General features: G+C 53.9%; 3 protein-coding genes and 2 long non-coding RNA genes across 9 annotated transcripts; 3 read left to right on the top strand and 2 right to left on the bottom strand.

Moving 5' to 3' along the window:
• Positions 1-22,284: 22,284 nt before the first annotated feature.
• On the top strand, positions 22,285-35,108 carry Ip6k3 (inositol hexakisphosphate kinase 3). The gene is made up of 5 exons (XM_052744351.1): positions 22,285-22,559; positions 28,571-28,769; positions 29,825-30,000; positions 30,985-31,160; positions 33,542-35,108. Exons 1-5 carry the CDS (start codon positions 22,358-22,360, stop codon positions 33,980-33,982), a joined length of 1,194 nt encoding a protein of 397 aa, XP_052600311.1. The 5' UTR covers positions 22,285-22,357; the 3' UTR covers positions 33,983-35,108.
• On the bottom strand, positions 30,854-46,186 carry LOC128114397 (uncharacterized). Its single transcript, XR_008219761.1, has 3 exons — positions 45,885-46,186; positions 45,452-45,563; positions 30,854-33,104 (listed from the first exon to the last, which is right to left on the bottom strand). It is a non-coding gene; the product is annotated as an uncharacterized LOC128114397 (long non-coding RNA).
• A 1,673-nt stretch (positions 46,187-47,859) lies between these two features.
• Positions 47,860-60,434, top strand: LOC128114393 (ubiquinol-cytochrome-c reductase complex assembly factor 2). Its single transcript, XM_052744350.1, has 4 exons — positions 47,860-48,034; positions 57,045-57,119; positions 57,766-57,835; positions 60,274-60,434. Exons 1-4 carry the CDS (start codon positions 47,897-47,899, stop codon positions 60,399-60,401), a joined length of 411 nt encoding a protein of 136 aa, XP_052600310.1. The 5' UTR covers positions 47,860-47,896; the 3' UTR covers positions 60,402-60,434.
• A 598-nt stretch (positions 60,435-61,032) lies between these two features.
• On the bottom strand, positions 61,033-132,303 carry Itpr3 (inositol 1,4,5-trisphosphate receptor type 3). Of its 4 annotated transcripts, XM_052744347.1 has the most exons (58): positions 131,895-132,303; positions 114,318-114,388; positions 103,705-103,826; positions 101,946-102,032; positions 100,402-100,560; positions 100,167-100,265; positions 99,472-99,555; positions 97,184-97,330; positions 96,875-96,970; positions 96,580-96,630; positions 96,297-96,439; positions 94,753-94,852; positions 94,513-94,673; positions 90,459-90,600; positions 89,674-89,835; positions 88,018-88,190; positions 87,154-87,273; positions 86,663-86,845; positions 84,949-85,200; positions 84,710-84,854; positions 84,039-84,180; positions 83,290-83,489; positions 82,496-82,625; positions 82,064-82,121; positions 80,692-80,857; positions 79,762-79,926; positions 79,610-79,684; positions 79,066-79,191; positions 77,118-77,240; positions 76,838-77,038; positions 75,630-75,881; positions 75,367-75,492; positions 75,163-75,288; positions 73,055-73,175; positions 72,549-72,739; positions 72,252-72,400; positions 72,059-72,167; positions 71,888-71,978; positions 71,632-71,801; positions 69,955-70,129; positions 69,657-69,838; positions 69,323-69,523; positions 69,092-69,202; positions 68,606-68,701; positions 68,391-68,492; positions 68,219-68,305; positions 67,630-67,740; positions 67,356-67,548; positions 67,133-67,258; positions 66,654-66,826; positions 66,071-66,235; positions 65,439-65,631; positions 64,933-65,037; positions 64,725-64,852; positions 63,859-64,024; positions 63,151-63,311; positions 62,071-62,232; positions 61,033-61,768 (listed from the first exon to the last, which is right to left on the bottom strand). In XM_052744347.1, the coding sequence occupies exons 1-58, from the start codon at positions 132,293-132,295 to the stop codon at positions 61,700-61,702; spliced, it is 8,325 nt and encodes a 2,774-aa protein (XP_052600307.1). In that variant the 5' UTR covers positions 132,296-132,303; the 3' UTR covers positions 61,033-61,699. The 4 variants fall into 4 exon arrangements, with proteins under 4 accessions (XP_052600307.1, XP_052600306.1, XP_052600308.1 ...); XM_052744346.1 differs by having other exon boundaries at positions 69,092-69,523; positions 131,895-132,302; XM_052744348.1 differs by lacking the exon at positions 114,318-114,388 and having other exon boundaries at positions 69,092-69,523; positions 131,895-132,038.
• Positions 68,353-71,256, top strand: LOC128114394 (uncharacterized). Of its 2 annotated transcripts, XR_008219759.1 has the most exons (3): positions 68,353-68,468; positions 69,060-69,200; positions 70,878-71,256. It is a non-coding gene; the product is annotated as an uncharacterized LOC128114394 (long non-coding RNA). The 2 variants fall into 2 exon arrangements; XR_008219760.1 differs by lacking the exon at positions 69,060-69,200 and having other exon boundaries at positions 68,354-68,468.
• Positions 132,304-139,508: the final 7,205 nt, after the last annotated feature.

Raw genomic sequence — 139,508 nt, 5'->3', positions numbered from 1 at the left:
TGAGAAAGGAAATTTTAGGATCCCATTCTGGTGGCTGAGATGGGGCCACTGACCAGCTAGCTATCTTGGCTCAAGGGATGAGGCCTTGGGCCCTTTCCCATCTCTATATTTGGGGCTGGAAGGGACCACTGCCCCTCTGCAGCAGCATTGTCCATGTCCCAGATGGGCAGCCAACGGGCTGAGACTGGTACATGTTGAGAGAGAAAGGCCCGGGGTGAGGCTGCCTGAGTGGAAGATTGCCTAGCTCCCAAGGGGAGGGGAGGCTGGGAACTCCAGGCCTGGCTGAGGATGGGGGAGGCTGGGAACTCCAGGCCTAGCTGAGGATGGGGGAGGCTGGGAACTCCAAGCCTGGCTGAGGATGGGGGAGGTTGTTCCCCTCACTGGCTCTCGGGTCCTCCCCACTGAGAGGCTGAGAGCAGAGCCCGGACAGGGCCATGATGATGCCTAGGATGACATCTGAACCAGCCCTTCGCTCAGTACATGACATGATCACTGCTGGCCTCTGTAACCCACCCATATCCCCTTGGGAGTATGCCAAGTCAAGCAGAAGGAAAAGAGGTGGGCTGAAGGGGCAGAGAAGCAGCGGAGCGGGGGTATACCTGTCCTCAAGAGGTGGGCCTCCTCCGAGTAGGGGAAGCCAATCTCCCTGACTTTTATTTACCTCCACCCCAAGAATGTTCTAGCATGGGGAGAGTGACTCAGTCAGAGATACCTGTCCGTCCATTTGTGTGTGTGTGTGTGTGTGTGTGTGTGTGTGTGTGTGTGTGTGTGTGTGAGAGAGAGAGAGAGAGAGAGAGAGAGAGAGAGAGAGAGAGAGAGAGAGAGAGAGAGAGATTGTGGCTTTAGGGACATAGATACTGTTCCACACCCAACCAGCCAAGTTCAGTAGAACCCATCCTAACAGTAGGAGCCCTGAAATTCATTCCACCTCCCAAATTCATTCTTTTAACTTAACCTTAGTTCTGCTTGCTTGTTTTATGTGTATATGTCTATGTGCCACATGTGTGCCTGGTGCCCGCAGAAGCCAGAAGGGGGCATTTGGCTCCCTGGAACTGAATTTACAGATAGTTGTGAGCCACCATGTAGGTGTTAGGAACCGAACTTGAGTCCTCTTCAAGAGTAGTGCAGTGCTTGTAATCACTGAGCCACGGCTCCAGCCCCTGGTTCTTTCTTGAGACAGGGTCTCACTCCGTAGCCCATGCTCACCTCAACTTTCTGTGCCTTTGCCTCCATGCCCCAGTACTGGGGTCACAGGCATGTGCCTCCACGTCTGGTGGCCTTTGGGTTTTGTTGTTGTTTTGTTTGAAGTAAAAGTTCACAAGAGTCTCACCTTCAAGAATGTCTGTCACAGGACAGGAGAGAGACAGACAGACAGACATACAGAGAGAGAGACAGACAGACAGACATACAGAGAGAGAGAGACAGAGAGAGAGCATCCTGGTAAAGAAAGATGTGTCGAGGCCCAGGAGAGAGTCATTATCCACAGCTGGGATTTATTTTGAGGCAATGAGGCTTTGGCCCAGGCTAGCTCTAAAATCCCCTACAGAAGAGGGTAATTCAGAGACCTCCACTGCCACCCTGGGGGCCTGAAGATCCAGCAGCCAGCCTCACAGCCAGCCTCACCCAAGATACCATTTACCCGTGTTCGCACCCTGGCATGTACCTGTGTGTAAGCACGCGTATGAGAGACTACGCATGAGAACCTCACCTCCAGGCAGCGTATAACACGAGCTCTGGCAGACGGAAGAGTCTGGGCCCAGAGGACCCAAGGGGAAGGCTGCTCTCGCCCCTCCCAGCGCTTCTCCAGGATGTTGCCAGGAGCTGCCTCATCCCACACGCTGGCTTCTGACTTTGGTGGCAGTTTCCAGTGCTCCTGAAGAGTCTGTGGGAAGCTGCTGAAGGGCTGCTGGGCGGCTGAGAGGAGAGCAATTAACCCATCAGCCTCATTAGCAGAATTGGTTTCTCTCTTTCACATGCCTCAGAGCTCCTCCACCCTCAGTGTGCTCCACCGCCATCCCCGCCTGCTCCCAGGCACCTCTGTGGGTCTCCTCAGCGTCAAGCCTGGGAGGGGAGTCTGGTGCATGGGCCAGTATACCACGGGGTCTTTCCCTCTCCGTTCTCCTCCCTTCCTTTAAAAGGTTGTTGGAGAATTTTATACATAGATATAACATGTTTGGGTCAGATCCCTCCTAACTCCTCCATCCCTCCCCACTTTTCCCTCCACTCATGGGCTGTCTAAACCCTGAGTCCCCTTAGTGCTGTTAGTATGGGCGTGGTGGAGGACCAGCCACTGGACTGTGGGCGACCTCTCAGGGGCCACATCTGAAGAACACCAACTCTCCCTCCCCAGCAGCAGTCACTTGACAATAGGTCTCCAGCTGGGGTGGAGCTTGCTGAGCCCCACCCTGTCCTCGCTAGACTCTTGGCTGACTTGATCCAGGATAGAGCCTGTGCAAGCAGTCACAACCACTGTGAGTTCATGTGTGGGACAGCCTTGTCACGCTCAGAGAACATTGCTTCACGGGAGCTCTGCACTACCTCTGCCTCTCAGAGTCCTCTGCGGCACCCCCTTCGTGATGATCCTTGAGCCTTGAGGGGAGGGGATACACCACAGATGTCCCTTGAGGACAGAGCACCCCAGTCTCATATTCTCTGCACTGTAACCAGCTTTGAGTCTGTGTCAACCAACACTGACTGCAGAAAGCTCTGATGATAAAGGCTGAGTTACACTGTCCCGTGGCTGGAACGGGAAGTATTTAGGGAACGGTTTAACACTATGTCCATTTAGGACAATAATAGCAGTAAGTTCTCTCCTGGGTCCTCTCCCTTCCCAGCCACAGGTTCTTGGCCCAGTTAACAGTACCATACATGAGTTCTGCCTTGTGGAGCAGGCCATAAATCCACCAGGAGGTGGTGGTTACTCACCACACACTCATGCCAGTACTGCACCAACGGCATATGTTGCTAGGCTGGTCATTATTATAGTAAGGATGTTTAAAGTCAGGTGTGGTGGCACATGCTTGCAATCCCAGTTCTCAGGAGGGGGCATGTAGGCAAGAAGATCAGGAGTTTGAGGTCATCCTTAGCCACAGAGTACCAGGCACCCTGAGTTACATGAGGCTCTGTCTTTAAATAGCAAGGCCAATCGATCCATGATAGAATAGAATAGTGTCTTCATTACTTTTCTGGTGGTGGTGGTGGCGGCAGCGGCGGAGGTGCCGGCACACGCCTTTAATCCCAGCACTTGGGAGGCAGAGCCAGATGGATCTCTGTGAGTTCAAGACCAGTCTGGGCTACAGAGTGAGTTCCAGGAAGGGTACAAAGCTACACAGAGAAACCCTGTCTCGAAAAAACAAAACAAAACAAAAAGACACCAAGACCAAGGCAACCTATAGAAGAGTTTACTCGGGGGCTTACGGTTTCAGAGGGCGAGTCCATGTTGGTGGAGCAAAGACAGTGCAGGAACAGCTGAGAGCTCACATCTTGATCCAAAAGTAGCAGGCAGAGAGCACACTGGGAATGATGTGGGCTTTTGAAACCCCAAAGCCCACCCCCAGTGACTCACTCCAGCAAGGCCACACCTTCTGATCCTTCCCAAACAGTTCCACCAATGGGGACCAAGTGTCAAACAGCTGGGCCTCCGGAGGCCATCTTCATTCCAATCACCACAAACAGTAGGTGTAACTTTTAAATTTATTATTTATTGCGTGCACGCCATGGTATATATGTCAAGGCCACAGGACAACTTTGTGGAGTTAGTTCTCTCTCTACCCCTTTACTTGGGCTACAGAGGTTGAAGTTGGGTCATCAGACTTGTGTGGTGAGCACTTTTACCCACCAAGGCATCTCACCAGCCAGGAAGTGTAGCTTTTATAAACGTAATCTTTGTGCAAACAAATGTCAAAAACCAAATAAACATTCTTCTGTGGATTATGAAGAAAGAGGTTGTTCTGTCCCATCCCCACCCCGTCACATCTACGGACCGTTTCTGCTCCATATGTCCAGCCTATGTAACACACGCTACAATCGCAGGAGTCAACTTTCTTACAACAGGGGTTGTGTTAGCGTCCCACTAGTAGTCAACTAGTCCCGTCCCCTCCCCGTACCTGTCCCCATCCCCTCCCCACACCTGTCCCTGTTCCCTCCCCACACCTGTCTTTGTGAGTATCTTAGCATTTTATCAAAGCAGGATTCATGTTTACTTTACTGCCATAGGAAAACAATCTAGTAGGGTCATTGGGTATCAGGATGGAGTTTTGTTTTATGTATGTATGTATGTATGTATGTATGTTTGTTTGTTTGTTTTTCAAGGCAGTGTTTCTCTGTATAACAGCCCTGGCTGTCCTGGAACTCACTCTGTAGCCCAGGCTGGCCTCGAACTCACAGAGACCCACCTGCCTCTCCCTCCCGAGTGCTGGGGTTAAAGGTGTGAGCCGCTACTACCCAGCTTGTTTTATTTTATTTTTTCCATGTAAAACCTATTGTCCCCTAAATTTAACTAATTTGAAGTTTCTAGTTGTGGTCAGTTCAGTTTATCCTCAGACCCTCTGGCCAAACTCTAAGCCTCTCTCGGGTTACAGACCTTAAGGGACCTGGCCACCATCGTGGCTCTGGCGTCAGCCTACGAAGTGGGTACTTTCCTTGGTAGGGTCTCCAAGTCTGCAAGACCCTGGGGTCCTGGGGAGGGCAGCAAGTTCTCTTAGCTCTGAGACATCTCTCCAGCCCCGAAATGTCCACTTTAATAACACCTTCCCAGTGAGGCTCCCCTCACTCTCCTCTCTCAGACTGAGCCCCCCAGCCTCACCCTCCCCAGCCTCACCTGCCCTGCTGTGTTTATTCTATGTCTTCGTTCCTTCCCTCAGTACCTTTGCCCCCAAAGACAAAGTGTTTTGATTTGCTATCTCGTCACCTCAGCTACAGCGACTCCTCTGAGGTCCCATGGGATTAGGGTCTACACCCAGCCCTCTTACCCATCAGTTCCAGGCTGCCCTTTCCAGCTTCGCACTGGGGATGTGTGGTCTTTTTGGTCCAGGAAGGTGACCAGGCTTGGCATGTTCCAGTCCTATCCCTCCTCAGAAGGACTGGAAAGAAGGCCAGAGCAGTAAGAGCCAGCATTTGGGAAGTCAAGACAGCCCAGGCCTATGGGCAGCCTCCTTCTGCCTCAGATGTAGGGTCCCGGCTTATATCCCAGCCTTGACCTGGAGGACCAGGCAGCAAGTGGGTAGTGAATGTGGAGACCAACAAGAGGGGACCCCAGGGCTCAGGGGGCTCCTCTGGGGCCCCATCTCACTAAGTCTCAGTGATGCGCTGCTGAAGCCCCACAAAGGCCCCCAGAACCTCAGAGTCTACCAGGAACAAGCAGTCAGGAGCCTGTGCCTCAGTTTCCCCACCTGTGAAATCTAGGATAGACTAGCACTCCCCCACAGGGATAGCAGAGAACCAGAGGGAGGCTCTTTAGTGCCTCAGAGCAGCACCTGGCACAGAAATGTGCTTTATCACATCTGTTGACGGTGCACAAATATCACAGCATTGATTTAACATGCCTGTTGATGGTGCTGTTTGAACCCTGATCTAGCTAATGGCACCCATCCAGCCCCGCCCCCCTGGGTCCCCCCAGCCTCCTTCACTGTCTGCAGAACCTCCCCAGAGCAGAGACGGGGGCTTGCGAGTGGGGCTCCCAAAGAACAAATTCCCTGACCATTAGCACGCCCAGGCATGGGTACAGCTGCCTGGGGATGGGGCGGGGGCGGGCCAAGGATGGATGGCTACTGCGGCCCCACTTGCTCAGCTCAGCAGAAACAAGGGCTGGCATAATGGGCTGGCGGCCCCCAGCTGCAACCAACTTCATTTTCTGCCACAATTAAATGATCGCGGGCATGTGCTCATGTTCACTTATTCAATTACCTGAGCGGTCCTGAAGGACTCTCAAAGAAATAGCTATAAATAACGGGCCAGCTGCCCCCCAGACTGTCATCCAGCCAGTTGCTCCACTCCCCCCACAGCCCCAGCTGACCCGCCTCCCAGCAGTGTGGAGTTCCCCAGGAAGCCCTCCCCGCTCTGGGAGTGGGCAGCCTGAGGGTGGGCAGAAGGGGTGAACACTACCCAGATGGGAACCTCTGGGGGCCGCCCTGGGCTTCCTCACTGTCTAGTGAGTCCATCCACGGGAGCTGTAAAGTGTCGCCTTCACAAGAGACTGTGGTCCTGGCTTTGCTGTTGACATAGGGGCACCCCAGGAGGGAGGAAGAGGGGACCCCACACACTCAGCATCCACCCTGTAATCTCCCAGAAATAACATGCTATCTGTGCCTTTATGGGTGCTATTCCCTCTACTTGATTATACACACACACACACACACACACACACACGTACTTGCACATGCACACTCATGCACAAACACACACACACACACACACACACACACACACACACACACACACACACCCAACCAACCGCGCACACCCGCACACACACTCACGCACTACATACATACACCACACATGTACTGGCATGCTACAGTGCGCAGGTGCTGGTCAGAACAGCTTCCAGGATTCTCTTCTTCCACCCTGTGGGACTTGGGAGTCAAACTCAGGTCACCAAACTTGGTGGCAAGTGCCTTTACCTTCTGAGCCATCTTGCCAGCCCTAAGCGCATATTAGAGGCAGGGTACAGTATCACAGGCTGGCTTCAGGAGTGTCACCATGCCAGGTTATGAGGTGCTTAGGATTGAGCCCAGTGTTTTGTGCATGTTAGGCAAGGACACTCTCTCTTTCTCTCTCTCTTTCTCTCTCTCTCTCTCTCTCTCTCTCTCTCTCTCTCTCTCTCTCTCTCTCTCTCTGCCAACTGAGCTACATCCCCAGCCAGCCCTGCTTCCCTCTCTTCTCGTCTGGGGACTCCTACACATACTTCAAGGCCCCACCACTTATACGCTGCAGCTCCTGGGAAGCCTGTACTGCGAGCCCCTGTGGTAAGTAGACGAGTCTCTTTCGTGGCCCCTCATATGTCTTGGGTTTGAGAGAGAATCCCAGCTTCAGTTACCGTGTACTGTGACCAAACTTGTCATTCATGAACTGAATACAGGGTTAGAATATGTGACCACCATATTCCTACCACTGCCCACACCCATATTGCCTGGATCTCCTTCTAATCACAGCAGAAACAGGTAAGGTGCGGGGGGTGGGGGGAGAGCGGGGGACACGTCAGAGCCTGCACCACACACTCTTTCCCCGCAGTGGCGTGTCACAGCCCCAAGAAAACCACCCCGCTTTTCAGATTAGGAAACCGAGGCTTCCTGAGGTTGAGGTGCCTGTCCGCAGTGGGTCTCATGGTCAGTGATGGCCAGAGCCAGGAATTAGCACCGGGAGCATCTGCATCTGCAGTCTAACCCCTGGGCAGTAACAGGAACTGGCAGTGGGTGGGACCTGAGACAAGTTCTATTCTTCCTCCGGCCACCAAGAAGCCCAGCAGGTCCTTTCATCTTCTGCAGAGGCCTTTAGTCTCTCTTGCCTGTGAAATAAAAGGACCATAGCAGGTGGCCTCCAAGGCCCTGAAGCTCTGATATTCTGGGACTTTCTCTCTGCAGAGCTCTGCTCAGGCAATGAGCCAACGAAGCTGTTAAAAATCAAAGCAGGAAGATGCCCTGCGGCAACACCCCCGCCCTCCTATATGGCCTAGGGAATGGCAGCCTCCTCTGAGGGGGTGCAGCCCTGGACAAAGAGGCACAAAAAGCCAGATGTGGTGGTGGGTTCCAGCACTCAGGAGGCCGAGCCGGAGGCCCGGGGCATCCTGGAGTTCCACAAGCCTAAATTACATGGGAATTTAGGGAGGGAGGAGCTGGGTTGGTCATCAGTTGGTAAAGTGCTTGAGCATCATGACCCAAGTTCAATACCAGGACTCAGGTAAAAAGCCAGGCATGGTGGCACAGGCTTGTATTTCCAGTGCTGGAGAGGCGGACAGGCAGGTCCCTGGGGCCCACCGCTCTGCCAGCCTGGCCTACTTTGGAGTTCCAGGCTACTGAGAGAACCTGTCTCAAAAAACAATGTTGGTGGCACCTGAGGAAGGACCCCTGAGGTCGTCCTCTGGCCTCTACACTCACCCACATGCATGCATGCATGCACACGTGCGTGAGCACACTCGCACACACAAAAGCACAAACGTGGAGAGAAAGGAGAAAGAAAGACACAAAGAAAAAGGTTCTCAGGGGTCAGTTGAAGGATGAGGCAAAGTCCTGGGGCTAGCCTCTGCCTCTGATCGTGCTGTGAACCAAGCAGCCTCTATCTCGGGGAATTCAGCTGTGTCCTTGCAAAAGGATCATCCCAGCTGGGCTTGTTGACTGTTTACAGCTCTCATGGAGGGCGGGAGGTCACAAGACCTTCACCTGAGTTTCCAGTGGCTCCATACCACCCATTGTGCGCAGGGTTGCACATGGCCTCGGGGAGGCCTCCGGCAGAGGAACCCAGGGCTAGAACACACAGCACAGCGGAAGTCAGTTAAAGGTGGCTTCTGCTTTGAAGGGAGCTGGGAGAGTGACCACAGCTGTCCTCCTCCTGGTGGCCTCGGAGTGGGCCAGGACGGTGGAGGGATAGAAGGGGACCCGAGAAGGCTTGGTGAGGTCTAGTGATTATCTGACCAGGGAGAGCCGGCGGCGGCGTGGGTAAAGGACAGACTTCAGGTCTAGGTGCCCCTGGATCAGTCTTTGCTTCTGTCCTTCAGCTTGCTCAAGCTGTGCCCCTCTCAAGCCTGGCTTGCCAGAGATAATCATCTGACATGGTCCTAAGGACCCAAGTGTGCAGGGAAGCCTGGGCAGCTGGGGGACCCCTTCCCTGCTGCCTCTTCCCACTGACCTCCTTTCCCATCTCTACACAGGCCCTGTGCTGTGGGCCCCCCTACTCCAGCAGACCAGAGCAGGCCCCACCACACAAGTTTCCTGGAGCCCTGAATGAACCCTGGTTGAAAGTGGGATGGGGCAAATTAGGGGATCGATCTGGAAAGTAAAATGATTTCCTGCTGATCTTGGCCTGGCCTTTATCCCTAGCAATAAAAACAAAAAACAAACAAACAAAAATATCGAAAGTGCAATTGATTCCATGTATGCCAGCCTGCTCCCTGGCCAAGCTGGAGACCGCATTTTCCGGGGAAGTGAGCCTGCTTCAGCTCGGCCCCACCCACTGCCCAGCTCTGGTCACCATCTTGGTTTCTTCGGCCTCCTCTCTCCCCTTGGCTGCTCTCACACGCCCGTTCTGGGAACCTTGGAGCCACCCAGGGTTGAGCAGTCCCTTGAGGGTCTAGAACACATGAAACTTCCCACCCAAGCTAGGCGGCTAGTGAGCGGCTGAGCCTGGACTCAAACCCAGGTCTTGAGGAGGGTCGCTTTTGCTACACGCTTCCTATTGTTGTTATGAAGAGCCAGGTCCAACCTGCCTTCTTTCCCGTCTAATTACCGCCGTCGGGACCTACTGTGCAACAGAAAGACACAGCCATTACCAAACACCAGAGCCGAGCCGGGTGTGGGAGCTTTCTATTACGTAATCAAGTAGGACACTTTATTTCTGTCCTTGGCCCTGGCCAGGCTCTCTCTGTGCCATTTTTCCAAAGCCCAGCTTCACTTCTGAGATGCCTGCTGTTCAGCCTCTCTCCAGGACCTCTGTCCACCCATAGTCCCCTCCTCCGGCCGTCACCAGATCTGCTCCAGGACTGACATCAGCCCTGACCAGCACTGTCTCCTGGGAACCACGGTGTTTGATGACACCTTCCGTGGTGCGGGGGCTCACATATACTTCCCAACTGTTTGCAGAACCATCCCTTCAAGGCACAGGAATGGGCTGGTCCCTCTGGGGCAGGCTGGACTTCCCTGGCCGTCACCTCCCCTAGCCCTCCATCCATCATTAAACCACAAACATTTCTCCACCGACTGCACCCTGGCCTGGCCCACCCATCTCCTGCTCCGCAGAGTGACCTCACTCTGCCTGTCTCCTACACCTACAAGTCGTCCACAGCCTCTCCCTGTTCTCAGAACAACGTCTCAGTCCTTCTGAAGTGCCCAGCCCTGCCTGCCTCAGTGGCACCTCCTCACTTGCAGAAGCCCTGGCCAGGTCCCATCCCCCACTGCTCCCTCTGACCCCAGTGCCCTTCCCTCACTCTCTGCCTGGATGCCTCCTCTTTATCCTGTAGACTCCAGCTTGAGAAGCCCTGGGAAGCCTTCAACCTCCTGACACTCCTATGCCAGCCTATGCGTGGTGGCTCCCTGCTCATCCCTTCCCCCCCCCCCCGGGGGGGGCTGCTCAGCGCTACAGCACCTGTCTCAGGGCCAACCTTCTTGTAGGTGTTTTCTGAGTGTGTGTGAGTGTGTAAGTGTGTGTGTGTGTGAGTGAGTGGATATATGGACTCGTTCTGGATTCTGGCATCTCCATGTCTGGCATGCAGAATGGGAGAGGACTTTTTTCATCTTGACTTCTTGTAAGTGAGGCCCCAGACTAGGTCACCATGGCTCTGAGGTGTCCCTCCACACTGGCTGCCCCTTCTCTGTTCCCATGACCCAGTGTTCCAGCTCTCAGAACAACAGCATCAGTATCCAGGACGGGTCATCACCCCGTCTTGCCTGGTAAACATGCGTGGCGGCTGACCTGCCGAGTTCCAGTGAAGCCCCTCCCCCAGCCATGTGTGGTGCTGCACGTCCCGTCCCGTAATCCCAGCGCTAGGAGGTGGAGGCAGGAGCCTCGGAATTCAATCTCATCCTTGGCTGCATAATTTAAGACCAATCTGGGATACATGAGACCTGGTAGTAAGAGCAAGCAAACACTACCAGCCTTTGCTAGGCACACCACACCCCAGCAGGGCACACCCCGTTCCTTTACCATGCCACCGGAATCTTTAGGAAGCTGGCATGAAGTACACCTGAGTCTTCACAGAGGAGAGGCCTGGAGGCCAGCAGTCTGCAGTGCTCCCGACCAGTGCCTCCCTGAAGACCCGACCAACCTGGTGCCTAGCCCCAGCTGGAAACACCAGTCTGGGTACTGGGCTCTGCCCCAGAGCCTGCTGGGCTCCTGTTGGCCTCCCAACAGCTGCATCATGGAGACCTCCTGGGGTCTAGATGGCTGCAGCTGCTCCCTCATCTCCACCTGCTCCAACAAACCCAGGTGTCCACAAACTGCAGGATCAGGGGAATTGAACTATCAGATTGAGGGTCTGCCTGGGAAGCAGCAGGGACATCAGCACTTGGATCCCCATGGCAGGCCAGGGGTGAGGGGTGTGTGTGTGAAGGAGAGGGCCGGCTCTGGGAGGGGCTGAGGAAGGACATCTGCATTCACACCTGCATCTGTGGCTGGGGACAGTAGGGGCGAGGTGGCTGCTCTGGGTCTCACCTGTCACTCCCACAACCCCCTGAGGTGAGGCCTCAGTCTTTTCAGCTGAGGCATCAGGAGAGAACTCCTCACCCAGGTGGTTGATGGAGCCAGGATCTGAGTCCCACCTTTCAATTCCTACCTACTGTCATAACCCCAGAGTCACACAGATACGCCCTCAACTGGCTCATCCCTGTAATCCCAGAACTTGGGAGCCTGGAGCCGGAGGATTGCCGTGAGTTTAAGGTCATCCTGACACAGACAAAACAATAAAACCCAGCCTTCAGCCACCTCTGCTCCACACCCCAGTGTCAGGGGACCATCACGATGGAGCCAGCAGTTCAGTGCCCAGCTCCACGCGGCCACCACTGGCCTGGGCACTGAACATGGCTGCAGTGGGGACTGGGTCTTGTCAGTTATATTAGGCGACAATTCGCTTCCTCAGCTCACATTTGGGGTAAAGGGCCTCTGCTTAGGGTGACACTGAAGACCTGGGTCTGCGATCTCCAAACGGAGACAGCTCTCGAGCGAATGGTCCCTGTGGATCTTTAACCCACAGAAGAGCCAGCAAGCGTCCCTGAGGACCTGATTAAATTACAGCTGGCAGCATTGCCGTGTTGTCCCTAGGCTCTTAATCCATGAGGAGCGTTTGTGAGGCCCCTATGGTGGCCGAAAGCCAAGACCATCTGCCGCTAAAATTCCTTCTGGGGGTTGTGGGGCTTAAGCAATGCTCACCCCTTCTCCTGAGCCATAGTCAGAGTGACAAACTGAGGCAGGAGTCTGCCAGTTTGTTCTGGTGTACTGGGCCTCCTTTCAGAGCAGATGAAGGGTTCTTACAGGGGTGCGGACGCTCCTCCCCAAGCGGCTGCAGAAAGCTTTTACCTCCGCTTGGGCCTGAGGCCTGCCCCTGTCCAGCTCCCATCACTCCTGGCCACCTTGGCTTCCCCTTGCTGACCACCCTGCCCTGGAGGGCCCTCACTCCTTCCTCAGCTGCAGCAGCCCCTCCCCTCCCCTTCCCTGTTGCCCCTTTCCCCCTTTCCTCCTTCAGACGTCACTTCCTAGGTCTGTTCTCCCTCAGTTTGGGTGAGCTGCCCTCTCTCCCCTTTCTGGAATTGCTGTCCCGAGTCCCCAGCCTCTGTTCTGACAGGCTTGTCTGCCGGGACCTGAGCAGCCCAGCAGAGAGCCAGGTACCACGGGGCCTCCAACGGTGCTTATTGGCATTGCTTGCCGATTGGTTGAGGGACGGATGGCCTTACTCTGGGACTGAGGTCTCTGCACAGCCACAGCTAGAGGCCACCTACTGGGAGGTGGCTGGGAGGGGTGGGGCAGGGGTGCCTTGTCCTTCACCCTGAACAGGGATAGAAAGCGAAGCAAGGAAGGCTGGGGGTGGGCTCAGTAGGTCTGCAGGCACTCAGTAGGTCTGCAGGCACTCTGGATATGAGACCCTGGGTTCTACCCCAGCATCAAATAAGTAAATAAAGGGCAAGTGAGGGGGCTCAGCGGGGAAGGGCACCTGCTGCCCAGCCTGACACCGTAATTTCAATCCCTGAAACCCACATGTGGAGAGGACTAACGCCTACAAGGTGTACACTGAGCTCCACAGGCATGTCACGTGCATGTCCTTACACCTGTGTGTGCGCACACACATATGCACACATATACGTATATGTATATATATATATATTCAGATTTTTAAAAAAGATTTATTTATTTATTATGTATACAGAAGAGGGCACCAGATCTCATTACAGATGGTTGTGAGCCACCATGTGGGAGCTGGGAATTGAACTCAGGTCCTCTGGAAGAGCAACCAGTGCTCTTAACCTCTGAGCCATCTCTCCAGCCCTATTCAGATTTTTTTAATTAAGTAAATAAACAGTCAGGGGCCTTGCAATGATTAGCGCCTGGTGCTTAGAGCCAGTCACTCCTCAAGACAGCTGAACTAAATTCTCTCCCCTACCTCCTCCTCCCCAAGTCTCCCTCCTCTTCTTCCCTCTTTCCAGCCCCCCCCTTCTTTCCTCTCTCCTCTCTTTTTCCTCCCTCCCAGACCCCTGGCCCTGCTCCAGAGCTGCGGACACCCAGCTGACAGCTGGGCATACCAGCCCCAGGGGATCAGGTGGCCTCCCCTACCCAGGCCACTGGCAGCCTAGTTCTCCTGGGCAGAAAGCTCCACCCAGGCTCCAGTGGAGAGTAGAGTTGGGCCAGGCCTTTGTCCCATGCTCGTAGACAGAGGAGGGCACTGAGAGGCAAGTGTCCCTACTGCGTACTCCCTGACACCCCCGGAAGGAGGCTCTGGTGAGTACTGCCTTGATGAAGGATGGGGAAGAGCCATCTTGCTGAGCCCTTGATGGTACCGGGTGAAGGACAGAAGGGGTCAAGGCCACAGGCCTGTTCCTGTTATAGGGTGGCCTCCCTACAGGCTGGCTGGGATTGCCAGGGGATAGAGGCCTGTTGGAGGTGCTGGTGGCTTAGAGAGAGAGAGAGAGAGAGAGAGAGAGAGAGAGAGAGAGAGTGTGTGTGTGTGTGTGTGTGTGTGTGTGTGTGTGTATTCTGGGGTGAGCAGGGGCTGGGACAGGCAACAATTTAAAAATGTTCCTCTCCCATTTCTTCCTGTTTCCCCAGCATGATCCTCTCTCCCTCTTTCAGGGTGCACTAGTGTGCTCCTCTGGCCCACACACGGGCAAGCCAGGTCTGCAGTGGTGGCTGCGGGCTACAAGTGAAGGGCTGGAGCCAGCCACTTTGCTCCACATAAAGTTAAACCTTCCTAGAGGCGGACATCCAGGGAAAGTCCCTCATACTTTTGAGCCAGGGATCAGCATGTCCTGTCCCATCTGCCCCACCTTTCTTCCTGGGTGGGGCCATGGGTGACATCAGTGCCTACGGGCAGTGTCTTGGGGCCTGGGGATAGGGACACCCAGGAGAAGGGTGGGTGTGGTGATTAGCCACCGCCGAGAGATGTTCATAGGAGACAGAGCCACAGCACCGCCAAGGTTGGAGATCTCTGCTGCCCTAGACAGTGGTGTGGAATCTTGGGGACCCCCATCTCCATAGTTTCTGCAGGCTCTTCAGGGACTCCAAGACCTGAACCTGAGCCAGCCCTGAGATCTCAGGATCATACATGGAATTATGGGAAGGGAACCCAGCCCCACCCCTTTGAAATAGGGTCTCACATAACTCATGTTGGCCCCAAACTTGCCATGTTGCCAAGTCTAGCCTTGAGTTCCAGATGCTCCTGCCTCCACTTCCCAAACTCGGGGACCACAGGGATGCACCACCATGCCTAGCTCGGCTGTATTTCTTAAGCTGCCAGGTTCATTGTTTTTCCTCATGAAAGACCCTATGGGAAAACACAGAAGTTGCTACCAGACACACTTAGGAGCCCACCCCTGGCTCTGCACGCTTGTTCTGAGTCTTGCCACACTTACTTCACCAACAGCAATTAACACTAAAGGACTCTGAAGTCCTTTATGGGCAGCACAGACTCTTCCCTTCACAGCACACCTCACTGGGTCCTGACAGAACCCCAGTATCATGATCCCCCCGACATAATACACACTGCACCTGGATCAGGCCTACCTAATTAAAGCTTTGTTAGACCAAGCACTGATCATGCCTGTAAGATTCCTCTTGGTCTGCCACACACTAATTCTCTCCCGTCCCCCCACTGAACTGAAAGTACTGTTGGCCCATAGGACAGAAAGGACATGGCTGGGACAGACCATGGGGGTGCCTTGCATCCAAGCCCCACCATGCTCTATCAGGAAGCTGAGAAAACCCTCCTCGGCTCCTGGTACCCTCTGTCCTCTTCTTGGCTGCATTCTGGGGCCAGCAGCAGCCCCTCCTGCTCTGAGTAGGGCACTTGAATAAATCCTTCCCAGGCAGAAAGCCTTATGGCTGTGTCTTGTTCACTAGCAGCCACCGGGAACAGCAATAAACTTTATGAACATTGGTTGTTAGGGAAGGGAACCTGCAGGCTGGTGGGGGAGGTGGGAGTGTGAGGGATGGGACACAGATACAGGGTCTTGTGTCAGCCTGCATTGTGCGTAGCCATTTCTCAGCCTCTGTTGGTCCCTGGCCCTGGTGAAGTAGCCGCAGAGGCCATAAGAGGAGACAGAACCCAGTCTTGATGACTTCAGAGCTTTTTAAAGATATTCCCGATGGGGCAGGAGAACTTCAGTTGCAGGCTATGCACTTGGGGACAGGTCTGGACAAACTCAGGGTGTCCCAAGAATAAGCTTACTGGTTGTTGGATATAGAGGGGTTACTGGCTTTAGTTTTCAGACAGCGTTAATCCCTCTCTGGGCATTCCTGGTACCGGTATGTGTGCTGCTGCCCTCTGCTGGGGAGAGGGTGTGCTCGCAAGTCTCCCTAAGATTCACTCCAGAGATGGACAGTGTGCAGGACTCTGGTGGGAATGAACACAACTACACCACACACGCAGCACAGGCGTGCAAGCACACACACACACACACACACACACACACACACACACACACACACTCTGCTTAACCTTTACAGCCATTGCGACTGATAGCGTGCTTGTCTGGTATTCACAAAGCCTAGGGTCCAGCCAGCATGGCACAAACCGGGCATGGTAGCACACCTCTGCAGCCCCAGCACTGTGAAACTCCCCTGCCCATTACCACCTCAGGGGTTTTCAATGAGCTTCCGGTCCTCTCATCTCTAATGGATTAAAAAGATGCTCCCTCGGGCATCACAAGGGCATTGAACGATACTTGTCTCAAAAGCATGAAATGAAATGAAAGCAGGAAGATCATGAATTCAAAGCCAGACTGGCCCGGAGACCCTGCCTCAAAGACAAAAACCGAACCCAAATAAACAACAGCAGGACGGAATCTGTTGCTGTCTGTACCATACAATGCCATGTTAGCCACGGGCAAACCCATGTCTCCAGCACGGAGACCTCTCGCCCAAGCCCAGGAACCAACCCCGTTATGAAGAGAAAGGCACCAGGCCTGGAGAAGGGGCTGGAGTCATGTCTGTAGGTCTTAGTTAACAGTGTCCAAGGTCCTGAGTGCAGCCTAAATGCTGTGAGGCAGCAAAGCCTGCTGGGAGGGGAGCTGTTGAGGGACAGTGCCCCAGCCTTGCCTCTGCAGAGCAGCCCTTCTAGGGTGCCTGGCTCCTACAGTCAGCCTTCCCCATGCTTCTCCTGCCTCAGCAGCAAGCTCAGAACATTGCAGGAGCAGCTGAGTACATTTGTCAGGGGCTGAAGGGCTTCTGAACTAATAATCACGGTATTAAAATTGTATTTGGTCCTCAAGCTGGAGGAATGTTGGGAGATTTTAAATGTTAAGAGGAAAAGAGGGGGAAATCCCCTCTCAAAGAATGAAATCGGTGTGGGAATAAGTTTCCGGGGCTGAGGGATATGGAGCGTGGGCCCGAGAGCGTGGAAATCTTGCCTTCCTGGGAAATAGATGTTCTCTAAAGACATATTTCAGCCATAGCCTGGAAGGTGATGTAAGCAGCCCCCCCAGAGCTCACTCTGTATTGATCCCACCCAGCCAGGGAGTCAGGAAGCGGGCAGCAGGCTGGCCTTGGGCTCCTGAGTTGTTTTAGAATGGACTTGCAAACGCCATTAATTCCTCTTCTGGAAACATAAGCCTCGGCCTCCCTGGCCTGGATGGGCCCAGATAATGCACGGCCCTCAGCCACGTGGGGAACTCTGAAACTCCCCTGCCCATTACCACCTAAGCGGTTTTAAATGGGTTTCGGGTCCTCTCATCTCTAATAGATTAAAAAGATGTTCCCTCAGGCATCACAAGGGCATTGAATGGTACTTGTCCCGAAACGCCGGCTCGAAGAGGCCTGTGAAATGTATGTTAGAGCTTTGGAGACAGAGAGCAGACCATAAACCACTCCGCTTTTGAATTGTGTGGCCTGCTGGGCCCAACTGCAGTCTCTCTCTTCATAATGCCCTTCCCAGAAGGCCCTTCCCCCACACACCTGAGATTTTTCAGGATGTGTTCTCTCTCTGTGAAGGCTTCAGTACCTCTATAATCTGAGTGGGACTGTCCTCTCCCCAGGTTGAACTAAGGCCCAGCGAGCGTGTGTGTGTGTGTGTGTGTGTGTGTGTGTGTGTGTGTGTGTGTGTGTGTGTGTGTGTGTGCGTGTGCACACATGGAGGCCAGAGGTCGATATCAGGTGTCTTAATCACCTCTCCAGTTTATTTTTTATCTTTTAAAATTGTGCATATGAAGGTTTTGTCTGCTACATGTGTGTGCACTGCATGTGTGCCTGGCACCAGCAGAGTTCAGTTAGGGTCATCGGACCCCCAGAATAGAGTTATAGATGGTTGTAGCCGCCATGTAGGTGCTGGGAAACTGGGTCCTCTAAAGAGAACAAGTGCTCTTAACCACTGAACTATCCTTCCAGCCCCTACTTCTTCAGTTTGAGACAGGGTTTCTCTGTGCAGCCCTGGCTGTCCTGGAACTCACTCTGTAGACCAGGCTAGCCTCAAACATAGAGATCCATCTGCCTCTGCCTCCCTAGTGCTGGGATTAATGGCCACCAGGCCTGGCAGCCACCTTATTTTTTGAGATGAGATCTCACACCAAACCTGCAGCTCTCCAGTTTGGCTAGTCTGGCTGGCCAGAACGCCCCAGGGACCCACTGCCTCTGCTTCCCCAGGGGTTGGGATTACAGGCCATCCCTGAAGCAGGCAAGGCTGGGCTCACCCTGTTCAGCCCCTTCCATTGACCACTCAGGGCCGCCATAAACCAGGCCTAGCATCCCTGCCCTCTAGTCAGCCATTCCTGCCCTCTCCTGCCCTGTCTCCGAGGGCATTCCCTGAGCAGGTCCTCTTCAAGCTCCCCAAGGCTAAGCCAAACCTCTGCCCTGCTCATGATCATTTCCTGGGCACCCCAACTTATGCCTCTCCCAGCCCAATGCAGAAACCCCCTTACCCTTCCACAAGGACTCCTGTTATTAGCAATCCATGTTGACTATACAATGAATAAGATCCATCGTGGTATTTCAGTGTGCGCGTGTGGAGGACCTAATTCACGCTCACCCTTCCCAGGCTCGCCATCGCTCTTGTACTTTCAGGTCAACCAACCTTGTTTTAGGTTTCATAGGAGAGAACATAATGTCTATTTGTGGTGCTGGGACTCAAACCCAGGTCCTTGTAAATATTATGTTCTTGCTGTATCATTACTGAGCTGTACCCCCTCACCTCCAGCCCAGAGGGCTCATTTTTCAGCATAATTTTTCCTCTACCCGTAACCATGAAGCACTCATTAGACCGTTAGTATCTGTTGATTGAGAAACAAATGATGACAAAAACCTCCAGGAATCCGACAAACGCCTTTAAATGAATTTGTGCACCGGTAATTATAGTGCTTATGCGTGCTTGGGAAATGGCCAGGCTCCCCGGGAACCTACCCAGATCATGCTGGGTGTGGGGAGGGTCTTGGAGAGTCCTGGGATTCTCACTGCTGATGGAGCCCAGTTGTCCCTACCCCATTTCAGAACAGGGAGTGTCCCCCAACCCAGCAGAGGCGGGCTGGCTGCCATTCAGCCTTGTAGGGCTGCAGGGTAGGGCTTGTCCTGATGTGGCCGGCCCATGGCCTTACTCACTACTGGCCCCACGGCCGCACCCCAGAGGCCCAAGTTAGCCCCGAGGCTGCTGGAGTGAGGCCCAGTGCCGCTTCATTCATGATGTGACCCGGCCAGAGGGCAGGAGGGAGCAGGGCGGGCCACCTGTCCGCCTTCTGGGGCAAGGGGCAGCTCTCTGCTGAGCCCCTTCCTTCTGGGGGTGCCTCCTCAACTCCTGTCTGCTCCTGTAGCTTTGCCGTTCCGACCTCCCCAAGGGCGCAGGAGAAGGGGAAGGCGAGGAATGAGGACTGTGGGGCTTCAGGAAGAGGTGTGGGCTAGAGAAACACTGTCTTTCCAAAGCAGCTAAGGGTCTCCCGAAGGTGTGTCAGAATGGGGGTGTCCCCTCAGGCAGCACCTCACTTGCCTTCCCAGCATCCCAGCCGACACAGTCATCTAGAGAGTCGCTGGTAGGCTGATGTCCGTGTGGAGACTCCACAGAGCAGTCTTGCATGCTCTGTCCTCTGAGCCTTGTGACAGGGCCATGGCAGTACGCAGTACAACAAACCCCTGTCTATTGCCAGCTCATCCTCAGCCTCAGTGAGCTGGAGTGTGTGTGGGGGGGGGGGGGGGGGGGGGGGGGGGGTGTTCGTGACAGATCCTGGGCTTCTGACTCACAGGAAGAAGAGCAGGGTCTGTGGGCCTAGATACAAGGCCCAGACAGCTAGAGCTATTTATCTGGGGCTTCAGGAGAGGGGTGGGAGGATGAGGCCACCTCTACCTCAGACTCACAGGGTTGCAGGCCACACATCAAAGGGAGTGAAAGGAAAAAACTTCAGACTCCCTGGGAACCAAGGTCCCACCTCTGAGGAGCAGAGCCCACTCTGTAGCTGACTCCCCCCACCCCCCCACCCCTCTCACCCCTCCCACCCCTCCCACCCCTCCCACCCCTCCCACCCCACCCCCCACACCGCTCTCCTGCCACTCTCCCCAGCTGCCTCAGAACTGTAGACTGCACAGCCTAGGAACAGGAATACCTCGAGAGGTTACCTGGCCTAGAACCTAAGGCCTGCAAGAGCGAGTCCCTCACTTTACCCGGCCACCAAGTGCAGTGTTCTTAAAGACAGGCTGGCTACCCAGCAGATTGGCCCTCAACCCAGACTCAGGGCCGAGGCTCTGCCCCAGAGTGCAGGGACCACTCTACTCCTGGAGAAGATGTAGCCAGGCCTGAGCATCTCACCTCAGGAAAGGAACAGCAGGTGGAGGCAGGAAAGAGTCTCTACAGACAGAGACTCACCCTCAAATGGTGCTGGCCGCCTGGCCAGGAAGCTCTCAGTAGGCCCTGCCTGTCCCCTCGTGACAGATTCTACAGAGGTGGAGGAGTGGTCCAATCACCCCACCAGGACAGGCACATTCACCCAGAGAGGGGCAGGGACCATGATCAAGTTTGTCTCGGAACCACCTGCATCTTACAGGCGACTCTGGCCGAGCTCAGCCTCTTTTGGGGGGCACTCAGTTTCCTTCTGATGTTAACAATTCCGACTTCCCAGCAAGCTCAGAGCTGGTGAGCACAGGCTAGACTACCAGGCCTTAGTTCAAATCCCTGCTCTTCTCATCCCAGCTGGTACACACAGGAAAGACCCTTGACCTCTCTGTGCCTCAGCTCCTCAGCTGGAAAGCGGGCTGCTAGCACCAGTTACCTCGTAAGGTAGTTGTGAGGTTTAAACAGTCCATCTAAGGGATCCAAAATGTCACGTGGCATACAGCAAGGGCCACGTGTGTGGCAGTACGAGGAACAACGTGGAACCAGGCAGTGTGTGTTGGCAGACTTGAACTGGCATCTGAGAGCCATGCCCGGCAAGTGTGGGGCTGGGCCCAGGGAGACGAGCGTGAGACAGGCGCTTAGCCTCCTTCCAGGACGGGCTATAAATGAACTTTACAGCTGTACCTCTAGTTACCACAAGTGCCACTGCCTGGGGAAAGGTGAATCACCACAGGCTGACGTGAAAGTTATGGGGGCTGTACTATCCTGGCCCATGTGGTCTGTGGCCCCCTTCCCTTAGCTGTCCACACATATCCCCAGCTTCTCTAGGATCCTGAAAGCCATCCCACAATACCCCCCCCCCCCCACACACACACCAGTGGCCTCTCTCCACCTCAGGATAGAGATTTGGAAAGAGCCCTCTGGGGTTACTGGCCTATCCTCTTGCTTCAGGCTTTTGCCCTTCACTCCCACAATGCCTCACCAGCCACCTCAACACCCCAGGCAAATGTCCGGGTGCCAGGCAGAGCCCATGTCCCATCCCCCTCCAACAGGTGCACTCTGTGGCCTAGAGGACGGGCAGGTCAGGGGAGCCTGTGTGGGGACAGGGATAGGACAAACCTGGACTTTCCATACTGTGGCACGCTGGCAGTCTGGGCAGCTGGCAAGCCTCTCCAAGCTTAGGTCCTGAACAAAGTGATGGGCACTGCTGTGTGTGGAGCCAGCCAGCCATGCCCAGGGCCTGGAGTGAAGGTCAATTAGAGGGTTAATGATGCCCAGTACTGCCCAGTGGCATGGTAGACAGGAGTCCAGCAGAGGGAGAGGTATTAATAACTTGTGGTGAGGGCCCTGCTGTGGGAATGTCCTCTCAGATGGGACAAACACTCCACAGAGGAGCAACCCCCCTCACTGTCTCCTTGGCACTCTTCCGAGACAAAGTCAGAATGACTTTAAAAACTGGTTTTCCAGAGTTCCAGGTGAGTCAAGCCCACTTTAGGGAACTCAAAGGAAATGGTGGCGCTGGGCTCAGGGAAACGTCTGTGTCCTTGTCTTAAATCTGTCCCTGACTCTACGTCCTGTTCTACTGCATAGAGAAACTGAGGCCCAGAAGGCTTCGGTGACCTGCCCAAGGTCACACAGCAGCCGTATCAGTTCATCATAAAAAGTAACACAAATAGCATAGCTCTGCTCTGGAGAAACAAAGCAATCGTGTCAGGAGTGGGCACCCAGCAGCTCTGCCTGCCTCTCCCTGACTAGAGATGGATATTTCCAGAAGAAAGGCAGCGTGGCAGGAGTCAGGACTAGACCCTGAGCCCAGAAACTCGTATTTGCGTGGGTTGCTTGATAGTTTTAATAATTAAATTCAAAAGGTGCAACGTAGTTATTTAAAATCTCCCTCTTATCCTTGATTCGTGGAATCAGGCCACGGCCAGTTCCTCATGAAGATTACTTCAGAGGCAATACACACCTATGTGCCATTTTGTTTTAGGGCCCACGGGTGGCACACCCAGAACACCCCCTTCTTCATATAATTTCTGTCTTCCTTTTTTTTTTTTTTTTTTTGCCGGAGAAGTGTGCTGCCGGGAGTCACCTGTACCGGGACAGCAGTAAAGACCAAGAGACAGAAAGCCGGGGACCACGGGCAGCCCACCCGGTGGGGGCAGCAGCTTCTGCCTCTTGCCTTCCTTGGGAGGACTTGGTGGTGCCATGGTGGTACTGCGCAGCACCGACAAGGCGAACGGCGGCGGGGTCGGCGTGCCGCTGGAGCCCTTCCTGCACCAGGTCGGGGGCCACCTGAGTATGCTGCAGTACGACGCGCACACAGTATGCAAGCCCCTCGTCTCCCAAGAGCAGAAGTTCTACGAGTCCCTACCCCTGGCCATGAGGTGCTTCACTCCACAGTACAAAGGTGAGTGGCGGGGCCCAGGCTCAGCTGCACTCGGCGGCAGCGCTGCTGTCACTGGGTATGGGCTGCAAGCCTGTGTGGCAACAGTCCTCTTCCCAGCAGCCAGTGTCCCCGCGCTAGGGTGTCTCTGAATTCCTCCAAGCCTCCAAATCATGAGTGTTCATGGCTTGGGAGACAGGTCAAGCTACTCGGCTTCAAAGAATTGGGAATAGTATCAAGAGATGCCCAGTCCCACTGGGTCCTGATGGGATATTCTACTCTGCTCTTTGGGAGCGGTATGGGTGTGGCTGTGGTTAAACATAGGACCAAGGGAGGTCTCCTTGGTCTCCCTATGGAGAACCAGGCCAGACAGGACATGGGGAATCAGGGACATGACTTGGTTAGGAGTCCACAGAGTTCCCACTCCATACAGGCATCGCAAAGGCCAGGCTGCCTTCCAGTATGTGCAGCTGGGAAAACTGACATGGGCAGTGTGCGTCCTGGAGCCAAGCACAAGGTGCTTGTGGGAAGAAAGAGCTCAGTAGAAGGGCTGTGCCTGTTGGCTTTCTTGTCTGGTACCCCTGCCCAGATCCAAGGGTAGGAGTTTGGTCTCTACTCAGGGGTTGGTAAATGAGGTCCTGTGGCTTTGACTGCCAGGTGATCCTCCCCCACCAACCAGGACATGCCCCTCTAAAGAATCTTAGTTTTTCATGACGGAGGGCTGCTGCCCTGTTTCTGAAGTGTCTGCAAGGACAGCAATTATGACACTCAAATAAGCCCATCAGAAACCCACTGTGGGGACTGGGGACATGCCTCAATCTTCCGAAAAGGACTTGCCTAATATGTATGAAAACCTGGTCTCCATCCCCAGCAATGCACCAGCTCGAGCATAGTGGCACATGCCTGTAACACTCTTTCTCAGGAGGTGGAGGCAGGAGGACCAGAAGTTCAAGGTCACTCTTGGCTATGCAGCAAGTTCAAGGTTCAGAAAATAAACCTGTTGCATTCCAGGGCTCGGGACAACTGGGAAGGCCAGATGCATCCGCACTGGTGTTCCCAAGCATGGGCTTCATCAGGGCTCCTGGGTTCCATTCCAGACCTGCCAAGCAGGACCCAGGCAGGAGTCAGGACCAGGCGCCACTTGATCATGAACCTGAATGGGAAGGTCTGGTAGGCGCGACCAGACCACAGGCCTGGATGTGACTTCTGAGCCTTGTTTCACACTGGGTCTCTGTGATGAGATGGCTCACCTGCTCATCCTGGGAGCCAGAAGAGGACAGTGGGCCACCTGTGGGGCCTCCACTCTTGCCTGCCCCGGCCTTCCCCACGGTCTCCCAAGGCCACAGGCCAGCGCTGTCTCTGCTGGCTCCGGGTCACTGCGTACTTTGTGAGAGCACCCACTGGAATTAATATCTGTCCTTCTGTAACACAGCATAGGGCAGCAGGTCCTAGCGTGAGGTGGACCCCTGCCAGCGGCATTTCATGCTTGCTCAGCAAAGCTCTGGAGCTGAGAAAGACTGTGGGGGTCTGCCACAGGCAAAGGGAGAGACTGTTCGGGTCTTTAGGAGACCCCCACCTCACCATGACTCTTTGTCCTGTCAACACAGGCCTTTGGTGGGGATGACAGGGTGCTCTCGGGTACTAGACACCTATCCAGACCTCTGCTTTCTGGGGATACCTCTTTGGGGCTCTAACTAATTACAAGATGCTCCCTGCTTAGAAAAGGGCTACAACCCCAAATAATCATTGTAAGTTAAAAATATCATAAATGAAAAATGCATTTAATAGACAGAACCTACCTCATATCCTAGCTTAGCATGTGGTGTGCCACAGGAGCAACTGGGAGTGACAGCCTCTGCCCGGCATCCTGAGAGGCCTGTGTCATGTATCACTAGTCCAGGAAAAGATCAAAACTGAAAAATCAAAGGATATTTTCTCTTGGATACATTTCACTCACACCATTATGAAGTGGGAAACTTGTAGGTCAGACTACCCTGTACTGAGGGCTCCCTGCACCTCGAGCCAAAGGTTGTAGCTAAATGATGACCCGCGCTGCAGGGTCTTGGTCAGCCTTGCCTTTGGGGTGTCTTACAGAGGGTGTTTCTAAACCCAGTGGGGGTTAGCTGGAGCAGAGGACCTCCTGACTCCCTGGGATAACGGATGACTACCAGCCGGCCTAAGAGAGGGCTTGGGTGGCACCCCAATGCCAGGCTTTGATGAAGCAGAAATACTGACTCACTCTCTGGCCATGTGAGGAGACCCTAGAGCATGCCCAGGGGGGGACACTTGGTTCATTCTTGGGTACCTGCAGCAGAGCTGGGAAGTAATGGAGGTGGCTGGTTTTAACCAGTAAGAGGAGTGGTAGCAGCTAGTCCATCATGCTTGCTCTGGGCTGTTGCAAGAGGATTCCATACCCTGGTTTACATAAACCTCATATCCCCAGAGACACAGAGGAGGAAAGCCAGCTTGCCCGAGGCCATGAGAGGCCGGGCCAGGATTTGAAGCCCTGATGTCTAGCTCTAGAGGGTGGGTTCTTGGCCCCATTACCCACTCCACTCAGCTACCTGAAGTGCCAATTTCAGGGCCCATCTCTCCCCAGGAGGGAGGAGACAGTCTCGCTCAGAAGCACTCAGCCAGAACATCCTGTCAGTAGAATAGATAACCTCTGCTCCTCCACAGGAATAGCTTTCTCAGGGAGGAGGGGCCATTTCTGAAGTGGCTGCTACATGCCATGGAGCCACCCTACTATGCCTTCCCCCCACAATGGCATCAGGAGAATTTCGGCTAGGGTGGCATTCTAAAAGGCAGTGCTGAGTACCAGCAGCTCGCTCTAGATCTTAGCTGGGTTGGCTGCTTTGCCATCTTGGGGCTGTGTCCCTTGCCTCTCAGGCGGCCTGTGGGCCTTGGGTGAATGAGGACAGGCACTTGGGTTCAGTTGGCGGAGGCTTTGGCCAGATTCATATTACAGATGGCGGCGGTGAATGTTCTCATAAGCTTAAAAATAAACCCACAATGCAATATCCGCCAAGACTCGGGGAGCTGCTTGGTCAAACCAAAACTGCTGAGGTGCTCCGGGCATGCCAATCGTGGCAATAAGCACTCTGTGGGCCCAGCTGGCAGACTCTCAGGCTGAGGTACATGAGATGAGCTGTGGCAGGCCCCGAGGCTCCCAGTCGGGCCTCAGCAGCAGATCTCAGGCCTCTGGGGTCTGAGGCCCATCATCACAGTGGCTCCTGACCCTATCTATACACAACCCAAGCACCAGAGAGTCTGGGTTCCCCTGGGTCAAGGGCAGGCAGCCCGGCACTGTTCACAAGGGAGATCTCAGCGGGTCAGCTCCGGGGAAGTGCTGTGCTGGGAGAGGGGGAGAGGGGGAGGGCACAGGGCCTGGAAGGCACCCGGACAGTGACCCCATCAGAGGCAGAGGCTGAGTGGCAGGGACGCTGCGCCGGTGGTGAGTCCCTGACAATATGAGAAATGGAAATGACTTTTGGGTTTTATTAGTCGGGGGTTATTTGCACCTCCACTCGCTGGCATTTATGCAGGCACTCCGAGCAGATGAGATCAGACAAGAATGAAGCCTGCAGCGGTGGGGAAGGTCACATTTCTTGTCTCTCTGGGGAGGCCTCTTGGGCACAAGCTGCCAAGAACTGTGTTTTCTGGCAGGCATGTCACCATAGGCCCTCAAGTAGAAAAGGCCGGGGCTGTCGGATGGGAGCATGAACTTAAAGAGACCCCAGAGGACATTGCTCTTGGCTGGTGGGGCTTCCTGGACCCACTAAGCAGCTAGAAGGGCACAAACTCCCTCTAGGACGGGCACAGGGCAGCTAGTGCTTTCTATTAGTCACAGAGGCTTCATGTTGAGATCTGGAAGGTTCTCCTCCCCAGAACAAACACAGCAACCTCTTGCTGAGGACTCAGAGCTGGAAATGCAAAGCTCGTGCCCTCTGTGATGGTACTGCTCCCTGAAGGTCCAGAGAGCAGACCGGCCAGAGCTGTTTCTGGGAACACTGCAGGGGTGTCCCTCGTACATGCGTAGGTAAACACAGCCCGACTCTCTATCACTCCGTGGACTCCTGAGCAATGTGTTATGACATGTCCCTTCAGCGCCCACCTGTTAGGTGGCTGTATGACCTTGGCTCAGACTCCGTGACCCCTGCTGCACCACCAACAGCCTACGTATGTGCTGTAATTTAGAAATCACAAGTGAAAAGTGAACGGTGCCAGTCCTGGGCCACATATAGTGAGAGAGATGAGGAAATGTCCCCAGCCGGCCATTCTCAGGCACAGGACGAGTGAGCGTGACAGGCGTGATTCAGGATGAATACTGATGTTAGGTAAACACCGACGCCAACAGCATTATTACTATTGCTGAGGTGTCTAAAGGACGTAGGGGCCTGGGCGGGGTGGAGGAGGAGCAGTGTTTTCAGGAGTCTAAGAGAACTGCATGTCCCTCCCAGGCTGCAGAATTAGGCCACTAGGAATCTGAGATGACAGGACTGGCCTGGGAGTCCACTGGGCTAGTATGGATGGCTCTGGAGAGCCACGTGCTGAACTGCTGTGGCCCTGGGAAAGAGGGTCCACAATGACAGCCCCCAGGGGCTGCGCAGGGATGCAGGCAGGAAAATCGGCAACCTCCCTTGCCTTCTCGGCCAAATATTCACCTTGCCACTCATACTGGGGAGGTGACCAAGGGGCCTGGGAAGAATGAAGAATATATAGAAACGCAAAACCCCACCTCCTCTCCATCTCAGTCAGTAGGAAACAAACCATGTTCGAGAGAGTTTTTAAAGGGACTATGCAGAAATTCATGCAGGCTTGAGGGCGCACTGAAAACTAGACCCTGCAGGCATGCGGGGCGGGAGGGAGGAGGAGACCCCCTGACCCACCCACAGATACATGGGGGGCACAGGTGGCTGAATGAGTACCTTCCTTTCCTTACCCTCCCAGCCCTGCCAGCACCCCGCTGGCCAGAGCCACTGGGAAGCAGAGCACAGGAAGCCATCAGGGCACTGCCTACGGTCAGCTCCTCAGCACCAAGCAGGTGGAGAAGCTGAGGAGTGGTGAGGACAGAAACAGGCGGAGGACAGGGCCACCTGATGCCCTGTTCTCAAAGAACTGGAGGCTAAGTCTGTGGCGTGGTACCAGGGCAAGCCCAGGTACCGCTGGATGCCAAGCCCCACAGAGGGAGACCGGCCTCCTCCACTATGACAAGGACTCTACAAGGTGACCACGCAGTGCGAATGCCCAGCACAGATAGCTTTCTGTCCCACCAGAGTGTCTGCGGAGAATACAGAGCATGTGGTAGATAAGCTTTGGGGAGGTCCTTGCCTACATGGCCGGTAGTTTTCCTGCCGTGATTGCCAGCTGTGGTGGCAAGAGATACCACATGTGAGGGAAACCTCAAAGACTCTGGAGTTTTCTCTGAGAACCACATGTACCCCCTATCTCCATATGCTGATGGATACAGCCAAAGATGATGGCTGGGCACCAGTGGGAAAGGCAGGGGACAAGGCTCTGTCTGATGGGGGACAGAGTCCCAAGTCCAGCCCTGCCTCGGGAAGGCTTCCTGGGAGAAACTGGTTGGATAAAGACGAATGGGGAGAAAGAGATGGCTGAGGGGGCAAAGAGGAATGGGAAGGGGATGGGCCAGGCTTCTGTTAATGGGCGCCCCCTGGAGGTGGGGAGGACCAGCTCTGAGGTATCCCAGGTTGGCCACGGATGGGTTGGTCCCGGTGTAACTGGGAAGGTGTGGGCAACCATGCAGGCAGGAATCCAATTCTAGAACAATATAGCAACGTGTGAGAAGTGAGATAGAGAAGAGCACAATCCTAGGTCACCCCGAGGCTACTTTCTGCAAGCTCCAGGGGGTTGGTAGGGAGGTGGGGGGAGATATATTCAGGACAGTAGTCTTGACTCTTTCTTGAGAGAGGAACTAGGGAGAGAAGGAGGCTGCCCAGGGCCACTAAACTCAACAGCTATGACCCACAACACATGACCTGGTGTGTTCTTTCCCTCCTTCCCATGTCCCGCAGGAACCGTCACAGTGCGTCTCCGGAGAGACAGCAGAGGTCATCTTGGCCTGGTGGCCAACCCACTGAAGGAGAACCTGGAGCCTCTGCAGGTCTCCCCAGATTCCAGAGCGGTAGCCATCTGGCAGACACTTCAGCAGACAGCCAGCAGTGATAGCAGCCCCCGTCCCCTGGCCCAGCTGGCACGCTCACTCAAGGAAAGGTGAGGGCCACTGAGCAGGTGACAGAAAGTTGGGTGTTCGTCCCTCAGCAGGTACCACACTGCCCCCAAGGCCAAATGCTCCATGTGAGGGTTGGTGTCAAGAAAATGAGAAATCAAATCGAAATGAAGGGTTAGTCTAGAACAACCAATGTTGCAAAGAAACGGGGGGTGGGGGGATTGTCTCTTCTGCCCTTTCTTGGGGGTGGATGGGCATGTGTTCTAGCTCACGGGCTGACACACAGGCAGGGCCTGTGTCCAGAGCTTGTTTAATTAAATACCTGCTTCACTGAGACCACACAGGTCTCTGGGGGAGAGTATGCCACCGGAAACTTGGAATAGTTTATAGAGAGGAAGTGTGCCTAATTTCTCTTGAAAGTCAGCTTTTAGCAGACTGTGGGGGAAGAGATGAGGAGAGTGAGTCCCAGGAGACAAAAGAGGCCCCCAAGGGTCTCAGGACCTCAGAGAGATCTTGGGAGCCTCTGATAATGTCAGCTGACCTTTCTCAGGGTCCCGGGGGGCTTTAAAACATTTATAGGAAACAAAAGGGATCAGACACAGTGACAACCATGCTCTTCCCCAAGGAGCCACAGATCTAATTAAGCTCTTGGCTCAGAGGCAGGGCTATGTCGTCACAGCTGGGGCCAAAACGCAGCGGGGACACGCTCCTGCTCCATATGTATGGCGTTGTGAGATCTCAAGGTCGTAACCTCATACCAGGGCATGAATCCAGACCCCCAACCTTGAGATCCTAGGTGGGGTCGCCATCCCTTTCCTTCATCACTTTGATCCCAAGAATGGACCTAAATTGCTCTAGCCCTCTGAGGGCGGCACACCTAAGAAAAACCCCCAAGAGGACCTGGGCCTGGCGTGATCTAGTGTCAGGTACCCAGTTTGGGCAGGGAGGCTCTTGGGACCCTGCGGTGTCTCTGGTGGTTTGGTGAGAGAGTCCTATGCAGCAGTCTGGGTGGCCTTTGACAGAGGCCATGCCAGAGAACCCAAGCAGTGAGCCACAGGCATCCTTCTGTGGCTGTCTTCAAGTGCTTTTCTCACCACAGCACAGCCAAGGTGCTTCTGAGCTCCGACTGCCACCTCGGTACCCAGGCCTCCCCGCTGGTGGAAAGTGCGGATGGGAGCCAGGTGGAGAGAAGGGGCTTTAACCCGTGGGGCCTGCACTGTCACCAGGCCCACCTGACCCGCCTGTGCACTGAGTACCCGGAGGACAAGCGGCACCGTATCCTTACCGCCCTTCATCTGCACACAGTCCCTAGGGCAGGTGTAACAGATGGACAGACAGCGCATGCGCGTGGGGACACACACACACACACACACACACACACACACACACACACACACACAGGCACAAGGAGACAGGTGGGGTGGGGAGGGAGAAACAGATGTGCGGTAAGTTGAGGGTATGAACCCACAAGCCCAGGGTCTGAACCCACAAGCCTGGGGTCTAGAAGAAATCAGATCCGTTCAAAAGAAGACGCAGAGAAAGTGGGGACATCCATCCAGTGGCTAGGCTGGGCCCTGGCGTCATGTCTCTGGCACTTCAGCAGTATAGGAGAGATGGGGCAGGGTTGGTGGGGAGAAGGTAATGCTAGCTAGGTGGGGACAGGAAGAAGTCTCTGTGTCCCACCCCCATTCCAACATCTCTTCTGTCACTTCACTTTCTACCTGCAGCCCAAGAACTGTGGAGGGGCCAGCCCCCTCCCCCCACGCCGCCATGTAGTTTAGGCCCCTCCGCCCCCCAGAACTTGCTGTAAACATCAACTGCTCTTGCAGTATTTACTATGACACATCTGCCTCCCTAATCCCTAAGAAGCTTTGGAAGGATAATTACTCCGCTGAAATTAATATTCCTGCAACTTGTCTCCGAGGCGAACATCAACCCCCTTGTCCCAGAAGGTGCCGGCCCGTTCAGCGGCCCAGAGGTCTCAGCCCTATGATTTTTCTGCCATAAAATGTAAATTGGGCATGGCCTGCCAGGAATTTCATGCCTGCATTTAAATTTCAACCTCTGAGCAAAATGGGAAAAGGTTCTCATAAACTCCCCCTAAATAAATGGACTTATTAAAGCAGACTGCCAGTGAATATCTTGCATTCTTAATAGCCAGGTTCCTGGGTAAGGCTGGAAAGGGGAGGGAGCAGCGAACAGGAACCTCAGGTACTCCGACTGATGACCCCAGAGCTTTCCTTGACTTAGTGCCTCCAGGGTTCTTGCTCTTGGAAAATGTGGTGTCACAATACAAGCAGCCCTGCATCTTGGATCTAAAGATGGGGACCCGGCAGCACGGGGACGATGCATCTGAGGAGAAGAAGGCCCGTCACATGAAGAAGTGTGCGCAGAGTACTTCAGCCTGCCTGGGTGTGCGCATCTGTGGCATGCAGGTAGGTAGGTGCGGAGGGCTGGCTGCGAGGGTCGGAGGCTGGCATCCTGGCAGGCCTGGATGCCTGTCACCCACACCTCTCCCTCCCTGCAGAGCCCATTACCTTAAGGAAGCAACAGAGAAGGCTGGAGGGAGCTCTCCAAGCAAGGAAGCCTCCGGTCTGATGGTCTGAAATGCTGGGTGCTTGTTGTGGTGTTTTGTTTGAGGCAGGCTCTCAGGGAGCCCAGGTTGATTTTACACTCCTTATGTAGCCGAGGCTGACCTTGAATCCCTGATCCTCCTGCCTCCACCTCTGGAGTGTTAAGATTACAGGAGTTAAGTTGTTTTGTTTTGTGGTGCTGGGCTGGAACCCAGAGCCTCGGCAGGAGAGGCAAGGACTCTACCACTGCCTTGCATTCCCAACCCCCACACTGGCTTTTTTTTTTGGATTTTTCGAGACAGGGTTTCTCTGTGTAGCTTTGCGCCTTTCCTGGAACTCACTTGGTAGTCCAGGCTGGCCTTGAACTCACAGAGATCCTCCTGGCTCTGCCTCCCGAGTGCTGGGATTAAAGGCGTGCGCCACCACCGCCCGGCCACACTGGCTTTTTAAAGAGCACCACTGAGGACAGTCCAAAACTCAATCTCACCATTTGGGGCAGCTAAAACTTCGTGCGATGGTCCTGTGGATCCTACCCGTATTGGGAGGGTCAGTGTGTGGGTAGGGGTCGGAGAAGAGCTGAGAAAATACACCTGGTGGCTTACTGATCCCACAGGCGTGATAGAACTGAGCCCTGTCTCCTTCGGATGGGGTGCAGCAACCCGTTCTTTTGAATTCTCATTAGCTATCTCTCATCTGCTGCTTGGTTGGGTTAACCAAGTGGGAAGGTCAGAAGCCACTGAACCCAGTCAGAGGGGCGGCTTGTTCCCTTGCTGCCTGGGTCCCAAACCTCTGTACTTAAGAAGCTGTGGAAGGACTGCAGGAAGAGAGGCAGGAATCTACCCCATCCACCAGGCTCTGTTTTGACGGCAAACGTTATCGCTTTCCTTAATCGAAGCTGCCACCCCTTGGAGCTGGAAGTTGAGTCCATAAATTCATTGCACAGATGTCCCTGGGAAGGCTGGGAATGCAGTCCTCGGAGGACAGGGCGGGATGATTTGTGGAGTAAATGGAGTCTCTGCCGACCTCCAACCTTCTGCAAGTGACCTGATTTATCTGGAGAGTGATGCCTGTCACGTGCTTAGGAAGGCTGATTTAGCAGCTGATCTCCGGTCTCCCAAAAGCCTATTATAGCTTTCTGATTAAAAACAAACAAACGAAAAACCACATTATGTAACATGAAGGCAAGACAGGCCTCAAACAGTTAGCCAGGCACAGGCGGCCATGCCCACGTGTGCCAAGTCCCCACTGGCTGTTTAGCTGCAGGCTTTGACTCAGTCTCCACTGCCCCCTGAGCTGTCTGATGGACTGGGTGTGGCCACCATGGTGTCCTTCTGATGGCCAAGGCGTGGCAAGGGCAGGAAATTGAGACTGTGAAGAAAAGAACCGTTCACTGCACAGGGAGGCTATGGACCTCTTTCCACTTCCCACGCTTCCGGCAGCTGCCTGCAGGCCCCACCTACACCTGATCTAGCCCATTTCTTTGCCTCAGCAATTCACCTGGACTGTTTGGAAGAGCCATTCCTGCGTACTTAAAATCTGTGAGAAAGGACTCAGTAACTTTGTTAGGGAAAACTTCATCGAACTGGCTCTCTGAGTCCATTGGCCCGGTTTCAGGTTCCTACTGCAGCATTCCAGCTTGAGTTTGCTAATATCTGAATTGAAGACGGCCAGAAGCCAAGATTTAAATCACGACTTGGAAGTTGACATCGGAAATTCACAGGAAAGGCGATCCAAACCTCTCGGAGTGGTGTGCTGAGGGTCACCTCTGCGGGTGAAGGATCTTTGGGCCTTGGGTTGAGACCAGACCTGCAAAGAGAATACTTTAAAATGCCACACTGGAGCATGCTGGAAGACCACCTCTTGTGCTTCTCAACCACTCTTCCCCAAATCTCCTGGAAATCACCTCATATACTATGGGAACTTGTGATGCTACCACTTTATCACAAGCAATTTTGATTTGCTTTGTTTTGAGATAGGGTCTCATGTAGCACAGGCTGGTCTTGAACTCACTCTGGGGCTGAGGATGACCTTGTGCTTCTGATTTTCCTGCCTCTATCTTTCATATTCTGGTTTTATAGGCTTGCAGCACCATGCCCGGTTTATACTGGGGATTGAACACCGATTTGATCTTGCTAGGCAAGCTCTCTATCAACTGAGCCACATCCCCAGCCCCCAGGGCACGCTTTTTTTTTTTTTTAAACGTTTACAAGCCTTCATATTTTCTCTCTCTTTTCCAATGTAAGGTTTATCAAACTGATAAGAAGAGTTTTCTCTGCAAAGATAAGTACTACGGAAGGAAGCTCTCGGAGGAGGGGTTCAAACAAGCCCTTTCTCAGTTTCTCCACGACGGAACCCGCCTGCGCACAGAGCTCCTGGAGCCCATCCTTCGCAGGCTGCAGGCACTGCTCGCGGTCATCAGGAGCCAGAGTTCTTACCGGTTCTACTCCAGCTCCCTCCTCATAATCTATGATGGGCAGGAGCCTCCTCAGAACGCTCCTGAGACCACCCAAGGCAGCCCCTCCGGTGACCCTGCCAAAGTCGATGTCCGAATGATTGACTTCGCTCACACGACGTACAAGGGTTCCTGGAATGAGCACATCACCCACGAGGGACCAGATCCTGGCTATATTTTTGGCCTGGAAAACCTCATCAGAATTCTGCAGGATATCCAAGAGAGAGAATGAAGGTTGCTGGAACTTTCTAGAATTTTCTAGGCTACATACAGATTTTGCAAAGGGACCCAAGCTAGCATAGCCTAGATCCCCTGTAGGTGTCTTTATAATAACCGTATCTACCTTCAAAAGCCATCTCCAAGCATGGCTAGCAATGTTGACAGTTGCTACAGAAATTTGCTCTGCAGGCATCCACCCGCCACCGGGCATCTTCCACGGGGCAGCTCCTCTGGGAGCAGACAGTGAAAGCCGCACCATTGTCGCCTGGGTCAGAGGCCAGCACTGCAGTGCTGCAGGGTGCCTGCATTCCAGAACATGTTTCTGTTGTCATGCTGCAGTCCTCCACAGCCATGAGGGAGAGAAAAAACAAAAAAAACAAAAAAAACAAAAAAAACAAAAAACCTCGTGGAAGAAGCCTTGAGGAATATTCTGCTTGTGTGAATGGGCCACCCCACAGGCAGACATAGCTAATGCCTGTCCTCTCCTATGGTGAGTTATAGGTGAGACAGGAGTAAGTGAACCCTTTTGTCCATCTTGCCCGCCTTGTACTGGCTGGGGTGCGGTGGGGTGCAGCTCGGGAGGAGGGTTTGTGCTTAGCATGCATGAGGCCCAGAGTCACAAAATAAGAATAACAATAATAATGAATGAATGAGTGGACAAGGAGAGGCCCAGGCAGACCCTGATACCCTGCTTGGCATGTGAGGGGAGGTGTCCCCACAGACTTCTGGGGGGTGGGGGCCACACTGTGACCACACGGTGACCCTGACCTGGAAATGCAGCTTCCAGTGGAGGTCGGGTGCACCGCCAGAGGAGCCAATCACCTTCGGCTCTCTTCTCCATTTCCATTTATTTATTTTGGGTGTGGGTAGGGGGAGTTGGAAGCAGAGAACCTAGAAGACCAGGAAACCCAGGGCGATGTTTACAAGAGTGGTGGATGCTAGTCTACAGGAAAGCAGAGCAAACAGGTCTAATGAATTCCTTCTTCTGCAGCATTGGAACTTATTACAATGCCCTGGAGCCCGCCGCCGCTATGCTATGCTCCCCAATTAGGGAAATAAATTTCTTAATAAAATTGCTGAGGTCACCAGTGATTACTGGAGCGCCTTAATACCCTATCTGTTTGTTTATTCTGGTCAGCGTGCTGTCCAGTACTTACAATTCATGAGAAACTGGGGTGTACGGCAAGAGCAGCTCACCAGCTACCCGAGGTCCCCCAGGAAATTTGGTAGCAATGGGACTGCTAAAATATTCACATTGGGTGGGGAGGAGGAGGGCTGAAGTTGGTAGCCTGCTTGCCTCGACCCCAAGAAGCCCTGAGTTCCATCCCCAAGACTGCACTGCACGGCAGTGGGTACATGCTTGTAATCCCTGCACTTGGGAGATGGAGGCAGGAGGATCAGGCGTCCAAAGTCATCTTTGGCTACAGAGTGAGCTTTAGGCCAGCTTCGACTATATGAGACCCTGAGTCAAGAAAAATAGCGAAATTGCACGTGTCTGCAAGCAGGCTCAGAAGGAAAGGGCCTGGAATTTGAAACCCCTCCAGCACAGAATTAAGGCACCATCAGGCTCTAAAGATAAGTGTGATGTTTCCAAAATCCACTCTGATGGAAGGGGAAGAGTAGCGTGGACAAGAACACTCCTGTTTAGTTGTGCAGTACAGTGGCGCACGCCTTTAATCCCAGCACTCTGAAGGCAGAGGAGGTGGATCTCTGTGAAGTCAAAGCCAGCCTAGGCTACAAAGTGAGTTCCAGGCCAGCCAAGGCTACCTAGTGAGTCTGCCTCAAAAAAGAAAGAAAAGGACATGGATTTCAAAGCAGATCAGCTTTCCAAATTACGCTCTGGCCAAGGTAATGATGTCATTAATTTGCATACTCTATGCCCTTGGCAAGAAAATGGAAGCCGTCCGGAAACAAAGTATTTGCCAATGGCAAATCAGATCCCTAGAGGCTGGGGTACCACATCAGCCAAGTCCACGGTTCTCCAAGCAGCTGCCACCTCCACCCTCTCCCAGCTGAGGGACTGGCCTGGGGCACTACTACACAATGCCCTCCTCTTTCTTACCAAGGGTTGTTTCCACTATGCCCTTCCTCCTCCTCTGTGTATGTTCAAGGCCCAGACCCAGTTCTGTTCTCAAAGACGACCCCAAAGAAATAGTTTATGGTGAAAAAGGAACAAAGCTGCCAGGCGGTGGTGGCGCACGCCCTTAATCCCAGCACTCAGGAGGCAGAGGCAGAGCCAGGCGGATCTCTGTGAGTTCGAGGCCAGCCTGGTCTCCAAAGCGAGTTCCAGGAAAGGCGCAAAGCTACACAGAGAAACCCTGTCTCGAAAAAAGGAAAAAAAAAAAAAAAGGAACAAAGCCAGGTTTAGTTTTAGGTAGTGTTACTGGACCCAGAGGGGTGTCTGTGGTCTGGAAATTCACCCTGGCTCTGCAGATTTCAAAACTCAGTGGACAGAGCCTGCCTGGCCCAGCTGGGGAAGGAGAGGAAGAAAGGGGGAGAAAAGATTAGGTGTGGCTGTACTTGGTGACTCAGTTTACTCAGAACTGACCCCAGGACTGAAGCACTTTAAGGAGCATGGCGACCAGCATCCCAAGCCACACACGTGAGACAGTACCCAGTGATGCCGTGGATTCATCTGCGTGGTGCAGAGGACTGGCCCTGTAACCCCTTTTATGTTAGAGAGGTTTATTGAGAGGATCTGCCTTAGTTGGGGTTTCTGTTGCTGTGATGGAACACGTAACCAAAAGCAACTTGGGGAAGCCAGGGTTTATTTGGCTTACACATCCAGGTTACAGTCCATCACTGTGGCAAGTCAGAGCAGGAACTCAAGCAGGACAGGAACCTGGAGGCAGGAGCTGATGCAGAGGCCATGGAGGGGAGCTGCTCACTGGCTTGTTCCTCACGGCTTCTTCAGCCTGCTTTCTTTCTCTCTTTCTTTCTTTCTTTCTTTCTTTCTTTCTTTCTTTCTTTCTTTCTTTCTTTCTTTCTTTCTTTCTTTCTTTCTTTCTTTTTTTTTGAGACAGGGTTTCTCTGTGTAGTTTTGGTGCCGTGCTGGATCTCGCTCTGTAGCCCAGGCTGGCCTTGAACTCACAGAGATCTGCCTGGCTCTGCCTCCCGAGTGCTGGGATTAAAGGCCCGGCTCAGCCTGCTTTCTTATAGCACCACTTAGGGTGTGCTGTGCCTTCCTACATCAATCATCAACCCCAAAACTGTAGACTTGCCCACAGGCCGATCTGGTGGAGGCATTTTCTCAACTGAGGTTCCCTCTTCCCAAATGACTCTAACTGTGACAAGCTGACATAAAACCAGCCAGCACAGAGTCTGTGGGAGGAGGCTGGCCCTCATCTGGGCCCTTCCGGGGGTGGAGGGCTGAGGAATTAGTTAGGGAGGTGGGGAGGGGCAGAGGAAAGGAAAAGCCCAACAGAGTCATACACTTATAGACAAACCAGCCGCTTCAGATGTGGCTCTGTGGTGGGGGGTGTCAAGAATAAAGTACAGAGAGCCAGGTGGTGGGGACACTTCAAAACCTGGCCCAGGGGCTCACTCAGTGTGATTTCATTAACTAGTCCTTCCCTTCTCTCCTGCTGCCAAACACTTACCAAATCCCTAGTCCATGCAGACCGTGCTGCCTGCAAAACAAGACCGTGTGAACGTCATCATAGTATCACCGAGAACTCAGTGAGTTCACCGGACAGTTGGGACCCCACAGAGACTCGTGCTGTGAGGGGGGACAGGGCCACCAGTGCAGATGTTGCCAGGAGTTGCAGAGGCAGTGAGGACCTCACCTCAGGGCGTGATCCTGGAGGCAGCAGCTAAGATGCACCTGGACAGAGAGTGAGGTCTGAGAGGGGCCGATCAGGGCAGGTTGTTCCATCAGGTGGATGGGCAGGCCTGAGATGGGGGAGCAGAGCCCAGAGCCCAAAGCTAACTCCCTTCCCCGCACACACCGTGGCTCTCTTCCGAGTTGAGAAACACACAGGTTCAAGTCAGAGTGGAGTGTAATTCCAATCAGGAGGGTAACTTTCAGTTGGGGCCAGCCAGCAGAGAGTCTCTGCGTGGTCATCCAGGACCCAGGCTCCTTAGTCTGAGGCGCCAAGGTCTTCCACTCACCGTCCAGACAGCTGCTATTGGCAGGTGCAAGGGAGGCAGTAAGAGGAAGGACACACCCACACCCCACGGACAAGAACTAGTCATGGGGGCCTGCCCAGATGCCAAGGAGCTGCCATGAGGCCGGGAGGAAGGAGGCTGAGTCACAGGCTCTACCCTGACTGCTCCATCAGGGTTTTCCAACTTGTATTTTTCCTCTCTTCTCCCCTCCACACACACCTCTTCCTCCTCCTCCTCCTCCTCCTCCTTCTCCTCCTCCTCCTCCTCCTCCTCCTTCTCCTCTCTTTTCTGGTCTGTGAATTCTGCTTTTTCATTCCTTATTTATGTTCTTTTAATGGATGCTTTGGTCCGTGTGTCTTCTCTCCAAATTCACTGGTTGAAACACGATCCCCAGCGCAATGGTTCTCAAAGGGTGGGGCCTTTAGTAAATGCTTAGCGCCCCTTTAAAGGACGGCAGCAGGGGTGAGGAGGTATCCCTGATGGGATGGCTCAGTGGGTAAGGGAGCTTGCTGTGCAAGTCTGGTGACCTGAGCGAAGCTGCAAGGAGAGAGCCTGCCTCTGCAAAGTTTTCCTTTGACTTCCATGTGTCTCATGGCATATTCCTCCATCACACATACACAGTGACAGGAAAGGCTGGTAGCGAGCCTAGAACCTCAGCATTTGGAGGGGAAAGGCAGGAGGACCAGAAGTTTTAGGTCATCCTCGGCTACACAGTGAGTTGGAGACCAGCCTAGAGGGGCTTGCTTGCCCTCCTCCCTGAGAACACCAACAGCATCAGCCCTCCTCCCTGAGAGCACACTCAGCATCATTCCCTCCTCCCTGGAAGCAAACCCAGCATCATTCCCTCCTCTCTGGGACCACACACAGCATCATTTATGAAGAACCAGCTCCACTAGACAGCATCTGATAGCACTTTTATCCAGCCTCTAGAATTATGAGCAATAAATTTCTATTTATGAGGAAATTTATCCAAAGAAGAAATGGATTTGATGAGCACCCAGCCCGTCTTTACAATGGCCTCTCTCTCCATTACCGTCATGTCGATATGATACTTGACATGAAGAAGGAGATGAAGGAGGATAAGCGGGGCATAAGGGAAGGCAGGGGCCTGGAGTACCTCTGGGCAGGTTCTAACTAGGCCCTTCCTCTGGCTAAATCCTCACAGGCAGTACACTGGCAGACATGGTTAGGGCCACCCACCTCATTCCTCTGTGAGACCCTAATGTGGTCCCAAAGACAGGCGGCCTGAAACTGCATTGCATGAATACCTCCCCTGGGAGCCATAAACTCTCTAAGGTCCCGACAAAAAACCAAGGTAAGATTCCACCAGAGTTCACCCTGGGAACCTAAGCGTTTTGGGGCTCACTTACAGAGCATGGTGAGGGGTTATAGTCGTGAGTGTGGGTAACCTCCAAGCAGCCACACTAGAAAGTGTTAACCCAGCATGGATGATGGAGTGCCCCTAGCCCTATACTCTAGCATCCCCTGACACCCTGAGGACATGCGCAATTAGGACAGAACTGTTTGCAACTGGCTGGTAGGAACAGGAGGGATCCTTGGAATCCCGGGTGAGAGCTCAGTGGCCCTCAACTCTCCTTCTCTAATCCAGACGATCTCTCGATCTCTCGGAAGCAGGCATGGCTTTTTGCAGGGAGGATCAAACTTTGCCATGAAGAGCAAACCTAGGTCACCCCAATTCACGGAGCAACCTGCTTCTCACCTGGCCTCTCCCCCCTCCTTCTCCACCTTCGGGGACAAGGGAGCAGGGCGGCCTCAGAGACAGTCATCCCCAGCCCTGTCCCTCTGCTGTCCCCTGGGTGATTAAAGAGGAGGTGGAGGAGTGGAATGTCATTACAGCTTTTTCATAATGCAATGTTGTCAGCGAGCCCTGGGCCTCTGGGCACGGCTCTGGCAGCCTCATTTCTCTTCCCGGCTGCGGAGGCTCCTAGGCTACTGGGGAAGGGCAGGCTGCAGTCTAATGAAAGGAACGTCCAGGCAAGATGGCTAGCTCATCAGCTGCTCTTCAGAATGATCTAAACTTCTTCCCTTTGATTTAAATCTGCGTCCTCAGTGGCCAGAAACTCAAAGCAGAAGATGAGAGAGAGAGCCGAAATGAGCACTTGGGTGCCAAGAAGCTGAAGGGAGGGGAGGAGGCTGGAGGGCTGCTCTGGGATTGCTGCCGGGTGAGCTGCCGGGATGCTGGCTCCTGCCAGACCCCAGCCTGCCCCGGCTGCTCTGCCCCTTCCTCCGCGGCTAAGCTGTCCGGAATGGGGAGAAAGTCTCAGAGGGTACCCAAGAACAAACTCCGGAGGCCACCTCCTCCTGGTTTGCCCTGAGTTTTTCTTGAACTAGCATCCTGGGGGGCTTGGGGAGGCACAGTCTCGTTTTCTCTTCAGTTCCATTTACTCCACATACTTCATTACCACAGTTGTTGGGGGCAGAGCCTGGGCCCTAGCAGAGTTACACCACGCTACACTCTGTCACCTGCCCTCAACAGGCCAATTAAACAGACATGTAACACTGAACAGGAAGAGAGGGAGATTCATTCAAAATGTCCGCACTGGGAAGAGGAGCAAATAAAGAGGTCCAGTGGTCTACCCTCCCTCACATTTATCTCTCGGGTCCTGACTCGACGACGGTTAGCTGTAAACAGAGGGCAAGGAGAATGCGCACCCAGCAGCCCTGGTCACGGTGCGGTCCTGCCCGTCACAGACCCATCGTTGTCCCTCCTACAAGGTGATGTGACGAGAGCTGTCAGGACTGTGCGAAGTCTCTTTCCAGGGAGACATGCTCCCCCTCTGACGAGCGCCCCGGCTTCAGTCTCTTCTTCTCCCAATAAGAGACTCCAGGGAAACTCCCATTCCTTGGGGCAGATTGTCTGAACTGTCTGATTGCCAAAGGGAGAGGCAGAGTGTCACTCTAGAATAATTTATCCAGAAGCGGGAGATGGTTTAGTAGTGAAGAGCGGGCATGTGCGCGCGCGCGCGTGTGCGTGCGTGTGTGTGTGTGTGTGTGTGTGTGCGTGCGTGTGTGTGTGTGTGTGTGTGTGTGTGTGTGTGCGCGCGTGTGTGTGTGTATGCGCGCGCGCGCACGCACAAGGCTTTTGTAGAGGACCCAGGTTCAATTACTAGTACCCATATTGACAGCTCACCACGGCCTGCAACTCCAGCTCCAGGGACTGGGGCTCCCTGTAGCCTCTGGGAGTACCTGCACTCACTCATGCCAGGGTGGTTACAACTCCAGTGAGTGACTACCTACTGTGTGCCAGGCTTCCAGACAGTGAGTGGCCTGTTCTGTGAGGCAAAAGGAGACACGTGCTGAGACTGCTGCTTTAGAGGAGCAGGGACACCATCTCGGGCTGAGGGCAGTAGATCCCTGGGACACATGACGAGCTATCTCGGCAGAGTGTAGGACCTCTGGATGCCCAACCTCTCCAGCTTACCTGGACTACCCAAGTGTGTTTAAAGGTACCCACTCACTGTCAGCTAGATCTTCCTTGGGGACATGAGGTGACTGTTCTGATACCTATGCAGGGTCCCTCCCCTTCTCGAGGAATGTATCTGTGTGTTGGAGGCAATCCTCCCCTCAGTGGGTTAGGCTGAAAGAGGAAATTGCGGCTAAGCATTTAATTCCCTTTTAATGTTTACATTATTAACACTAGCATTACAAAACGATATTTTTACTTTCACACCATTTAAATGTGCAATTCGATGTCTAGATTACTGGGATCATTATAACTTGGAATCGGAAGCTGTGCTCCCTCCCTTGCTAATGCCTGGTTTCTATAAAGAGCGATTAGGGTTCCCCAAATACCCATTCCAAAAGGCTGGGGAGGAGGGCCCCAGTGGGGCTTTCCGCTGAGCCAGGAGGCTGCATTGGCTGTGAAATGAGTGACAGCCAGCAGGTGGGTGTTAAAGTGGTCATCAACTTCCCACAAGGCTGGCACCACTGAGCCACATTCCAGGCAGTGCCCATTAATGTGCCCTAAATGGCTCTGGGTGATTGACAAGCTATTGAGCTCAGAATCTAGCTCAAACCACCCACAGAGGGGAAGGGAAAGGTCAAGTGGACCCTAGGTAAGACAAGGTCAAGTGGACCCTGGGAGCCCTTGGAACATGATATATAAGAGCCTATCCCTGCCTGTGCTGGCTAAGGCCTGCCAGGAACATATCTCATGTCTGTGGCTCACCACTACAGGGCTCAAATCTGAACTCTGCCACTTCCCAGTTGGTGACCCTGTCCAATCTTAGCCTTCCTGTGCCTCAGTTTCCACCTCTGGAAAAAGGAGGTAACAGTGGCCCTTGAACCATCATGGAAACTGTAAGTTTAATCTGTGGGTAATGTTTGGTTACTACATTAATTTACCACGTAATTCCCATTTTCTTTATGTCAAGTTTATATATTGGTTAATTTACCTATTTTGAGACAGGATAGCACTATGTAGCTAGTTGTGGCTGGCCTGGAACTTACTATGTGGACCAGACTGGCCTTGAACTCACAGAGATCATTAGCCCACCTCTGCCTCCCAAATACTGGAATTACATGCGTGAGCCACCAAGCCTGGTTTATGTGGTGTTTAAAGATGGAACCCAGGGCCTCATGCATGCAAGGCAAGCGTCCCACAGACTTAGCTGCAGCCCTCTTTATTTGTTTATTCATCAGTCCATGCTGACCCCAAACACACTGTGTAGCTAAGATTGGCCTTGAGCCCCCGAGTCTCCTGGCTCACTCTTCCCAGTCCCGGGAACAAAACAATAATTCTCGTTTTAAAACGAAGAAACTGGAGCTCAAGGGCTGGGAGTGTGGCTCAGTCAGTTGAGTGCTTGGCTAACATGCAGGAGGTGCTGGAGTGACGGCAGAATTATACAAATCGGACAGAGCGGCATACGCTGCTGTAATCCCGACACCAGGGAGGCCGGGGGAGGAGGGAGCAGAACGTCAAGGTCATCCCCACTACTCGATGATTTCCAGGCCAACCTGGGTTGCATGAGACCCTGTCTCAGAACAAGAAATAAAGAAAGAGGGACCTCTGGAATGGTTCAGCAGGTAAAGGCACTTGCTGCCAAGCCCAAGGAACTGAGTTTGATCTCCAGAACCACATGGTAGGAGGAGAAAGTGGGCGCCTTTTAGTAGAGCTCTGACTTCCATACAGGCCCCCCCGCAAAGCAACCAAAGGAAAAGGGAAACCAAAGCGCCAAGCAACTGAGAGAAACAAAACCAAAGACACAAACCCCACAAGACTGTTGTCCCTGCTGCCCCCTGCCTGGCAGCCTGCCTTGCCCTCCCTGGATGGCTCAGGTCTATGCCAGCAACAGCCCCTCAGGGATTGCCCCTCCCATCAATGTGGATTCCATACCCATTTCAGAGATTAGTCCATTATCATCACAGCAGGGAGCATGGTGGCGTGCAGGCAGACATGGTGCTGGAGAAGGAGCTGAGAGTTCTACATCCTGACCCGCAGGCAGCAGGAAGAGGGACTAAGCCTGTCTTGGGCTTTCAAAACCTCAAAGCCAAGTGATACACGTCCTCCAACAAGACCAGGCCTCCTAACCCTTGTAATCCTTTCAAACAGCTCCACTTCCTGGTGACTAAACATTAAAACATATGAGCCTGTGGGGCCATTCTTATTCAAACCACCACACCCATCTCAACTTTTCCTGGACTTATGTATGAAATCACCTTGTTCATCTAACAAGTTAATTCGAAGAGAGTGCTATTGTCAATGTTATTTTACTGTAGGTTTGCTTGGTGGCTGCCTGTCTCATGAAACGCACAGGGGAGGGGCCTTCAGCTGTCCCCTGCGCTCCATGACAGTGTGACCTGTGCAGTCACCAATGCCATTTCCACATTTGCTTGATACTCTGCAGTTATAGTTTTCTTTTTCATTATTTTATTTTTTTTCTAGATAGAGTTTCTCTGTGTAGCCCTGGCTGTCCTGGAATTCACTATGTAGACCAGGCTGGCCTCGAACTCAGAGATCTGCCTGCCTCTGCCTCCCTAGTGCTGGGATCAAAGGCGTGTACTACCACCGCCTGACCTGAAATATCTTCAAATTCCTGATTATTAAAAAAAAAAAAAAGTCCATTACAATTAGCTGAACATAGCAGCGAGTGTCTTTAATCCCAGGCAGCCAGAGATAGAGTTCCTGTCTCAAAAATAAAATTACATTGATTTATTTTCTGTTTATATAAGTGTGGATGCTCCTTTACCAAAGCTCATAAGTGCCGGTCCCTTACCATGTGGGTCCCAGGATGAAACTCGGGACATTGGCTTGGCGGCAAATGCCTTTACCTGCTTTAACCAACTTACAAGAAGGAATCAGTTCTCTCCTCCCACCATGTGGGTCCCAGGAATTGAACTAGGGTCCTCGAGTCCGGCGGCAAGCACCTTTACTTACTGAGCTCTCTCGCCAGCTCCATGTATTTTTCGAGGCGTCTGGACTGTGCACCCAGCACCTGTGCAATTTTATATTGGGAAGCACTTGGGACGCAGAGCAGAAGGTTCTCAAGTTGGAGGCCAGCCTGGGCTATTTAGCAGAACCCTGGGGACTGAGGAGATGGAGCCCGGCTGGTGGCATGTGCTTTTAATCCCAGCACTCAGGAGGTAAAGGCAGGCGGTCTCTGTTAGCTCAAAGTCAGCTGGGTCTATATAGCAAGTTCCAGGACAGCTAGGGCTATCCAGAGAGACCCTTTCTCAACTCCTGTTCTGCCCCTCCAAAAAACAACAACAACAACAAAAATGCTGTGGGATGGTCTGTATGTCAAATTGCTCTGATTGGTCAATAAATAAAACACTGATTGGCCCATGGCCAGGCAGGAAGTATAGGCAGGACTAACAGAGAGGAGAAAGGAGAGAACAGGAAGGCTGAGGGAGACACTGCCAGCCGCCGCCATGACAAGCAGCATGTGAAGATGCCGGTAAGCCATGAGCCACGTGGCAAGGTATAGATTTATAGAAATGGATTAATTTAAGATATAAGAACAGTTAGCAAGAAGCCTGCCACGGCCATACAGTTTGTAAGCAATAAGTCTCTGTGTTTACTTGGTCGGGTCTGAGCGGCTGTGGGACTGGCAGGTGACAGAGATTTGTCCTGACTGTGGGCCAGGCAGGAAAACTCTAGCTACACAAAAACAAAACAAAAAACAAAAGAACAAAAACTCACCCATACACAGAGGATTTGATTTGATTCCCCAGCACTCACATGGTGGCTCACAACCACCTCTAACTCTCGTCCTAGGGGATCTGATGCCGCCAGATACACATGCAGTGCACAAATATACGTGCAGCCAAAACACCCATTCTGATGCAACAAGAATAAATTGATAAAGTCAAAATAAAAACACAGAAGAAAAGGTGCTTCCATATATTGCCTCACCACACGGCACTGTCTTAGTGTGCAATCTCTGATGGTCTCATGACAAGATCTCCTGATAATGTTCTTCTCATTTTCCCCATCGTTAAGCAGAGCTTGGCTGTATTAGGCAGGACTGTGGAATACAGAGAGAGAAATATTATCCAACTGTAGAGGAAAATGGGGGAGGAAGATCAGGGGCGGCTTGGCAGTGACAGGAGACAAGCCTTGGGCGGAAGTGGGAAGGAGGCAGAGGGAGAGGTTTAATCTGAATGGATCGGTGGGTGGTTTAAACAGGGAACAGTTTTCCACAGCTCCAGGGGTGATGTTCAGAGTGAGGAATTAGTGAAAGGGAGTCTTGGCTGGGGCGCTATGCCAAGGTGAGGTGCTCAGTGGTCGTGGCCCCCAGAAAACGTCCCTGATTCCCATCAGGCTCTAAGCCCTGTCCCAGCCTCACCTTGGCTCTCTTGGTAGCCACAATGTTGGATGGCTTTCCTGAGGTCAAAGGGCAAAGTTGGTTCATTTACTCCTCAGTTCTAGGCACTGAGGGCAGGGCTGGAAACCACGGTGTCCACCCCAGGTATGACTTTGAAGAGCACTTGGCTGGCCACAGCTGACCTGGGGGCAGAGGTGGGGAGACCCCCTGACTTAGGCAGTAGGCAGAATAACTTGATGGCAGGGAATGGTTTTTCGTTTCACCTGAAGGATAAGCGCAGTGAGGAGAGGTTGAGAACGGTGCTGGGTGCCAGGGGAAGTTCAAGCCTGCCTGCCTCCTCCTGTGGTCTCCCTTTCTCTACCTGCTACACAGCAAGGGGTCCCGCCCACCAGCCCTCCTCCTTCTGCCTCAAGAGTTTGCTCCCTATGTTGTGAAGGCTGACAGACCTAGGTTGGAATGTGGTTTTGCTCATTCATTCATTCATTCGTTCGTTCATTCATTCACTCATTAAACACTAATTTCTAGAAGCCAAGTGCAAAACAAAATATGGGAAATTCCTTGTTAAAAATATCAAGAGGAACCAGGTGGTGGCGCATGTCTTTAATCCCAGCATTTGGGAGGCAGAGGCAGGCAGATGTCTGTGAGTTCCAGGACAGCCAGGGCAATACAGAGAAACTCTGTCTCAAAAGAAAAACCATATATGTATATGAAGAGGAAGGGGGTCGGCCGGCAAGATGGCTCACCAGGTAAGGCACTTCACTGGTGGTATATGTGCCTATAATCATGGGAGGCTGAGGCCGACCTGAACCATGTAGCAAGCACCCTGTTGCTTAGATGGCACATTTGGGACTGAAGAGATGACTCGGTCAGTGGTTAAGGGCGTTTGCTGTTCGTTTTTTTTTTTTTTAAAGATTTATTTATTTATTATGTATACAGTGTTCTGTTTGCATGTATCTCTGCAGGCCAGAAGAGGGAGTCAGATCTCATTACAGATGGTTGTGAGCCACCACGTGGATGCTGGGAATTGAACTCAGGACCTCTGGAAGAACAGCCAGTGTTCTTAACTTCTGAGCCATCTCTCCAGTCCCAGCGTTTGCTGTTCTTGCAGAGGACCCACGTGGTAGCTCACAGCTGTCTATGATCCCAGTTCCTGGGGACTGATGCTCTTTTCTGACCAGGAATGCACTTGGTGCACATAGGCAGATATTCCTACACATACAAAAAAAAAAATTTCTTTAAATTAAAAAGACAGTGCATTTTATGTTGTATTTTGCCATAACAAAAATAATCATCCTTGGGGCTGGAGAAATGGCTCAGCTAGCAAGAGCACTGGTTGCTCTTGCGGAGAATCAGGTTTGGTTCCCAGAACCCACGTGCGGCTGTGGTGCGCAGACATATATGCAGGTCAGCACTCATACGTATAAAATAAAATAAAATAAATAAATAGACTTTTTTTTTTAAGTTTTCCAGGCCGAAGCAACCTTTTTGGTACTACATTCGTAGGAAGCCTATGCATGAGGTGAGGAGTATATTGGAGAGGCTGAAGAGAGAGCGATGATAGCTGAGAAACTGTAGCAGAGGTCCAAGTACTGGAGACAAGTACCGGGCAGTAAGTGTGGGAGTGGGCAGGTGTGTGTGGCCGGCAAGTGCCTGCCAGAGATTAAGTTCAAACACACCTTCATCCAATAACAACCTGCATTTACATGCAAATCTTTCCCTTAGGCAAAACACCGGAGGTCTCGGGGGAAGCTTTTTCAGTCTCGAGCTTGTGAAGTCATTTGAAAACGAAAAGCAAAGCTGTCTCCAGGGTACACCGCGTCTGCTTTGCCCCTGGGAGCTGGGCGAGTTCCTGGACAAAGACTGAAGAAGAGCTCAGGGCTCACACTCACTGGTGAGCAGCGCCCCTGCCTGGAGGGCAGCAAGCCGTCGGCGAAACTGCGCATGTCCGCCGGCCGAAGCCAGCGCGCCTTAGTGCGCACGCGCCGCCCGCGGCCTCGACTCCTCCCCCAGGGGCGGGGCCAGCGGGGCCCAAGATGGCCGCTCTCCGCTACCGCCGTTTCCTTAAGCTCTGTGAGGAATGGCCAGTGGACGAGACCAAACGGGGCCGGGACTTGGGCGCTTACCTGCGGAAGCGGGTAGCACAGGCCTTTCGGGAGGGAGAGAACACCCAGGTGACCGGAGGGGAGGAGGTTGGAGGCGTCGAGCGAGGGGCGGCCAGGGTGGGGGGTTGTGCGCATGCGTCGGCCCCGTGACAGGCTGCACGTGTGCGAGGTCCCCACCTTCCTGCGAGCTGTGGAGGGCGACGCCTTCTCCCCGGGGACCGGTGGAGCGCCCCTGAGGTCAGATGCCACTGAAGAATCGACTTGTAAGGCGGGGTTGTTTCTTCCGTCACATGGTTAACGTGTTTGTGAGCCGAGCCTGCCCCCAAGAACCCCAGCAAGACTCCGCCAAACCCCTCTGTCTCTCGCCCTGGAAAACTGTGCCGCGGGTTTGGGTCTTCCACCCGGGACCCTCGTGTGAGTAGCAGGACTTCCCGCCCGCCTCTGGCCTAGGTTCCCTTGTCAAGCACGGCCATTTGCCGCGAACGAGGTTAGGTTCCAGGGAGACAGCGGGGATTAGGCAAGGTCTTGCCCCACGTGGCTTTTTTTTTTTTTTTTTTTAAAGGTTTATGTATTTATTATGTATACAGAGTTCTGTCTGCATGTATCCCTGCAGGCCAGAGGAGGGCACCAGATCTCATTACAGATGGTTGTGAGCCACCATGTGGGTGCTGGGAATTGAACTCAGGACCTCTGGAAGAGCAGCCAGTGCTCTTAACCGCCGAGCCATCTCTCCAGCCCCACCCCATGTGGCTTTGAATGAACAGGACACAGGGAACAAGTCGACGCATCAGACAGCCCCAATAAGTTCTGTGATCACAGAAAATGTGGTGTTCCTGGGGCTTGCCTGAGGGACATACGTTGGTGAGTCTCAAGGTACCAAGAGTCTTCGGGAAGCAAGCCAGAATGAAGGGTAGTGAATGGTGTGCCCACAGCTAAGATTTAAAGCTGAGGAAGGACAGGAGCCGGGCACCGTACAGTTTTTGTTTTAAACGTGTTTGGGTATTTTGCCTACCCGTATGTCCCTGTACCACGTTAGTGCAGTGCCCACGGAGGCCAGAAGAGGGCGTTGGATCCCCTGGAGCTGAAGTTCCTGGTGGTTGTGAGCCACCACGTGGTTACTAGGAATTGAACCTGGATTCGTTTCAGCTGCCCAGCCACCCACTCCAGTCCTCCCATTCGGTCTTAAGGGTTCCGACTAGGAGTCGGACCTTACCATAAGGCCAGTGAGAAGCCACCGGGGACATTTAATCAGGGGACGGGGACGGAGGTGACCTGATTTTAAAAGGTTTCTCTGGTGCCGCGGCAGATGGATTATAGAGGGCAAGAGAAACAGGGAGGCCCCAGAGGAGCCTGCTGTGGTGACCCAGGAGGAGATGCTGGCCCTTTGGGTAAGGGTGGCCGCACAGAGACGGAAGTAACTGGAGCAGTTTGGATTGTGCAAGTCACATGAACAGCATGGACGTGCTGGCTGTGGGGTGGAAGGAAAGAGGAACCAAGGACAGCACCTAGATTTTCCCCCTTTTCTTTTTTGGGCTTGAGCAGCTGGGTGCCATTTACTCAAATGGGAAAGACTAGATGAGGAACAGGTGGGGTGTGGGAAGAACATCGCGCGTTTGATGTTAGATGCTTTGAGCCTGAGATGCCGAGTAGACATTTCCAAGTGGAAATGTCAAGTAGGCAGGAGGTCATTTGAGCGTGGGGCTTAGGCAAGAGGTCAGAGGTGTCAAGTGAGATGCACAGCGCACGTACTGGCCAAACAAATGACCTGTGAAACCGGACTACGACCTGCCAAAGCAGGAACGTGGGGATAGTGCAGCTAGACCAGCCCACCTCACGAGTGAGGGCGTGCCAGTGGCATCCTCATGACTAGACTGCTGTGAGTAATGTGGATGGAAGTCTGGCCCAGGACTTCTGTGAGTCTGGGGAGGTCACTCTATGCACAAGGTCCTCACATGGCGCTTAGTGGTCTTCACTGACCTATATCATATGGATCTTGAGGCAAACCCCATGGGCTTTCTAGAGCTATGCTCCCTAATTTATGTTATGAGCCTCCTGAGAATAGGGATGAAGCCCCCACCCTCATTCATCCACCATGTCCAATATGGTTCTTGGCACACAAAAGCATCCAGTGAATATCTGAATGAGCAAGCAAGTGGTTGTGGTTTGTGAGGCCAGTCATCTCCAGTCCGGTTGCACATGTAGCAGAAGTTGGAAGAAGCGCTGAGGTGGGAGGGCAGGCTTCTGTGTCCTGCATGCAGACTCACTTGGTAAATTCCTTGGTTTGAAGCTTTCTGTGTGTGGGGTCCCAGGCACTGCTGATGTAGGTGAGGTCTGCTCCTTGGCCCCAAGTACCTTAGTTGAGCAGCCAGAGGCTAGAGGGAGAGACTGACACTCACCTACTTGATTGTTAGCATAATACAGCCAGCTTTCTCTTTGGGAGTTGTCATCCGTTGTCATCACCTAGGGACACAGTTTCTGATCAGCTGAGGCCCACACAGACTTGAGTCATAGCTGCAGATGCAAGTCAGGGCTTCACCGACGGTTCTGCCACAGCTGATGGATGTGTTCTTGGTAGAGTGAATTAGGGTGTCGTGGTGGCAGTGGACACATTACTCAGGACCTTTGTCGTAGCTCATCCTGATGTCACCTGAAATTGAGCCTGCCTGGGCTTAGTAAATCTTGGTGGTAATTTTTGGAGGGAGCAGTCCTTGGCTGGGACAGAGAACAGTGTGTGAGTCACTCCCACCTCCACCCCCGGATCACTTAGAAAAGACCTTGAGAGAGAAAGGTGGTTCTGAGAGACGCTTCATTAAACCGACAGCAGAAGGCGGGATGAGACCCCGGGGGTGGCAGATTGCTGTGTCCCCCGCCTTTCTGCCACTTGTCCAGAAAGCGGCACTGGAGGAGGTGGAGCAGCTGTGTGGAGACCCGCATCCTCTCGGCCTCTTGGCTTCCTGTGGTCTAACAAGGACGTAAAAGGTGCTTGGAGCACTTGGTACATCTCATCTGATTTTATCCTTTGTGCCACCAAGTGAAGTAGCCATCACTGTCCTGATTCTTACATTGAAGTCAAATCAGAAAAGTAAAACGGCTGAGCCAGGTCTCTTGACGACCAGCCAGTGCCCTGGTCTGCAGGGGGGTGAGGGGGCCCGGTGTCAGCAGGTCCCCCCTGGTCAGTCCTCTTGAGAGACCCCTGTGAAGTTCCTCGGTGAACATCAAGTCCCTCCCTCCCTCCCATTCACTGCTGGGGCGGAGAATGAACCACCTCAGGCCCTTTGCTCTTTGCCTGCACCCTGCCTCCCCAGTGCAGCCAGAAGAAAGGTGCTGCTCCTGCTCGGTGGGGCACCAGCACAGAAAGGCCAGTTAGTAATTCAGACCCAGCCTGCGCACAAACCCTCCCTCCGCCTCTCTAAGCCACCAGAGGTTGCCCTTTGGGCCTTCTCTCGGGCCCACCCCAAACCCACCGGGAGGGGAGATGGCAGCGGGGAGCCGGAACACACGGACCTCCTCTACCACCTTCCCTCCTGTTGTTCCCTTTTGAAGTTCATGGTTACGGGTCTTGTCTCCATTGAATAGGTTCCTTAAGAGTTCTCATTCCCTGCAGCACCTAGAGCTTCACAAAAGAATCTCGGTGTGGGGGAGGGGCAAGCAGCTGTGCTTAGTGACTGAACTGCAGGCAAAGAGCAGATCTCTCAGAGTCAGCTGCAGGGTGGCCAGCTCAGGCCAGCTCTGGGGAGGGTCTGGAGACGCTGCTGCCTGTCCTGCACAGGCTGTGGCAGTTGTGTTTTATGAAGGGTTAGATGATGGGCTGGGGGAAAGACGTCAAGCTTTGCTGGGTTTCTAGCAAAGAAAACAGTCCCCACACCTCCTCAAAGGGAATCCAAGGTGTGTAGTCAACCAGCTGAAGCCTGGTCCCTGGCACCTCAATGGGGCCTGGCATGTGATGGCCACAGAGAAGGCATCTCGGTGTTGTTGGTGTGTACTTCAGCCACCAAATCAGATTTTGGGGATGTGGTCTAAGGACAGATTGTGCTCTTTGTAACTTGAAGGCACTGCGGAGGTGGGTTGTGAGCACAGTGGTCCCTAGGACAGGTTGGAGTGGGTGGGATCAGAGTGTTCGGAGCAGAGAGCCGCGTGTGTGCATGGCTGTTCCTCTCAGAGGTGCATGGCTGCTTCAAGTGGTCACCACTTCCTCGGACATCTTTAGAACTGGCCTGCTGCCTCCTGGGCGTTAGCAGGAACTCACTCTGAGCCTTCCAGGTCCAGCCTGGCTTCCCAGCCTTGCCCCTCACCACCCAACAGTATAGCATGCTCATCAGCCTGCCCTCTCAGGCCCTTGCTTTGCCGCCTTTCAGAGCTTGTGTCCTTATTAATCTTTGAGACCCCAGTGACTTTGAACTGCTGTCCTCCACACCAAAAACCCAAACACAGCTTGCCAATGGTCTGTGGCTCCGGTCACTGAAGCCCTCTCTCCTGAAACAGCTTGGATCACCTACTACTCAAGCTTGGACCAACTAGGGACTGTGTCTGCTCTGTGCCCTGTGTGACACTCCATCCTTACTGCCACCTGCCCTGTTCATCTGCAGCGCTGGCTGCTGTTCCCTGACTCTGCCACTCCGCTCCACACAGCTTTTCAGTGTGCGTGTCTCTTGTCCCCTCAGCCTGACTGCCTGCTTCTCCTGTATGTCCCTCACGGTCTGGTCCCCTAGCAGTGCACTCACTCCATAGTAGGTGCTTAAGAAATGAACCTCCAGTTGCACTGACGGGAATGTGCTCCGCGACAGCATGGCTCATGTCAGAAGTTCATTACAGAGTCCTGAAGCCTTCTCCTCACAGAGCCTCTTGGACCAGATCCAGCCCCACCTTAATTAGCTGAACAGTCTGTGGCGCCCTCCCCAATGTGCTTATGCTTCCCGTGTGTGACTGGAACAGGGGCCGCTGTACGAATTGCTGTCACCACCCAAAATTCAATTTTGAAAATTGAAATCAGTGCCTACGGCACTGATGTAGATTTGTATGTATAAAAGTTTAATATGGTAAAGAGAAATTTACTGACGGCTGAGCAGGGAAATGCAGAGGGAACGAGATGGAGCTGTAAAGGGCACTTGTCTCGGAGCCTCCATTTCATTCGTGTTCAGGGAACAGTGTTGAATTTTTCATAACGCCCATGTGCGGCTCTTTGTCCCAAAATGTCCATAATCTCATTAGGTGCAAATGCAAAATTCAGGTAATTTAAAGCTTTGTATGTCGGAGTCTTTCCTAAAACCCAGAAGACATTTCAGAAATGCTGGGTGTTCCAGGCTCCAGAGTACCTGTGCTGGAATCTCTGACTGGAGTGTAAGGTGTAGGTGGGTGTGGGGTTCGGGTTCGGGAATGAGACAGGGGTCCTGTTGATAGCTGTTAGGTAGCAAACAAAACTAGGCTTTAATTGCTGAGCTAGAGTTAGATGTAACATGGATCCCGGAATGGGACCTGTTCTTGCTGTCTCTCCTCAGGCAATAAGAATTTGCTAGAAATTGGCATATTGCAAACTCCCACCACCTCCACTGGGCTGCTTCTACAGCCTTCTGTAATTGTAAACACCTGACCTAGTGGGAAATTAGATGACAGATCATTTTGCATTGTGTTAACTAGACCCCCAGGATGGCCTTGAACTCACCATCCCCCTACCTCCCGAGTTCAGAGATTACAGGCCTGAGGGACAGAGGGCAGGCACTGAGGAGGTTGAGGGTTCCTGGGGTCACTTCATTTGTGCACTCAAGGCCCTGGCCTCTGCGTTCATCCTGTCTGCTGCTGCTGTCAGGGGCGAGTGAGTTGACAGGTTGAGACTCCCTGGTCGCTGGGGGGGTGGGGGTGGGCAGGAAGAAGCGGAGCAGCTGGGAGAGGATCAGGGCCATGTCTGTGGGGAGACTGGCTGGGGCTCAGGTCTGGTTAGAGTGTGGGTTTGCCCAGGAGAGGCCTGGGAGGGGTGGGTGCAGATGAACAGCCTTTGGTAGAGCCCCCTTGCCTGGCCATGGCATGCTTAGTGCCCAGAGGTGTCAGGGTCAGGTCCAGTGTGGGCTGGCAGGGCCTCCGTGGTTCCCACTGTCTTGTCCCCATCCCCAGTCACTCCTGCCAGATGCACTGGCCACTCAGGCCCACTCCTTGGATCCTTCTGGGCTGTGTTCCAGCTGATCTCTGCTGCAGTGTTTCTCCATTCTTCCTTGGTTCCCGCTGCACGGCCACGCACATTACACATCCCTGTGTGCTCTGTATTGGTCTAAGCAGTGCTCTCTTCCATGTTTGTGTTGAAAAGTCGGCCCCAGTACTGTGCTGATAATCCTAACGCACACTGGCGCCATTTCCTGAAGTTCCAGGACAGGAGCAGCCATGTCACCTCCTTCAGCCTCACACCGCCCTTGGAGGTAGAGGCTATTATTTATTATCACTTCTTTTTTAAAGTCAAGTTCACCAGTATACATGAAAAGTGGCGATACATGAGAAAGGCTGAGGCCCAGGATGAAAGGTGATTGGCACAGGACAGTGGACCACAGTAGGTGGTCCTCTGCCCTGTGAGGGTTTCCCCAGACAGTGGTCAGGATTGGACTGTGGACACAGATTATTAGACAAATGGCATTATATCAGCATTAGTTGTCCTGTGTGATTACAAGAGAGATCCCAGGAGCACATGCCCAAGCATTATGGGGCAAGAGGGCTTTAGGAGTAATCAGATGTTCACAAGAATGGGTGTATTCAGGGAACGGGAAAGGAACATGGCAGCTTGCTTTAAGTGAATGGGCAGAGGGTCAGTGACTTGCACAACATCTTATAGCTAGTGAACAATGGTGCCAGGATCCCACCAGGGCGGCTGGTCCCCACTGTTCTGCAGCCACAGAGGCCTTTGCTCCCTGCAAGCCCCCCCCCAACCCCCTCCACCCCCGCTCACACCAAGGCCATGTGTGGAGATAGTTTGTGCAGGCTGTGGAGTTTGTAAGTGGACAGTCAGCACAGGTGTGGAGAGCCGGGGGAATGACCTTTTCTGTTTGGTGTTTAGGTATTGTGTGACTGCTATTTGTGAGTGTGCAGCTGCACATGTGGAGGTGGGTGTGTGTATGCACATTTGCACACACACATGTGGAGGTCAGATGACAGCTTCTGGTGTCGTCCCTCCAGTGCTGTCCACCTTTTTCTTTCTATTTATTTATTTATTTTGAGGCAGGGTCTCTCTCTGCCCTGGAACTCGCTGAGTAGGCTAGGCAGGCCAGTGAGCCAGAGATCCACCGTCTCCATCTGCCAAGTACCGCAACTAATGATGAGTGTGTGCCTCAGTACCCAGCCTGTGCACAGGTTCTGGGGCTTGACTGCATCCTCATGCTTGCACAGCAAGCATGTTAACAGCAGAACTGTCTCCCTGACCCTGTACTTGGCTTGAGACAGGGTTTCGTTCTGTATCCTCGGCCCAGAGCTTGTGGTTTGTGTGCTGTCTTCTGTCTTCTGAGTAGCTGTTACCCATGCCTACTCAAGAAGCAGTGTGCCAGCAGTCATGGTGGCCCACACCTTTAATCCTAGCATTCAGAAGGCAGAGGCAGGAGCATCTCTGTGACTTCAATGACATCCTGGTTCTACATAGTGCGTAGTGACAGCCAGAACTACATAGAGACCCTGTGTGCACCCCCCCCCCCCACCACCACCATGAAAGAAGCATCAGAAGTACTTCCTCCCTGGAGAGCATGGCTGCTGCCCTAGTCCTGCTGGCCCTTGTTGGGGAGAACCGCCCAGGGGCATGCTAGCCCCACATTCCTCCCTCTGTTTTGTACCCTGAAATTAGTTAAATCTTTGTCATATAGCTGACCCCAGTCTCTACTCAGCCCACAGCCCGCTCTCCTCCGGTGGCTTTCTGGACAGCCCCTGCCGACCTTGAGCGGGGCACATCTGGTAGCAAGGAAAGCAGGTCTGGTGCTGCGTTGGCTGAGTGCTGGGACCTCATTTGACACACAGGCAGAAGAGGGCTGCCTCCCCGAAATGCTTAACTCCTGATTTATTTATATGCTTGCTCTTCAAGAAAGGATTTAAATCAGAAAAAAAGCCATCATTTGAATTCTGGGAAAACTATGTAAGAGTTTGGTTCTGGGAGCTTTCAGAGTTCCTGGCAGAGAAAAGTAATGAGGTATATAGACAGACAGCAAGGGTGGAGAGAAGCAAGGGTTAAAGATGAGCGCCTCCCAGCAGAGGCCTGCCTCCCTCCTCGGTGTTTCCTCCTGTCTGCCTCCTTCAGGCCTGTGCTCTGGGCCGCCTCCTGGCTGCACACAGCGCAGTCTGTCTTGGTCCTACTTGGTTCACCTGCTTTGCAACATGGCTTCCTTTCCTCTCAGACTGTCTGCTCTACAGGCCAGGGTCGGCTGAGCTCTCCATGTAGCCCAGGCTGACTTCAGACTCCCCTGCCCAAGTGCTGGGACTGCAGGTGTGCCCTGCACCCCAGATGGCTTCTCCCTTGCAGTCTTAGCAGCTTCTTGCGTAGAGATGAAAGTGCTGGAGGTTTCGTTTATTCATTTGTGGTTGTTTGGTCTTTCATAAAGAGTAATCTACTTCGTACTGATCTCATTTCACAAAGCGCGTGCCCGCCCCTCCTCTCTCTCTGTCTCTCTGTCTCTGTCCTGGACCTCGGGCAGACCCAGATGCTCTGCAGTCCTCCATGGCAACACCCTGCGTCCTCTCCTCATTCACATGGTCCCTTCCAGCCGGAGGGCTTCTCTTCCCCTGCCATCTCTTGAGCTTCCTTCTGGATTCCTGGAGTCCACACTGCCCCAGCATGTCCTTTGCAACCTGCAGCTGGCATGGTGGTTCCCAAGGTGCACAGAGCTGCTGAACACTTGTTTGTGTTTTGAGGGCTTAGGGACCCTGCAGGTTGAGGGTGGGTGAAGTGGGACTTTGCATCCACTAAGGTGGCTTCTCCTAGCCGGAGCTGGAGGGAGGTTTGCTTCCCACGGAGCTGGGACTCCAGTGCTTTCTCTGAATGAATACACAGAACCCTCCCTGGAAGTGTAGGTGCAGCGAGGGGCCACCTCCTCCGCTCACTTCTAGGGGGCCTGCTGTCTTTCAGGTGGCAGAACCCGAGGCCTGTGATCAGATGTACGAAAGCTTAGCACGACTACATTCAAACTACTATAAACACAAGGTGAGTGGGCGCAGGCTTTGGTCCCGGCCTCTGATGGGAGGGCCAGTCAGAACGGGTGGTTCAAGTGTAACCAGTACTTTCAGCTAAGCCAACAATGGTGCCTGGCAGAGGCCTTTAAAGGTCTGCTGAATAAAAGCCACGTGCTCCTGTCCGTATTTCCCACTCAGTGATGGAATTGATGTCACACGCTGATAAAGATGGAGTACTGGAACAGCCCTGTCACACCTAGCTCTGCTCCTCCTCAGCCTTGACATGATTACTGTCAAAATGCATGTAGTGTGGTTTTTCCAGACTCGAAAAATATGTTCAGTAGCTCCATAAATAGACATGACCAAATGGAAGAGCCTGTGTGCAAAAGGGATTCCTTCCAAATGCTATCTACTGAGTGTGGTCCTGAGCAGCTCTGTGGGTGTCACCTGGGAGCTAGTAGTTAGAAATTCTGAGTCCTGGGCCTGCCTCTCAGTTCTCCACAGTTCTGGCTTGTGTGTGTGTGAGTCCTGACCTCCAGGTGGCGCCGCTCCTCTCATCAGGTTCTGGCTCCGGGGCCCGGGGACCGGCTGGGGCCGGGGCTCAGGGCCCAGGTAAATTGCAGCAAGGCCAGTGTCCTGCAGAGCTAACATGTCCCTTCTCTCCTGCCCTGTGCCAGTACCCTCGCCCCAGAGACACCAGCTTCAGTGGTCTGTCCGTGGAAGAATACAAGCTGATCCTGTCCACAGGTAGGAGACGTGGCTGCCCTCCCTGGGTGGTTTGCTATGAGCTTGAAGGCTGAGAAGGATTGCCTAATAAGACAGTTTTGCATGATGAAAAGCCTTGAGGAATAGCTCAGAGGAAACCCTAAGCTACAGGGCTCATGTGTTTAAGCCACAGAATATGGAAAAGGTCAAAGGCATTACTTAGAAGAGAAAATCATCTTTATACTTTTAATTCAAGACTGGTGCCTGGGAACAAGGGACCACATATTTGCCAAATGGAAGTCATTGGAATCAGGATGGAAGGAAAATAATTTTATTTTTATGGTCCTAAGGGGGCTTTATAAACAATGAGGCTTTTAATTAAAACAAAAAGCCATTCAGTAAATGAGTATGGGGATATCCGCCTGTGAGTTATCTGTCCCAGGAGATGTGGTCTGCAGGTTCGATATGCGTCTAACGAGGTCTGTTTAGGACTCATGCTAGAACCCAGTTGGTAGGAAGGAAGCCCCTGCCAGTCAGCCCCTCCCTATTTCCCCATTTCCATTGTCGCTGAAAGGGTGGCGGGGTGGGGGCAGGGTCAGAGCAGGTAGGTACTGGAAAATTGCTATTTTTACTGCCAAGGATATTGTATATAAAAATAGGCTAACCTTTTCAGTGAGGGCATGGCCCTGAAAGGCTGGCTGTCTGGTACTCTAGAAATTTCTCCTTCCTTTTGGCAGTGGAGATTTGACCTTCTAGAATTCTCACCCTTCTGAGCAGATGGGAACCTGTGGCATCTGCTGTGTCTCAGGAGAGCAGGCTTTGCTGTGTGGCCAGGCCTCTCTTTACTCCCACATCCCTGGTGATGTCATCACCAGCAGTGATGGAGTGCCTTTGAGTGATCCTGACAATGAGCTTAGCATGGACTCGGGTTCCCACTGGCCTGTGCTTGTCCCTTCTGCTAGACTTCAGGAAGCCTCTGGGTGGGTGGCGGGCAGCATGGTAACTTGTGGTCTGGATTCTAGTCCGCCCAGGAAACTCCAGCAATGTGTGCACAGCAGGCCTCATGTTTCTGTTGTAACTGTGTGGAGCCAGGACCACCTGAACAAGGATCCACAAAAACAGAGGACCAGCCAGGCCTGCAGTGTGGCCACCTTAGTGTGTCAGAGGGCAGGGATCCCGGTGTCACACTTTGGGTCTTGTTTGGGGATCTGGACTTTCTGAAAGTCGCAGGGTGGGAGGCTGTGCTGGTGGCTGCCACACAGCGCCCCAAGCGAATGTGGAGCCACTACCCGTAAACAGTCCTTCAAGCCAGCGCTTTTGTTAAAATCAAGTCCCTGAAAGCTAAGCAGTACCATGATAGGATCTAAGTTTAATATCTATGAACTATAAAATGATTATGTCACAGGCTCTTAGCTGAGGGGAGTTCTTGTTTTGTTTTTGTTTTTCTGAGACAGGGTTTCTCTGTAGCTTTGGTGCCTGTCCTGGATCTCACTCTATAGACCAGGCTGGCCTCAAACTCACAGAGATCCGCCAGGCTCTGCCTCCCGAGTGCTGGGATTAAAGGCGTGTGCCACCACCGCCACCTGACCTGAGGAGAGTTCTTGGACTACTGTAGCTGTCTGCCCCATAGATATGAGCCATGTCCAGAGACACTTATGGTTGTGGGTGGGGCCATGCTGGCCTTGGTGGATAGGAGGCCAGAATGCTGTTGGGTGTCCTGTGCACAGGACACCCTGAGAAAAACCACCAAACCCAAACTGTCAGCTTAGGGAAGAACTGCTTGGATCATGATGTGTGTGTGTTGGGGTGGGTTTAAGACAGGATTTCTCTGTGTACCTCTGGCTGTCCTGGAACTCATTATGTAGACCAGGCTAGCTTCAAACTCCCAGAGATCTGCCTCATGAGTGGTGGGAGTACAACTGCCTGGCTCATGTGTGTGGTTCTTAAACATGGCTCTCTGCATGTGCACATTCACACACACCACCACCACCACCACCACTGTGAAGGGCTGACATTACCAACCTGATTGCCACAAACCCAGCTTGGGAGGTTTGTGGTCTTGTCCTAGTTTTAGAGTTGAACTCAAGATTGCAAGGTTTCAGGGAGGCGTCCATCCTCTCCCCTCCAGCTTGCAGAGACCCATACTGCTGAGCCTGGCAGCGCCTCATCTTGATGCTTCCGGAGCCAAGGGCTTGTCTCCCTCTACCTTGGTACCTATAGCTAAGGTAGACATTAGAGTGGCCCGGCTTGAAGAAAATTGGGGCCGTTTCTTTGCAAGTTCCTGTGGATTGGGCAGGAAGTGTACATCTGTGGTGCTGACGGGGTGGTCAGTAACCCTTATGCGTGTGTCCTATTACTGCCTGTCATGTTTCGGTATAACCACTGAACTGCCTTTCACCGTACAGACCGGGCACTAGAAAGCCAAGTGGGCTCTTCTGGGGACAGCTTGAGACATCAGCGTTCTGTCTCTCCCTGTGCAGACACCCTGGAAGAATTTCAGGAGATGGATAAGAGCGTGTGGAAGAAACTCCAGGAGAAGTTTGCACCCACGAGGCCAGAGGAGAAGCACAAAGCCTGGGCTCGGGTCTTGTCCCGCCCACGTACCTGAGCCTCGTCAATAAAGCTGTCCAGTTCTCCACTCTCCCTGTTTGGAACTGACTCACCGGCCCATCATGCGGGAGGCCCTGTCTGCCTGAACAGGGATGCTGCATAGCATATGCCAGGGCATCTCCCGAGCAGAGGGAACATAGGACCCTTCCAGCCTGAGGTCCACAACCCAGTGAGGGTCCTCAGGCTCCCTGTTGTGTAGGAGCAGCTGGGGAGACACCAGGATATGCAGTTAAGTGTGTAGCAGACATCCTGTCTGGCCCTCTACCACAGACTCAGCACAGCTCAAGTCTCTCACTCCAGCCCTGCAGAAGTACACATGCCTAGGTGGCTTGAGGGACAGCAGAGCTGTAGCCAAGCTTGAACTGAGTGTGGCATCGGCACCGGGCAGGTTCTGTGGAGGGCTACAAGACACACAGGCCACCTTACTGCACCTGCTTAAACCTCACGCTCCTATTAGGTCTCAATCCTACCCAGATGTCCTGCAGCTGCCAAGTGGATCAAGGCCGGGCCTGCAGCCCAGTGGAGCTAGTCAAGTAACCAGAGCTCTGGTAGGCACTGCCTGAGGGGAGGCCAGGCCGCCAGGGCACACTGGCCACCAGCTGTGTGGGAAGCAGAAGCACAGCCCCTGGTGGCCTTGGATTCCATTAATTTATTTAAGGCAGTTAACACATTAGTTCTCAGGACATAGGACTTGTAAAACATGACACCAGAGAGAAAAGCAGTCAGACACCATTTCATACAGCTCAGTCCTGTCCCTTGGGCTAGTGACGCTTGCCTACAAAGCCATTCATCCTGAGTCATCAGGCACCTTGGACGGGGCCAAGAGTTCAGCACACTGTCCCCAGCAGGCACAACAGGGTGGGATAACCCCGGGGAATAAGTTAAGTATCAAGCCCTAACTAAGTAGCTAATAACAGCAGGCTACCACCTTCCTGAGGCAGGAGGAAGGCCGGGAACAGCCACAATGTAGTGCTTGGAGATGAGAGGCAGCCCACTTCTAACCCCTGCAAGGACCACTGAGCAATGTCAGTTAACTGCTTCAAGGCACAGCAGTCTGGAGGACCTAGTGTCCTCTAAGGCACTAAGGTAAACTGAGTCTCTTCAAGGGCTCTAAGCAGGACTGTGCTCTGAAGTACCCCTGCTGGCCAGAGCCTGGCTTGCGGGAGGGTTGCCAGCAGAGCAGGTGGTGGAGTAGGCACCTGGCCTCCAGAGGCTGATGGGCCGATGGCCATCTGACCTGGAGGAAAGGCAGCAATGTTTTCCGTGGACCTCCTGTGGGGGCTTCCGTGGCTCTGCTCAGCGGCTCATGCAGTTCTGCACATCCACAAAGCCCAGACGCTGCCTCCGTTTCCGCTGCTCTGTCATCTGAGTTAAACAAGTCTCGTCAGGTGGCCCAGCTCCCTTCTCCACAGCACCGTGAAAGGCTGCATGCATCCTCCCCCAAGAGCCCAGCTGCCCTCCAGCACTGGTGACAGCCACCCCCGACCCCCAGGGTGTCCTCAGTCTGCCAAACCCTTAATTGGGTGCAACTGGGAGATAAGGGTTATGGAGCTATATTGGGTAGAGCTGCTGCCACATGCAAAGGAAGACAATTTCCTACAGCCACACTGAACCCTTGGAGGCCTGCCTGGCTGCTACAGAAGACAGGCCTCAGGTGGAGAACACACCTGCTCCTTGAGTTCATTGAGCTGGGCAGTGAGGTGGGACACCAGCTTCATGGTGGAGCCAAGTTTCTCCTGCAGGATTCGGATCTCATTCTGTTCACCCTCGCCCTCACCGCTCACCAGGGACATGGCGCGCATCCGTGGGAACCAGTCCAGGTTCTTGTTCTGGAACAAAGTGCTGGGGTGAGGACCAGGGAGGCATTGCTCAGGGACAGCCACACCCTAAACCAGATGGCTAGCAGGGAGTGTGTCATGGGGAAATGGGAACAGGCCTGGTCTTCCCAGGCAGGCAGGAGGAAGCCGGAGGTGGGCTTCCACCGCCACAGCAGGCTGCCCTTCGTGAGGTGGCCCTGCCCACTAGTAAGCCGTTGGCTGGCATCTCTGCCATCTGCTCACTCCCTGCCCTCGTACCCTCCTTTCTGCTGCCACAGAGGTGCATGCCCCATTCCCAAGGAAGATGAGAGGTACATGGATGGCCAGCAGAGCCAGGCCTTGCTAGGAAGGGCTAGCGCACGTTTCCCAGGATAGATGCGGCAGCAGGAGGGAGAGGCACCAGCAAAGCAGTTTTCTGGTTCCCTGTCACAAGCTGTGAATTCTCAGACCAACAGATAAACCCCTCGAGACAAAGCTCTTCACTGCCGCCATGACTATGGAAATCGGAAGGATTATATTTAATTCCTCTAAGCTTTTCTAGGCTTTCTCTCAGGTTGGGACAATGCTGACTTTAGGAAGTCATCCTCCCTTGCTGTGCCTTCTCAGAGGCCCTGTGGGATCAGCCTCCCTCAGTGGGCTCTCCCCACTCCATACTGCCCCCCACTGCTGTACGCTAGGGCCCTGGTACACCATGTTCCTCCAGGGCTGACGGGTTCCCTGCGAGTTCATTTTCTTCTCACATCAGTAGAGTGAATCCAGGGTGGCTGGCAGGGTTTTGCATAGCCCAGGGCTGGCCGCAGCTGCTCCTCACTCCCTGGCTGGCCCAACACCGTCGGCAGCTGTTAACCTTCAGGCCAAGGCCAGCAGATGTAGCGTCTCCTCCAGGTTGTGGACCAGCAGAGCCAGGCCTGCAGTGGTGTACACACTCACCTTGATCATCTGAGCCACGTAGCTCTCGGGGCCTGTGTAGTCCGTCTTGTTCTTGACACGGACCAGCACGATGAAGTACAGGTAATTCCACATGTTGTGCTCCAGCTTGATGTGCTCCTCGAAGGAGACTGTCTTGTTGTCAAACTTGTCCCTCTCCAGACCTGCGGGCAGAGGGAGGAAGTGAAACCATTACCCACTTGAGGACCACCATGGTGACTGCTTTAGACAGTTCACCCTGGGCTATTTGGGTCACTCTCTTAACGCTCAGTTGACCCTGGGCTATTTGGGTCACTCTGTTAAAGCTCCCACTGCTCAGCCATGGAGACACTACTGCAGAGCAGCTGCCTGAGCCCAGTGGGGACAGGACAAACTGGGTCAACAGTCTGTCCTACAGGTGACCCCTGCTCTTTGGGCCCTGGTCACTGGGTTTGGAAGGAACAGTGGATGGAAACCAGAAGCCTGAGACCACAGTGCCCTTAGGTTCCTCTTCTGGAGGCCCAGGCTTGAAGCAGTGGTTTCCCAAGTCCTGCCAATCCCAGCACAAGCTAGGTCAGCTCCCTCCATCCTGGAATGGACAGGCAGCCATCCACCTTGTGTGGGGGCCTCAGCAGGGGTGGAACTGGGGTGTAGAACTGGGGTGGAACTTCTACGGTGTAGAAGCCTCCAGCGGCACAGCAGGGACCAGCTAAGCGCGGAAGTGGGCCTCACCACAGATGAAGCATGTGGTCTTGAGGATCTCCTCTTTCTTCTGCTTCTCACTGCGCAGGTCGGCGAAGGTGTCGATGATCACCCCAAAGATGAGGTTCAACACGATGATTATGACGATGAAGTAGAACAGGAGGTCGTATACCACCCGGGCAGGGAAGAGGGACTCCTGCACAGCGGGGTAGGGGTAGGGGGGTGGGGGGGGTACTGTGAGGACACAGTTCAGCAGGCCGTTTGGCTGTGCTCACTCCAAGCCCCAAGAGAGAGATGTGGGAGCCTAAGGATGGCAGTGACATCATCTGTCAACTCAAAGAAGCCCTGAGCTGACGTTTGGAAAGGGCTGGCCAGGAGGAAGCCCTTACAAGTTTGTCCTGTTACAAAACAGGGCTTGTTTCTGCCTTTAACTTAGTTAAAGGGAAGGGCAGATGTGAGCTCCTAGGTCAACTTTCAGGATGTCTCACACATTCCAGAACCCTTGTCTAGCCAGAGATGACTTCTCCCAAGCAACTGGGAATTGATGGCTTAGACAGCCAGCAGCCCTGTGTTAAGTTCTGAGACTCCTCACAGAGCTGACTCAGTGTCCTGCTCCACCCCGCCCCCCCCATCCCCGCCCCCGGGGCTGAGGAAGCCAGAGACTGATGCCTGGCTCACACCTTCCCAAGCCTCAGAGCCAAGACTGTTGCCATGGAGTCCCTTGTAGCATCTACAGTGAGACTAAGTGGGCTGGGGTGGATAGCTCTGGACAATGTCAGAGAAACTGGCTGGGTATAGGAAGCAGGGAGCATTCACAGAAGTGGGTGGGATGGTCAGCATGGAGGGGACCCAGCTGCTGCCTGGCTGAGGCCCAAGGGCAGGGCAGGGATACTCACATCTTTGGAGGGCTTGCGGAGGATGTCACCCACACCACCACCATTGCGCAGTCCATGGTTCATGACGGTGACGATGCACATAAGTAGAGTGTCACAGGCCCGCTCAGTGCTGTCCAGCTCCTCGTCCTCTGTGGGTGGTCAGTACGCTCAGACCCGGGCTGCCCATTCTGTCCTGTCCCACCCCATCCTGCAGGTGTCTCAGCCTTACCTTCTAGGATCTCAGGCACCGATACCTCCGAGACACAGTCTAGCTTGTCCCCACTACATGTGCCCATAAATGTGGCAGCTCCATGTGACATTCCCAGGGTGCTGGCTAGAGGTGATAGGAATAAGGTCACAAGGAGATAGAAATGTCTGTCTGACCTTAGCATTGCTCTAGTCTGTCCTGAGACATGTCCCTGGGAGGCCTCCCCTCCTGCTGGCTCACACTACAGCTAGGGAGGGTCTCTGTGACTCTGGGCCTGGCCCAAGGCAGCCCCTGCAGACACCAGGTTCTCCATGACAGACAGGTCTGCCAGGGCTTCCATGGCTCTGCCTACCCACTAGACTGCAGTGAACTAGAACGTACAGGTTGGTGTACACTAGATGTCCCCAAAACCCAACAGGAGGAGGCAGGGAGCCTAGAACAGGCATGCCCTGTCTGGTGCTGACAGTTACCTCTGCGTGCCCATTGTCACCCCCACACACCCACCCCAGAAAGGAAGTTCCCAAGACCTCTGGAGTGGTTCCCAGGCAGCCGGTCCACCTCCAGGATGAAATCATCCTTGAGGAAGAGGAACCCCACGATGGAGAAGAGGTAGACTAGTATGAGGGCCAGGAGGGCAGTCAGCAGGATGGAGCGGCCATTGCGAGTCACACTCTTGATGACATTAAACAGCGTCTCCTCACGGTAGATGAGGTCGAAGAGCTGCAGGGACAGCACCTCAGTAAGTCAGGCCCTGCCCGTGGGGTCAGTGCCCAATCCGGAGTGAAGTAAACTGGGAGGTTTCTAGGAGAATCTGTGCTTCTAAGACCAGGGGCAGATGTGAGAGGTGTCATGTTGAGTGGACACCAGCCACTCCGGAAGGTTGGCAACTCTTACGCTACACTCCCAGGGACGCATTCTAAGCATTTCTCACACAGTTGTACATTTCACCCTCTGATTCTAGGAGGCAAAGTTGTCATGAGACGACACAGGGCAGATAAGAAACCTGCTTAGAGTTATACACTGTGTTCAGGTCAGAGGTTGGAGGACAAATGCCTGGCCTGGCCAAGTCCGGATTGATCCCTCCTCTGAATGGGATAGGTGGAGGCTTATGAGAAACTAGGGTTGGAAGCCCGTGGCCCCAGCCCAACTGCAGGCTCACCAGGATGCTGTAGAAGAGCTCATGAGCAAAGAGGCCCAGAACGCTTGTCAGGATGTAGCCCACGTGGTACAAGAACTCCATGTCCATGACCATGGCCTTATAGCCACGGATGAAGGTACCACGGTTGCCCACGAAGCTCACCACAAACACGATCTTGTTGGTCAGCTAGATAGAAAGGGCAGGATGTGGCAGTCAGCAACCCATCATCTATCCTAACCCTCAGCCCTGCCACCAAGCCTAGCCTAGAGGCTAGTCCCGTGGAATGAGTTGTGAGAGGTGCAGTATCAAAGAAGTGAAGCCCTGGGGAAACTGAGGCTCAGGTGAAGCAGGCTGGAACGTAGAAGACCCCAGTCTTACAGTGCTGGGTTAGGAAAAGTCGTAAGTTTGACATCCACCTGTGCATGGCCCGTGGGCAGTGCATGGCCAGCACCCTGCATTTGACGCCCAAGGCTCCTGATCTCAAGTGGCTAATCCCTGGCTGCCTGAGTTGTGGGAGAAGCACAGAACAGGCCTACAAGGAGCTCCGTAAGAACGGCAGGGATCAGCAGGTGAGCGGGGTGGCCGAGGACCCCGCAGCACTCACATTGAGGGCACCCAGGATGTTGAGTGTGGGCCCAATGCCCAAGTAGTAGATGGACCGTAGGATGAGCGCCACAATGAGGGGGCGGACACTGTAGCGCTTGGTGAACAGCGCCGCAATGGAGAAGCAGATGAGGATCCAGAAGAGCAGCGAGATGAGTGGGGAGCCCAGCACACCTGCGGGCAGTGGGCAGGCATGAGCAGGGTGCTTAAGCCCTGACGGCCCCAGTGTGAATCCCAGAGCCCCCAGAACCTCCCCTAAGGACCCAGTGTACCTGCTGCACCCCACCAGCTGCTGCAGACCTCTCAAGTCTCTGGCTTACATCTGTATGTGTGTACACATACATGCCCACAGGCCGTCTCCCAGGAGGCCAACCTGTCTGTCCCTTGAGCCACACTTGCCCCTCATAACAGGCAGAGGGCCCACGGGGCAATGCAGGGGTGTGTCTCCCCGCTGTGCAAGGGAGGGGTGGGCAGCCTCACCTGTGGACGCACCCTCTACGTAGGGGTAGAAGAAAGCGATGATGATGTTGATGAATACAGCCAGGTTGAAGGAGATGCTGCCCCACAGTGTCATGCGGCGGGAGAACCAGTAGATGAGCGGCATGCCTGAGGAGACAGTGTGGCGTGAGGGTCCAAACACCCCCTCTGTCTGGGGCCCCAGGGAGGGGAGGGGGCCCCGGGAGGGGCGAGCCGCGGTCCTCACTGCGAAGCCGGCGCTGCCACTCCATCTCGTTGTGCAGGAAGGAGGACTGGTCGAAGAAGTCGCTCACTTTGCTGCCCTGCTCATCCTGCTCGGTGGTGGTGAAGAGCCGGTGCTTGGTCTCCTCTGTCAGGAACTGGCAGATGGCCGGCACGGGGAACACGATCTGCTCCATGCTTCGGTCTTGCCGCACAATCTGATTGGTCAGGTGACACCTGGTCACCCTGGGCAGAGGCCCTCACTGCCCCCGGCTCACACCCGGTGTCCTCTGCCTCACCTCAATCTGCGAGGTGTGGTTCTCGTAGTAGGCCAGAGGGTCCTCCTCCTCCTCCTGGGCTGGCGCCGAGGACTTGAGCATCTGGGACAGCTGCTTGTTGTTGAGACTGAGCTGGGGGCAGAGGTGTGGGCATTGGGTCAGCCCTGCAGGCATCCAGAGTGCTGCTCCTGGGGGTGACCCTTCAGCCAGCCCAGACCAAGCCCACTCAACCAGAAAGGGGAGTTGGTGCCCTCTTCAGCCCTGCCCCGGGGTCCTGCTACAATATTCCAGACCTGTCCCAGATGCAAGGTCTTGCTCTCATTTCTGTATCAAGGTTACAGCACTGTACCCCAGTCCAGCTGCAAGCCCCACCCACAGATTCTAGCCTGGCTCTCAGATCCAAGCTCACTTGGTTCTAGGCTGGCTTTGGATGACCACAGCTTTCTGCCTCTAGCCTGCCCCTTGCTTCTCTCGCATTCCCACAGAAGTCTCATTCCTGCCCTCACATCACAGCTCTGTTCCTTCACAGCCACCAGTCCATCCAGCTCCACCAAGTCAGGTTCCTGGGTTCAAGCCCCACCCCACCCCCAAACTCTCACCCCTGCCATACCATGGAAGAGATGCCCTCAGCCTCCTCCTCCTGGATGCGCCTCACCGGCTTCAGCAGGTGCTGCAGCTGTTTGTTGTGCCTGGAAAGCTGCAGAAGACGGGACAAGACAGCTGTGAGCATTGTTCGGAGGGCATGGCCGCAGAGGGCCAGGGCCACGGGCAGCACTTGGTACCTGAAGCGCCAGGATGTAGATGTTGTGGCCCACTTCACGTGGGCTCACTTCCGAGTTCTCCCTCTCCTCCTCCTGCAGGTAGGCCTTTTTGATCACGTCCACCTGGGGGGTGGGGCGGGGAACAACAGCACTTGCTGTTATGCCCACTCCTGGGGCACGGACCCCCATCCCTGTACCCCCCACACAATCCTCTCCTGCTGCCAGCCTGCGCTCACCAGCTCCTGAGGCCGCAGGCTGATGAGGATGCGTTCCGCATTCTCACTATCATGCCGACTCTCCATCAGAGCCAGGAGAAGTTTGGAGGCATTGTCCTGGGTGGAGGGGTACAGGAAGCAAGCTGAATCTAAGAGCCCCCATTACGGCCTTTTAATCTCTTCCTTACTTTCTTCTCAGATGTTGGTACGCTGAGAAGTGTCCAGTGTATTAATCCCCTGTAGGCCGGCCTTACCCACCCTGAGCAAATATGTTCAAGCCCCCCACACACCCCCAAACAAACACACAGGAAGTCCTCAGGGGAACCCAAGGTGAGTGTGATGTCTGTTCACACGTGTATTCCTATGTAGCCAGTGCAACCTGCACATGCATGGAAGGGGCCCCCACATACAGCACAATATAGTGCCACACCTGTTAAGTACCCTTGTCACTCACACGTGAACACACGTTTCACAGGCACAGCCGGCATGCTCACCACTGGGCCCCACCTTGAGCTGCAGCACCAGATCCATGCGGTACTTGCAGAGTGGGCTGATGTCATTGAGAATCAGCGCAGTGATGATGTCGATGCCATTGGATTCATGAGTCACGATGCAGGTCTGACAGGAGGCAGTGGGAGATGCAAGCGCCAGACGCATCAGAGTCGGGGTGGCCCTGCAGCCCCACTCACACCCACTCGGCTCCTTCACAAGCACCACTGCCACTGCGAGGCTGCTCACCTGGTTCTCATGACATGGGCCCTGGCAGTACTCTGTGAGGGTCTCCAAGGTCTGGATGACCAGGCCCACGTTGTCCTCATTGATATAGAGCCCCAGCAGCCCCAGCCCCCCCGTGGTGCTGCCACACATGATGTCCAGGAACTGCAGGGTCTCACACACCAGATTGTAGTTGGTCTTGTTGTTCTGACAGCGCAGGAAGTTCTGTGGAGCACAGGCAGGGTGGGAGTGGCACAGCACCATCATCCCCACCAAGAGGACATCAGTTCCGGTGGCCATGCCGGGGATGCTGGCTGATTGGAAGTGGGGGACAGGCAGGCATGGGCAAGGCACTCACCTGCAGGTCACGGTTGTGGTTCTCACACAGCAGCTGCAGGAAGCGCAGGATGGGCCGCATGATGAGCACAGAGGTGCCCATCTCGTTGCTGTGCACGCGCTCGCCCACCTCGTGCCCCCGGTGCAAGCTAGGGCCCAGTGAGTAGCGGGAGGAGCTGGGCATGGAGAAGGAAGCCACACGGCCTGTGGGGCAAGACTTGATAAGGCAGGGGCTACTGGAAGCCTCTCCCCATCTGTGAGACCCCCGTGCCCTGCAAGTCTTATCCTGCCCCACACCCCATGTCTGCCTGGAGCCCAACCTTTGGTGGTAGGGTCTGCTGGCTCACGGTCCTCACGAGGCTGGCTGCCCAGGTCACTCATGTTGACGGCAACTGTGGACTTGGTCTCCTGCTGGGCTCGCTTCATACGGTCATGCAGCACCCTGAAGAAGCGCTCTGACTTCTTGTCGCTAGTCATCAAGTTGTAGAAAGATTTCTGGAGATGGATGGGAGATGGCGAGCAGCCTCAGCACTGTGCCTAGCTCTGGGTGGCCATGGTAGCCCTCAAAAACCCTAACCTGAAATTGGGTGTGGTAGGTGGGTATCATCCTAGCCCTGGGAGGTGGCAGCAGGAGGATCAGGAATTCAAGGTCATCCTTAGCTACTTAGAGAGTTTGACTGCACCACTCAATGCAAAGGAAGTCTGAGAGACACATGTACCCTGAGATGGAGGCTAGGGATGGGCTTGGGACCTCAGCAGTTAATGGGGAAGGCCAACCTGCCATGACCACAATGCCGGGGGTGTGGGGGGTGATTGTGGCCTGCCTTCTGCCCAGGCCCCGCTGGCCACTGGCTCCAATAGCTACTCGGCACTGCAGCCAGAGGGATCCCTTGGAGGCCTAAGTCCTGGCCTTCTAGTTCATGCAGCCTTCAGGGGCTCCATTTCCTCGGAGGAAAAGCCCCCGCCACTCAGGGACACGAGAGCATGTGAGAGTCTCTTCCTAAGACCCCAGGCCTTCCCTCCTCCAGCCCCTTCAGGGCTGTTCTGCACACTCTTCCTGCACAGCTCCAGCATTACCTCAGGTCTCTAGTTCTGTCCCCCAGACTTGCCCGTCACTTTGTTTTCCCTATCTGTGCTAGGGTGAAACCGAGGGCCTTGTGAATGCTGGGCCAGGACCACCGCGCTGGATCACCAGCTCCACGGGGTGTGTTGTTTTGTTTTTTAATTTTTTATTTCTTTTTAGATAAGAGTCTCTCTACATAGCCCTGGCTGTTTGGAGCTCACCATACAGACCATGCTGGCCTCCAGGGGGCTAGGATTAAAGGGGTACGCCACCACCTGTTTGTTACTAAAGATGAGGTTCAGTGACAGTACTCAGGCTGGCCTTGAAGTTGCTCTGGAGTCCAGGCAAGCCTTGAACCTGGGACCCCCCTGACTCGGCATCCTCAGTAGCAGAGATGGCAAGCCCAAGCCACTAGGCCCAGTCTGTGACTGTTTAACACAACCCTGCGCCCTGCATTCCATATCTCCTGGCTTGGATGCTGCTTTCCACAGTGTCTACACTCTGCCTATGTCCTTTCCAAAACACAGACATCAAGAGAACAGATTTTGTCTCCTTTTCAGAGCGGATGCTTGGTGCTTACATCATTGTCAGTGACGGTTTGATGTTCAGTGCTGAACAGGAAATGTGAAGAAAGGATGAGTCAGTGAAGAGTGAATGAATGAATGGGGTTAGAGGAGTCAGGGCTTTGGAATAGCCAGGCCAGGGCTCCAAAGCTGAGGCGGATGGAGAAGAGGAAGCAGGACTGGCCTGAGCAGACACGGAAATGCCAGAATGTTGGGCCTAGTGGGACAGGACAGAGTCGGCACAGGCCGGCCTGGGCGAGGGGAACAGGTGCAGACTCAGAAGGTGGACTCCAGCACCAGTTGCCCCCAGCACCCAGGCCTCCAGCCTCAGCATCACCAGAGGTGAAGGCACTCTGCTCCAACCCCCACACCTGGATCTCAGTGTTGCCTCCATCCAGCAGGCGGATGGCCAGGCCAATGCTCTCCTGGAATATCTTCTCATTCTTGGTGCTGGTGATGAGGTCGCAGACCAATTTGGTGGCCCCTTCCTTGTCCAGCCGGCACTGAGTGGCTGCGATGGCTGACCAGTCCTGGTCCAGGCCTTGGGGAGAAGCCCGTATGAGAGACAATGGTTGGAAGCAGGAGCCAGCCACGAGGGGTGGGGCAGGGATGGCCCATGGCACTGACCAGAGCCTGTGGGGTCGGGGAGCTCGCCCCGGGAGCTGGATTTCCGGTTCTGGAGGTAATTCTGCAACAGCATCTTCCGCAACTGGTTGCCCTGGAAGGACAAATGCGGCCTTTGGTGACCAGTGTCCTGCATCCTGAGCCCTGCTCCTGCCCGGTGGTGTCGGCACTCACCCGGTCTCCATACTTGCTCTTCTTCAGCAGCATCTGCTGCAGTGTCCGGAGCACCTTCACACACAGCTTCTCCTCTGACTCCATGAGGCCCTTGGTGTGACGGATGAGCCTAGGGCAGAGGCAGAGGCTTAAGGGGCCACCTGCCTCAATGGAGCCCCAGACCCAGGTCACCACACCCTCCTCCCCTGCTCACTTGGACAGGAAGCCCCCACTCTCGCAGCGCTGGTAGGCTTCACTGCCCTCCAGGAAGAGCAGCTCGGGCCAGTGCAGCATGTCCACCAGCACCGAGAGCTCGGCCTGTACCAGAGGTTTCAGCCGCTCTTCTAGGGCCATGATGATGTCCTGGGAGGGAGGGCAGGGTCACCACCTGGCTCAAGATGACCAGGGTGTGGCCATATGCCATCCCCCAAAGACTATACACCGCCTGAGGGGCAGCAACCCCCTCCTCCCCAGGGCAGGTCCTTCCTAGGGGCCAGGCAACCACGCCCACCTGCAGCTTCTCAATGATGTTCTTGTAGTCCCACTGGTTGGCAGTGGGGATGACGCGAGGGAAGGTCCTTGTGGCCGTCTTGTAGTTGGCAGCACTGCGTTGGGCTGCAGCTGCACAGCTGCCCCCACTGCTGAGCAGGGCACTCATGTGGGCATCCAGATCCATGGGCAACAAGATGGCCCGGCTCTTGGCTGCAAGACAGGGCAGCGCCAGAGGACAGGGTGGTATGGGTGGCTGGGCCAGGCTCAGGCTGCCACATAGGGGCAGGGAAGAGTATGGCCTGTGCCCCTATTGGGCGTTCCGCCTGATTCCCCCAGCACACAGGGAACCCAGCACCACCTCCTGCCAGGGTCACTTGCAAGCACACAATTGGCAAGAGGCAATGAGAGTAACCCTGGCTGGATGTGACCACCCTGGGTGACATTCGCGCTCAGGGATAAGGTGGTCGCTATGGGGCTGGTGTCCCCAGCAAGGTGCACTGGGAAAGGTCCAGCGTGGGTACTCACCCACCATGGCGAGGGTGCGGACACAGGCCTCCACGGAGCCCTTATGCTGCTGCTGCAGCCAAGGACACTCGAGCAGCCGAGTGGTGGACTGCAGCAGCTGTACCACAATTGTCTGGTGTGTCTGCAGGGGACAGAACCCGGAGGCAGCTCAGCCAGCCCAGCGGGGCACAGGCCCAGGACCCTCACTGCCACAGTATGTCTTTGGTCTAGGCAGAAGGTCACCAGTTCCTATGGCACCGAACAACCTCGCCTGGCTGTACAGGGCCGCCATGTAAGAACTCCCCACAGCTCAAGGCTGGGCTCACAGCCATATTAACCACCTTTCCTTCCTTTGAAATGAATGTGAGGAAAGGTGCTGTGTTTACATGGTTCAAAACCCAAAGTCTGGCTCAGTGGCTAAGAGCACTTGGTGCTCTTTCTGAGGGCCCGAGTTCAATCCCTAGCACCCATGTCTGACTGCTCTCAACCGCTTTAACTCCAGCCCAAGGAGAACGACCCAATACCCTCTTCTTGCCTCCTCAGGCACCCAGATACCTGCACAGACACACACACACTTAAAAAAAGAAAAGATTGAAAATAGTAGTGCACACCTTTAGTCCCTGCTCTCAGGAGGCAGAGGCAAGCAGATCTCTGTGAGTTGACCCAGTCCCAAAAAACAAAGTACAATTTAAAACTGAACAAAAAATAATGAAAGAATAGATACACTTTGGGCCAGTGAGATAGCTTAACAGGTAAAGGTGTGTGTCTTGCAAGCCTGGTGACCTCAATCTGATTTCTAGAATGCAGGTAAGGGTAGAAAAAGGGACCCGACTCCAGAGCATTGTGTCCCGACCTCCGTATGCTCACACTTATTCAGCACACACACACATACACACACTATGTGCACACATACAATAATACATTCTGAAGGCCTTTTTTAAATTCTACTTTATCCCATCCTACAGCCAGTCTGAGGCTGAGGGGAACACATGAACACATTTTTTTTTTTTTTTTTTTTTTTGAGACAGGCTGGTCTTGAACTCAGAGACCCACCTGCCTCTGCCTCCTCAGTGCTGGGATTAAAGGCGTGCACCACCACCACATCCAGCCATAGTTAAAAAATTTCAGTCTCCTTGTCTCAAATGTGTATCAAAGCAACTCACCCTTCCTGGATCTAACCTTTTTTTTCCTTCGTGTTTTTGAGATGGGGCCTCACTATCATACTATGTAGAGCTGGCTTTGAATTCACGGAGATCCGCCCGCTTCTGCCTCCTAAGTTCTGGGACTAAAGGCGTGCGCCACCCTGCCTGGTGTACCTAACCTATTTACTCTTCTCAGAGCTAGCCTGGTGCCAGTGCTGGCCTTGAACCCATGAGTGCCACTTCCACTGGCTTCTCCAGTCTCTGTGTTTATAATTTAGACAGTGCCTCGGAGCCTTCCTCAAGGAGACCTGGGACTCTGATTAAGGCTGAAAAGCATCTCAGCCATGTCTCTCTCAGTGACTCAGGTCAGCCCCTGCACAGGGATGCCAGTGAGTCTCCAGGCTGCCTGCCTGCCCAGCACCCATGGGCAGTGCAAGGTCTCTGTAAGCTGTCCCGCCAGCCATCATGGCTCTACTGTCCTGGGCATCAGCCACACACAGCCCACCACCCCAGGTCCTGCTAGACTGACTGAGGGATTCCTGTGTTAATCTTGTCAATCCCATGGGACCTCCTAAGTCAGTGTGAAGTGTGTCCATGGGGTTTCCAGAAAACTGGAAGACCTATCCTAAACATACGCTGCACCCACCCATGGGTCGGAACCCCAGCATGAATAAAAAAGAAAAAAAGTGAACTGAGTGCCAGCATTCATTGCTCTTTGTGGATGAAGCGTGACCAGCCATCCATGTTCCTGCTGCCAGGATGGACTGTACCCCTCAAACAGCACACCCCACCAATTCCTTAAATTGTTCCTTGTCCGTTACTTTGTATCATTCCCACTGTAGTGCCTGACCCACACCCCGGGCCGTTTGTTACACTGTAATGACTAATACACTATTTCGCTGCATCTTCATGTGCTCATGTAAGCAAGGCCGTGCTGGGCGGGAGAGCCAGCTAGAGTGGCCATGCTTGACCGTGTGGGCTGCTCACCTGCAGCGACGTGCTGTTCTCTGAAAACGGGGAGCTGAAGAAGGCACTGATGGTGTCCAGCACCACAGTGAGCACGTACTTCTCTAGGGTGGGGTCTGCCAGGCGTTTCTCCCGTTTGTTGCAGACCTATAGGGGAGAATCATATGGGGAGATCTGCGGGTCACCCCTTCACCCAGAAGCCCAGCCCTGGCCCCCGGGACAGACCAGAGCCATGTCCAGGGTGAAGTTCTCGAAGAGCGTCCAGATGTGGTTGCTGGTGTAGATCTCCTTCATCTCCACCTCTGTGTCCACATAGCAGTGGTTCACGAAGTTCACGTACGCCATTTTAACCTGGGCGGCGGGCGGGCGAGGTGTGTCACCAGTGCCTGCTCAGGCTCTCCCCTCTTAACCCATCATCTGACCCCCAGTGTGGCTACACCGCAGCCTTTTCCCTGCTCTGTGCCCCCTCACAGCCCAAGGGTGCACACCTCCGTGATGCAGTCCTCGTGGGTCACCACAGACACCACGTCCTCCAGAGGCAGCAGGGAGGTGCACTTGATCTCTGTGTAGACGTTCTTGCCCTCCGCACAGGCAGCCAGCAGGTCCACCAGGGAGATGTGGTACATGAGGGGGCTGTGGTCCTCCACGCCATCTCGGGCTGCCTTCATCATGTCCAGCAGATGGGCCAGGGAAGCCTTGTCATTGTAGAACACCACCACGTCGTCACCTGCGTTGGTCAGCTGTGACAAAGGCAGGTAGGAATCAGAAACCTTGTCTGGCAGCCCCAGGCACCACCTCCTGTGCTCCTCGGGGCAAGCTGAGCCATGACCCCAGCTGTGACCTGATACCCATGCTGAAAGTTTTGGGTTTCTGAAACTGTTTCATATAGCCCAGGCTAGCTTTGAAATCACTATGTAGCTGAGGATAACCTTGAACTCTTAATTGTTAGTTTTTATTTATTTTATGTATATGGGTGTTTTGCCTACATGTATATCTATCCACCACATGTGTGCAGTACCCACAGAGGCCAGAAAAGTGTTGGATCCATTGAACCTAGAGTTACAGGTGGTCATTAGCCAGTGCTGGGAATTGAACCCAGGTCCTCTGAAAGAGCAGGCAGTGCTCTTAACTATGGAGCCATCTCTCCAGCCCGACTCTGAATTCCTGATCCCCATCAGCCTCCTAAGTGCTAGGGTCACAGGTGTGAACCATCTTGCCTGGCTCCCTGCCTGAGTTTTGGGGTTCCTTGGCTGATGTGTCTGGCCCTCTTCCTTCAGAGACCTTGACCCTGGATCCGGAAAGTGGCCAAATCTCCTCAGCCCCCAGCGTGTGCACTGAACTGAAGCATACTCCACCTCTCTCCTCTCCCTCACGGTCGGGAGTTAACACGGCCAAAGCGAATGCTTCAGCTGTAGTGTCTCACCCGGACATCCCTGTCTCTGTCCCTGCCCACCCCCAGCCCACCGTGAGGTGCTCCTAGGGAACAGACCTCCCAGACTGGGATCAAGGCTCAGCCCGTTCTCCATGTTTTGGGTGAGAATAGGTTTGTGCATTCCCACTCTGCACCAGGCCCCGAAGTCCAGGTTCTCCTGACCAATTCTGGACAGGCGCCCCGAGTTCTACCGGCTTTCATTCTCCCTCCCCAGCTCTCCCTGGGACCCGCCTCCCAGCTCCCTGTGGCCCAGGCCGCCCTCACCTCGGTCATGATCATGTCCTGGCACTTCTTCACGTACTTGCCCTCAGCCTTGATGACGGTGTGCAGGAAGTCCAGGTACTGCACGTGGCGCCCGTGCGTGGCCAGCAGGTGTACAAAGTGCTGTAGCACAGGCTCACTGATCTCGGAGCACAGCTGGTAGTTGTTGAGGAAAATGTGCTGCATGGTCTCGGCCTCCAGGAGCTGTGGGGGGCAGGGGAGGGCCATCAGAGACGGGTGGGGCCCATCGGGGACCCTGCGCAGGCGCCCACATGTGCCTCACCCCGGGCGTGAGGAAGAGCTGTAAGTGCTTATGCAGCAGGGCCTGGTTGCCAGGGTTCCCGGCACAGAACTTCTGCAGGAACTGGTGTGTGTAGCGCAGGATCTCCAGCATCTTGTTGTCCCCCTGTGTGCAGAGAGAGGCTGCTGGGCCACCAGGGGGACAGGCCTGAGGTAGCTGGAAGTAGTCACCAGGGGGGACAGGCCTGAGGTGGCGGGCCACTGGGGGCGGGGGCACGGGGGACAGGCCTGAGGTGGCTGCTGGGCCACCAGGGGGGACAGGCCTGAGGTGGCTGCTGGACCACTGGGGGGTGGAGCAAGGGACAGGCCTGAGGTGGCGGGCCATGGGGGGGGGCACGGGGGACAGGCCTGAGGTGGCTGCTGGGGCACTGGGGGGGGGGAAGCAAGGGACAGGCCTGAGGTGGCTGCTGGGCCACCAGGGGGGACAAGCTTGAGGTGGCTGGAAGTGGTCAGGATCCCATAAGCCTCTAGGCTAGGGTTAAAAAAGCATAGGGAATGGAGTTGGGGTGGGGCGAGGTGGGGTGGGGAGCTTTACAGGAAGCTCAGTTGAGGAAATGCATCCATCAGATTGTTCTGTGAGCAAGTCCTTGGGGCATTTTCTCGGTTAATGATTGTTATGGGAGGGCCCAGCCCACTGTGGTAGTGGCCCTTACCCCTGAGTAGCGCCACCCCTGAGCAGGTGGTCCTCGAAAGCCGAGCGAGCCAGGAAGCAGCACCCTTTCGTGGCGTCTGCTTCGGTTCCTGCCCACTTCCCTTTATGATGGGAGTTTAAATATACATGCTCCCTATGCTCTGAGATTAAGTATATATATTCCCTGTATGCTCGGAGATTAAATAAACCCTTCCTCCCCAGGATGCTTTGGGTCATGGTCTCCACTACAGCAATAGGAAACTAAGGAGCTTCACTAGCTTCGCCTGTGGTGAGCTGGGTTTGACCCCTAGAACCCATGTGAAGGTGGAAGGAGAGAACAGACGTCTCTCCTGACCACACACACACACCCTGACACATGCATGTGTGCGCGTGCACACACACACACACTAAAAAGTCCGGGTGCAGCCTGAGATGTGTGTGTGTAAGATCAGCTCAGGCACCTGGAGCAACACCCAGCTGTTAAGGGCACATGCTGCTCTTGCAGAGGACCCAGGTTCCACCCCCAGCACCCAGACCAGACGGCTCACGAACACCTATAAATTCCAACTCCAGGAATCTGACACCCTCTTCTGAACTCTGAGCATGTGCACACAAACACAAATATTCAAAAAACAAAAAACAAAAACGATCAGCCAAGATGAAAGGCTGGAGTCAGAGGTAGGCAGAGGCTAGTGAGGGAAGGAGGCCTGGGGAAGGACCAGGTATCATGGACCTACCGGGATAAGGAGCCCAGGGTCAAAGGGCCATAATCGGACCCCTTCCTAATGCTGTAACCCCTTAATGCAGTTCTTCATGTTGTGGTGACCCCCAACCATAAAATTATTTTCATTGCTGCTTCATAACTGTAATTTGCTGCTACTATGAATCATAATGTAAATATCTGTTTTCTGATGGTCCTAGGTGACCCCTGTGAAAAAGTCACTTGAGCCCCCGCAAAGGGGTTGTGACCCACAGTTTGAGAACCACTGGTCTAGATGGAGCTGATTGATAGGCAAGGTTAGCCCAGAGGAGGGGAAGGAGGCTGAGGTCATGGTTAAGCCTTAGGGTCAAATTGAACTCAAGGGCTGTGTAGCTTAGTGAAGAACTACATGAGCAAGGCTCGGGGTCCAATACCCAGCACCCCAGGGAGTGGGGGGTTCACAGCAACCAAGGAGCAACTCAGAAGAGCCGGCGGGTGACTGGCTTGGCTGCGGTCGGCCCTGGAGGGCTGCGGTCGGCCCTGGAGGGCTGCGGTACAGTGGTACAGAGGTACAGCATAAGCAGGCTGGACGCCAGTCACCTTGTCATAAGGGATCTGCAGCAGGTCCAGCATGACCTTGTGGGCGTCCATGTTCTTCAGCAGCCTCTGCTGCTTCTTCCTCATCTGCTCCCCCACCCCACACATCTTGTTCAGCCTCTCCAGGATCTGCGGGGGAGACATGGGAGATGGGAGCCTTGTGCCTCCTCCTCAGGGTCCCTCTGCCTGGCTAGCTGCAGCCACACCCATCTACCACAGGGACAGGAGAGGGGAAGGACTCTGGGCTGCTGCCGCTGCTGAATCAGGCCATCCTGGCAAACCGGGCAAATCCCTAAAATCCCATCCCACCCGACAGGGCCGTAAAGTGGAGTCTCATTAAGTTCCATCAGCTTTAAAATAACTATCCAGGGCCTCGGCGGGGCTGTTTGGAACATGCCAGAAAGCTGGGAGATGCCTGGCTGCAGGGCCCAGAGGGAGGAGTTGAGAGAAGCCGGACCAGCAGGAGCCCCATGTGAGTCAGGTTGAAGCCAGCTGCAGGACACTTCCCACCCCTCACCCACCCACCCACCTACACCCTGCCACTCACGCCCTTGACAATCTGGTAGTTCTCACTGCTCTTCTCCCCGTGTGGCTGTAGAAATCCCTCCTCATCCGAGGGTCGCTGAGGACACAGAGGGTAGAGTCATCCAGGTCCCCTCATTTTGGAGCACCCTGTTTGGCTCCCGGAAGCCAGCTCACCTCTTTCTTGTCCTTGGTGGCGCCCGCCTCCCCCTCCTCGCCCTTGACGCTGCCTTTCTTGTCCACCCACAGCTCTGACTTCTCCACCATCATCCGCAGTCGGTCCAGTTCCGACTTGATCACCTTATAGTTCTCCACATCCTGGGCTGAGATTAGCAGCTGGACCTGCACAGGGAGGGCATAACAGACTCACGGGGCATAGGTCCCCAGATCTGCTGTTACGCAGGGAACTACAGTGCCCTCCCTAGACCAGGACCCCACTCAAGCGTCACCTCCATCTGTTACAGCCCCCTCCTCCAGGAAGCCTCCCTGCAGTGAGCTAACACGTCGACTGGCCACGGTTACTCAACTCATGTCACACACCACTGTGACCTGTCACTGGTCCACTCATGCCGAACAGGCCGGGGAAGCACTGCAGGGTCACTGAACCCGGGTGAAGGGGGGACCTGAACTCTAAGGACTAGGGCCTACATGTGGTCCCTCCTCCCTCTCACTGGGCCTGGGCCTCAATGCCCTCCTCTCACAGGGGGCTGAGAGGGGTGTCACATCCTGAGGGAGCTGGGGAATTCTGGGGAACCAATGCAGACTGGCGTCAAGTACATCATGAGTGCTTGCTAAATGCCAGCCCTGACCAGCAGGCATCTCACAGGAGGCTGCCAAGGGGACAGGATGCCACAGTGACGGACGCCAGGCAGCACAATGAGGGATGCCTGCAAGCCAGGCTTGGCAGGCAATGATCAGCAAAGGTGTGCATAACTGCCCACTCTCAAGGGGTGTCCACAACGTGAAAAGTGAGTCAGGGCAGAAGGTGCCAAAGGTGGCTGAGACTGGACCCTCCCCTGAAGGATTTGAACAAGGCCGGAAGTCCTTCAGTGAGGCCCAACATCCCTGCCAAGCTACCAGCAACTAGATCCCCGTGGCCCCTCTCACCTGCTTGAAGGTGTGCATGGCCTCCTGGCGCTGACTGAAATGCTTGAAGAGCAGCTGCAGGGCGCCGGAGACGAGCGGTGCATAGTCGTGCATGGTCAGGTGCAGCAGCACCCGCAGGAACATGCGGCCGCCCTCATCATCCACTTCTAGCATGCTGCTGGTCTTCCTGCCAGCAGGGGTGGGCAGGAGTGGGAGCCAGTGAGTGAGGGCACGGGCACGGGCAGGCTCTACCACCGCTGGGGCAGGGCCACACCCAGGGTACCACTCACTCACTGCAGATGCAGTCCTTTTCCCTCCCATGGACAGGGAATCACTGCCCCCGGCACCCTCAGGATAGCCCTCAACCAAGCCCCTGATGCAGGATCATGTGGGATCCATAGTCCCCGCACACTGAGGGGACAAGAAGACACCTCCTCCTTCTGTGAGAGAATACCAGCTGAGCCTGGGGGATTGCCACCAGTAAAAACCACAGACACTTTCACATCACCTCAGAGCTGTTAATGGAAATTGTGAAATACCATTTATGTTCGCCACTAGCTGGAGTCACGCTGCTAATTACACCCACCCATGCAGCTGCTACTTGATGTGCTAATAAAGAGCCATATACGCAGCTGTTACTTCCGATTTATTTTCTTCAGCATTTTGATAACTATTTCAATGCATTGTTTCCCTTGTAAATTTGTGAGCTTTATTTTATGAATCTATTCTGCACTACTGTGTTCTGGTTTATTTTTGAGACAGGATCTCATGTAGACCAGGCTGGCCTCGAACTCACTACATAGAGCCCTTGAGCTTCTGGCCCTTCTGCCTCCACCTCCTGAATGCTGGGGTTACAGGTGTGCAATGCCACCCCTGGCTTAGGTGGTTCTGGGGATCGAGCCCAGGACTTATGAATGCTAGATAAGTACTCTACAAACTGAAGTACATTGCCAGCCCCTATCTTCTGAAGTCACAGTGGAGTTCTGAGAAGAGATCCACTGAATGTGCTAGATACCAAGGAAGGCCGGCACCCACTGGCAGAGGCTCTGAGTGGCAAGTCCACTCCAGCATAGAGGGGCAGGGAGGGGGCATGCTGCAACACCCCCATCTCGCCCCGCTGTGAGGCGGGACAGCTGCCCCGAGCTGTGCTGAACACAGAGGCACAGCTGCCCTGCATGAAGGGCGGGAAATTACCATAATGCCTAGGACCCAGATTTACCCTATACCGTGAGGGATGGGCAAGCCAGGGAGGGTCTTCTGAGGGACACAGTGGAGGGAATGACCAGCCTTCAGCCTCAGGAAACCCAGGTTGTCCAAAGTGGGTAACATCAAGCCTCATGTTGACAACCTGTCTCCAACCCTGAACCTGAGCCCACCTCAACCCCAGCCTCACCCCACTCCAAACATGGCCTCTGCCTGCTCCCCGATGCGGTCCAGATTCATGTTGGCAGCTGTGGGGAGCAAGAGTGACAGAGGTATAGGATAGATAGAAATTCAGGTATGGGGGTGTCCACACCAGCCCCAGATGCTCCTGCAGCCCCTCCACCTGCCCAACCCCCTTCGTGAGGCAGAGCTTCCAGGCTGACAGCGTGGGGCAGGAAGTTCAGCAGCCCAAGGAAGCCCAGGCCCTGGTCAGCTCCCGGTGGGATATGACGATGACCCTAGTCAGGTCCTAGCTTCCCTGTGGGCCTGTTTCCCCAGTTAGGAAGGGTCCCTGCCCTGCTCCTCACTGTGGCAACCAAAGGGGCAATGGAAATGCATGTTGGGAGTAGAAAGGGTGGGTTGGGGAGCTGCAGACGGGGAGGTGGCAGGAAGCAAGGCTCACTGGTGGAATCGAAGGCCGGTGCCGTGCCGTCCGCCCCACTGTCCTGCATGGGAAACACCTCCACGAACTCCTTCTTGAAGACCGACAGCAGGTAGGAGATGCGGTAGTCCAGGCGCACGTTGAGGATGAACTAGACAGACAGACGATGTGAAGACCAGTCTCCCGGAGCCCTGCTGCTCCAAGAGGGGTGAGGGGACCCCAGAATGGGCTCTGGGATCCCACCACTCAGGATGCTCCAAGGCATCGAAACAACAAGCCTCTCTGTCCCCAGCTCCTGGTCCAGTGATGGTGGTTGGCGCCTCCTCCCAGCATAAGGCAGTGAGTCCCCCAACTACTGCTCAGTCCCCACACACACCCCAGGCCAGACGATGACAGGATATGCACAGAAACTCCCCAGGTCAGCAGGCCGAACTGTCTGTCCTTCCAGCTACTCTACCAACAGCCCTCTCCAGGAGGGAGAACTGAGGTACAAAGACAGGGTGTGGGGACCCGTGACTAAACTCTGTCTTCATGGGATAGAAACCCCACCTCTAACTTCCCTATGGTGGTCTCTCTGTCACACTCATGCCCTCTGGTCACAAGGGCCCCATCCCTCTTTGGGATGCCATGAATTGCTCTTCATGAAGCAGCATGTCTATGTGGGGCTTGAGTCCCAAGTAATGTCAGTGCTGCTGGTCCAAGAAGAACCTCGAGGACCAATGGGCTGGGCTACATAACCTGGCCAAACCCTGTGACCCTGAACACCAAGGGTTCCCCACCCCCGCCACTGGACCGCCCACCCACCTGCCCAGCACCTGCAGGATCTCCAGGATCTTCAGCTTGGTCTCCATCACCACAATGTCTTCATTATCCTCAAATTTGCTCCTGTCCAGCGGCTCAGGGACACCTGCTCCGGCAGGCAGGCTGGAGGCACCAAAGACAGACTGCTTGCGGCTCAGCACCATGGTAGACATCATGTGCCCCACGCCCTGGATGGACCTCCGCACGTTCTTGCCTGTGGGTCACAGAAGGGGGTCATCAGGGGACGGACAGCAGGGTTCCCAATCTCTGCAGGACAATTGCTAAAAAGGGACAGAGTTAACCCAGGCAGGCTTGGGCAGGGGGTGTGGTGCGGGGGTGTGGGGGCCGCAGGGAGCTTTATGCCAAGTCTAAGAAAACAATGGACCAAGCCAAAGCAAGCGGGTGGTGTGGAGAGATGAGCGAATCTCGGTGTGAAGCTGAGAGCCACTACAAAGCCTGAGGGACCGAGGGGACACTATGCCTACAATGCTGAAACCATGGGCCGGACCCCAGCACAATTTAGATGAGTGTGTGTCCTGGGGCACCAGGGAGGGCTGCAGACTGAGAGCTCCCGTCCTCTCCACACTCCCTGCTGGTGGGGCTGCCTCCCCTCTCACTCAGTGGTCGTGCTGAATCCCACTCAACTTCAAGACCAAGCAAGACCCCAGAGCATCACAGCACCTGGGCCAGCGGGATGGCGGGGACAGGAAGCAGGCAGCACTGTGGGGACCAGGAAGGAACCGAGGAGGGGGCCAAGCCTCACCACCAGGCTCCTCATAGGCCTGCAGCATGGCTGGGGGTGCCTGAACACAGTCAATGATGCCCAGCAGTGTGCGTGTGAGGCGCAGCAGCTCGCTGAAGCTGTAGAAGCCGAAGTAGATGAGGTTGTGCGCCAGGCTGACCACCTGCAGAGGGGGCGGGGCCGAGTGAGGGCGAGTGGGGATGCACACAGCGGCAGTGCGGGGTGTGTGGCCGGTGTACCTGGTTTGTGGGGGACAGGACCAACACACGCAGAGGTGTGGTTTGTGGAGTTAGACCAGTGTACTAAGGGGTGGGGGGTAGTGGGGCATTGTCTCCAAGGTGGTGATTGTCCAGGGGGAGAGTGTGGCTCTGTTAGGGTCCAAACAGGATAGAGAAAACCAGGATGCAGGGGTATCTGGAGGATGGAATTCCCAGGAACGGCAGACCCTGGCTGATGAGTTGAGTGGACTCAGCCCAGCGGCTCTCTTCTGGGCACTGAACCCTGGGGAGTCTGCCCACTGGGGAGCCTCAGCTATCTATGCGATCCCCTGGTGGGCTGAGGGCACCAGGGAAACGGGGTCGTGGATTCCACAACCCATCCCTGGATGCAGACCAAGGCCGAGGGAGGGCGAACCACAGCCCCACCATCCCCCAGCCCCACCATCCCCCAGCCCCACCATCCCCCAGCCCCACCTCAAAGGTGAGTTTGTTCTTTTCCTCGTTGGCGAAGGGCACGGCCTCGCTGACCACATTGTTAAGGTAATCTTCCACGAACTCCATGGTGCTGGCAAATTTGTTCTTCTTGTCATCTCGGGAGGCGTTGAGATTGGAATCATAGCTAGAGGTGGAAGCAGGAGGCATGAGGGTCCCCATGCCCTGCCCCGCCACCCTGTGCCCCTCCCCGACCAGCCGCCCACCCTCCGGACTCTCACTCCTTGATGGTGATGGCCGTGGGGATCTCCGTCCAGAGGCGGGCAAACTTGACAGGCGTCACCAGCTCCTGGGGGTCACGGTCCACGTGCACGTGGAGCATCAGGTGGCAGAAGGAGGCACGCAGGTCAAAGGGCAGCATCTCATCCGCCATGCACAGGAAAAGCAGGTCCACGCCCAGCTGCTTGGAGATCTCGTCGATGGCCAGATACTGGCGGTCCAAGCACATGCGGGCAAACAGCTTCAGCTGGTACCTGCAGGAGGCAGTGGGTCGGAGAACAGCAGCATCTGGGGCAAGGGCAGCAGGCTCGGGCCCGGCGAGGACTCCGCGGTGCGGCAGAGGACCAACACCTGCCAGAGAGGACAGCTCTCTCCCCTCCAGGCTCAGCTAGGCCAGGACGTGGGTGGCTGGGAGAGCGGGAAGAACCCGCTGGCGAGAGGTGTCTGACGTCAGTGAGAACGATAACAGGAGCCTCGCTCCGGGTGACATCAGGCCTCTTCCTCCTCACCACACCTCATTACCTCTGGGTCCTGGAGCCAGGCCACCCTGTGTATGAACTGTGCCTCAACCCTGAAACACCAGGCAAGATCTTTCACACTCTGTGCTTGTTTCCCAACTTTACAGGGACGGGGCTGCCTACTTCCCAGGGTATGAGGTGTGAGTGATGCGGTGAGGATATCCCATCAGTACCCGAGCACAGCTTCTGTGCAACTGTGTCAGACGTGTCTGGGCAGGCGTGCTGGCTCACACCTATAATCCCAGCCCGAGGAGGGATGAGGGAGGGAGCTCCCCCTGAGCTCAAGACCAGCCTGGGCTAAAGAGTGAGACACTGTCTCAAAACAAAAAAGCCAGGTGGTGGTGGCACACAGCTTTAATCCCAGCACTCAGGAAGCAGAGGCAGGTTTGAGGCCAGCCTGGGCTACAGAGTGAGTTCTAGGACAGCCAGGGCCACACAGAGAAACCCTGTCTTGAAAAACAAACTAAAATACAGGCCAGGTGTGATAACTCATGAGGCAGGAGGACTACCATGAGTTAGAGGGTAGCCTGGTCTACATAGTGAGAGCTTGTCTCAAAAAAATAAGGGGCTGGAGAGATGGCTTGGTGGTTAAGAGCACTGGCTGCTCTTCCAGAGAGTCCAGGTCTAATTCCCAGCACCCATGTGGCAGCTCACAGCTGCCTGTTAACTCCAGTCCCAGGGGATCCAACACCCTTTTCAGCCCTCTACAGGCACCAGGCAAGCACATAGTGCAGAGATATATACAGGCCACACAGAAAAATAAAATAAAAAGTAAACAAGAGCTCAGTGGGCAATGGGTGCTTGCTGCCAAGCCTGATGACCCGAGTTCAACCCCCAGGAACCACACTGTGGAAGGAATCAACCCTGGGAACTGTGACACGTGCATGTCCACACACACACACACACACACACACACACACACACACACACACACACACACTAAAAACATGAGATAAAAAATTAAACAACCAAAGCAGAGAAGTGAGAACACAGGAGACCTGCCCAGAGACAGGGCAATGACATGCTTTTTAAAAGCCTGGCCACTATGCTGAGCCTGGGCCTCAGGCCACCCAGCGCTGTCCTCGTGTGGAGAAAGGCTTTGTGCAGGGCGGGGTGAGGACAGGGCACCCGTCTGCCCAGGCAGAGGCCCCGACAGCACTGGACCTCAGGAGGGCGGGTCCCCCGCCCGGGCCGGTACCTGTAGTAACTGAGCACGTTCTCATCGTGCGCGTTGCCCGCCCGCGCCTCCTGGGCCAGCTGCCTCACACTCTTCTCGTGATGTTCATTGTTCCGGTCCGTCCACGTGAGCCACACTTCCTCTTCCGAGTACTCAATGCTGAGGTACTCATGAGACTGGGCCATCTCCTTCACGGGCCGCAGCCTGCAGCCAGCAGCATGGTCAGGGGGCCACCTCTGGCCACTCAGAGCCCCGATGCCCCTTATTTATTTTCTGAGACAGGTTCTCACCATAGCTAACCCCAGGTAGGCTGAGCCCCAGGGGTCCATGCCGCCTTGTGTGCAGTACAATCCAGAGCAGCTCAGGTTGGGGCTACGGCTCATCCCCCCTCAACCCCCCAGTCCCTCACGCCACCCCAACACACCCAGTGCCAGGCACTACAGGCACTGGAACAAGAGTGCTAGCCCCAGTGTGAACCCCAGTGAGCCCCTGGGGATGCGGCTGCCACTCACTCTGTCTGGATAAGAATGTCGCTGTTCTTGGGGTCCAGCACACACTTGCAAATGAGCTCTTGGGTGACAGGGATGGCGATGTGGTTGGACACACACAGGTCAGAGAGGTAGTCCAGGAACCTGGGGGGGTGGGGGGGTGGTCAACAGGGCCAGCAACAGACTCAGAAGCTGCCCTGCAGGCCAGAAGCCTAACTGCCCTCCTTCCGGACTGTCCAGGGGCAGCAGCCCATGGCACCTCCCTGGGACAGGGTGAAGAGACAGTCAGGGGTCAGGGCAGGCACAGGCTAAGGTTGGCATTCAAATTAACAACTGATTCAGGCAGGTACTGACTCAGTCACCAGAGGAGGGTGTAGGGGTGTCCATCCGTGTGGGAACTTTACATTGAGCCAAATTTGAGAGCCCCACCCCGGGAACTGGAGAGGAGGCAGTACACACAGTGCAGGAGTTTCGACAGCTAACAACCAGCACCAGAAGCCAGACATGGTGGCGCAGGCCTTTAATCCCAGTACTCTGGAGACAGAGTCAGGCCTCTGTGAGTTCAAAGCCAGCCTGGTCTGCTTAATGAGTTCCAGGACAGCCAGGGCTACATAGTGAGACCCTGTCACAAAAAAACAACAAAAACCAGGGCTAGAGAGATGGCCTAGCAGTTAAGAGCACTGACTGCTCTTCCAGAGGTCCTGAGTTCAATTCCCAGCAACCACAGGGTGGCTCACAACCATCTGTAATGAGATCTGGTGCCCTCTTCTGGCCTGCAGGAGTACATGCAGATAGAGCACTCCTATAACTAAATCTTTAGAACAAAAACCAAAACCCAGCCCCAGAGGCTGGAAGGAGGCACAGGGAGGGCAGGGCGCGGCGGGACACCTGGGCTCTCTGTTCTTGCGCACGAGGCTAACGAAGGTCTCCACCTCCGTCTTGGTGATATGCTTCTCCAGCAGCTTCCTGTTGTTGTGCAGCAGGGCGGTGATGGTGTCCTCAGCCAGGATGTCATAGCCAATCTGTGACTGCATCATCCCAAACTGCTTGGCAATGTGCTCCTGGGGGCAAGCAGATGGGGGGGGGGGTCACTGGGGCCATGGACAAGGGACAAGGCTGCTCTGCTGCAGAGCCTTGACACCCGACTTCCAGGTCGGTGTCCTGTGGAGCTGGGGTGACATCTGATCCTCCTGCCTTCGATTTTAAAAGTGCTGGGATTCCAAGCATAAGTTTATACGGTGCTGGGAATGAACCCAGGGCTCTATGCATGCCAGGCAAGCAATCTACCAACTGAGCCACAGCGCTAGCCAGCCTGATTCTGTCTCCTTTGCTATGGCTCAAATTCCTGCTTGCCTCTGCCTACCTAACCTCAGCCCTCCCTCTGGAGTCATTCTGGAGTCCGGAAACACCAGGACTGATCCATCTTTGTGACAGGAGTGGTCCCCAAGCAACAGTGAGCCTGCAGGGCAGGGCACCCCCAAGATCAGAGCAGTTATCTTATCTGGACCAGACTGTCTTGTAATCTATTGCAGGACCTGGGCTGAGGCAGCAGGCAGAGCCAACCGTGACCAGGGTCTTCAGCTCTGGCCCCTTGTCCTCCTCCACTTAAACCCAGAGCTCAACTTGGCACCCAAAGACAGACTTGGGGAGTCACTGAACCTTATTATCTATCTGTCTTCCTAATGAGGCCACACTGAATAAGTCTCTCAGTCTCTCTCTCTCTCTCTCTCTCTCTCTCTCTCTCTCTCTCTCTCTCTCTCTCTGCTTTTGACCATCATCGGTCTCTTCCATAACAGGATAGGTGGTTGAATCTAGCTCGTCGAGGCTGCCAGAGCCAAGCATTTCTTCTAAAAATCTCCAGTTACAGCTTTGGTGACAGACAGAGTCTGTGCCCCAAAGAATGGCAGAGAGCTAAGGCTGGGGGGCCAGGCTTCCGTGCTGTGTTCGGTCACCTCGTGGGCCTGAGTGAGGAGTCTCTACCCTGTAGAGAAAGCAGCTCTGAAAAGCCCACTTCAGGGCGAGCATGGAAGCAGCGGCCACAGCAGAAGGGCGTCTCGTCTTTACGTGGTTTCTGAGCTGTGCTCTGTGGCTCCTCCCAGGGCCTTGTCTGTCTAGCCAGACTGGCTACATGGTACAAAATAATGAAAACATGGTTCAAAAATGAAGAATTTTAGGCTAGGAGGTGGCACACACCTTTAATCCCAGCACTCGGGAGGCAGAGGCAAGTGGACCTATGTGATCTATATATGGAGAGTCCTAGGCTAGGGATGTGGCCAGCCAGATCTACATAGTGAGACCCTGTCTCGATAAACCAAAACAAGACTAGGAGAGAAGGAAGCAGTGTTTTAAGATGGCAACAGCAGAGCCCAGGGCAGCCTAGGGTAAGCCCCCAGCTAGGCATGCACCCCGGAAGCCAGCCCCACCATCTGGTGGCCGCCTGTACCCAGTGTCTCACAGTGCCCTGCTGCCAGCTTCTGTGCCTAGAGACACCTGCTGAGGAGCACAGGCAGAGCCTACGTCCAGCAGGGACCGTCCTCCGCCCACCTGGTTCTTGCGGTAGTCCTCCTGGGAGTGCCGGAGCACCCGGTAGCAGAGGCGGAACATGTACTGGTAGGGGGCGTTCTTCTGGTCGGACAGTTCCTCCAACCGCACCAGCGGACCTTCGCCCCCCTTGTCACGGAACGGGGCCTTCAGGATGCCAAAGATCTGAGGGGTGTAGAGAGTGAGAAGGACTCTCCCATCCTGCCTACGCCCCTCATCCTCCTAGGAACCCCAACCCTGACTGACTCCATCCCAGAGCTTCCCTTCGCAGGAGCCCAGGGCCGTCCTGCTCAGGGGGACTCCAGCCTCTGTGGGCTTCAGCGTCCTCATCAGTATCATGAGGACAACAGCTCTCCTGCAGGAGGGGATCGGATGAGGTGATTCCTGCAAGGAGCTCAGGAAGGCACCTGGCACGTGCCCATGGCTCAGATACATCTTCCCCCAATGGGGATGGCACCTAGACCTTTGGTTGAATATGCTGAGCAAGTGCTCAGTTACTGATCCACACCCCTGGCTCCCCACGGGCGGGTTCACAAGTGCTCTACCACTGCTGGATCTAGGCAAGGACTCTGCCCCTGATCCATACCGAGGCCCTCGCTGGTAAATTTTAGCATCTGCTGCTGAGCCATGTTCCCAGACCCTTGATGGTAAATTCTAGGCAGGCCTTCTACCACTGATCCATGCTCCCAGCTCTTCACTGACTTATTCGAGGCAGGCGCTCTCCCGCTGAGCCACACCCTCCGCTATCCCTTCAGTAGAAGCCATGAGCCCCCGGAGAGCACACACACCTGCTTAAGTATATTCTGCTCCCGCATCAGCTTCTGCCGCTCCCGGTTGGGCTTGGTGACCATGATGTCCAGGACATTCTGCCCATTGTTGGGAACATCGCTGACAAAAAACACCAGGTCCTCCAGCAGCTGGATGACAAACCTGGCCGAGGGCAACACCAGAAGCAAGCGTGATGTGCTGAGCGCAGTTCCCCTAGGGCCCAGCCAGCATGTGCCCACACGGACAAACAGCCCTTTCCAGTCACTGCTGCAAAACCCAGCGTTAGCCCCTCCCCCGACCAAACTGCTCTTAGGAAATGCCCCACACCCTCCCCTCCCTGAACCCCAAACTGTCCCAAGATAACAAAGCTCAGAACACTGTAGAAAGAGCTGCTGGGCAAGGGGGACTAGGGGGTGTGTTTGTTGTGAAAGAGTCTGCACTGTCCTGATTCTACTGCTTATAGATATGTGACCCTGGACACGGCCCCTAACTCCTCTGCACCCCAGTGGCTCCATAAGGCTACTTCCGGGATGATGTGAGCAGTGAGGCAGGCTCCCCGCTCCAGGGATGCAGTGCCAGCCTGGTTCCCTGGGGACTGAATCCTACATCATCTACCTGGTTTCTGACTCGCAACTCCTCTGTGATCCTAGAGAGAAACTCAGTCATCTACACCCCCCCCCCATGGTCTCCTGCTGCCCCTACAACTCCATCCACTGTTGTGGAATATTACTTTAACTATGTAAAGATATGTTTATGCATTTGTTTTTATCTTGCCTGCCTAAGGCACCTGATTGGTTTAATAAAAAGCTGAACAGCCAATAGCTAGGCAGTAGAGGGATAGAAAGGGCTGGTGGGCAGAGGAATCTAGGTTCAAGAGAAGAGAATGAGGGAGAAAGAGAGGGAGATGCCTGGGGACAGACAGACAGACATGGAGGAAGCAGGAAAGTAGGACATGCAGAAGGAAAGAAAGGTAAAAAGCTCCGAGGCAAAACATAGATGAAGAGAAACAGATTAAATTGTTATAAGAGCTAGTGGGACAAGCATAAGATAAGGCCGAGCACTCATAACTAATAAGAAGTCTCCATGTCTTTATTTGGGAGCTGGTTGGTAACCCAAAGAGAAAGTCTACTACATATGGTGTCCAATGTGGGACCTGAGTTTCCACACAGGGCCTGAGTAAGCTGGAAAACAAAACAAAACACTAAAAAGGATATGGCTCCTTTAAGAGGCTCTGCTGCACACTGAGTCCTTGAGCAGCCAGCACATTAAGTAGAAACACAAAGCTAAGTAAAAACAGTAAAAACGCCTGCCACACTGCAGGCACCAACTTCCTGGAGCTGGGGAAGGTGAATGCAGCTCCCAGTTAGATGAAGCTCTCGGCCAGGCCCACTGGCACAAGATTGGCTCTCACAGACCCAAGGAGAGGGTGGAGCCAGAGCCAAGGCAGCAGAGGGCCTAGCTGCTGCTTAGCAGTTTAAGGCTTGGCTCATGAGGTCAGAAAAGTCTAGAGACACGCAGTGAAGACAGGTCCAGATGGAAAAGAAACTCTGAACAGGTTACAGTGTGCTGAAAAATGTGCAGAGGCTTAAGAAAAGAAAATGGGTATAGACAATCATAGGAAAAAATAGTTTAAAAATAGTAGTCTTTAAAGAGAATACAGTAATATAAAGGAAAAAAGCCACATAAAGATGGGAAATACACAGGGAGTCTGAATTCTGTATGGTGCTGTGTTGACTTTGAATTTTTGGAATGCTGATGAGCAAATGACAGCTTCTGAGAGACATGGGATTGTAAGAGGAACTGCTGAACTAAACCAGCCTAGACACTTTAGGGATGTCTTAACTTTAAAACGGAATTCAGGAACTGTATTGCATTGGGAGAGAGGTTATACTTTTGTTTCCCCAGGAAATGAAAGGCTGTGGATTCCTTCAAGGTTAATAGAGATCAGATTTGATTGGAGGAGACCTCCCTCCTGAAAATCTTGGCTACAGACATAAAGAAATAAACCAAGAAAGACAAGACAGGTGACATATATACTGATCCCTCTGCACGGAAACAGTTCTAAAACTGGACAACAAATGTTACAACTAGTTTTTCCAGGATTTGACCATTGTCTCAATTTTCTCAGGGTCCCCTGGGGATGCTATTATCCTCAGGCAACAGGAAGCAGTCTAGAGAACACAACACCCACATTCCCAAGAGGTGGGTGGGTGGATTTTGGTCATTTGGTGGGTTATAGATGTTTGTCATCATTTAGGGGGACATAGGAATATAGGATAGAAAGACAACTATTAACCTCAAATATTTTACGTTAGTATGGATTTTGGTATGTTGATACAAATTTAAAGTTATTTTTGTTATACTGTATGTTTCTACTCTTACACAGCTCATTTTAAAATGTAATGTATAATTAAAAATGGAGGTTAGTAGTTAGTCATCTATAATAATCAAACTTATAGTCACATTAGGTATGTTTTCTAGGTTAAATAGATATATTTTAGATAGATAGGTGATCTTCAAATGCTTCAGAGACCTATAGAATATGACATTTAAGATGTTTTTATAACATACAGCTTTTCATGACAGTGAGACATGGATGCTCCTGACAGCACCAATTTACTTCAGAAAGGATGACGGGCATCGAAGAACCTCCATATGGAGTTTGCTTTCATTGTGGCAAAGCTAGCCATTTGGACAAGAAACTGCCCTTGCGTTGACTGGTGACAGTGTGCTGTACAAACTGGACATGCAGGACACAAGGGAAAAGTGACTGTCGAACTTTGCCAGAACAAGGCAGGACAGTCCTTCAAAATTCCTGCTTCCTAGAAAAGTCTGCCAGATATTCTAGGCCTGTAGGCTGAAGATGGATGCCCCAAAGTTGTAAAGGAAACTTGGGTGACTGACCAGGCAGCCAGATAGATGTCTCTGTCATTTCTATAGTTTTGGAAGTTGCTTGCTCTGCACTTCCTATTTACTCAGGTAATATTATAGCCTTCTAGGATCTTTGATGGAGTTGAAGACTAGATAGTTATAGTTACAGTTTTCCTTTGTTATGATAGAAGGTAAATTAGGTACAAAACTTTGGACTCACCAAGATAGAATAAATAATGGAGTATTTTCTCTGAATTTGTCAAATATAAATGGATTGGATGCTGTAAGTGAAATTCTTACTTGATAACTGTTCTTATTGTATATAGTTTTACTATGTTAAAGTTAAAACCCTTTCTTTTTACTTAGAGAAAAAGAGGGAAATGTTGTGGAATATTACTTTAACTATGTAAAGATGTGTTACATTTGTCTAATGATGTAAAGATGTGTTGCTTTGCCTGTCTAAAGCACTTGACTGGTCTAATATAAAGCTGAACGGCCAATAGCTAGGCAGTAGATGGATAGGCAGGGCTGGTGGACAGAGAGAACAAGTAGGAGGAGGAATCTTAGTCTCGAGAGAAGAGAATGAGGGAGAAAGAGCAGAAGATGCCCAAGGCCAGCCAGGAAGGCACAGAGGAAGCAGGAAAGTAGGCCATACAGAATGACGGAAAGGTAAAAAGCCGAGATGAAAGCCGGGCGGTGGTGGCGCACGCCTTTAATCCCAGCACTCGGGAGGCAGAGCCAGGCGGATCTCTGTGAGTTCGAGGCCAGCCTGGGCTACCAAGTGAGTTCCAGGAAAGGCGCAAAGCTACACAGAGAAACCCTGTCTCGAAAAACCAAAAAATAAAAATAAAAAAAAAGCCGAGACGAAACATAGATGAAGAAAAACAGGTTAAATTAAGTTGTAAGAGCTAGTGTGACAAGCATAAGGCCAAGCAGTCATGATTAATAATAAGTTTCTGTGTCGCCGGGCAGTGGTGGTGCACATCTTTAATCCCAGCACTCAGGAGGCAGAGCCAGGCGGATCTCTGTGAGTTTGAGGCCAGCCTGATCTACAGAGCAAGATCCAGGACAGGCACCAAAGCTACACGGAGAAACCCAGTCTAGAAAAAAACCTAAATAAATAAATAAATAAATAAGTTTCTGTGTCATGATTTGGGGGCTGGTGGTCCGAGAAAGCCTGCTACACACCCCTCCCCAGCGTACCTGCGGTCATTCTGGCTGATGAAGCCGTCATTGAGTTTCTCCACAGCACTGGCCAGCATGGAGCTGGCATCGTTGGCAAAGTCCAGGTCACGGATCTCAGACACCGGCACAGACACAATGGCAAAGGCCTCCTTGTCCTCCTTGGTGGGGCACGTGCCCAACTGTAGAGACAAGGGTCAGCAGGGTGCCAGGGACAGGCTCCGGCGGGCGGGACCCAGTCCCATGCACCAGGGCCCGCACCATGAGCCGGATTGGCCGCTCCTCCTCCACGTCGATGGGCGCGTTGGTGCTCTGGATCCATGTGTTGGTGCACAGGTGCCGCAGCCGCACATAGGAATTCCTAGGTGAGAGGCCAGAGCCAGTGAGGGAGGGTGCCACAGACCACAGCCGCTCTCCGTTCACCAGTCCCCAACACGGTCCTCTTCCTCTGCTCTGACACCTCCACGGTGTGGGTACTGAGGATGGGTGGGGCCTGTCTCTACTGCAGTACCCTCATGCACGCAGACCCCTAAACCAATGCTTGCTGGTGAACACGGGGCCAGAATTCACCTGGACAAACCAAGCCCCCAAGAGTGTCGGGTTAGGGACAAGGGGCTAATGGTTCCTTTGTTAGTTCCCCAGAAATCCTAGTGACAGGCCCTGGATATTCCCACTCCACAGACGACACACTGAGGCAGGGCGGTGGAAACAGCTACCTGAGGTCTCACAGCCAGAAAACACTAAGGCCTGGATGGCTCAGAATTTTTTGAGGCATGCACCTGTGTGTGCACATACATGTTCCCATGTGTACACAGGTGTGTACAGACTTGAGTGCGTGGAGGTTGGCATAAGGCCACTTCCTTCCTTTTCTATGGAGACAGGGACCTCCTGTTGAACCAGGAACTCATCGTGTAGCAGCATCTGGCTTGCCGCTGACTATGGAGATTCCCTGTCTCTGCCTGGTGCTGGGAGGCGGGCCTCGCTCCCGCCCAGCTTTCCCGTGGGTTTTGGACATGCAGACTCCGGTCCTCACACTTGGACGGAAAGTGCTTTATTTGTGGAGTCATCCTACAACCCTGTGATATTTCATTTATTTCTTTATTCTTTTTTTTTTTTTTTTTTTTTTTTTTGAGACAGGGTTTCTCTGTGTAGCTTTGCGCCTTTTCCTGGAACTCACTTGGTAGCCCAGGCTGGCCTCGAACTCACAGAGATCCGCCTGGCTCTGCCTCCCGAGTGCTGGGATTAAAGGCGTGCGCCACCACCGCCCGGCTTTATTTCTTTATTCTTAAAGACAAGGTCTCCTGCAGCCGTGGCTGGCTTCAAGCTCTCTACGTGGTGGAGGATAACATCCTCCTCCTGCCTGGTCTCCTGCCTGCTGGAACCACAGGCAGGAGCCGCCTCCCCTGGCTTACACAGTGCTAGATACTGAACCCAGGCCTTCGTGCCTGCCAGCAAGCTCTCCACCAACCAAGGCGCAGCCCCAGCCACAGGAATGTGACACTCTACATTCTTAGGGTTGGTGGGGCCTTACAGATGTGGGAGCCTGACCTCCCCACCCCCCCAGCCAGCATCTGGGTTCTCCAGGTGCCTAGCTGCAAACAAAGGATCCCACTGATCTCACGCCTTGTGCTTGAGCACCTGGCTGGACTGGGCCAAGTGCTGAGGACTGTGTAGTAAGCCCAGGGCAGACCGGAGAGCAGCAAAGGAGGCTGTGCCTGTGCGCAGGTCAGCTCAAACAGGTCTCAAAACTGCAGATCCAAGAGGCCCCCAAAACCAAGGGCCCTGGGTGGCCGGCACACACCTACCGGGGCACGAAGGAGTCGGTTTTCTGCAGCGTGGTAGGGTCCAGCTCAAAAAGGGAGGCGATGTCATTGCCATGTGGCACAGCTACCAGACGGTACTTGATCTTCTCGCCTGCATTCCTGCGGCCTGTGCGGCCCTGCGCCCCCTGGGGTGAGGACCCCCAGGTCAGGCGAGACCCCATCCTTCCTCTCAGGCCCCACCCGAGGGGCCTCCTCCGTCCATCCCACCTATTTCCCAGGTCCGCCCCGCCCCCCGCCCGGGCAGATGCTCTGTCCCACTCCTCACCGGTCCTGCTGCTTTGGGATCTGAGGCATCACCTTTGTAGCTGGGGTTTTCCTGAACGGAGGTACAAGGTGAGGGGGGATTACTATGCTATCAGCACTGCCCCCAAACACAGGGTCATACCCAGAAGGCACTCCAAGGCGCCTACCCCAGGCCCAAAGGCCGTGTGACTCCTAGGAGAGCTGTGCAGAGGAGGCCTTCACGGTCCCTTCTCCATAGGCCCGTGCATGAGCAAGCGTGCACATGCAGCCTGTGTCCCCAGCACACAGACGCCATGCACACTCCGCTCCTCACTCACCTCGGCAGCCAGATAGTTGCCTGTGGCCAGGTGCTTGAAACGGTACAGACCATTCCAGTGTCCCGCCCCGCCTCGGCAGGGGTCGTGGTGGACCACCTGGGGACATGTAAGGGTGAGGTGGAGAGGAGGGACCAGGACTGAAAAGGAAGTCCAGACCCTGGGAAGCCTGTGGGGATCCAAGTGCCCAGGTACCTCCCTGGCCTCTTGGGGCCAGGGGAAGGATGGGACAGACACTCCATCCTCTAGGGGGCGGGGGCGGGGGGTGAGGGGGCGAGGGGGGGGGGGTGAAGCCAGAGTGTGGGCTCTGACCTCCACCTCCCAGAGTGCGTTGGAGCTGGTGGCTGAGGTGGCGGATTGGCGCAGCGTGGTTCGCAGGAACACCTGCAGCCTGCCCTTGTACTCGTCACAGGTGAGGAACTTCTCCTGCTCTGCATGGAACAGCCGCACCACATCTCCCTGTGGGCGGGGTTAGGAGGGAGGGGGTCCGGTGTTCGCAGTCAGGCCCCCAGGCTCAGGGACCCGGTGCAAGGCCCAGTCCCTCAGAGGCAGCTTGCCGGACCCCATGAGCTGTGAGCGAGAAGCCACAGGGCAGCCGGGTGCTGTACACAGTCCTCTACCTCAGGTTTGCATACTCCAACCCACCTGGCACCTCCTCCCTCCTGGACCTCCAGATGCCTCTAATGCCATGTCCAGGAAGGCAGGAAGGACTCCCCTTTCTCAGTCTCCCAGCCCAGGGCCACCCTCTCCTCACACCCCCACCCACCATTTCTTTTGCTCTCTGGCAGCTGGAGGGTGGTAGCCATGGCTTGTTCACCTCCAGACCTTACACGAGAACTGAGTTTGAATCTCGCTTTCACACTGTGTGAGGGGCTGCGATACGTTCCTTAATGTCCTTGAGCCTCAGCTGTGTCTTCTGTCAAATGGGAGCCACTCCGACTTCCGGCAGACACTTTATCACGAGGTTTGATGGAGTAACGCTACACCACCCAGGCAGAGAAGGGGGGCACCCTGCCAAGAGCCACGCAGCCAGGGGCAAGTGGGAGAGTCCCTGCCTCAGTCCCACACCTGAATCCCTCCTGCATACTCCCTCCCCCTGCGGCGGCCACTCAGCAGGTTCTCAGAGCACGGCTGTCACCCCATGATCGGCTAATGGCGATTATCTGTCTTCCTGCACTGAACCTGCCTCTGGACACAGTGCTCAGGGGACACCTGTCAGGTGGAAGTGAGTGATGCATCTGTATCCAGACTGCCTCAGTCCCTCCAGCAGAACCCAGGGACAGTGTGGCCAGTGCAGAGGAAGGCACACACAGGTGGGCTTTCATGAGACTGCCTTGCTTCTAGCTTGTCTGGAGCTAACCGCAACACCATGACGGCCTCACCAGAAGCTAGTGTGGGGATGGCGGAATTGGGCCCAGGGCTTGTTTTATACACGCTGCCCAGAGCTGGGACTAGAACGTGTCACCGGAGGCTTTGGGGAGGGGCACATGGTTGGGCTCTGGCTGACGCTTGGACAGTATTAAGGTTCAGTGGACAGAGGGAGAAAGCATTTGAGCAACCCAGGTTGACAAGGTTCAGAGGGACGAGGGAGGCAGCGTGTCTAAGCACAGCCTGGAAGGAGAGCCCTGAAGGGCACCCTGGGGCTTCTGAGCAGGGAGCAGGCTGGCCTCAAGGCACCTGCTTGGAGACCTAGCACCCCCACAGCTCCCCAGAATATTCTCCTAAGTAGGGTGCCTCACACTCTGCTCCCTACCCCTAACCTGCCTCTCCATCAGAAACTTGGTTTTTAGGCTTTGCAAACATTCGCCCTGGTGGCTCAGTATTCACTGCAGGGCCATCGGCTGCTCTGCCTCTCGGGCCAGCCCTTCCCTGGCCTGCCGCTGCCTCCTCCCCCAGTACACACACTGGCATGGGGACAGAGAAGAGGAACAACCCACCCCGACGGCAGGTGGGCAGGCACTGACTGCTGGTAGCAGGCAGGAGCAGCCTTTCCTTGCCCAAGAGAGCTCAGGGCACAATGTGGAGCCCACAGAGTAAAAGGCAGAGACAGGAAGGTGTGCTCCAAGGATGTGGCCACCCTAAGGTGGAGGACAGGGTGAGGAGGACTCTGATATTCCTTTGCAAGAAAAGGAAATGAGGTGAGCCGAGGGGAGAAGAGATGGCTGGGATGTAGGGGGCCAGCTCCCACATTTATTTACCCCAGGAACTCTTGAGTGAGGAATAAGAGATTTAGATAGAAATACAGAGGAGAGAGACAGAAACACAGGATAACCTCGGGAGGGCCTGGGTCAAAACCCACCAGCCCCTTCTGTCTCTTCTAAAGAAGGGCTTTTAAAGGAACGCCAAGCGGTGGAGCAAAAGACCTCCCTGAGCACAGCCAAGTGCAGACCATCCCAAGCACCTGGTGACCACGCACATGGCACATGGTCAAGTCATCCCTAGTGCAGCCCTGCTGTGTAAAGCAAGCCCAGATCTCACTAGGAGACCTTTGTGGGCTCCCACACTGGGACACATGGGGACTTCCTGGAGGTAGAGGGAGCTGAAGGGGTACAGAGCCAAGGCAGCCATTCGACGGGAAGAGGAAAGGGCTCTAAGCTTACCCCCTTCAACACCTCCTCCAGGTGGTCCCGGAACTGCATGAATAAATTGATCTTCCAGCTGGTATTGCAGTTGACAGAGTTGACCTGTGGGGGGCGGGCAGGCTGGTGACGCTGCTGGCAGAGCAAGCTGCCAAGAGCTAGTGCTAGAGCTGAAGACTAAGGAGGGGGAGGGGGAAGGGGGAGGGGAGAGGGAGAGGGAAGGGGAAAGGGTAGAGAGGAGGGGGAGAGGGGAGGGGAAGGGAAAGGGGAGGGGAGGGAAGAAGGAGGAGAGGGAAGGGGAAGGGGTAGAGGGAAGGAGGAGGGGGAGAAGGAGGGGTTGGTGGGAGGGGGAAGGGGGAGAGGGAGAGGGAGGGGATGGGGGGGAGAGTGAAGCCAGCCCAGCTCCTGTAGTGGCTCAGGGTGCTTCCCTAGCCAGGACTTGTGGCAGCTGGCCAGTGGGGTGAAGGAGGAGATCCCACACTGGGAGGGAGGCAGTGGGGCCCAGGGTTCCAGGCAGCACCACCAGTGCCGGGGAGGGGTACACACAAGCCAGGGGTCTTCAGTGGAGCTTCAGCCCCAGACGCGCCCCCCACCCCACTCACTCACCTCCCCCACCCCACTCACCTCCCCCACCCCACTCACCTCCCTCCACCCCACTCACCTCCCCCCACCCCACTCACCTCCCTCACCCCACTCACCTCCCCCACCCCACTCACCTCCTTGCAGCCAGCATTGTCACTGAGCTCATAGTTGCTGGCGTGCAGCGGCTGCCCTGCGTTGACAGGATTCAGGATCACCTTGTCCCCCACGACCACCTTAGGGGACAGACAGCAAAGAGAGGCGAGAAGAACAGGAGTCCATTTTCCACCAGGGTCTCCTCCCTCGGCTCTGTCCCCCTGGAGGGGGTCCACACCTCCGCCCAGCCCCTTCCGGCCCTGGCCTCGTGCTCACGTTATCCCCATTGCTCCGCAGCTTCCAGAAGGGCTGGATGAAGAGCCAGGAGCCCTCATTGCCTGTAGCGTCCAGAGTCACCCGCATGGCGTTCTTCTCCAGCAGGGCTGGCAGCCGCTTGTTCACGGTCAGGTATTTGTTGCTTTTCATGTGCAGAAGCTGAGGTACAGGTGGGGCAGGAGTGAGGCCACCAGACCTGGGAGGCCAGGCCCTCGGGGAGGAGGACACCCGGGATGTCGGACACACTGTCACAGGCCGATACACAGCGACACACACACACAGTCGCAAACATGCAGACCTTGTCACAGAGAAGCAGCTAGTCTCAAAACTGCTCGCCAGGCCAAGGGGCAGCTTAGCAGGAGACGACCTGCCAAGCGCGCACAGGTCCTGGCTCATCCCGCACCTCCATGAAGAAACAAGAATTAGGCACATTTCAGCCATGTCATCTTTTCTCAGACACAGTCCGGGATGACCTGAGATTTTTGACCCTCCTGCCTGTACTTCCTGACTGCTGGATTGCAGGTGAGACCCACCTACCTAGTTTATGAGACTCCGGGGTCTAGCCCAGGGCTCTGTGCACGCCAAGCAAGCACTGTACCAATTAAGCCACATCTACTGCCCTCGCTAGTCTTACACAGAATCTGACAACACTCCCCACAGGCAAACAATGCAGGGTTAAGGCCTCAGGTGGACTGAGAAGCTTGGCAAAGCAAAGTTAACTCCATTGATAGCACCTGTGGGCTGTTAGGTCCCAGAAGCCTCTGATTAGAGGACAGGCATATCTCCGCGTGGCATCTACCACCCTGAGAAGGCAGGGGAACTGACGTGCAGATGGAATCTTCCATCTCCTTTCCGTCCTACCAGAACCCAAGCACGCCACACCCAGTGGGCAGTCTCCACTTCCTGGAGACTTCAGAAGTTCTGGTTGAAGACTAATCCCGCTTCTGTAGGTGCCTGTCTACCTTTATTTCCACGTCACCTGTCAATCCCAATCTAACAAACACTATCCCTGGCCCTGCTTTAAGATTATTTTTATTTTACGTGTAGAAAGGATTTTCCTGCGTGCATGTACGTGCACTATGTGCATGCAGTACCCAAGAGGCCAGAAGGAGGCATTGGACCTCCTGGAACTGGAGTTACAGACAGTTGTAAGCTGGTACATTGTGGTGGCTGGAAATCTAACTTGGGTCCTCCGCAGGAGCAGCAAGGACTCTTAACCACCGAGCTGTCTCCAGTCCCTGCTGGCTTGTTTCCAAACGAACTAAATGAGGCACAGGAGAAGAAAGGCAAAGCCACACTTTAAGATCAGAGCCTAGCTCCGTATGTGCTCACGGCCCCTGAGCTAAAAACTCTCCTCTGGGCACAGTGCAGAGGTGCAGCTGAAAAGGTGTTAGGAAGCCATCTACTAGCGATATGCACGCCACACACACACACACACACACACACACACACACACACACACGCACGCACGCACGCACACACGCACGCACGCACACACACGCACGCGCACACACAGCAGGGAGTGCTCTGCACCAAAGCCACACCTGGATCACACTGCCGTACTTGACCACGTCACCATGAACCTTCTTGTTCTCCGTGTCGTTTTGCTTTTGCTCCATCTGGGCCGCGTGCTGCAGACACACGGGGGGTGGGGGAGTAGGGGGGGTGTGTGTGTGTCAGAAGCTGCTCCCGAGGAAGGTGCCTCCAGGCGCACACACACTCACCCTTGGCCCCAGGCTCTGGTGCTGCATCCAAGAGGCCCTTCGGGATGGGGAAATCCCTCCCACTAAAGCAATGGCCTGAGACTTCAAGTGCAGAGGGCAGCCAGTGGACAGCTCACCATGGCCGAGAAGCCTGATCCCACCCTAGAGGGCACCTTCGGAGGACCCTGAGCCCTCATGCCTTTGACACATCCAGCCACTTAAACGCTCTTTATCCCCATTCTTTGGGATACCTCCACTCCAGACTAAGCTGGGCAAAGGCCACTTCCCACTCCAGAGACCCCTGCTCACGGCTCCAGGCCCTCCCCTGATGCCACACCAGCTCAGGTGGCTTCAAGGACGAGCTCCATTACCTCTTAGGGGAAGCTCTTTAAACTGTGCCATCAGCCCAGAACCTTCCTGAAGAAAGGCCTCCTCCATCAGACAAGCACACTCTGAGGACAGTGGCCCCTCTGCCCTTTCCTCCCACTCTGTGCTGTTACCAGGCCTAGGGTAAATCAAGCCAGGCTACAGAGGCTGCGGGGAGCTATGCACGACCCTCCATAAAGCTATAGTGTGAGGCTCTGACTCAGGTGTGAGCCCTGTGTCTCATCCCCAGCTCAGCCTCAGTCTACACTGGCTGTAGGGAGGAAGCCTGGGACAGCCCCACCCGGAGACCAGGGCTCAGGCAGCCCCTCTGCCCCTCCTCTACAGCCAGGTCACAGCTATGAGGTGGATCCACCCAGCCCCTATTTCAGTGCCCAGCCCTCAGGGCACGGGGCTCAGAGGCATACCACAAGCTGCTGACCACAGTCCAAGCTTCCCACTGTCGGGGGCGAGACCTGAGCTCTGTTCAGAGGAAACTCAGTGTGCGAGCTGCGACTCCACTCACAGGAGCTTGTGGCCCAGCAGACCCAGCACCACGACACCAGACATGAGTCCAAGAAACTCAGGGGGAGTCAGAGACCTAGGGGCTGCCTCGACTCAATCCAGACTCACAGGACGGGCAGACAGGCCCTGTCTAAGAGCCCCAAGCTCCAGCTCTATAAAGCAAATGGGAGATTAAGACGAGACCCAAGGTTCTCAAATGAGGTTCCTCGGAGTCACTCCTCAGAAGCCACTAATAAGTCTGAGTACAGCGGTTTGGGTTGTTTCTATCTAATCGCTGAGTCATGTGCCCTGGCACAGAGCTATGCCCATCTTGTAACTGGCAGCAAGGATTTATGCAGACGTTGGGTTCCTAGACAGGCACTCCACTCCCTGCCGGCCCAGACTCATGGCCTTTTAGGCCAGTCTTGTCCATGAGGATTTTCAAAACGCTCTTCTCATGCATGAAGCTCCCACTGGCCATGAGGAGCGGAGGTCCTGCCGTGCGCCCCAGTGCGGAGCGCCCCAGTGCCGTGCACCCCAGTGCCGTGCGCCCCAGTGCCGTGCGCCCCAGTGCCATGGGCCCCAGAGCCATGCGCGCCAGTGTCTTGCGCGCCAGTGCCATGCGCCCCAGTGCACTGCGCATCCATGCCGAGTACCCCCAGTGCGGTACACATCCGTGCCGTGCGCCCCAGTGCGGTGGGCCCCAGTGCCGTGCACATCCGTGTGCACACACCTGCAGCTTCTGCAGCAGTACCACGTCGGCGATCTTCTCCTTGTCCTGCTTAGTCTGCTTGGCTTTCCAGTACTGCTTCTGTGCCGAGTAGCGGTTCATGGGGCACACTTTGAAGAGGCAATCTGCGGTGGGATCGGAAGAGATGGGGACTCAGTCAGAGCTGAGAGCTCAGGGCTCAGGGCAGAACCCCAGTCTCCCAGCCTCTCCCAGCCTCCTGCCCATGGGGTGGAACAGGAAACAGCTAGAACAGCATGAACACTAGAGACCCAGGGGCTGAAGAGATGGTTCAGAGCCTAGGAGCCCTTGCTGAGTACTCATGAGGCGTGGAGTTCAGATCCCAGCACCCACGGAACAAATGGGGCATCTGCACAGACACCTGTAAGCCCAGCCATGGTGGAGGTGGAAACAGAAGGGTTCCTGGGGCCTTCCAGCCCAGCTGAGATACAAGTCCTAGGTACAAGGAGAGCCTCTGCCTCAAAGGAGTGGGTAAAGAAGGAAGATACCTGGTGCCACCTTCTGGCCTCCATTCATGTGCAAAGACACGCACATGTGCACACATACACACACACAAGCAAATAAAACTAAATCTTAAGAAGAAATTTGCCAGGTGTGGTGGCACATGCCTTTAATCCCGGCACTCAGGAGGCAGAGGCAGGCGGATCTCTGTGAGTTCGAGACCAGCTGGTCTACAAAGAGAGTTCCAGGACAGCCAGGGTTACACAGAGAAACCCTGTCTTGAAAAACCAAAAGAGGAGGAGGAGGAGGAGGAGGAGAGGAAGGAAAGGAAGGGAGGCAGGTGAAAAAAAAAAGAGAAATTGGAGCCTCCAGGAGTCTGCTGAGTCAATGGTGAGGTCTCAGAAAAGTGGGGTGTGAGGTCTCCCTTAGGGGAGGACAGGCATCTTTTTCTCTCTAGGGAAGTTACCAGATGTTCCTGGCCTCTAGGCCTCACTCCATGACATCCATACTGGTTTTTGCCAATGTGGACAGTTATTCTTAGCAGACTGCCCTGCCTCCCTGGCTCACCCCCATCTCACAGCTGATCCAGACATCTAACAGTGCAATCCCCACTGTGCGAGGGACAGCTTATACTCCCCAGTCCCCTTTGGGGTGAGGCTAGACCATTGCCCCCAGTCTGGACTGTTTTCCCAACACCATATTGCTGTGGAATGGCTTCTTCCCACTGTCGTATATGACAAATAAGAGTACCCCTTCCCCCGGGAACCCTTATACAACAAGTTAAACGCTTCTCAGCCTCTTGATTCTGGTCAGGACAAAAATCAAGGTCCAGAAACAGAAATCACTACTGAGTTTCTCATTTTGGCCAAGAAACAAGACACCTGTCACTTTTGTAAGCCCAAACTCCAAAAATGGCATCCTAAATTTCTAGTTCGCCAAAGGAGGCCTCAGCTGGAAAAGCCTGAAGTTTGATGGAGGGGAGATGGGCTCCGGGGGCGGACAGGCTCCGGGGGCGAATGGGCTCCGGGGGCAGATGGGCTCCGGGGGTGGATGGCTGTGCACACCAGCAGGTGTGGGAGAGCAGCCCTGTGCGTTGTGAACACCCCGACATGACATGGAGAGTCACAGCCTTGAGGAAAGCTGGCTTCAGTCGCCCCAAAGAACCCTTTACAGCTGCAGCTGAGCATCAGACTACAAACTCTGGGGGCAGGTCCAACAGAAGACATATGCCGGGAAAGCGCAGGGATGGGGGGCAGGGGACAGGAAGTCAGGAGGACAGGATCCTCCTCCTATAGACCCGTCATGCTCTCCCTAAGGCCATGTCCTTCTCCAGGTCACCGCGGGCTATCAGGCCCTGGGAATCTAAAGCAGATCTGATCTCCCATCAGCCTGTGGGGTGCAGAGGTCCCCAGACTGTTGAGGGGAGAGGCCAGTGTCGTGGAGGAGGAAAAGGGAGGGGCAAGCTGTAATTCTAAACAGAGAGGCCACCAGGGCTCCACACCAAGCCCACCTTGCACCCCCAGCATGAGCGGTGGCCCTTCTACAAAGATGCGCCCCGTGTGTATGAGGGCTCTGCTCAGCCCTCGGGATGCAGCTGGGGTCCTCCTGCTTCTCCAGGCCATGCTAAGGCCCCATCTCATCCCCAGGTCCCCTGCGGTCAGGGTTGGTGTAAACACCTCTTCCCAATGAGCTGTTCCCCAGGCTCTCACTCTCTATTCAACTTATTTTTGTAAGATGTCATTTATTTTAAATTGGGGGGGTGGTTTACACATGTGAGTGCAGGTTCCTGAGGCGGCCAGAAGAGGACGTCAGATCCCCTAGAGCAGGAGTTACAGGCAGTTGTGACCTGCCTGACATGGGTGTCAGGCACTGAACTCCGATCCTCTGCAAGAGTGGTGCGCCATCCCCGGACCCCTTACCCAACTCTGAAGGATGCCTGGCCCCCATGAAAGGAATAGTATACGTCACTAAGAGTCAGAACCTGTGTGGACAAGATCTGTATTCACACCCAAAAGAGGGGGAGGAAGTGAGGCACCTTCCTGCCCTGGTCCTGAATCTTCCCTGGAAACCCCCAGAATCTGTCAGATGCATTTGCTTGCCCAGCACAGACCCTCCCTGGTGCCCACACTCTACTCCTATGAGGTTTTATGGGACAAACAGGATCTCTCTCACTGTGCAGTGTGCTCTGCCCAAAGGCAGCTGTGTTAGAACCTGGAGGGGTCCAGAAGCTTCTCCCAGCATGGGAGATAGGAATCGGGCAAGGGAGCCAGGAGCCCACAGCATCACAGGCCACCAGGAAAGGCTGAGGGTACAGGGGGTGTCCAGGGGACACAGGGCAGGATCTTCCACAGAAGGCCAGTCACCGACTACAGGAAGCCCAGGCAGGCTGGGAATGTGACTCAGCTGGAAGAGGGCTTTCACGGCATTCACAAAGCCCTGGATCCCATTAATCCCAGCACTTAGGAGGAGGAGGACCTGGCTATATAGACTCTACAGACATCTGTCCACATTCACCCTTCACAGTCATCCCCTGAGCACTGGAGGTCATCACCGTCATCCCCTGAGCACTGGAGGTCATCACAGTCATCCACAGGTGATAAACCAGAGGTCATCACAGTCATCCGCAAGCTAGGAACACTCCCAGGCCACTGCAGGTCCCAGGGGTCTCAGGTAAATGCACTCTCCTGTGATGTCTCTCAGGGTGGAACCCAGAGCCCCACACTCTACCTCTGAGCCACATTCTCAGCCCTTGGGATATGCGTGTGTGTGTTTCTTGTTGTTGTTTTGGTTTTTGGGTTTTTTGTTTGTTTGTTTGTTTGTTTTTTGGCTTTTTCGAGACAAGGTTTCTCTGTAGTTTTGGTGCCTGTCCTGGATCTCGCTCTGTAGACCACGCTGGCCTCGAACTCACAGAGATCCGCCTGGCTTTGCCTCCCGAGTGCTGGGACTAAAGGCGTGCGCCACCGCTGCCCAGCGGGATAAGCATTTTTTAAACATTTGTTTTTATTTTTGTACATGTGTGTGCCCCATGTGAGGGGCCTGTGGAGGCCAGAACTGGAGCACTGGATACCCTGATGGTGGATTACAGGCAGTGGGTACTGGAAACCAAGCCTAGATCCTCCACAAAAGCAGCAAGCACCCTCAACCACTGAGCCATCTCTCCAGCCCTGGAATGAGTACTTTTAAAGATGGGTAGCTGGGGCTCAAGAGGTAGCTCAAAGGCTAAGAGCACGTGTTGCTCTTGCAGAGGAACTGGTTTTGATTCCCAGCACCCACACGGTAGCTCACAACCATTTGTAACTTCAGTTACAGGGGATCTGACACCCTCTTCTGACTTTCTTGGGCACCAGACACACTCACAGTACACAGATATACATGCAGGGAAACACTCAAACCTATAAAATAAAGCAGATAAAGCTTTAAAAGAAATACCTTTAAACAGAGGGGTAGCTGGAAAGGGTCTTGGGTTTATAGGATGAAGATGGAGAATTTACAACTACATGTGGGTGTTATTGGGAGAGTTGGAGTGGGGAGCAGGCCACACAAGTTCTCATCCACCCGAGCAGGGCCCAAACACAGACCGTGGTACATGCAGTAGCAGGAAAGCATAACCTTCGAAGGCGCGGACAGCTGCTGAGAGTTAAAAAGGTGGCGTGCGTGCTTAGGCTGCAGGGCTGGAAGGTGTGGAGCGGACCAAGTGGCAGTATGGATGGAAGCATGGTGCTCTCCATGTCCTGTTACTGGATGGTCCCACTACAGGGGTAAAAGGCCTCTACATTGTCTTAAGGACAGGAATGAAAAGATGGGAAGCAGCCCATGGGGCCTTCAGAGGGTACCTTGAAACAAGTCACACTGGGAAGGCACAGCAAAGCCACATAGCAGCAAGAAGGGCCTCAGGTGGCACTCAGTTACTGTCTGGCCTGAGCCTTGCAGTATACTCAATAAACCATACTGAGGGAGGGAGGGAGGGAGGGAGGGAGGGAGGGAGGGAGGGAGGGAGGGAGGAAATGCTGAAGTTCTGCATCATGGTGCATGGTTGTGATACCAGCAGATGACAGGCTGAGGCAGGAGGACCTCTGCCAAGTTGGAGGTCAGCCCGGGCTACACAATGAGTTCAAGACCAGCCAGGGATACAGAATCAGACCCTGTCTCAAAACAAACAAAAGCCCGAACAGACAGACAGGGAGAAGGAGAGTGAGACAGAGACAGAGAGAGAGAGACAGACAGACAGACCGATATCCTGACCCTCACCACGCACACAACATAGATGGACCTTGAGGACGTTATGCCAAGTGACACAGACCAGGAACAAAAGGACACACTATTTCCACTGATGGGAAGTTTCTAAATGGCCAGATTCATGGACACTAAAAGCAGAATGGGGGTGGACGGGACAGCTACCTAACAACAATGGCTGCACCATGACATTTGGAATGTCATAGAACTAAATGCTTAAGAAATGGTTAAGACAGAGTCGGGCATGGTGGTGGCTCAGGCCTGTGACTTGGGAAGGGGTGACAGAAGGATCAGGAGTTCAAGAATAGACTTGGCCATCTCTCTGAAAGAAAAGTGTATGTGTGTGTGTGCGTGCGCGCACGCGCACACACACACAGCATAGATCTTCTTTTAAATATCTTTGAGGGGGGACAGTAGTTGAGATAAGGTTTCTCTGTGTAACAGCTCTGGCTGTCCTGGAACTCACTCTGTAGACGAGGCTGGCCTCAAACTCACAGATATCCACCTGCCTCTGCCTCCCAAGTGCTGGGATTAATGGAATGCACCATCACCACCCAGCTAAAGATTTATTCTTTTTAAATTATGTGTATGGATATATGCATATGAGTGCAGGTACCCTCAGAGCCTAGAAGAGGGTGCAGGTCCCTAGAGCTGGAATTACAGGCTTTGTGAGCTGCCCAACATGACTGCTGGAAAGCAAAACCCAGTCCTTCATAAGAGCAGCCAGTGCTCTTCACTGCTGAGCCATCTCTCCAGCTCCAGCAAGGGAGGGTTTTTTTTTTGTTTTGTTTTGTTTTTGTTAAGTATATTTTACCACAATTAAAAGTAAGTGATTTTTTTTAAATAATAATTAAAACTATGGAATTTTACAAACACTATATTCACATCATTTTCCAAGAAATTGAAAATAATGAATTTTTAAATGAAAAAGAGAAAAGAGGGGCTGGAGAGATGGCTCAGCAGTTAAGAGTACTGGCTGCTCTTGCAGATGACCTGGGACCTCACCACCTACATGGCAGCTTACAACCATCTGTAACTCCAATTCCAAATGATTCAATGCCCTCTTCTGACCTCCATGGGGACTGCACACAGGTAGCACATAGACACGCATGCAGGCAAAACACCCCTAGGCAGAAATAAATCTATCTATGGCACATGCCTTAAATCCCAGCAATTGACAGGCAGAGGCCTAAGAATCTCCATGAGTTCAAGGCTAGCCTGATCTACGTAAAAAGTTCCAAACCAGCCAGGAGTACATAGTGAGACTCTGTCTCAAAAAAAACAAATAAGCTAAAAAAAATTATTATTATAAATATTTAAGAGAGAGGAGAGAATGAACTTCTAGGAACTGAACCCAGGGTCTTACAAATGCCAGGCAAGCAGCTATCCAACTGTGGGCTTCTGGGAGGCGACTCAGTGAGTGCTCCCACACAAGCACGAGGACCCGAGTTCAATCCTCAGCACCTACAGCCAGGCACAGCAGCAGTTGCTTGTAATGCCAGCCTTGGGGATGACGAGACAGGATGAGTCCTGGGGTGTGCTGGCCAGCCAGACTAGCCACACTGATTACCTCCAGACTCAGTGAGAGACTCTGTCTCAAAAAACAAGGTGAGGAGGGCTGGAGAGATGGCTCAGAGGTTAAGAGCACTGCTTGCTCTTCCAAAGGTCCTGAGTTCAACTCTCAGCAACCACATGGAGGCTCACAACCATCTGTAATGAGATCTGGTGCCTTCTTCTGACCTGCAGGGATACATGCAGGCAGAACACTGTGTACATAATAAATAAATAAATCTAAAAAAAAAAAAAAAAAAAAAAAAACACAAGGTGAGGAGCAATTGAGGAAAAACACCCAGGATGGACCTCCAGCCTCCTCACGTTTGCACACCCAGACAGCGCGCTAGAGATCTGAAAAGCAAGCCAAAGCCCAATACGGTGTATGCTTGCACCCACTGCGAACATGCCAGGAGCCTCCTGACATGGCCTGCTGGAGATGCGGCCATGCAGAGAGGCATCCACGGACAATGGAAAGCTGACTGTCCACAGACTGCCTGGAGTGGACAGAATACAGTATCACACAGCCACTCACAAGAGTGCACCCTCTACTGGTGGGGTGGAGGAACCACATGGCTACAGCCCTGGTACCTAGGCACCCCAGACAACTAGACATGTGGGGTGTCTGTCCACCTGTGATCTCAGTACTAGGGAGGCAGAAGCTGGAAGACCACAAAGGCTGGGCCAGCATGAGAGAGACCTTGCCTCAACAAAAGAGTCCAACAGAACTGATTCAAATCTCTTCTTCCATACCCAAGTCCACAGGGATCGAGGGTGGTCACCTCAGTGAAGGCTGCAGAGTCGTTGCACAGGATAGAGGCGTGTTATTCCCACCCCGCTAATCCCCTTATGGGAACTTATCAGAGAAACCTTCACATGTGAGCCAAGGAGACGTGTATGGGAACTGAGCTCAGCGCTCATTAACAGGCTAGCCAGTCAGCGGATTTGCCGTGGAATGCTATACAGCAATTAGGCTGTGGCCTCCAGCCACATGCAGCAGGAGTAGATCTCATAGGACAGCAGGACAGGACAATGATCTGCACAGAGGGTACCGTTAGCACAGGTCAAAACCGCCCTGTATGCTCCTGCTCTATCCCTAGGTCCAAATGGCAAGCACTTTGAACCAGTGCCCTGAACGACAGAAACAACTTGACGTGTGTGTGAAAATTTCTGGGGTCTTCCTTGATCCTTCTCCATTTTCTTTTGGTTTTTTTGTTTTGTTTTGATAGGTTTTTGTTTGTTTGCTTGTTTGTTTTGAGACAGGGTCTCAGGATGTAGCTCTGGCTGGTCTGGAACTTGCTATTTAGACCAGGAAATCAGAGATCCGCCTGCCTCTGCCTTCAGAGTGCCAGGATTAAAGGTGTGTGGAACCCACGGTCCACTAGTTTTAACTTCCTGAGTACTGAATGACAGACATGGGTCATTTCACCTGGCTTTGAAGTATCTTTTTGTTCGTTTTGTGACACTGGGGATTGAACCCTGCCCCCTGCATACCAGGCAAGTTCTCTACCACTGAGCTACCTTACCAGCTCCAAAAGGGCTGGGTGGGGGGGAGTGCACGGGGCTGAAAGCTGGGGGAGGGGCTCCCAGCTATGTAAGCAGAGGAATGCCACCATGCCCCTCCTCCCACCAGTCTGAGCAGCGAGGTGACCTCCACACACTAGTCCAGGTGTCTGTGCCTGGAGGCGCGCACTCGGGGCTTCCTGAGGTCCCCCCCCAAGAAAAGCTGCAGTTCTCCCACACTGGCGTCCCCTGGCCTCACCAGAGGAGCACAGAATGGAAGCCCAGCCCTCAGCACCTACACCTACGGCAAGAACAGCCATCAGAGGCTGGGCTGGTGTGAGGTACCGCTGGCACCAGCAGCCTGGGCCTCCCAGGGCCTTGCCAAGTCTGGAAAGAATTCCCCGAACAAGCCGAGGCTTGGGGTGATGCAAACAGTGGATGGAGCTGAAACCACACACGAGGAAAGCCAAAGCGGACTGAGGGCCCAGGGGCTTCACTGGCCCAGAAGGTACATGGAGTAGGGACTGAAGGGCTGGACGGTGAGCTGTGGGCAAGAAGAGTCCTCAGCAATGGCTGGGCTCACCCCAAGATGGGAGGGCAGAATGCCTGGGGACCCCAGAACAAAGTCTGGTGATGACTTGACAACTTCCAGATGCCTACCACGGCCCCACCCTGCAGTGGGAGGGCCAAGGTGCTGCAGGGAAGCCCGCGAACCAACAAAGGCCGGCCTCAGGTGGGAGGCACTGCCTGAGCCTCAGCCTGAAGAGGCTGGAGTCCTGAGTCTTGTCCCAAGTTCTAAATGTTCCAACTGGCGCCTGCCAGCCGGAAGCTGCAGAGAACAGGTCCTGTTCAAGACTGGCATGAGCCGGGCCTTGGCAGGACCATGGGGAGGCTGGAAGGGGCTCCTGCACCCCAAAGCCCCCAGAAGGTGATGGGTGGAACCTGGGTCCCTCTGTCATGCTTCACGGTACAGGCTGAGCCATTGAGGCCAAGAGGACCTCCAGGGGTCCCTGTCCCCAAGCCTTGGGAAACCACAGAGGAGGGGACGGAGGCGTGGGAAGAACGCGAGAAGTCAAAAGGGTATTTGTTCTACTAAGTGGCTTTTTTGTTGTCAAATATTGGCCCCAAGCTATCCACTGGAAGCCAAGGGCATATCTTCCCCTACCACAGCCACCTCCCTGTCACCTGCCTGCCACACACCCCTGTCCACACAATCCCTTCCCTGCTCTGGCAGCAGCCAGGGGCCCCAAGAAACTGTCACCTTTCTCTGCCCCTCCCCCCACCACGAGAGCTAGGAGGCAGACTCCCAATAAAACCAGAAACACAAAAGCCAGACTAAAGCCTCCCCAATGTTCTGGTACGGGGCACAAAAGACAGACAGACTGGAGTTCAAACCCCACCAGGACAGAAAGATTCCACACGTGCACTGTGACGCGCAGGCGCCCCCACACACAGCAGTGAAACCTTCAGCACTTGGGATGTGGCAGCATTTGGTTCAGATGTAACCATCGTGGCTACACAGTAAGTTTGAACTCACCCAGCTAAAACCCTGAGAGAGACAAGGGTTTGAGAGACAAAGAGAATAAGCAAATTACACGGGACCCAGAGCACGCTGGACTCACGCGATGCAGAAAACTAAACAGGTCGGAACTGGAGCCAGCGGTCAGGGAAGGTCACACTGGAGTCGGGAGCAGGGATGGGACGCTGCAGAGGGCAGATTGTGAGGTGACAGCAGGTGCAGAGGTGAGGGGTGGCCAGTCCCTGTGGGGAGCAGAAGGGGCTGTGGCCAGAGGGAGGAGGGAGAGCAGCCCCATGTAGAAACAGGGTGAGGGACCACAGAGCCAGGTGTGGGCGGGGGAAGGCTGATGGTGGTGTGAAGGGTTCAGGACCAGAGGTCATTCCCACACAGCGGCTGAGGCCCGCCTCAGCCTATGACATCCCCTTAGACAAGTCAGAAGCCCATGACGGAAACATGGGTGGAGACGCGCTGATGCAGGCAGGGCCCTCTCCAGGCCAGGAACCCCCACCACTTCCCACCACACCCCCAACAGACAGGCAGGACCCCCAGCAGCATGCAGCAGAAGGATGCCGTCAGGCTGTCTTAGCCCCACCCCTGCCCAGCATTTAGACTGACGACATCTCCCACCAGCCTCTCCCAGAAGACCAACCACACTGCAGACCTGGTGGCATCATGCTGGCATGTTCCTGCCTGCTCCCACCACGCCCAGGCTCCGGCTGTCTAGTGCATGTCAGCCCTCATAGGCAATCCCCTGCTTGGCCCAAGAACAGCCAGGCTGTCCTTCATCCAGCCCTGCTACTTCCAGGGCTATGGAGCCCACCACCACGGAGGACAGAACCTCCTCAGGGGAAAGCACTTGACTAGGTCACAGGACACAGCCATGCCTGGGCTCTGGGGTTCCATCCAGCAGGAGCCACACACACACATAGCCTGAGGCAAGTAGATATGAAGAGTTAAAAGCTCCGGTCCCTTCACATCACACATGGGGAGACTGAGGCACAGGGAAGGGTTCTCCCTTGGGCCTCCTGAGGCCTGAGCAATTGTCTTTCCCAGTTTTATTCCCTTAAAAAAAAGAAAAAAACAAAAACAGTCACACAGACAAAGAAAGCCCTGTGAGTGGCTGGGAATTCGGGGGAGAATGGGCCCCTGGCCAGAAGTGGGTGTGCCAGGGAAGGGGGTGTGGTCTTGGAAGGAAAAGCAGAAATGTGCCATGCCAAGATGATACAGTGCAGGCCAAGGTTAACACAGGCTGAAGAGGGTGGTCTCGGGCAGACTGGGGAGGTAGACCCAGACCCAGGTCTGGGACCCTGCGGCCCAGGAGGGATGCTCACAGCTGGTGTGGAGGTCTTACCTCGGAACTTCTTGGGGGGGTTGTCCAGGTCCCCAGCTGCAGGCTCCACCACACAGCGGTCATCCACCAGCCTAGGGGACAGAGCAGCTTGGTTAGAGGGAGGGAAGAGACACATCTCCTTTGGAGCAGGGAACTCTGGGAGCACGAGGGACAATGCCTGGAATTTCTTCCATCACTGGAACCTGCCATGGGCATTCTCTTTATGGCACTGCCATTAAAAGGCAAGGTCTCTGAAACTGGAGCCACGCTTTGGCCAGCATCCGGGCTCTCACACAGTGCAAAGGTAAGTCCTGAGACCCTGCTGCCTGGGCAGGAAGGACAGGGAGAGGAAAGGGGCCCAAGAATCAAAGGCAGTGGGAGATGGGAACCGAGGAGAGACAGTTACAGCACAGGAGAGGGGTGAAGGCAAGTAAGAGTCAGAGAAGGCGAGGACAAGAAGCAAATGTGATGACAGACGACAGACAGACAGACAGATGGACAGACAGACAGAAACAAAACAAAACAAAAAAACCTCATGCTTCCCAGACTCAGCCAGTACCTACGCTAGGGTCTGAAATTCTCTTACAGCTATGGCTGAGGACTTATCCTGCATCTCTGGGGGCATCCATCCATGCGCCCATCCTCACCTACCCATCCATCCATGCACTCATTTACCCATGCATCAATCGGGTGGCGGTGGTGCACGCCTTTGATCCACTCAAGAGGCAGAGCCAGATGGATCTCTGTGAGTTCGAGGCCAGCCTTGTCTATAGAGCGAGATCCAGGACAGGCACCAAAACTACATGGAGAAACCCCGTCTCGAAAAACCAAAAAAGAAGAAGAAGAAGAAGAAGAAGAAGAAGGAGAAGGAGAAGGAGAAGGAGAAGGAGAAGGAGAAGGAGAAGGAGAAGGAGAAGGAGAAGGAGAAGGAGAAGGAGAAGGAGAAGGAGAAGGAGAAGGAGAAGGAGAAGGAGAAGAAGAAGAAGACCCATGCATCAATCAATCCATCATCTATTCATGCACCTACCCAATCATCCATGCATTCAACCATGCCTCCAACCACGCCTCCATCCATCCATTCATGTAACCACCCCACTCTTCATTTACCCATGTTCCTATTCATCTATGCATCTCCTCATCCATGCACCCACCCAATCATCTCTCCATTTACCCATGCAACTACTCATCTACCCATCCATGCACCCTTCTGTCTACTCACCTATACATTAATCCATTCACCTACCCACCCTTCCATCCATTTATGTATGCGTCAAGTTCTCCATCCCAGTCTCCAGGAAAGAGATGATCATGGACCATTGTCAAAACCAGCTCTGTCTCAGCAATTATTCCTGAATTTCCACCAACTTCCCAGCAAAGAACTGGTCATTGGTACCATTTTACCCAGGAGAAAACTGCACCTAAACATTAAATGACTCACCTGAAGTCACAAAACCAGTGTCAAAGCCCACACCACTTCTGCACTCCTTGGGTTGGCTAACAAGGTCTTAGGATGTTCTCTCAGTGACCCCAGTTTCCTTGCAAAGCCTCCATGTGATCCCAGCATCCCTAGGCACTTCCATCTCTCCAGAGGTGGTCACTGCACCCAGTGACGCCTTCAAAACACCATTCTGCCACAAGGCACAAACCATACACCCAGCATAACCATACAGACCTGATATCCTAGTTGGCTTTCTGTTGCTGTGATAAACACCATGGCCCAAAGCAAGCTGGCGGGGGGAGGGTTTATTTGACTTACACATCCCTATTACAATCCATCACTAAAGGAATTCCATGCAGGAATCATGGAGGAATGCTGCTCATTGGCTTTTTGCAGAGCTCATTCAGCTTTCTTTTTATACAATCCGGGACTACCTGTCCAGGGGTGACACCGCCCACAGTGGACTGGACCTTCCAAGGTCAATCATTAGTCAAGAAATGCCAAAAAGACTTGCCTACGGTCAGTATGACGGAGGTGACGTCTCAATTATGATGCTGTCTTCCCACATAACTTGTGTCAACATTGGCACACCTGGATTCTCCACCTTCGATCTTTCCAGCCCCGCCCCGTGGGCATCTCTCCCATCCCCACAGTCCCAGCTACCTCGCTACCTCAGCACACGCACCTCTATCGCGAGCCTCGGCAGCTGGTGCCTCATTGTGCTCCATGTGGAATCTGCACATCGCTCTCCTGTGTCCTCAGTGACATGAAAAACCAATATAGGGGTTTCATTCCAGCTTCTGGTGAGAGCCCCTGAACCCTAGCACCTTCGTGAGTGGGGCAAATGTACAATCATCTTTATTGCCATATTGGATCTCTGCCCCAGTCTCTACCAAAGCTCCACAGCCACAGAAATGGCAGGAAGGTCGGTCCTATCCGCCCCTTTCACCTGCATTTATGTTAACAAGGTGACTTTTGGAAAGCCCCTCAGGACGAGAGTGGGACACTGTCCTGTGTTAGAGATAGAAACTGCAGCCCTGGCTTCCTCGTCTGTCCCTGGTGGAGGACACTGATGGTTAATCAGTGACGTCATCAATCAATCACACAGCGAAGGGCCAACCCACAAGGGCTGAGTTCAGGGAGTGCCAGTCAGTGGTGGCCGGTCGGTGGTGGCCGGAGGCTAGTGTGGCCCAGAAGGGCACAGAAGCAGCTCTCCATCTCAGTCCACACCTCGCCTTACACGTCTCTCCCCCGGGCTGGTTTGAATTACACCCCCGTTTGTTTTCTGACACAGGGTCTGTCTACATAGCCCTGGCGTGTAGACGTGTAGAGCCAGAGGATAACTTGCTGAAGCGGTTTCTCTCCTTCCGCCACGTGGGTTCCAAGGCTCAAACTCAGGTCACCGGGCTTAGTAGCAGGGACGGACCAGGACCTTCTCGGCTGTCTTGCTAACCCTGCAGCTGTGTTTTGTTCATATTTCTGTGTGTGCACATGTGTCCGTGTGCAGTACATGTGTAGGTCAGAGACCGACTTTTACCTCCATCCACCATGTGGCCTTACTTCCTGAGTTAGCTCACTAGACCCTTAAATCACGACATCAATTAAAAGACTTTCCCCCCTCATGACATTACTCATCATGTGCCTGTGAGGCAGGCCATCTCCGAGGCTCAGTCAACAGCTCTGCTGAGTTCTATGAGCCACTGTAGTGGGTCACCAAACATGAAGGCACCTTACAGGGTCCCCTAATTCACAGCTGTCAATCAGAAAAGTCAGAGGCCCAGGCTGGTGACTGGCATCTAGAGTGGGAGCCAGGGCCCTCAGCCTCTGTCATCTGGCACTAACTCCATGCAGATGGTGTGGGAGCTCGACTGAATTGTAGGCCTCCTGCCGGTGGCCTGGGGAGCTGGAAGGCTGCCTGATGTTTGCATACACTGTTTAATTTCCTAAAACTACTTTGCTATTATTTCCATTTTGCAAGCAGGGAACCAGAGCATGGAAAGGTTAACATCACAGAGCTGAACTTTGAAGCCAGGCTGCCCAGTACTAGCAGGTGCTTTGAAGGACCTCAACAGTGCCAGGCAGGGAAGGGGGCCGCAGCCTGCTCAACCTCCCAGCCTCCAGCACTCGCTCCCTCCCCATCTAGTCACAAGTCAGGCTGGCCACACTCACAGCCCCAGAAGGGCTACTAATATGCTCCCTGGTCATTCCTACACTCCTGCCCCAAGGACACTCTCTTCTCAACCCAGCTGCTCTCTTCAGAAGTAAAGGCACTGGGAGGAACATCAGCACAGCTGGGCTCCTGTCCTTCCACCAAGTGGTCCTCATGCTGACCCCATCTCAGTCCATGACCCCCCCCCCATGGGTCTTTGGCCAAAACTTCAGACTAACCCTCAGCCCTCTCTTCCAATAGCTGCAGCTGTACAGCGAGGTCAAGGCTAGCCCACGTCATGTGAAGAGACCCTGTCTCAAAGCGGGGTGGAGAAGACTGGGGTATAGCTCAGCTGGTAGCGTGCTTGCCCAGCATGCCTGGGTTCAACCCCAGCATTGAATAAAACAGCATGGTCACATATGTCTGTAATGCCAGCGTGCAGGTGGATGCAAGAGGATCAGAACCGAGGCCATCCTCTACTACACAGTGAATTCCAGATCAGCCTGGACTACGGGAGACCCTGTCCCAGACAGCAGAAGCAGAGCCCAGCCTTTGCTCATCACTTCTGGCACCATCCCAGGCCAGGCCCTTCCACTGAACTTTAGCAACTGCTCCCCTGCGCCCCTCTTCCCCTCCCCCGCCAGCCTGTTCCCTACAGAAAACAAAGGAAAGTCAAGGTTTGGGGTACACCTCCTTAGCCTACAAGAGGTGTCGGCCACCAAGCCTGACGGCCAGAGTCGGATCCACGGGACAGACATGGTAGAAGGAGAACCAGCTTCCTCAAGTTGTGCCCTGACCTCCACAGGATGGCACATGTTTCAGACTTCCTCCAGGCTCACTCTGGTTCAGCCCCATAGCCTCCCACAGGCTCCTCACGCTCCTAGGGACCTTGGCCCTGCCTTTTCTTCTCCTAGTAAACTTTGCTTCCAAACACCCTCACTTCTTGCAAATCCCAGCTCAAAGGACCCGTCCCCACCAAGACCCTCCTCCCTACCCCTTTTAAGACTGGGCACTATAGTCAGGTTCGGTGGCACACACTTTATAATTCCACTTCTTGGGAAGTAGAGGCAGGAGGATCAGGAATTCAAAGTCATCCCTGGCTACATAACAAATTCAAGGCCAGCCTGGGCTATGTGATCTAATATGGAGTTGCATGATATGGGGTTACCCCATAAATAAAAAGTGTAATCAGTGCACTGCGGCATGGCATGCTGCCCTCGCCTTCCTTTGTCCCGGTTCCCACCTGGCCCTCACTGCCATCGGTGGTATGCAGATCCCATGAGGACAGGGGTGTGGACTTTGCCTCTGCATCCCCAGTGCCCAGACCTGCAGAGCAGGCTGCATAAACGCATACTGAGCAGGTGAAATAATTTGTTCTACCAGCTGTGGAGAGAACATGAGCCAGAAAAGATGGGGTCCCTGCCTTGGAGAGCTAAAGCCTCGTTGGGAAGACAAGTCACACACTGAGAATAAGGACAGAAGGACATGCGTTGGTGCCAACTGGCGGTCCCACAGCAGTGGGTTCTGTCTGGACTTAGGATGGGGAAGGTCAGAGTACAACCTCCCAGACCAGGTGTGCAAGGACCTGGGAGCGCTGAGGCCTTGAATCAGGCATAGAATTTCCTGTAAGACATCCTGATTCAGGATGGCAGGCCCTCCGCAAAGCCAGAGGGAGGGGATACAGACATTGTGGCAGGGAGGGAGAGACACTGACCAGGGCCTGCGTAGCCCCTGCCAAGGGTTCCAGAGCCTTCAGGAAATGTGGAAGTCACAATCAGGAGAGACTATGGGGGCAGTCCCACTGCCTACTCTCGGCCAGTACGCAAGGCCTTGTGGGAAGGGAGAGCGGGAAGGGTCCGAGTCTCCTTCCTCAGTAAAACCCACCTTGACCCAGGACCCTTCCCTCCATCCCTGAGACCTGACCTGTCTGGGTCTCTCCTGCAGGCCATGCAACTGAGCATATACACGTGTTTGCCCTAGTTGGCCGGCACAGATCAGCCTGGTCTAGATTTAGGTGGATGTCTATCTGTCCCTGTCCACATCGGATGAGCGTCTAGAGCCCACACAGAGCCTAGGGTCTTCAGAGCAGGGAGACCACATGAAGCCACTCAGAGCCACATGCAGGCAGGGAAGGGAAGCAGCCCAGCACTGTGGCCCAGCAGCTCCAGGGCACAAGGCCAATGGCAGCCATGGAGGAGCTGCCCCTAAGAGTGTGGAGACAGACAGAGGGGACCTTCAGGGCTGCTCCTGGGGCAAGAGCCCAGCACCCCACTGGGTTCCATTGACATCCCCCACCAGAGATGTCTCTGCGATGATACCCTGCTATCCTCTTTTTTAAGATTTATTTTATTTATTAGAGATGGCTCAGTGGTTAAGAGGACTGTCTGTTCTCCCAGAGGACCCAGGTTTGATTCCCAGCACCCACATGGTGGCTCACAACCATCTGTAACTCCAGTCCCAAGGTATCCAACACCCTCTTCTGGCCTCCATGGGCACCAAGCATGTAAGTACTACATACATGTAGGTAAAACATCCATTTACATAAAAATAAGTATTAAAAAATAATAATAATAAAAATGCCGGTGGTGGTATACACCTTTAACCCCAACACTCGGGAGGCAACGCATGCAGATCTCTGTGAGTTCGAGACTAGCCTGGTCTACAGAGTAAGTTCCAAGACAGCCAAGGCTATTACACAGAGAAAATGTCTCAAAAAACCAAAATAATAATAATAAATAATAAGCTTGTGTATGTGTATGTGTATGCCACGTGTGTGCAGGTACCCATGGAGCCCACAAGGGGGCATCTAACCCCTGCAGCTGCAGTTACAGGCAGTTGTGAGCCTCCCCATATTCATGCTGAGAACTAAATTCTCATCCTCTGCCAAAGCACGGCATACTCTTAACCAACCACTGAGCCATCTCTCCACTCCAGCCATGCCCTTTTTATTTAAACAGGGTCTGGGCTGGAGAGATGACTCAGAGGTTAAGAGCACTGGCTGCTCTTCCAGAGGTCCTGAGTGCAATTCCCAGCAACCACATGATGGCTCACAACCATCTGTAATGAGATCTGGCGCCCTCTTCTGGCCTGCAGACATACATGCAGACAGAACACTGTATGCATAATAAATAAATAAATCTTAAAAAAAAAAATGGGGTCTACAGGATCCAGAGTACCCCAACAAACAAGCCTCGCCTCCACTCTTGAGCGTTACAACTGAAGCATCCCAAGCCAGTGCTACCCGAGCAGGTGAGAGGGAGGGACGGAGGGAGGGAGGCCACTAACAGATAATCCGGAAAGCCCATATCAGATGGGCTGCCAGGAAACTGGGGACCAGAAGCAGGCCTGAAGACACCAGACAGGTAAGTTTTGGTGACAGCTGAGAAAAGTGACCCCAGATTGCCAGCTGGGCCTTGGTTCCACACACCCCACCCAGCCGCAAGCGAAACTCCCCACGTCCAACCACCCACCATCACCAAGGGAGGTGAGCATGGCCTCGCCCCAGCCTGCCTCAGCAGCTACAGCCAGCACACTGGGCCTGGGCCAGATGCCCAGGGTGGGTGGAGACTCACAAAGGCTCCCCTACTCCTCCCTACCCAGTGGTACCGCATCCCTGGTGTAGCACCCCATCCCCTCCTGGGGGGCAGCTGGGGGGCAGCTGTGTTTATTACAGGAGCCCAGCCACAGGCGCACACCTGGCGCCAGAACCCACGCCAAATCCTCAGCTTCCCTCTCCTCTCAGATCTTACCCTCCTGCCAGGGTCCCTCTGTCTGAGGTCCCACCCTCCACCCCCGTCTTCCTGTCAATTCCCCTCGTTCACGCAGAAGAGCCTCATCTGATCCTGTCCCCTCCACAGGCTGAGTAGATTCCTCACTCCCACCAGGCACCATCCTCAGCTGGCAGCTGACAGCACCCAGGCCAAGGTCGCATCAGAAAACCGACCCTCCAATGTGCTGAGCTCTATAATTTGTACATCATAGTTATATCCAGTTTTTCACTCTATTCTTTGCACAGTCCAGGGTGGCCAGGCAGGAGCCATTGGGCCACACAGCTGGTGAGACAGATGATGGCAGGCGTGCGCACAGTCTCACACACACACACACACACACACACACACACACACACACACACACACACGGCCAGACTCTACTCATCATAAGGCCTCAGTGAGAGCCATGATGTGCTGGACATGATCTACCCTCAGGGAGCTCATGCCCACCCTGCTAAGTGCCCAGAGGACAGGATGCCCATGTCCACACCTGCCACCAGGCCCCAGCCACACAGAAGCCCTAATGACAGGCCCAGCCTTCCAGTCACTGGGAAGCACGGGCCTGCACTAGACAGGACACGGTGGAGGGGCGGGGATCCCGGCAGGAGGGCCATGACACAGCCATTCTGGACCCTAAAGGAGGACCTAGCTTGCTCTAGAAAGCCATGAAGGCTCCCCCTGAAATGCTCAAGGAGCCTACACCCCAAGACCTAGGTCTAAGAGAAGAGGGCCTCATCCCAGGCCCTGCGTGGCCCATTTGGCACAGAGTGGACTTTGAGATCCAGGTGGAAGCCATGGGAAAGGAAGCCGGGTGGGTCGGAGCTGGCTGGAGATTAGATAAGGAGGAGGAAGGGCCCTAGATAGAAGTAGGGCAGTGCCTCTCGGCGAACCTGACTCAAAGCCTGCACAGACCAGCTCAGCCACCAACAGAAAACAGCACGGGACAGAGGGAAACCCCCAAGAGCCCTTCCCCATCTGCAGCGGACCCGGGGAAGGAGAGACCCAGAGCCGACCGCATGCCAGGGACACACAGTGGCAGTCCCCAGCCCAGGTGTCCTGACCTCCAGCCCAGGGCACTGGCTCCCCCTCCACAGCCAGTGCCCAGGAGAAGGCCACTTCCAACAGCAGGCACACTGAGACTTTCCGGATGGGTTGTAGTGATGCGGGGAGGTCTGGGGAGCCCTCTCCAGATATCCGGAGGTGCACTTGCTGGATAGGATCTGGATGTTGGCAAAGGGACCCAGACTCTTTGGCTGGGGTCTCGGGCTGTTGCTCTCCCCCTGCACAGAAAAAGGCATCCCTTTCTTGACCTATGCCCACCTGCACCAAGGAGCCACCTTGTGGCATACCAGGTGGCATATGGAACTTACAGAATTCAACAGCAGCATAGCTCATGGCTTCAGGAAGCTCAGGGACAAGAGGGGACAATAAGCCCTGCACTCAGTGAGTCTCCCCAGGAGGGACACCAAGATGGCTGAACTTGGCCCAGAAGTAATGATTCTGGTCAGGGTTCCAGCTCTGAGGGCTCCTCTGCCCACAAGCCTGGGTTTCTGGCTCAGCATCAGGTGGGCTGCTGTGCACAGGAGGACACATTTGTAAGGGGGCCAGAAGGGAAGCTAAGAAGGAAGAAGGGACCATGGGGCAGGAGGGACCATGGGGCAGGAGGGACTCCGCTGCCCTCCCCTCAGCCCCTCCCCTCAGGGCCTGCAGTCCACCACTCAGAAGCACTGCTCAGATTGCCCCACTTGCAGAGGAACTGAGGCTGAGGCGCCTCGGCAGGGCAGAACTTCAGGCCCAACACACCCCCTCCAGACCTCCTCAGAGTTCTCTGGGAAACTGATCCATTTGCTGTTTCAAATTTCATTTCTCTGGGAAACAGATGCTGGGGACTGGACATCACAGTGGGAAAACAGGAGGTGGGGGGCATAAGGGCCGAACACTGACCATGCGGGACCCTGAATTAGAGCAGAGGTCCAAGGCATACTGCGCAACTGGACCGTGGTCTGAGAATACAGGATGCTGTCAGGACCAGCACTGTGGGCCCACGGGAGCACATGCGCTCGTTTATTTCTTTTTTTTTTTTTTTTTTTTTTTTTTTTTTTTTTTTTTTGGTTTTTCGAGACAGGGTTTCCCTGTGTAGCTTTGCGCCTTTCCTGGAACTCACTTGGTAGCCCAGGCTGGCCTCGAACTCACAGAGATCCGCCTGGCTCTGCCTCCCGAGTGCTGGGATTAAAGGCGTGCGCCACCACCGCCCGGCTTCGTTTATTTCTTTTGAGACATGGTCTCACCATGGAGCCCAGGCTGGCCTGGAACTCACAGAGATCCACCTGCCTCCGCCTCCCGAGGGCTGGGGTTAAACACATACACAGATGGGTTTGGGCGAGACAGGATCTCACGTAGCACAGACTGGCCGCCAACAACCTACACAGCTGAGGCTGACCTAGAACTCATGGTCTTCCTGCATCTGTCTCACAAGTGCTAGGATTACAGGTATGTGTCACCACGCCCTCGTTTATAGGGTACTGGGATGGGACTCAGGGCTCCATGGATGCTACATGAGCACTCTACCAACTGGGCCACATCCCCAGTCCCACCTATAGGTAGGTATCTTTTCCTGAAATCTCCTCAGCTGCTAGTGAGGGGTTCAAGGGGCAGCAGAACCCACAAGTGATTGACAGATCTGTGACCACAGCCATCCACGTCACTGTCATCATCCTGACCCCTGTCACCAAGTGTCTCCTCCTGGACACTTGGAGCCTGGTTGTCCCAAAGGCTGGAGGAGGGGCCGCTGGCCAGCTGGCTGCAGGAGAGATGAGGGAAGGGATTTGCTAACCAAATAAGCACCTGCAGCAGCTGGAGGCTGAGATTTGTGATTGCTACCCCTCCGGCTCTGCCCACCTGCCAGCTCAAAGCCTCCTTGCAAATGGAATAGTGCCACAGCCAGTCCCTCCTGTCATCTGACAAGCCTCAGCCACGAGGCCCCGCCCAACCAACACCCTCCACCACAGGGTCGGGGGGCAACAGCTAGCCTCACTTCTGCCCCCACCAACTCCTCTCCCATAAGCCCTGCGGCATCATCCTCTGATTCACATCCCCGCTACCTGACCCCAGGCTTCCCAGCCTGGAAGCTCAGATACCAATGCTGGGCAGCCAGGCCCTGGGCTGGGCAGCCTGCTGGCTCAGGGACCTCAGAGCTCACACTTCCCTGAGACGAAGCAGTGGAAGTTCTTCTCCCTCCCTTATGCCTCCTCCACCCCTCCCTGCCCCCCCCTAGCCCCTGCTCCCGGGGAGGGGCCCCAGCTGTACATTCAGTGCTGTCTAGAGGGCAGGGCTGGAGGTGGACGTCCACACAGATTCCAGCTGTGTGTACAAGATTATCGAAACCCAGAAACCTGCCCCCAAGCTGAAAGCAGAAAGCTGGTGTGTCCCCACCCTACAATCCGGCTTCTCTCCCCACCCCCCAACCCAAGCCACCACCCATTGGGCCAAGCCAGGGAGGGGACTCGGGGTCAAGAATGTAGAGCAGAGCAACGTGGGCAACTGACTAGCTAAAGCAGGATTCGAGACCAAATTGCTGGCTTCAGCCTGAGACCCCAGAGTCGTGAGGCAGAAGCAGGGGTCCGATCCTGTCTTCCGCAGACCCCTGACACGCCCCTGTTCACCTCACCCCACAGGACATCACACCCATGTGCTGCTGCATGGGACCTCCACCACACCCAACCACGAGGGCGGAGGCCGCTTCAGTTACTCCCCACCAGCCATGCAACAGTCATAAACATGTGAGGCCAAGTGGGTCGGACCCTCTGCGGCACAGTCCTGCCTCCAACCACCAGACAGAAGCACAGCGCTCGAAGCTAGGAGCCGAGAGGCAAAAAGTAGGCCTTCCTTTTGATCTCCATCCAGATAACTGAACAGGTGTCCAGACATGTGAGCTCCAGGATGCTCGGGGCAAAATGTGAAGATTCACTGGTAGCTCACATGGTTGGGACCAGGGGTGCTCTCGTGAGTTATGGGGCCCCCTGCCATGGGATGCTCTGCCACCACAAGAGCGCGCTAGCTTGGGAGAGGGCAGACATGTTCACAGGAGACGGGGTTCGGAGCAGGGGCTCTGCTTGTGTGTAAATGCTGCTAGCTCACAGAGCTGGTGACCCGGGAGGACAGTCACAAGCCACGGCAGCACCATTACAGACAACTCTGAGTTGTTTCATATTTTCTCCAGGGGACGTGCTTGTTTTTAAATCAGGGGAAAAATGTTTTTTGTTTTTTGTTTTTTTTTTTCAAAACCCGTGTTTGCAAACACGGACTGGCTGAGGCTAAGCCACCGCCTCGGGCTAAAGAACCAAAGTGTAGAAGCTCCTTCCGGTGAAGTCACAGGGCAGGTCTGAATGCACCTGGGGAGTGCAGGCAGCTTGGGAGGGACCCTCCTTCCTCCAGGAATTACAAGGTCTCACTTAAGGCTCAAAGGGCCCCAAAGAGTTAGCAAAAGAGCTTGATGCTGTCCAGGATGCAACAGGCTAGAACTCGGTCCAGAAACGGTACCTGGCACACAGTAGGTACCTTAATGAAAGTTTGCTGAATGACTGCATGAAGTCCCTCGAGAGCAAAGAGACAGTTCTGAGCCGAGGAGCAGACAGCCCACACAGACAGGCTTCCTCACAGCCTGTTTGGGGCCCAGGTACACACGCAGGAAACCAGGCGGGTTTGTGTACACCCGTGATCCCAACACGTGACAGCTCGAGGCAAGAAGACAGCTACCACAATTTTAAAGTCAGCCAGGGCTACACAGCAAGGCTGTCTCCAAAGACCAGAAGGTCTAGTCTAGGAGGGCTCTCATTTGTGCTGTGCTCCTAGGTGATGCGTCCCAGTAAGGGCTTCAAAAATAATAATACATACATAAGTGAAAAATAATTCCACGAGTCTCCAAAAGCTTCAGCACTACCCACAGCTGAGTATCTGCCCTGGAATGGGGACACACACACACTGGGGTGCTGGGAGCCCTGTGCACACTCAGCAAGCATTCTCCCACCAAGCTCCACCCCCAACCCTCTTTCCATTAACCTTGCAATCCTCCTGTCTCCATCTCCTGAGTAGCTGGGATGACAGGTCTGTGCCACATCCAGCTGGGAGCTAGATTTTCTTTAAATACCCTGCATCCAAGACATTCCCAGGTACAGTTTGAACACCTTAGGGAATGTGCAGGGTGGGGCTGCGGAGAAGGCTCAGCAGTTAAAAGAAGTACTGCTCTTGCAGAGGACCCAAGCTCAGTTCACAGCACCCATGTTGGGCAGCTCATAATCACATAAACTTCAGCTCCAGGGGCATCCAATACCCTCTTCTGGACTCCATGTACCCTACACACAAACACACAAACACACACACACACACACACACACACACACACACACACACACACACACACACACTTACAATTAAATCCAGCCCCAGGTGGATCCAATACCCTCTTCTGGCCTCCACGGGTACCTGTACTCACCCTCGCCCCCCGTCCCCCTCCACACACACACTCATAATTAAATTATTTTTTCCTAGACAGGGTTTTACTATGTAGTCCTGGCTGTCCTGGACCTTGCTTTGTAGATCAGGCTGGCCTCTAACTCAGAAATCAGCCTGCCTCTGCCTCCTGAGTGCTGGGATTAAAGGCATGTGCCTTTACACCCGGCCTTAAATCTTTTCTAAAAAGAAAGACAGAGAATACACAGGGTGTGCTGGAGATGTAATCCATCTGTCAGAACCCTAGGTTTGACCCCAGCATGGGGGTTGGGGGGGCAGAGTCGTGGAAATTCCCAGTTAGTGATGGAACAGGGGCCAAGGAGCATGCTCCTGAGGTTCCTGCCCCAGGGACCCTCATCTGGGAACCTGGGGCTCCTCACACTTCTCCCCATACTTCTTAGAGCCCTGATCTCCATTACCCACCCTCCAAGATATGTTAGGTAAGGATAGAAAGTGACAGAGAGCGCTACAGGAGAAGGCGAGGGTCCTCAACCCTATGTGCTGACTGCCTTACCATGGGGTGACCCAGGTCCAGAAGTACTGAGACACCCCCCCCCCCAAAAGTGATCCCAGGCCTTTCATGGGCAGCAAAGGCTTCTGACAAATGCCTCTTCAAGATTTAGTTCACCTGTACTCCCAGCTCAATCCCTGGGCCCTGCAGTCACCCTGTGGGTACTAAAAGGTCTCCAGGGGACCAGATGGGTCCACCCTGCATTCTCATGCCACTGGCCTAGAGCCACATCAACTCTTCTCCTCCCTGATTTGCAGCTCTGGCCTTTGTCTCCTCACCTGGGTGAGGGGCGAGGCCAGCCACAGCCACGCTTCCCTGCCAGGAACAGGTGTGGGCCTGCTTCCCTGAGTCCCAACCACCTCCAGGATCCACTCCCCAGACCCCTCCCAGCCTCCCAACCCAGTTAATATACAATCTTCATGGGACCTCTAATTACCCAGGAGGTTTTAATTGGCTGTCTCAAGTGCTCGGGCCCCAGACCCAGAGCTGCTGCGCCTCTACCGGCGTTCCCTCCCACCTCCCCAGCGGGCCCAGCCTTCTGTCCATTAAGGCTGCCCGTCTTCAATTCATGTCACAGACTAACTGAATGCCAGACACTGGGCACTGGGAGAGGCCCAGGAGCTCCATCACACCGGCCCTAGGGCTCAAGACCCTGGGCACCAACAGCCTCAGGAAAGGCTGCAGGACCAGAGTTAAGGATGGAGGCAGACAGACCCTGAGTAAGACCCAGAGAGCCTCTCAGAGCCACTTCCAGTCCTGGGGATGTAATTAAAATGCAGTATTGAAGACTGAGGTATGGCTCAGTGGCAGAGCACGGGAACCTGCCTGACAAATGAACCTAGCATGCACAGTTAGCATGCCTCAGACCAGCATGCACAGTTAGCATGCCTCAAATCAGCTTGCACAGTTAGCATTCCTGAGAATGCAGTTAGCATGCCTCAGACCAGCATGCACAGTTAGCATGCCTCAGATCAGCTTGCACAGTTAGCATTCCTGAGAATGCAGTTAGCATGCCTCAGACCAGCATGCACAGTTAGCATGCCTGAGAATGCAGTTAGCATGCCTCAGACCAACATGCACAGTCAGCATGCCTCAAACCAGCATGCAGTTAGCATACCTGAGAATGCAGTTAGCATGCCTCAGACCAGCATGCAGTTAGTATGCCTGAGAATGCACAGTTAGCATGCCTCAGACCAACATACATAGTCAGCATGCCTCAAACCAGCATGCAGTTAGCATGCCTGAGACCAGGGTCCAACTTCCAGCTCTGCAGAAAAGGAAGCAAATGCATGGAGACTCTGGCTCAGTCCGACCAAACATGCAGGCCCTTAGAGTCCAGCTGCCAAGTTTGACCTTTTTTGCTAGTCTGCCTGCCTTGTTTTTTGTTTTTTGTTTGTTTGGTTTTTTTTTTTTTTTTTTTTTTTTTGAAGACAGGCTCTTTGTAGCCTAGGCTAGCCTTCAGCTCTTTATATAGCAAAGGTTGTCTTTCAGTTCAGGATCCCCCACCACCACCACTTCCCAAGTGCTGGGGTTACAGACCCTACTCCACAGGACTATGGAGACCCTAAGGATGCTGCAGCTTGGGCCTGGAGAGTCCACTTGGGTACAGTGAGGTACAGGACGGCCACTCATTCTTCATCAGCTGGAAGCCCGGCTCCCTTCCTCTTCACAGGTCCCCAGCACAGTGCAGCTTCCATGAGGGCACAGCTGACTCACTAACCCTGCCAGCGCCTGCCCTGCCCTGTGAGTGAGTGTTAGCTGGGCCTATGGGGAGCGCGAGTCCCACCAGAAAACAGCTTGAAAACGTCACAGAAAGAACAGGGTTAATTCTGCCCTGGAAGGTGGGGTCTCAGCTTTCAAAAGAGGCCACTTTGGGCTAGGTCTCAGAGGGTGGGACAGATTTACTCAGGCAGGCAGGAGCCACACAGGAGCAAAGGTAAAGAGACCAGGGGGGGCGGTTCCAGGAAATGCACCTGAACTTCTGGCGAGGTGAGCTCAGATTAGGCCTAGGCCAGCACACCAGGCCAGGCTGTCCATCTTTATTTTTTTTTTTTTTAAGGATTTATTTATTATGTATACAGTGTTTTGCCTGCATGGCAGAAGAGGGCACCAGATCTCTTTACAGATGGTTGTGAGTCACCGTGTGGTTGCTGGGAATTGAACTCAGGACCTCTGGAAGAGCAGTCAGTGCTCTTAACCTCTGAGCCATCTCTCCAGCCCATTTGTCCATCTTTTGGGGGGAGTTGCATAGGAAGGGGCACCCTGGGGTCAAGGGCTCTCAAGTGCCCTGAGTCCTGCCCTGAGGTCCAGGTGGACTAAAAGTAGCAAGCAGCTCCTGGGGCAGGAAGACAGTACACAGAGAACAGGGGAGCCGAGGCTGGCAGCATGGCTCGATGCTTAAGAGCACTGGCCTCTCTGGAAGAGGACCTGAGTTCACCCCCAGCATCCACAAGATAGCTCACACCCATGGGGATCTGACAATGCTCTCTTCTGGCCTCCACAGCCACCAAGCAGCCACATGGTTATTGACATGCTTGCAAGCAACACCATACACATAAAATAATTTAAGAGAGAGAGAGAGAGAGAGAGAGAGAGAGAGAGAGAGAGAGCATGCAGAGGGATTCCCAAATGAGGGAGCCTGCCTGAGGGTGGGAAAAGGGACCTTAGACCCTTCCCTTGGCTCTGTTAATCCTCAAGGTGCTTAAATGACATCCACCCAATGCTCAATCCCGAGTCAGAAACATCTGCAAAAGCATTTTTCCAAAATGCTGCAGAGCTTGGGGGGAAGGGGGTTCCCACTTCTGGCTTCACCCTCCCCCCTCCCCCCCCCCACACACCCTATTCCACAGCAGAATGTGAAGTGCTGACTGTGGACCTCCCCTGTACAGGGCCCTGGCACTGCTCTGAGCTAGGCCTGCGAAGATGCCGGCCCAGATGTGGCTCCACCCCTCTTCTCCGGGTAACTTCAGAAGAGAAATCTGATGGGGAGGTGAGTGTAGGAATCTACATCTGACCCAGGAGGTGTGTAGGAGAGCCTGAAGGATGCTGGGAGGGGGAAGGAATGCTGGAACTCCCATCTCAGCCTCCTCTGGCAAAGAGGCCCTTGTGGGTTCTCCTCCCTACAGCACACTGAATTCCAGCCACCAGTGGAGAAACCCAATGAGCCAGAAGCTTCCCACCTGCCCGACCAGTGTAGGGCTAGCCTCGGACTGAGGATACCCCACACACAGTTCCAAAGTCCTCACAGGAGTCACCCTCTGGGCAGCTGAGTGTTGCTGGGAAAGATGAAGCCACAGAACATAGTCCCTCCCGCCCTCCTCGCCCCCAAACCCACCCCCACCTCCCGCACCCTGATGCGCGCACGCGCGCGCGTGCCAGCACTGAATGGGGCCAAAGGACCAGACCCCGGCCTGCACTCTCTCCACGTCTCCACGCAGCAAGGCGCGCAAGGAGCTCTCTAAAAAGATACAGGGACTCTACCCTCTCCTGGCTCAGAGGCCTGGCCCCAGCCTGGGACAGAATCGATTCCCTGCTTATCCAGCCTAGACCCTGGGGGGTGGCAGTCAGAATTAATTAATGTTTGTAAAGTGCTCTGGAGAACCTGGGACCAGGGGCGCCAGAGCTGCTGCACAGGAAATTGACGGGGAGAAGGGGCGGGGGGGGGGGGGGGAGAAGAGGGGGGCCAGCTGGCCGAGACCTGGGTTGCCTGGACCGGGAGGGTAAAGAAAACACTCCTACTAAAGCCGGGATGCGACACAAGGAGAGTGAGAAAGTTCCACCCATCAAAAACCGATTCAGGATGGGGCGAAAGGGATGACTGCCAGGCTGCAGTCTGAGCCAACCCTAGCACCCAACCCCCAATCCCAGCCAAGCACACCCAGGCCCTCTCCAACTCAGGCCCCAGACACCTGCCACCAGCACCACCCCAGGACCACTTGCAGAGGAAGTTCAAACCCCTCAGCCACTACTGAAGAAAAGGAGTGTGCCAGAAGTGGCGGGCTTAGTGGGCCCAGACGCCTCCTGCGAACTCCCTAGGGCGCCCGACTACTACCTGAGCAAACAGCGCACTTCCTTTCTCTAAGAGAGGGAGGCCAGTGTCCCCTCGCTTCTGGAGACTAGGGCGCCCAAGCCCGCCATCGAGGGGCAGGGGACTGGGCATCAAGAGACACGCAGCTGGTACGGCGGCCCCGACGCCCCCCCTCTTTGCCCTAGGCTCACTCACCCCAAAGTGCTGATGAAGCCATTGACTGAGCCCTCGGCGTATAGGGACACTATGTCCCCGATGTGAAGAAAGCTGGACATTTCGTTCATGGCTTTGGCCCTCCGGGGCTCGAGGTGGCAAGATTGCCCACAAGCGAGCTGCCAGGCTCGGTGCAGAGGACTGCAGCGCGCTGAGCGGAGAGGGGCGTAGTGCCACCTCGCAGCCCGGCGATCGGGACGATCGGGGCAGCCAGGACAGGCTGGCGGCTGCCCTGGCCACCGGAGCGCGAGGAGGCGCGGTGCGGCGCGGGTCCGGGTGAGGAGGTGCCCGCGTCTCTGCGCGCCCACAGTCCTCCAGCCCGGCCCGGCCCGCGCGTACCTGCAGCTGGGAAGGAGCAGGAAGTCTGGGGCCGCCACACACATGCAAATCCCGCCTGGGAGGCGGGGAGGCCACACCCCGGCCCGCCCCCGCTGCAGCTCCCACGTGCACCCGCGCCCGGGGCTCTGCCTCCCCGACAGCGCGCGCGCGCGCCTGGATCCCCAAAAGTGCCCGGAGCGCCACCAGAGGACCCCGGGATCTAGCGTGCCCCCTAGACGGCTGTCCACTCGCACCGCGCTGCACTTCGCGGCTCTCCACCCTTTGAGGTGGAGAGCCTGTCCTGCGGCCCACGCGTGGCGGAGCACCGGGAACTTGGCCACGGTCACCCTGCGGCAACCGCGCCCAGCTGAGAGCCGTCTTGAGCCTAGACGCACGCTCAAGCCCTTAGCGTTGCAAATCAGGATTCATTTCTCTCGACATGAAAAGCCTTTTCATTGCACAATAGAAAGTGCTTGGACTTGGAGGGGAAATGAAGCAATGGGGTGGGTTTTATTTTTGTTGTTGTTGGGGTTTTCTCTCTCTCTCTCTCTTTCTGTCTCCCTGCATTCCTTTGTACAAAGAGATCCAACTTCCGAATCAGTTCAGCCGCTCCCTCTCCGGGAGGAATTGACTCCAATTTCTCTTGGCTCCTTCTGTCTTTCCTTTAAAATAAATAATAGCGAAAGGGGGAAGAACATTAACTCCTCTAGTTAACAGTGCGCCCCTGCGCCCACAGAAACAAGTTCCCGTAGCCGGCCGGCTGGGGCAGCGCGCCAGGCCCTTGCTCACCAAGTTCAACCCTCAAACTCATCCCCAAGTCGCCTACTTTCTGTTCTGCGCCACGGAGCCTGGGCGTTTGCTTCGGAGTCTTTGGTTTGAACTCCCGAGATAAGAGTGCCCCCTGCCACCCCCCCATCGGTCACGTTTGCTCCCTCCCTCCCCCACCCCACCCCCGTGTTTCCTGAGGGGCGGGAGTGGGGGCGTTTGTCCCTTGAAGAAAAGAAGGAGGGGACTCAAGACAGAAGCAGGAAGAGACCCAAGAGGGGTGGAGACAGCCGGCAGCCGTGAGACAGCTGCGGACCTGGACAGAGAATCCTAGCGCTCCTGGAGTGTGTGAGATTTTTACCAAGACCCTTAGAGCCGATGATAGTGGTTGTCTAGGCCTTTAAGGGGGAAGTAGAGGCAGGAGGACCAGGAGTTCCTGGCCACATAGTAAGTCCGACTCTGACTCAAAAATTAAAAATTAAAAAATAAAAACAAAAACAAAAACGGGGCCTGGAGAGACAGCTCCGTGGTTAAGAGCTCTTCCAGAGGATGAGGGTTCGGGTCCCAGTATGCACATAGTAGCTCACAACTGTCTGTAACTCCAATTCCAGGGGATCCAACACCCTCACACAGACATACATGTAGGCAAAACACCAACGCACATAAAATAAAAATAAATAATTTTTGAAAAATAAAAAATAGGCCAGGCAGTGGTGGTGCATGCCTTTAATTCCAGCACCCAGGAGGCAGAGGCAGGTGGATCTCTGAGTTCAAGGCCAGCCTGGTCTACAGAGCGAGTTCCAGGACATCCAGGGCTACACAGAGAAACACTGTCTTGAAAAACCAAAAACTGACTAAATAAATAAAGATAAAAACGGGGCCTGGAGAGATGGCTCCACAGTTAGGAGCACTTCCAGAGGATGAGGGTTCGGGTCCCAGCACCCACAAGGTGGCTCACAACTGTCTGTAACTCCAGTTCCAGGGGACCTGACACCCTCTTCTGGCCTCTGCAGGCACCAGGTACACTCCTGGTGCAAGACGTACATGCAAGCAAAACACCCATATACAGAAAACAAATAAATAAAAGCATATAAAGACCCAAGAACTTGAATCGGGCACCACCTCCAGATTTCTGAGTTCTGTTTCTCTAGTGCCCACAGTCCCGTCAATTTTACATCTGACCTTGACCTCATGCCTTTGTCCAGATATATCAGAAACAATACTTTTACAAATAATACTTTGAATGTTTGCCCTAACCTACTAGATTGCCTTTTTAAAACAAAAACCAAGGTCTCGTGTAGCAAAGGCTGTAAAGGGAAGTGGTTTTTTGGCTTACAGATTACAGTTGGTCCTCATGAGAAACCAGGGCAGGAACCTGGCCGAAGGAACTGAAGCAGAGGCCGTGGAGGAGCGCTGCTCACTGGCTTGCTCATCCTGCTTTCTTATAGGACCCAGGCCCACCTGCCCAGGGTGGCACCGCCCACAGAAGTTGGGTCCCTCCTATATTGATCACTAATCAAGAAAATGTCCCCTAGGCTCGTCCACAGGCCAATCTGATGGAGGCATTTTCTCAGCTGAGGGTCCCATTTCCAGATGACCCCAGCTGTGTCAAGTTGTCAAAAAACTATATGGCTCATGAATTAAATAAGTTGTAACTATAGTTTGAAAAAAAAATCTTACCTAGTGTAGCAGTTGCAAGTAGCTCCAGCTGCGGGTCAGTCAGGCCTGTGACTCCCTGTGGGAGAACCCTCCATTGAAATCTTTTAACCGGTTGAGAATTATTATAAGTAGGCACTGTGAAAGCAAATCTTTCTCTGTCTTTTTCTTGTAAGGGTATTGAAAAGAAACAGTCTTTTAAATCAATAACTATGAGAGGCCAGCCTTTTGGTAACAGAGTAGGTAAAGGAATTCCAGATTGTAAAGAGCCCATTGGCTGAATTACTTTGTTAATTGCTCTAAGGTCTGTTACCATTCTCCATTTACCAGATTTTTTTTTTTATAACAAATACAGGAGAATTCCAAGGGCTGGTTGATTCTTCAATATGATGAGCATTTAACTGTTCTTCCACCAGCTCTTGTAAAGCCTGGAGTTTCTCTGTTGTTAAAGGCCATTGCTGAACCCATACAGGCTTGTCTGTTGACCATTTTAAAGGTAGAGCTGTTAATGTTTTTGGAAGATTATCAGTTGTTGTGCCTGTTCTTGTATGACATGGATGGCTGGTGAGCACTCATTAGAATAATATCTTTTAATATTTCTCTCAGAAACATGTACTAATTTATGATTTGTTTCTGAGATTGGAGGGATATTAATCTGAGTATTCCATTGTTGTAACAAGTCTCGACCCCACAGGTTCATAGCTATGTTAGCCATATATGGTTTTAATTTTCCTTTCTGTCCTTCCGGACCTATACATTCAAGCCATCTTACACTTTGTTTCACTCTAGATAATGTCCCAATTCCTAAGAGTTGAATGTTTACCTCCTGAAGAGGCCAAGTTGGATGCCAAAATTCTGGTGCAATTATGGTAATGTCAGCACCTGTGTCTACCAAACCAGACAACAAAACACCATTTATTTTTATTGTTAGTTTTGGTCTTTGTTCATTAATAGAAGTTTGCCAAAAAATTTTCTTTATGTTTTTTCCTGTATTTCCTATTTTCTCTGTTTCATCATCTCGACTAACATGATTTATTCCAATAGACATTTGGTTATTTAGTTGCTTTGAGTAGGGGTTTCCTCTACAACTGCAGGAAAGGTTTGAACTGGATTTACTGTGGGGGCCTGCCTGAGGCCCCTCTGGGAGTTTCCCGAAGCTCGAGGCAGAGGGTTACCCTGTCTGTCCCTTGTTGATCTACATTCGTTGGTCCAGTGTTTTCCCTTACCACACCTTCTGCATACTCCAGAAGGAAGGGGCATTCTGTTGCCAGTGTTCCTTGAAGAAACATTATTTCTAGGAATGACCTGTTTACAATCCCTTTTCAAATGTCCTTGCTTTCCACATCCAAAACATCTAACATTGCTCAAACCTTTTGAAATTGCTTTTCCTACCCACATATCATCATGGTCATAAGCCTCTACATTAACTGTATCTCTAATCCAATCTTCCAAAGGTGCAGATCTTGCCTTTAACGGCCTAATTATTCTTTTGCACGCTGCATTTGCATTCTCAAAGGCTAAAGATTCAATTATTATCTGACTAGCCTCTGAATTCGGAACCATTTTTTGTACTGCTGAAGTCAATCTTTGTAAGAAATCTGTGAAAGATTCTTTGGGGCCCTGTATAACCTTTGTAAATGACTCAGTTTTTTTTTCCTGGTTCTTCAACTCTGTCCCATGCATTCAAAACTGCCGTTTTACATAGAACTAGGATTTGGACATCATATGAACATTGTGTTTGTACTGAAGCATATTGGCCTTCGCCAATAAGCTGATCCTGGCAGACTTGTATTCCGCTATCCCTCCATTGTCTTTCTATATTTTTAGCCTCATTACTGAACCACATTTTCCACTGGAGATTTTGTCCGGGTTCAAGAACAGCCTGTGCCAATTCCCGCCAGTCCTTTGGTAGAATCCTATTACAAGTTGACCAGGTGTTTAACATTTGCTTTACATATGGGGAGTGCATGCCATAAGATGCTATTGCCTCCTTAAATCTTCGTAAGTCTAACATTTCAACTGGAACCCAAGTATTTTGTTCATTCTCTTCATCAGGTAGCTGCTGTATGGCTACTGGATAAATTAAGGGTGATTGTGTGAAAACTGGCTTTCTTTCTGTAACCTTACGATCCAATTTTGAAACAACTTCACTATTTATTTCTTCTGTCTGAATTTGAATTTCTCTATAATTCATTTTTGCCGGTTTAACAAGTTTTTCTAAGACTGTTATCCTGGCACTTAAGTTGACGATCTTTTTAAATAATAAAATGAGGATAAGAAAAGTAATAAACTGAATAATTCGATCAATATTAATCTTTTCATATAGTTCCATTGTCAGAGTGCCTAAAATTTCAAACAAAGCCCAATTTTCTTCCAATGTACACATAAAGCCCATTTTTTTTTTTTTTTTTTTTTTTGAGACAGGGTTTCTCTGTGTAGCTTTGCGCCTTTTCCTGGAACTCACTTGGTAGCCCAGGCTGGCCTCGAACTCACAGAGATCCGCCTGGCTCTGCCTCCCGAGTGCTGGGATTAAAGGCGTGCGCCACCACCGCCCGGCTCCATTTTTTTTTTTTTTTTTTTTTTTTAATGTAGAAAAAAATTCTCTTTTAAATAGATATGTTAATTGACTTACCAAGTCTGGGTAGAACAGTAGAATCCCAGGGAATTTCACAGCCACCTGGTGTTCGAGGTGTGAATCCAGCGAGAGAGAGAGAGAGAGAGAGAGAGAGAGAGAGAGAGAGAGAGAGAGAGAGAAAGTGTAGCCGCTTGAGCCGAGTCTTTACAGGCAGGGGCCCTGTTCAGCAGGGCAGGTCTGAGTTGTTTGTAGCAGTTGCAAGTAGCTCCAGCTGCGGGTCAGTCAGGCCTGGGCCCAAGCTAGGCAGCCGGGCCGCCCAGGCTGGAAACCGGACCTGCCGCCAAGCCAAGCCAAGCGGTTTTTAATGAATTCTTGTCACGTTGGGCACCAAATGTAGATGTATCCAACCTTCTTATTAAATAAAAAAACACAGAACCAATGCAAAGAAGAAAGCCAAGAGGTCAGAGCTAAGAGCTAAAACCTTACCCTTCCTCCTGTGGTGGTTCTACCCCTCCGAACCAGAGCTACCCCTGTGTTAAAGTCTTTATATAGAGTTCCTGTCCTGCCTTCTCATTGGTTGTAAACCCAACCACATGACCGCCTCCTCACAGCCTGCCTGTATAGGCCTCCAGGTTTTCCATGATTGGTATTAAGATTAAAGGCATGTGTATCCAATAATGGCTGTATCCCTGAACACACAGAGACTTACCCAGCTCTGCCTACCAAGTGCTGGAATTACAAGCGTAAGCTACCACTGCCCTGCTTTCCTATGGCTTGCTAATAGCTCTGACCCCCGGGCAACTTTATTTATTAACATACAAATAACATTTTAATACAAATAAAATATCACCATAATCTAGTGGACTCTCCCAAAAAGAGAGGCACCTAACAGCCCAGTCACACAACAGGGTTCTGGGAACTGGAGTCTAAGACCCTGTACTCACCAGTGTCTAGTGTAACCAGGGCTTCTGGGTTCTCAGACTGTGACATTTTAGGAAGGACCAGTCCCTGGGATAGCTCCTCTTGTGTCTCATTCTTCCCTGGGGTCCAGAGGGGAAAACATACATTCATTCCAGATGCATTTGTCAAAGTCCTACCGTGGTGGTTTGAATAAGAATGGCCCCATAGCCTGGAGGTGATAGAGCATGTCTTTAATCCCAGCTCTCAGGAGGCAGAGGCAGGAGGATCTCTATGAGTTCCAGGACAGCCAGGGCTACACAGAGAAACTCTGTCTAGCAAAGCAAAACAAAAATAGCCCCATAGGTTCATGTACCTGAATGCCCAGTCACCAGGGAGTGGGGCTCTTTGATAGGATTAGAAGGACTAGGAGGTGTGGCCTTGTTGTGGGAAGTGTGTCATTGGGGGTGGGCTTTGATGTTTCAAAAGTGCAAGCAGGCCCTGTCTGTCTGTCTGTCTGTCTGTCTCTCTCTCTCTCTCTCTCTCTCTCTCTCTCTCTCTCTCTCTCTCTCTCTCTCTCTGTCTCTCTCTGTCTCTGTCTCTTTCTCTCTCTCTCTGTCTCTGTCTCTCTCTGTCTCTCTCTCTGTCTCTTTCTCTCTCTCTCTCTGTCTCTGTCTCTCTCTGTCTCCCTCCTTCCCTGTCTGTCTGTCTGTCTGTGGGTCAGGATGTAGCCCTCAAGTACTTCTCCACCACTGTCCCTGTCATGCTCCTCACCATGATGATAATGAGCTAAACCTCTGAAACTGTAAGCAAGCCCCCAATTAAATGCTTTCTTTTATAAAAGTTGCCTTGCGGGTAGGGGGCGCTGGAGAGATGGCTCGGTGGTTAAGAGCACTGACTGCTCTTCCAGAGGTCCTGAGTTCAATTCCCAGCACCCACATGGTGGTTCACACCATCTACAATGAGATCTGGTGCCCTTTTCTGGCCTGCAGACAGAACACTGTATACGTAATAAATAAATAAATCTTTAAAAAAATAAAATAAAAAAGTTGCCTTGGTTGTAGATTCCCTTCACAACAACAGATGGATGATTAAGACACCTACTACGTGCAGGGCCTCTGCTCCTCACCAGTTCCTGAGCAAGCCCGCCTTTTTCTCCTTCCCTGAGCGGAGAGGATGAAAAGCCATGGGTTGAACACTGGCTCTCTGGTGACCACTCCAGACTCCCACCTCCCCGGTCCTTCTCTGGAGACTCAGAAAGATGTCACCACAATTCTGTCACAGCAGGCAGAGGAAGTGCCTCCACCCTGGGCCTTCACACCTCCATCAACCAAGAAAACAGCAGGCAGGCGGTAGGGAGCACTCCTCCCCATCCCAGTGAGAGG

Source organism: Peromyscus californicus, unplaced genomic scaffold, assembly GCF_007827085.1.
Source record: "Peromyscus californicus insignis strain IS unplaced genomic scaffold, ASM782708v3 Scaffold_19__1_contigs__length_69161282, whole genome shotgun sequence".
Classification (NCBI taxonomy): Eukaryota; Metazoa; Chordata; class Mammalia; order Rodentia; family Cricetidae; genus Peromyscus; species Peromyscus californicus.
Note: the sequence above shows the minus strand (reverse complement) of the source record. Positions and strands in the feature narration are given on the sequence as shown.

What these genes read in the sequence shown, in the direction of transcription:
- LOC128114393 (XM_052744350.1), top strand. Translation starts at nt 47,897, where the DNA reads ATGGCCGCTCTCCGCTACCGCCGTTTCCTTAAGCTCTGTGAGGAATGG. An exon ending in CAAACTACTATAAACACAAG is followed by an intron (nt 57,120 to 57,765) that starts GTGAGTGGGCGC and finishes GCCCTGTGCCAG; the next exon opens with TACCCTCGCCCCAGAGACAC. An exon ending in CAAGCTGATCCTGTCCACAG is followed by an intron (nt 57,836 to 60,273) that starts GTAGGAGACGTG and finishes CTCCCTGTGCAG; the next exon opens with ACACCCTGGAAGAATTTCAG.
- Itpr3 (XM_052744346.1), bottom strand. Translation starts at nt 132,295, where the DNA reads ATGTGTGTGGCGGCCCCAGACTTCCTGCTCCTTCCCAGCTGCAGGTAC. An exon ending in AGCAGAATATACTTAAGCAG is followed by an intron (nt 89,836 to 90,458) that starts GTGTGTGTGCTC and finishes TACACCCCTCAG; the next exon opens with ATCTTTGGCATCCTGAAGGC. An exon ending in AGAGCAAGTATGGAGACCGG is followed by an intron (nt 71,979 to 72,058) that starts GTGAGTGCCGAC and finishes TTGTCCTTCCAG; the next exon opens with GGCAACCAGTTGCGGAAGAT.
- Ip6k3 (XM_052744351.1), top strand. Translation starts at nt 22,358, where the DNA reads ATGGTGGTACTGCGCAGCACCGACAAGGCGAACGGCGGCGGGGTCGGC. An exon ending in GCACGCTCACTCAAGGAAAG is followed by an intron (nt 28,770 to 29,824) that starts GTGAGGGCCACT and finishes TTCTCACCACAG; the next exon opens with CACAGCCAAGGTGCTTCTGA. An exon ending in CCCGGAGGACAAGCGGCACC is followed by an intron (nt 30,001 to 30,984) that starts GTATCCTTACCG and finishes TAGTGCCTCCAG; the next exon opens with GGTTCTTGCTCTTGGAAAAT.